At 43.4% G+C, this 144179-nt stretch overlaps 1 protein-coding gene across 1 annotated transcript; it reads left to right on the top strand.

The window, feature by feature from the left end:
* The first annotated feature begins 31451 nt into the window (after positions 1-31451).
* SPRY3 (sprouty RTK signaling antagonist 3) lies at positions 31452-57719 on the top strand. The gene is made up of 2 exons (XM_058154630.1): positions 31452-31553; positions 52258-57719. Exon 2 carries the CDS (start codon positions 52305-52307, stop codon positions 53217-53219), a length of 915 nt encoding a protein of 304 aa, XP_058010613.1. The 5' UTR covers positions 31452-31553; positions 52258-52304; the 3' UTR covers positions 53220-57719.
* Positions 57720-144179: the final 86460 nt, after the last annotated feature.

A 144179-nucleotide genomic window follows, 5' to 3' on the forward strand; every position in this document is an offset into this window, starting at 1 on the left:
GGTAAAATGCTCCCGGTTCAGACCGGATCGCCCAGACCGGATCGCCCAATCCGGTAGCAATCTTGGCTGGTGGTTCGGAGAACCGAGAGCAATCGCGGTGTGAGGCTCCGCCCACCCGCCCGGCTGTCGTTACTTCCTGGTTTTAACCAGGAAGTGATGTGTTTTGTACTCTCTGGGCGTGTGCAGAAAGGTTTTGCGCATGCGCAGAGTGTTTGTGCGCGGGGTGCGTGCATTTCCGAACCAGTAAGGAAGGTAAGTAGATTTCACCCCTGAGCTCACTGCTTCTAATGGCTTATTTCAAGATAAGATTTATTATTCAAGATTATTAGTGGCTTGTTTTAAAATAAGATAGCTTCCATTTTTAATGAAAGAATCTGTGGAGATTCTGAATCACCCCGGTCATGGTTGTTCCAAAGGTACTTTTCCAAAAGGCAACTGGACTTTCTTGGATTTTTTTCAGTGGTGAAATCCAATGTTTTTTTACTACCGGTTCTGTGGCCGTGGCTTGGTGGGCGTGATGTGGCTTGGTGGGCATGGCTTGGTGGACATGGCAGGGGAAGGATACTGCAAAATCTCCATTCCCACCCCACTCTGGACCAGCCAGAGGTGGTATTTGCCAGTTCTCTGAACTACTCAAAATTTCCTCTACTGGTTCTCTGAACTGCTCAAAATTTCCTCTACCAGTTCTCCAGAATCTGTCAAAACCTACTGGATTTCACCCTTGGTTTTTTTCCTTGAAAATGTTTCACTTCTCATCCAAACATTCAAGCTTCCTGGAGAAGAAGTAAAACATTTTCTTTGGGATAATGAAACAATGATTTTTTACCATCTAATAATAAGACACTGGTACCTCACCTTCCAATGTAATGATGACGGGTGATGAATATTAAATAAAACTGAATGCAATTTCAATGTTTGTACCCTAGCTACTACAGCAGAAGAACCAAATGAAACTCCATGCAGTATCAGCTACAAGAAACTTATCTACTCCAGTCAAGTTTTAGAATTTCAGAAGATCCAAGACTCCAGACTAAACCTGGTGACTTGAAGCTATTGTGGTGAACCACAATAGGTAACTGGTTCTATCACTTCTATGTTTTTCTGGAGATCATGGTGATCACCAACCACCAGTAGAACCTGTAGTGTTCCAGAAGTTCCTGAATTACACCTCCCAACAACTCTTGGGAATTAACTTCTACGTGTCACTTGCATCTGGATAGCTTCCTGTTCCTTGTTTTTGCTTAGATAAAAGGCCCGTTGAAACGGTATCTGTAGTTGGCCTTTAAACATGGCGAAGAGATACGGGAGACACGAGACATTTTCCAAGTCTTCCATCATTCTTGGTTCATTTTTATTTTTCTGCCTCTCCACTTCCTGAAGCTAGAATTCTGGGATCTGTGCCTGCTGGCCCAGACAAGCAGATGGATATGCAAGAGCAAATGAAGCTATGGTTGATGGTGAGCATTAAATTATTCATCTCCTGACAGTGTGGTGTTCCGGTTGCTTCTGTTCTCAATCAGCAGAAGAAGCCACAATGAGTTGAATGACTTGGTATGGAGCATTTTAGAGAACCTTCCCCTCCCCTAAAAGCTGAACTCTCCAGATTAGGGACTCACTGTTGTCTTCCTTTGCTCTGGAAGCCACTTGATGTTTTCCATCTGTGGTAGACCCAATTCCATCTTTCCCAGGGAGCCTAGTCAATGTCCATGGATTGTGGGAGATGTCATTCAAAACCTGCTGAGGGATTATCTGTTCATCCTCCGTCAGCAATCCTTTGGAAGCAGGGTTGTGTGCAGTAACTATCACCAGTTTGAAAATGGTAGGCATGGCTGGGCAATCAAAACCCTACTCTTCTTACATTTGTGGAATGCTGCTAACGTCCCTGTTTCAAAATCACGGGAATCTGAGTACAACATCTGGATTAGGGGGACAGAGAGAGGACTATAGGAAATAAATTCCCATATTTTTCCATTGGGTCTAACTCAACCAGTATGGTCTGCTCTGGCTAGGATCAGTTATCTGATACTATTTTATCATTTTTCTTGTCTGGCTGAAGATATAGATTCCCTAAAGAAGAATCTCACACCTTACAGGGACAGTTTGGTGTAGTGGTTAAGCTGGTGGCTCAGAAACCAGGGGACGGTGAGAATTCTACTCTTGGCATAGGCATAAAAGCAGACTGGGTGACTTTGGGTCAATCGCCAGGAGACGGTGAGTTCTACTTCTGCCTTTGGCATTACAGCTAACTGGGACATTTTGGGCCAGTCCCTCTTCCTCAGCCTAACCCATTTCACAGGTTTTTTGTTGTGGTGAAAATAGGGGTCAGGAGTATTAGGTATGTTTGCTGCCTTGAGTTACTTATAGGCAGGGTAAATATAAATATATATAAAGTGTTTTTCTGTCGAAGCACCTGGTCTGCCCCAATATGGGAGGGAGCATACTGCTTCCCTTTCGTCTTTCAACTCCAATCCAGGAGCCCTCAGGCAGTCACTTTCATGACAATCTTGTGGCTCAGAGGTTAATATAACTGCCTAATATGCAGGCAGCCCAAGTTCGAATCCAAGTAACGGCATGGCTAGCTGATGAGAGCTAAATTGCTTGAAATAGATCTATACTAGTCTCCCTTTATTTCTTTATCAGCAAACACAAATTTGGTTTTTTATATATATATATATATATATATATATATATATATATATATTTGTTTTCTGAGGTTTTCACGGGTGTTTGTATATAGGTCTTTGGTTGTTCGGGTTTTCTCCCGTGTAAAATTGGAAGTGTCTTGGCGACGTTTCGACGAAGTCTCATTCGTCATCTTCAGGCTTCAGCTTCGTGCTTCTGGGAGCAATGTGTGATCGCAGCTGTTTCTTCCTTTTAACTGCTAGTGGGGTTTGAACTGATTGGGTGGGAGCTTGGCTGTGCTCTGATTGGATGGGGTTTTCTGTGCTCTGATTGGCTGGGGTGTATCCTGTGTTGGTGGGGGCTTGGTTGTGCTCAGTCTAATCTGTGCTGCAGGGGGATTTGAGCTGGTGAGCTGCACTGCTGCTGTTTGGCTTCGTGGTCGTGCTACATCTTCGTAGTGGGTGTCAGTCTGCTGCATGTATGGATTGGAGGGGTTTGAAATGGCTAATGTTGCAGCTGCGGTCTGGCTTCTGGTCCTTGGTCGTGCTTCCTGATCAGTGTGGGTTTGGGTGTGCTTTCTGGGTGGATGTGGTGGTGACATCCTGTGTGGACCTCGTGAGTGTGGGTCTGGTGTCATTCCTCGTGTTAGGGACACGTTTGTCAATAAGGGCAGGTTTCCAAATGGCTGGTAGGCGGAGGTATCATCTCGCTTGTTCATGCTGTGTGGGCGTTTTCTATCTCGATGGCTTCTCTGATTATTCTGTTGTTAAAGTGTTCAGTTTTGGCGATAGTTCTGGTCTTTTAAAGTCAATATCGTGTCCTGTGACTTTAAAGTGTTGGACCAGGAAGAAGTTGGTTCCTCTTTTTGAATGAGTTCTTGTGTTCTTCAATGCGCACTTATTCTTCTGTTGGTTTGTCCAATGTATGTGGTGGGGCAGGCGGTGCATGGGATTTCATATACTCCTTGATTTTCTAACTCAATTTTGTCTTTGGGGTTTCTTAGGATGGTGGATATTTTTGGTTTGTGCAGAATGCTGTCTTGATGTTATGTTTGTGGAGGATCTTGCTGATTCTGTCTGTGGTGCCTTTTATATATGGGAGGAGGGCTGTGCCATTTTCTTGCTCTCTGTCTTGGGTTTTAGTGGGGGTTCTTTTGGATTAGTTTGGTAATCTTATTTCTCTGGAATCCATTGGATGTTAGTACGTTTGTGAGAGTGTGTAGTTCGGTTTTAGGTGTTGTTCGTCAGCTAAGCATTTTGTTCTAGAGATGAGTGTCTTGGCTACGGAGTTGATCTGTGCTGGGTGGTGGTGTGAGAGTGCATGCAGATAGCGGTTTGTGTGTGTTTTCTTCTGGTAGATGGTGTGTCCTAGGAGCCATTGGGTTTCTTGTAGACTAAGACATCTAGGAAGGAAGTTGGTTGTTAACTTCTGTTTCCATGGTGAACTGTATTTTGGGGTGTAGGCTATTGAGGTGTGTGAGGAAGTTTTCAAGTTTTTCTTTCCGTGTGGCCAGATTATGAAGGTGTCGTCTACGTATCTGAGCCAGAGTTTGGGTTTGTGATCAGATTTTTCTAGTGCTTGGGTTTCAAAGTGTTCCATGTAGAGGTTGGCAATGACAGGTGAGAGGGTGATCCCATGGGTGCGCCTTCTATTTGTTTGTATTTTTGTCCGTTATAGATGAAGTATGTGTTGATAGGCAGTGGTTGGTCAGATCTAGTATGTGCTTGGGGGTTATATTTGTTTTGGATAGCTGTCAAGGCTTCTTTGATTGGCACTTGGGTGAAGAGGATATGACATCAAAGCTCACGAGTAGGTCGCTGGGCTGTAAGTTTTGTTTCTTTATGATCTCTATGAACTGGAATGAGTTTTTACGTGTGAGCGATGGATTCTGCATAGGGCTGTAGTTGTTTGGCGAGAAATTTGGCTAGGTTTTGTAGAGGTGAGCCTATGGAGCTGACTATGGGTCTGAGTGGGTTCCTTCTTTGTGTATCTTGGGAGGCCAGAGCTTAGGGCATCTGGATGATTTCTCTGGGAATGATTCTTTGTTGGATTTCTTCGCTGATGGGGAGGCTTTTATTTTGGATCTAGTGGTTTTTCTAGGTAGGTGGTGGGGTCTGTTTTAGGGCTTGTATGCAGGGTCCTAGGTTGATAAATAAAGCCTCCCCATCAGCCAAGAAATCCAACAAAGAATCATTCCCAGAGAGAAATCATCCAGATGCCCTAAGCTCACGGCCTCCCAAGATACACAAAGAAGGAACCCCCACTCAGACCCATAGTCAGCTCCATAGGCTCACCTCTACAAAACCTAGCCAAATTTCGCCAAACAACTACAGCCCTATGCAGAATCCATCGCTCACACGAAAAAAACTCATTCCAGTTCATAGAGATCATAAAGAAACAAAACTTACAGCCCAGCGACCTACTCGTGAGCTTTGATGTCATATCCTCTTCACCCAAGTGCCAATCAAAGAAGCCTTGACAGCTATCCAAAACAAATATAACCCCCAAGCACATCTAGATCTGACCAACCACTGCCTATCCAACACATACTTCATCTATAACGGACAAAAATACAAACAAATAGAAGGCGCACCCATGGGATCACCCTCTCACCTGTCATTGCCAACCTCTACATGGAACACTTTGAAACCCAAGCACTAGAAAATCTGATCACAAACCCAAACTCTGGCTCAGATACGAGACGACACCTTCATAATCTGGCCACACGGGAAAGAAAACTTGAAAACTTCCTCACACACCTCAATAGCCTACACCCCAAAATACAGTTCACCATGGAAACAGAAGTTAACAACCAACTTCCTTCCTAGATGTCTTAGTCTACAAGAAACCCAATGGCTCCCTAGGACACACCATCTACCAGAAGAAAACACACAAACCGCTATCTGCATGCACTCACACCACCACCCAGCACAGATCAACTGTAGCCAAGACACTCATCTCTAGAACAAAATGCTTAGCTGATGAACAACACCTAAAACCGAACTACACACTCTCACAAACGTACTAACATCCAATGGATTCCAGAGAAATAAGATTACCAAACTAATCCAAAAGAACCCCCACTAAAACCCAAGACAGAGAGCAAGAAAATGGCACAGCCCTCCTCCCATATATAAAAGGCACCACAGACAGAATCAGCAAGATCCTCCACAAACATAACATCAAGACAGCATTCTGCACAAACCAAAAATATCCACCATCCTAAGAAACCCCAAAGACAAAATTGAGTTAGAAAATCAAGGAGTATATGAAATCCCATGCACCGCCTGCCCCACCACATACATTGGACAAACCAACAGAAGAATAAGTGCACGCATTGAAGAACACAAGAACTCATTCAAAAAAGAGGAACCAACTTCTTCCCTGGTCCAACACTTTAAAGTCACAGGACACGATATTGACTTTAAAAAGACCAGAACTATCGCCAAAACTGAACACTTTAACAACAGAATAATCAGAGAAGCCATCGAGATAGAAAAACGCCCACACAGCATGAACAAACGAGATGATACCTCCGCCTACCAGCCATTTGAAACCTGCCCTTATTGACAAACGTGTCCCTAACACGAGGAATGACACCAGACCCACACTCACGAGGTCCACACAGGATGTCACCACCACATCCACCCAGAAAGCAGACCCAAACCCACACTGATCAGGAAGCACGACCAAGGACCAGAAGCCAGACCGCAGCTGCAACATTAGCCATTTCAAACCCCTCCAATCCATACATGCAGCAGACTGACACCCACTATGAAGATGTAGCACCACCACAAGCCAAACAGCAGCAGTGCAGCTCACCAGCTCAAATCCCCTGCAGCACAGATTAGACTGAGCACAACCAAGCCCCCACCAACACAGGACACACCCCAGCCAATCAGAGCACAGAAAACCCCATCCAATCAGAGCACAGCCAAGCTCCCACCCAATCAGTTCAAACCCCACTAGCAGTTAAAAGGAAGAAACAGCTGCGATCACACATTGCTCCCAGAAGCACGAAGCTGAAGCCTGAAGATGACGAATGAGACTTCAAACGTCGCCAAGACACTTCCAATTTTACACGGAGAAAACCCGAATAAAAAAGACCTATATATATATATATATATATATATATATATATATATATATATATATGTATATATATATGTATGTGTATGTATGTATGTATGTATATGTATGTATGTATATATATGTATATATATATGTATGTATATATATATATATATATATATATATATATATATATATATATATATATATATATATATATATATATATATATATATATATATATATATATAATATAACTCTAGGTAAAAATATAAATCTGTCAAGGAATTGCACAGCCAATGTCCAAATGAAGCCAGAGACCCTGATGCGAGCTTGTAACTTTATATAAATAAATATATTTTACACCCATATTTACAGCAAATAAGAGAGTCTGGCGCATCACTACATCATGAGGTAAATTGTCAGGTGAACCACAGAACGGCATACAGAACAGAAAAAAAAAGGCGGGGAAAAAGAGGAAACCCCCCTTTTACACCCAGCAACTAATCATAATAATATAATCATAATCATAATCATAATCATAATAAGGGCCGTGCATAAGAGCACAAAAGTGCCTACCGTTCTTGTCTTATTGTTTCCTTTCATTCTATCAAATTAATATAGTTATTGCATACTTTTGCTTATATATATACTTATATGATATGTTGTTGTTTTATGTTGATGCTTGTATACTGCTGTGACAGAATAAAATAAAATAAAATAAAATAAAATAATGTAGATTGCCTCATACAGGAGCCTGCACTCTCCAATCAATCAACTACCACTGTCTGTTCTGGCCCATTATCCATTTTAAATATCATAACTATGACTAAACAATGGATGATTAGCTCTGTCTGGATTCACTAAAAAGTTTGACAAACTTCACAGACCAGCCGTGCTACAGACGTGCAAGGCTACAACATGGATTGTGTCCCTCAACTCTACACACATGATGTTACCCACCATAGGATTTGCGCCGAGTTGGGAGCGACAGCTAATGTATTCCTCCATATTTTGAGGGAGCCCTGCTTAGGGAAATCTGTTAAGACATAATTTTCTATCTCAACAGACAGTCCAACTGGGAAATTCTCAATTTGTAATTCATATTTTTTTAGCCATTCATATGTCGCACCATCTGTTTTTCTCCCCTCCTGTGTGAGTGTAGTAAAACTCTCTTGCTTTTTCCTTCAAAGTATTAATGAACGCTCATACATATGCATGTGTAACTCTTTTCCAATCACATGCAAGACTTTTTTTTTTTAATAGGAGCTGCCATGTCTTTATTTACTTCTCTCCCTACTACCCCTCCTCGCTGTCATGTTAAGGTCAGGAGCAATTCCTCTAAACTCCCAAGAGGCGAAACAGAACTTCAGAGGTCTAATGAAGGGGCAGCCAAATCTCTTTTGTTCCTTATTTAAATGTCATTCTTTCAAACTGCACGAGTCTGCTAACCTTCTTTATGGCTTTATCCATTGGCCAAATAAGCTCCATCACTTTTAATTCTTTTTATAATAGGATTATAGAATATTTCCTGTTGTAAGGACTACCTGTAGTTTTGAGGACTACCTGTTTTAAGGACTACCTCAAGTGACACACAGAACAGTGGGTGATGGCCAGGGTAAAAACTAGGTGTGATTTAATTTAAAATAGTAAAGGTAAAGGTTCCCCTTGCACACATGTGCTAGTCGTTCCTGTCTCTAGGGGGCGGTGCTCATCTCCACTGCAAAGCCGAAGAGCCAGCGCTGTCCGAAGACGTCTCCGTGGTCATGTGGCTGGCATGACTCAACACCAAAGGCGCACGGAACGCTGTTCCCTTCCCACCAAAGGTGGTCCCGATTTTCCTACTTTCATTTTTTACGTGCTTTCGAACTGCTAGGTTGGCAGAAGCTGGGACAAGTAACGGGAGCTCACCCCGTTACACGGCAGCACTAGGGATTCTAACCGCCGAGCTGCCGACCTTTCGATCAACAAGCTCAGTGTCTTAGCCACTGAGCCACCACATCCCTAATAATTTAATAATTTAAAATAATTACTGTTAAATATCAGTTTCTCCTGCAGAAAGACTTACCGTACCTTTGTAAGTAGACTCAAGTGGGCAAAACCATTTGTCGTGATAAAATTAAATGGTTGGTTTTTGAGGAAGTACATTTTGTGTAAATTTTTGGTAAATGTTAAAGATTAGGGACACTTTTGAAGTCGTTTCAGTTGTTCTGAGTAATACCAAGCTTTGCATTTTCAATTTTTCCTGATGAGCCTGTGTGGCTCTCATGGTGTTTATTTGCATAAACATGACTATAGTCATTGCAGGAGAAGATATAATATCTTTGGATACTCTTATTTTAGGATTATCTGCTAATTCAGTTCTACAGAGGAATTATTGAGTCTGTCATCTGCACCTCTATAACTGTCTGGTTTGGTTCTGCAACCCAACAAGAAAGACACAGACTTCAGAGGATAATTAGAACTGCAGAAAGAACAATGGCTACCAACCTGCCTTCCATTGAGGACCTGTATACTGCACGAGTCAAAAAGAGGGCTGTGAAAATATTTACAGACCCCTCACATTCTGGACATAAACTGTTTCAACTCCTACCCTCAAAACGATGCTATAGAGCACATTGCATATCAGAACAACTAGACACAAGAACAGGTTTTTTCCGAATGCCATCACTCTGCTAAACAAATAATTCCCTCAACACTGTCAAATAATTTACTAAGTCTGCATTACTATTAATCTTCTTATCGTTCCTATCACCCATTTCCTTCCACTTATGACTGCATGACTAACTTTGTTGCTTGTATCCTTATGATTTATATTGATTGTTTCCTAGTATGATTCAATTGCTTATTTGTACCCTATGAATATCATTAAGTGTTGTACCTTATGATTCTTGACGAATGTATCTTGTCGTTTTATGTACACTGAGAGCATATACACCAAAGACAAATTCCTTGTGTATCCAATCACACTTGGCCAATAAAGAATTCTATTCTATTCTATTCTATTCTATTCTATTCTATTCTATTCTATTCTATTCTATTCTATTCTATTCTATTATTTCTCACATCTCTGTCACAAGACATATCAAGAACAGCTCCTCCAATCCGGCTCTCCTCCCGTGGTCTTCAATGGACTTCAGAGGAGTCAATTTCACTCCCTGAATTTCAGCACCAGTATGCTACTGCTAAGGAATTCTGGGAATTGAAGTCCACACATCTGGATAATGTTCTGGTTGGGAAGTCTACCCCAGGTTCAGTTGATAAACATTTTTCCATGCTCCTCAAAGAAGAAAATGTGTAGGTATTTAAGGTGAATGAATTCCTTAGCAGCACCTTGGACAGCTCCCATTGATGGCTAAATCAGTACAGTAATTGCTATTCATAGTCTTCCCCAACCTTTGGTCTCCAGATATTAGATTGTCCTGCTTCTATCTCTAACAGTTGACTATGTTGGCTAGAGATTAAAGTACCATAATTGTGTATTAAGAATTTTTGGGGCCGAAGGCTGGAATAGACTACTCAGGTAATTTCCAGCTCTATAGCAGAAAACGATTTACTGCTGTAACATGAACTGTGAGCTAATCCAGCACCTATGCAGCCCATTAGGCCATCCAAGGCACGCCAAATCTTACCACATTAAGTCAGGAATCCAAGTGCGGTTACTTTGCCCGTTCTCCAACCAGGACTTCTGGCTCTCATAAACTTGATTGCTTCTCGGATCAAGAAACCACAGACTTCCTTCAGCAAGTTTATTTGGAGAACCACTACAAAGGTCATAGGCTTCTAGCAAAAGCCATGTCTTCTAGAAGGTGGTTGATAGATACCATGTTCTTATTATTGTTTTGTTTAAGTGTGTGTGTGTGCCTGCGTGCCTGCGTGCGTGTGTGTACACATGTACACGGGTTTTATTGGTCTGTGCCCATAAATAAATGTTTTGATTTACATGGTCTTTTTTGTAATGGTATATTTTGTGATTATCCATAAATGGTTGCCTTGAAGGTACAACCAATCCCCTTCACTCCAGACTGGCTATTTCATGCAGGTGCAAATATTTGACACTTGAAATTCCAAAATCGCCCCTGGTCTAGAAAAATCAGGGAGTTTTGTTTCGTCTTTTCCTAGCCATGGACAAAACTTCCGAAATCTGAACAGAATCCACCCAGCTTTGAACCAGGGCAAAGGTGTTGTTGGGCTTGTAACGACGTCACTGCACGGAAGGAAAACAAATGACTGACACGCTTATTGGATAACAGCGTGTGTCAAGAAGCAGCAGCAATTTTGCACCATGGAAAATGGCAACACACACATACGTAGAAGTCAGGTCAGTCACTTTCTCACAGCCCAGCCTATTTCGCATACTGTTGTAATGAGGAAAAGAGGCGAGAGGGGTGCTGCGTATGCCACCTTGCAATCCTGAGACAAGGCAGAATATATCTGTAACAAATCGACAAAAAGATCTAACCACACATTTGTGGCCAGCTCGGTAGACATCCATCCCCTCCCACCCCCATTTCAACCTTCCCTTCCTTCATCTTTGCAACCGGTCTCATTGGTGGGAGAAATCCAGAATGCAATCCGTGCCAACGATGCAAGTTCTCCAGTTACTTAATTTTTTTAATTTTTTTTTTTTTACAGCGGGGTGGCAGGAAATGCAGGCTGGCAGGAAATGCATTTTCAGTTTATCTCTAGCTATTGGATTACCAGGAAATGGCTGGCTGGCTAGGAGCCAAGCCTGTGCCTTAAAGTGATAGAGGAAAAGGAAAGAAAGCAGAAGAGAGAGACGGGAGGGAGGGAGAGAGGGAGGGAGAGAGGGAGAGAGAAACGCACTGTCTAAAGAGCTAATAGTGCTCTGTTGGAACCTTCTGACTCGGTTGCAATGCAGTTGACCTCTGACCAACGAAAGAGTAGAAAGCAGAAACCGTGTGAGCAATATTCTTTTCTATGTCTGCCTCTATTTGCAGAGAGAGATGGCAAGAAGTAAATTGAGCTACATATCACAAGGAGTAGATTTTTCTTTAAAAGTATCCACCCTTAGGCAGCCTGTCAAGTTTAAATCTGACGTAAAATTAAACAACCTACATACCAGGAGTAACTATCCATCAGTCACCTGACTTCAGGACACCCTATTGTCCTGTAGTCAGGTGACTAATGAATAGTTGCTCTCTTAGTAGCTACCCATCAGTTACAGTAAACTATTCGTCAGTTACAGATTGCCTAATGATTGGTGACTCTTCTGCTTTAAGCCAGCACGGCTTAATGACTAATTATGATTGGGAAGATCCTACTTCAGGCTGATGCTAAGCCACGTGAAGTTGACTCTTGTCCTTGGGTGACTTGAGTCGTGTGTCCCAGCCCACTCGCTCTCTTACAGAGTTGTTGGTATGGGTGAAAATGCAGGGGAAAGTACCCAATGGAGCAAATAAACCAGAGGTGGGTTTCAGCAGGTTCTGACCAATTCTGGAGAACCGGTAGTGGAAAATTTGAGTATTTTGGAGAACCGGTAGTAAAAATTCTGACTGGCCCCGCCCCCATCTATTCTCTGCCTCCTGAGTCCCAGCTGATGGGAAGGAAATGGGGATTTTTGCAGTAACCTTCCCTTGGAGTGGGGTGGAAATGGAGATTTTACAGTATCCTTCCCCTGCCACGCCCACCAAGCCATGCCATGCCATGCCCACCAAGCCATGCCCATCAAGCCATACCATGCCCACAGAACCGGTAGTAAAAAATTTTGAAACCCACCACTGAAATAAAAGATGCATATTTAACCAAAAAAAAGTCAGTCATGCTTACTTTTTCTGGAGCTGTCCTATTAACATTTTTTAAAATTTATTTCCATCCTGCCTTTATTATTTTTTACAAATTACCCAATGCAGCGAATACATCCAAAACACTTTCCTCCTCCTATTTTCCCCAACTAGACCTAGGGGTGGGATTAAAATAATTTAACAATCAATTCTCTGCCCTAATGATTTCTTCCAACAACCAGTTCACCAAACTGCTCAGAAAGTTAACAACCGGTTCTCCTGAAGTGGTGCGAACTGGCTGAATCCCACCATTGACTAGACCTTGTGAGGTCAGTTGGGCTGAGAGAGAATGATTGACCCAAAGTCACCCATCTGGCTCTCATGGCTAAATTGGAACTAGAACTCCCAGTCCCCTGCTTTCTAGCCTGATGCCTTCACCACTAGGCCACCACTTGTTCCAGGGGTGAAATGCTACCAGATTGGACCGGATAGCACGATCCGGTAGCGATCGCAGCCAGTAGTTTGGTGATCCGGTAGCGATGGCGGAGTGAAGCTCTGCCCACCCACCCGGGTGTCATTACTTCCTGGTTTTAACTTCCTGGTTTTAAGGGCCTCTGGTGGCTCAACAGGCTAATGCAGTCTGTTATTAACAGCAGCTGCTTGCAATTACTTCAGGTTCAAGTCCCACCAGGCCCAAGGTTGACTCTGCCTTCCATCCTTTATAAGGTAGGTAAAATGAGAACCCAGATTGTTGGGGGCAATAAGTTGACTTTGTATATAATATACAAATGGACGACGACTATTGCTTGACATAGTGTAAGCTGCCCCGAGTCTTCGGAGAAAGGCGGGATAAAAATGCAAATTAAAAAAAAGTAATGTGTTTTTTACCTTCTGCGCATGCGTAGAAGATTTTGCACATGCGCAGAAGGTCTTCACGCACACGGGCGACCAGTGAGAGCACTTGCACGGTGCGTCCATTCCCAAGCCAGTAAGGAAGGTAAGTAGATTTCACCCCTGAATTGTTCTCTGCAGAAAGATGCGAATGGCCCATGTTGTCCTCTCTTTATCTGGTAACACCTCAATGACCATCATAACAAGAAACATCTGCTTTTCACCTTGGAGGAAAGATGGGACAGAAACCAAATACATTCAGTAGGGTTCTCCAGGGATTCCCAGATCTGTGTTTCTCAAGTTGTTGAGAACTCTGACCCGGGCCCATATATGTGGTGAGGCTTGTAGGAGATGATGGGTGGAAGACAATAGCAATAGCACTTAGATTTATATACCGCTTCACAGTGCTTTTACAGCCCTCTCTAAGTGGTTTACAGAGTCAGCATCTTGCCCCCAACAACCTGGGTCCTCATTTTACCCACCTCGGAAGGCTGGAAGGCTGAGTCAACCTTGAGCCTGGTGAGATTCGATCTGCCAAATTGCAGGCAGCCGGTGAAGTAGCCTGCAGTACTGGACTCTAACCACTGTGCCACCATGGCTAATAACCCGGTTGAAGATGGTTGAAAAAAAAACCCAGCTTTGCTAGTTGGCCAAATCAGCCTTTAAAATTTGCTCTTTTTAAATGTTGTTTTAAATTGTATATATTTTGTTTTTATTCTGGCTGTACACCGCCCTGAGTCCTTCGGGAGAAGGGCGGTATAAAAATTTAATTAAAAAAAATATATATTTTTCCAGTTCCAAGCTCCCATTGCTGGAGATTAAATCCAGGACTTCCTGATGCCAAGCATGTCTTCTCTCCTAGTTGTCTTATTCCACTCCTAGTCAGCTGAGAAGACCATCCCCCAAATATCTTGATGAATGTATTTTTTCTTTTATGTACTCCGAGAGCATATGCACCAAGACAAATTCCTTGTGTGTTCACTCACACTTGGCCAATAAAGAATTCTATTCTATTCTATATTTAGACCGGAAGGAGGATGGCTGTAAAAGTTTACATGTTAGGCCTGGAAGCCGTCTTTTGCACTGGGTTTTCAGGCTACCACATTTCCTACTGTGGGAAACTGGGAGGGGGGATTATATGGAGCATGGGTGATATATAATCATAATAACATTCCTTTCTCTGAGAGTCAAGGACATCATGCCCTGCACCTGGAAGGGTGTGACTGGGAGGCATCTTTGATTGGACCACGTGATGGACATGAGGGTGTTGGGCAGGGACTTGGACTTTTCTTTGGGTGGGGAAAACCTGGAAGCTTTCAGATTCGGGCTTTTCCAGATGTGCCAATATGACATCTCTAATAAAATGGAACTTTGAGGAACCTCAAGCCTCGGAGTCTTCTTTCGTTTGGGGTGTTACTTGGAACCCTGACATTAAGCTTTTAATAACTTCAAGGGAAAGTGTAATGAATCTCTCCTGGATACCCTAGAGATTTTTTTAGAGCAAAATCAGATATTTTCTCCAGGCATTTAGAAGTGATGGTAGCAGCAATATTTTGCACATGTCTTGCAGTGACTTATATCAAGAGATGCAGTATCAGTTTAGGTTGGAGCGTTAAATCTTGCCTGGAGGGGACGCGGTGGGTTTCAGCTGGTTCTGACCAATTCTGGAGAACCGGTAGAGGAAATTTTGAGTAATTCGGAGAACCGGTAGTGTTGTGCCTTGTCCTCCCTCCTCTCCTCAGCGGGGCCCCTCCCACCTATACCCGGGCCTGTTATCAGACTCGGAGTCTGATAATGAAGATGAATGGCCTGTCATGCCTCCAGCCCCCGGCCCTGGCCCCATGCCCGAACAGGATGTCAGGAATGAACAAACAAACCTCAGTCCTACAATATGTGAGCTGGAGGAATGAACAAACAAACCTCACTCCTACAGCATGTGAGCAGGGAGCCAGCCACGTGCTGGAATTACCAACAGCAGATCCAGCTGAAGAGAATTCACAGTGGGAGGATCCTTGCTTCTAGAGATCTGACAGGTGACGCCAGCAGAAGGAAGGGAGGGGCAGGCCTGGATAAATGCTGAGTCATGGAGCCACACCCCACAGCCTATATAAAGGACCTGCTTGTGGCATTCCAACCTTGAGTCAAGCAAAGTCTCATCTAGTTTGCTGAAGTCACAACTTGGACTCCTGCCTGCCCTGAGAAACCTGGAAGAAATTTGGCAAAGCTGCAGAGGCTTCATTGCCATGCTTGATACGGACTTCCTGGACCCGATCGTCGGAGGGGGAGGGGGACACGACAGGTAGTAAAAATTCTGACTGTCCCCCCCATCTATTCTCTGCCTCCCGAGTCCCAGCTGATTGGGAGGAAATGGGGATTTTGCAGTTACCTTCCCCTGGAGTGGGGTGGGAATGGAGATTTTAACGTATTCTTCCCCTGCCACACCCACCAAGCCACGCCCACAGAACCGGTAGTAAAATTTTTTGAAACCCACCACTGGTAGGGAAGATCACTTGGTGAAGATGGTTGTGGGGAAGGAAAGAGCAATCTTTTCCTTACTTAGAGCCAAGGAACTGAGATACTGGTAAATATCTCTTATATATATAAAAATGGCTCTCTCTCTCTCTCTCTCTCTCTCTCTCTCTCTCTCTCTCTCTCTCTCTCTCTGTGTGTGTGTGTGTGTGTGTGTGTATGTTCCAGCATAACTCTGGAACGCCTCGAGCAATTTCAACCAAACTTGGTACACAGATGACTTACTATCTGGAAAGAAATACTGTGGGGGGTAAGACACCCCTAATACCCCTCGGAGTGTGTGTGCTGTTAAGATACAGTGATCTGTCCCCTCCGCAGTCCGGGAGACACGAGCGATGACTTAATTAGCCGGCAACTATCGGCTCTGGCAGCAAAGTAGCGAGCGTCTGCCAAGTGTCTCTGTTATCTCTCTTGATGCCGATGAGTCAGCTAGGAAACCAGGAACAAACAGGATTTCAGCTCTAATTCTCCCTCTAAGCAGTTGATTTGCTTGCCACAAAGGGGTATAGCAGCCCTTGCTGCTTTTATATCCTGTGGGGTGTGGCTCCATGACTCAGCATTTCCTAGGCCTGCCCCACCCCTGCTTCTGTTGTTCCCACCTCTCCTGCCTACGAAACCTAGGGTCCAGACAGGTCTGATTGCCATCAGCTGGGTGTGGAGGCGTGGCCTGGGAGGGGAAAGAGTCAGGGGACGGAGGCCTCGTTATCTCCTCCATCTGGCCTGCCTTTGGCTTCTGGAGCTGAGCCAGGGAAGCCGGTGCTCCAGGGGTAAGTCCTGATGGCCCTTCCCCCTCACTTTCTGAGTCTGGCAGGGCCCCTGGCTCGGGGGGCGCAGACACAACATGCAGCCTGTTGTGCCTTAAAATGGCTTCTTCTGTACTTCACAGTGGAGTTGCCACAGTAACAGCTTCACAGTACTCCACAAGGGGGCTCCCACAGGTAAGGGGGAAAATTCAACATTAGAAATTACGTCTGATCAAGAAAAAAAACCATACCAAATGATCATGGATCAGCTAGGAAAACAACAAGAAGGTATCATTTTACTGGACTCTTCTGGGGGCAGAGGGAAAACATTTTTAACTAATTTAATTCTCGCCGAAATCAGGGCTCGGGGTGAAGTTGCTCTTCCTGTCTAATACAGGGTTGGGATAAATAAATACCTGGACAGTGCCGGGTTGACAGCTCGTAATACATAATGGGAGGTGAGAACTCAGAAACCAGCTTCTTCAGAAAGTAATGAAAGAGAAACATTTCTGTTTTCGGCTGCCCTGCCCCTTTTTAAGACCCAATCCAGCCTTAGTGGGGTTGCTGGATTTCAGCGCATACAGGAAATGAGCTTACAAATAATGCTCACTCCGACTCCTTTGCCAACCTCACTGGGGATTTATTGGCCTTCCATACCCTTTCAGTCCACCTTTGTCTTCTCAGCACAATTTTGGTTTGGCAAAAGCTTCTCAGCCTCATTTGGCAAGCGGCTTCCAGGATATCTCCCCTTTGCCTCCCATCCTGGCCTCCTCTGCCATTGTGTCTACCGCGAAGCTAACGCAAACTAAAAACGGATAACAGCCGTTCACACGCAACCCCCCCACCTACTCAAAATACGTTTTTTACAAACTTGGCTGCCAAACTGGAATGCTGAGTTGCCCAAGATTTGGGGACTGCAACTTGGGGTTATGCATAAAAAGGAGTGGCACTTTTGTCCAGTCCACTTACTACTAATTTTTTTTTAATTCGCATTTATATCCCGCCCTTCTCCGAAGACTCGGGGCGGCTTACACTATGTCAAGCAATAGTCTTCATCCATTTGTATATTGTATACAAAGTCAACTTATTGCCCCCAACAATCTGGGTCCTCATTTTACCTACCTTATAAAGGATGGAAGGCTGAGTCAACCTTGGGCCTGGTGGGACTTGTACCTGCAGTAATTGCAAGCAGCTGCTGTTAATAACAGACTGTCTTACCAGCCTGAGCCACAGAGGCCCTCTGTTTATTTTTGAATCTGAGGAAACGTTTTCCCTGTGAGACTTTTGAATGATTGACACTAGGACAGAAAGAGCCTTGACTGAGAGGAAAAACCTAGTTGGCTTAAAATGTCCTTTGGCTTGGTTTTGCAGATAGACACCTTGGGCTATGCCAGTGGCCAGCAACCCGCAGCTCTGAAGCCGCATGTGGCTCTTTCACCCCTCTGCTGCAGCTCCCTGTCGCTCAAAATACACGTCACAACCGCCAATATGTGACACCTGCTGGCATGTGATTTATTGACTTTTTCAACCCATCTTTTTTTTTTTTATTCAGAGTTCAAAATGTTTTGGTTTGCATGCAGAAATAAGAATTCGTTTTCCCTGTAGCAGTTCATTGACTTCATAAATTCAATACACTGTCGCAGGGGTCTCCAACCTTGGTCCCTTTAAGACTTGTGGATTTCAACTCCCAGCTTTGCTGGCTGAGGGACTCTGGGAATTGAAGTCCACAAATCTTAAAGGGACCCAGGTTGGAGACCCTTGCACTATAGCAGTGTCGGCGAACCTATGGCACACGTTCCGGAAGTGGCATGTGAAATCATCCCATGAAGAATGTGTGGCCTCGCTGGCTCCTATTGCACATTCCTGTGATCACACATGCGCCGGTCAGCTGGCAGCTGTGCGCACGGGAGTAGCGGAACCCAGAAGAGCGGCGTTCCATCACACATGTGCAGGCCAGCACCTGATCTTCCGGGTTGATGTTGCGCGCATGCGCGATGGCCAGCTGTTCGTCGGGCACGCTTCCACACAGTATCCAAGTGTTCAGGTGCTGGCTTGCGCATGCGCAATGGACTGCAGCTCTTCTGGGTATCGGCGGTCCTGCACGCATGAAGGCTAGTGGGGCCACGCATACCTCGCGGGATGGTTTCGCGTGCCACTTCCAGCACGGAGGCCGGCACGTGGGCACGTTAAAGTTTCGCCATCGCTGCACTATAGATTTTTTTATACATAGCATAGAGGTAAAAAATGATCTATGCAGCGTTATCTTCATTTTAGATGTCAAAAGGATTTTGTGGCTCCCGGTGTTTTCTTTTCTGTGGGAAACGGGTCCAAATGGCTCTTTGAGTGTTTAAGGTCGCCGACCCCTGCCCAAGACTGACAAGCAGGAAACTTTGCTACCTGCTGGTGAGGGGTGGAATTACAACATTTGTTAAATCAGATTTCAGTATGGTGGTGGGGGGGAGAAGAAAAGTAAAGAATTCTCTCCAAGTAAAATTTATCCTCTAAAATAATCCAGTTCCTGTCCATGGCTATCCGGTGTCCCTACTGATTCCACATTGGAGCGCTTATTCTCTCCCTGCACAGTCCTAAAATAGCCCCTAAAAATAGGGCTTCTCCTTGTTACCCATTTACTTGGTGACAAGTCAACTGTATTTGTTTGTTTGTTTATTGCCTTCATTTTTTATAACTAATTCAAGATGGTGAGACAAGGCTCCTTCATTCTCTGTTTTTCCCCATGACAACAACCCTATGAGGCAAATTGGGCTGAGACGGAGTGAGTGGCGCAAAATCTCGCAGCTGGCTCTCGTGCCTAAGGCAGAGTTTCCTGATGATTGGCCCAAAAGTCACCCAGCCAACTTTCATGGCAGGACTAGAATTCACCATCTCCTAGTGATTGGCCCAAAAGTCACCCAGCCAACTTTCATGGCAGGACTAGAATTCACCATCTCCTGATGATTGGCCCAAAAGTCACCCAGCCAACTTTGATGGCGGGACTAGAATTCACCATTTCCTAGTGATTGGCCCAAAGTCACCCAGCTGGCTTTCATGTTAAGGCAGGACTAGAACTCACCATCTCTTGGGTTCTAGCCTGGGGCCTTAACCACTAGACCAAACTGGCTCATCATTTCCATAGTTTACTATCCTATCATCTACAGGGAATTATCAGTTGGATAATGTAGTTTCCAAAGCGTTATTGAGGCACTTGACAATTATTTAAAAGCTATAACTACCAACTCTATCTGGTCTGAATTTTAAGAGATTAGTGTTTGCAATGCTCTTTTCTGATAGTGCTGTTATTTCACCGTTGCCTCTTCTAACAGAAACAAGACTGCAACTGACAATTATCATTGGATAACCCTGTTTTGTCTCATCCTCTAGATCAGGGGTCTCCAACCTTGGCAACTTTAAGACTTGTGGACTTCAACTCCCAGAGTTCCTCAGCCAACAAAGCTGGCTGAGGAACTCTGGGAGTTGAAGTCCACAAGTCTTAAAGTTGCCAAGGCTGGAGACCCCTGATCTAGATAAGATGCTGCCTGGGGAATTCTGGGAATTGAAGTCCACACGTTTAAAACCCCAATCTAGAACTTGACATCATTGGAGACATGGACTTCTTGGCACCAGCACCTCATGGAGAAAATGCTGCTGTTGGAAGAAAACTGGATGGCAGAAAAGAACCCATCATATCATTTTTTAAATACTGTTCCTGAATATTATTGGGTTGATTGTCTTGGCTTTGGGGCTTTTTTATTCCAGCAGTATTTTTCTTTCCACCTTCTCCTTTTTATTGATGTTCCATTTAAATTATTACTTCAGGTAGCCATGCTATGAAGATTCAGGCTACATATATTTCACAAATAAATAGGCTGCAGAGGACTTATTTTTCAATAGCTTGTGGGCGTAGGACGGTGCTCTAATTCTGCTCTGTCCAATTTTAAAAATGCCGTTTGGGGCATTTTCATCCTCCTCCTCCTCAAAAGAACTGGTTTTGTTTTTCTGCCTTCCAGATCCATTTGCCTGCTTTATTATTTGTTTGTTTGTTTGTTTGTTTGTTTGTCAAACACAACAATATATATAAGTATAAGCATGAAATAACCATACAAATTGGATACAATCAAAGGGAACATTAGGACAGGAACGGTAGGCACGCTGGTGCTCTTATGCAGGCCCCTTACAGACCTCTTAGGAATGGGTTGAGGTCAACAGTAGATAGTCCTTGGTTAAAGTTTTGGGGATTTTGGGAAGAGACCACAGAGTCAGGTAGTGCATTCCAGGCATTAACAACTCTGTTACTGAAGTCATATTTTCTGCAATCAAGATTGGAGTGATTCACATTAAGCTTAAATCTATTGTGTGCTCGTGTATTGTTGCGATTGAAGCTGAAGTAGTCTTTGACAGGAAGGACATTGTAGCAGATGATTTTATGAGTTATACTCAGGTCATGCCGAAGGCGGCGGAGTTCTAAATTTCTAAACCCAGGATTTCAAGTCTGGTGGCAGAAGGTATTTTGTTGTGGTCAGAGGAGTGGAGAACTCTTCTTGTAAAATATTTCTATTTCTTTCTTTCCTTCCTTTCCACTAAATACATCCCCCACTCTTTTTTTTTTTATAAGAACTTTGAGAAACTGGAAAAGTTGCTCTCAGATTTATTTTTGCAGAGACAGACCAAGACGGAAGGAATGACTAAGAAACGGAAGGCAGTTGTGATCCAGAGCAGAGGCAGTTTATTAAAGTTTAACAGCCTAGAAGCCCCAAGTGGCTATATTTAGCTCTAGATAGGATGTCAGCTGTGAAAATAGCGTGTTGGCAAATAGTGATGTTGTCCCATCTCCTTTGGTAAGGCAGGATGCTCTTAGTCTCACCCCACCTCATAAGAGCAGCTGACTTTGACAGGAATTCACCTTCTGAAGCTTCTCGTTTTCTTTTTTCTTCTCCATTCCTGGTCCTCAGCCAAGAAAGTCAACGCAGTAGCAACTGTTGTGTGCCCAGCCCCTTGTCAGAAACTTCAGCCTCTCCGATGACCTCAGGAGAAGTGGGTGAGAGCTGCCCTGCTTACACCCCACCTCTTCCCCTGTGACATTGAGCCTGGCAGGCTGAGTTGGAGCGAGGCCCAAGTAGGGATTGCTAAACACAATTCGGTCCTCAACAAACTTATTTTATGAAAACAGCTGAGAATGAATTCATTCTCAGCTTCGTCCAAAACAAAATTCTTAATAACCAGTCCAGTCGGCCTTATCACCACCCTTTGATGTCTTTGGCAGCCTGCCAAAGGCTTTTCTTGGCAAACCCCCCACAAAGTTCAAGAGACGCTGACAAGAAGCATGGAAATCAACAGTTGCTTTTCTACAAAGAACCCAACGGCTCGTTGCTGCTCTTTTAAGCCTTATGGGAGTGGCCAATCATCTCCTGGCCTTACTCCTGAGTTGTCCTTTTTCCTTCAGCTGCTCTTGCCTTCTGGCAGCTCTTCACATGCGTGCACTAGGAACAGGTTCCTCCTGTTCCGCTGCCTCTCTGCTGTCCGCCTTTGGGGCTCCGGAGTCCGCACATCACTCCCAGATGACCCTGGCTCCATCTCTGCCTCTGATGCAAAGCCCTTATCCAGGGCTGACCCTGACTCCAGGACTGGCCTATTGTTGTCTCCAGCCTCCTCACTGTCCAACTCCATTGCCAGATCCGCGGGCTGCTGGCGGACCACAACACACCCAGAAACACAGAGGGACCCCAAGGTTGTCTCCTAAATCACCAACAACAGCTTCAGAAGGTAGAAGATAACAGCATAGCCCAGGGCTCGGCAACCTTAAAAACTCAAAGAGCCATTTGGACCCGTTTCCCACAGAAGAGAAAATGCCGGGAGCCACAAAACCCTTCCCCATGCCTGACAATTTCTTGAGCGGCCACAAAACTAGCATATGTAGTTGAATTAAACATTCTGTTTTCTTCTGAAACTTTTCTTTTCTTGGATTTATCCATGGTTGGCCTACCGGGGTCAAAAAGCTCAATAAATCATGTGCCGGCACGTGTCGCACATTGGCGGTTGTGACATATATTTTGAGTGACAGGGAGCCGCAGCAGAAGGATGAAAGAGCCACATGCGGCTCCAGAGCTGCGGGTTGCTGACCACTGGCATAGCCCAAAGTGTCTATCTGCAAAAACCAAGCCAAAGGACATTTTAAGCCAACTAGGTTTTTCCTCCTCAGTCAAGGCTTTTTCTGTCCTAGTGTCAATCATTCAAAAGTCTCACAGGGAAAATGTTTCCTCAGATTAAAAAATAAAAATAAAAATTAGTAGTAAGTGGACTGGACAAAAGTGTCATTCCTTTTTATGCATAAAGGATACATAAAGGATAATGTATTCTCCTTAATATTATCCTTTAGCACAGAGGTCTCCAACCTTGGTCCCTTTAAGACTTGTGGACTTCAACTCCCAGAGTCCCTCAGCCAGCAAAACTGGCTGAGGAACTCTGGGAGCTGAAGTCCACAAACCTTACAGTTACTAAGGTTGGAGACCCCTGCTTTAGTATATACCCGTGATGGCAAACATATAGCACAGAGGTCTCCAACCTTGGTCCCTTTAAGACTTGTGGACTTCAACTCCCAGAGTCCCTCAGCCAGCAAAGCTGGCTGAGGAACTCTGGGAGTTGAAGTCCACAAGTCTTAAAGGGACCAAGGTTGGAGACCCTTGCTATAGCATGTGTGTCAGAGGTGGCCCGCACTACCCTCTCTGTGGCCACGCGAGCCGTCGCCGCAGTTCAGCTCTGCCGCACATGTGCACACACCTCCCGCCAGTGAGCTGGTCTTTGGGTCTCTGCTGTGCAAGTGTGGGGGCCGCATGCGCACTGCATTTTGGGGATTTGGGGACTCGCATTTGCACACACGTGCACACTTTGGGCACTCGGTCCAGAAAAGGTCAGCTGGCATCACTGGTAGATACAATACAAAAATCTAAGCTTTCTTTTTGGTAAAACCCAGCAAGTATCTGTCAGTGATATATGTTAGTGGCAGTCAAAAAACCCTCTTGCGTAAAGGTTTTATATGGTCTAGATTTCATACATTAAAGGATTGAACCAGTTGTATAATAATCCTACCTGGAGCTTGTCTTTTTTTTCTTTTTCTTTTTGAAGTTCGTTTTAATAACTCTTTGTTCACGGCGATTTTAATTTTTTTTTAATTCTAAACCCTCGATGCATTATGTTGTTCAACTCTTTGTTCAAATCGTAAAATTTCACGATGATCACAAACCACCCTGAGACGTTTAATAAATAGATAAATAATAAAGTTCAGCATAATCGCAATCCCTGTTCAGGGTACATTTGTAAAAAAAAAAAAGAGAGAGAGAGAAAAATCTGGTATTTCTTCCCCTTCTATTTGTTTTTATTTCGCTTGATTAATGACAAGAAAAAGCAAGAGAACGTTTTGGTGAAAAACGAGAGAATTTCAAAAATTCTCTGGAATGGATTGTGGTATTCTCACACTTTTTTACTGATGAGATGGCTGAGGGTTGTGTGAGAGAGTCAGAGACTGTCCTGTTTTGATGACAAAGCCATCTGACCCGTGGCCTGGAATCTCCCTACATGGAATTCCAAGGGATTCTCTATCTAACATTGTTGACATTGTTGAGAAAGAAAGATTGACGGAGTCAGTTCTGTGTTTAAATGGAAACAACTTCCTCTTCTCCTTCTCCACCTCCTCCTCCTCCTCCTCTTCCTCCTCCTCTTCCTCCTCCTCCTCCTCCTTCTCCACCTCCTCTTCTTCTTTTTCTCCTCCTCTTCTTCCTCCTCCTCCTTCTTCTCCTCCTCCTCCTCTTCTTCTTCCTCCTCCTCCTCCTCCTCCTCCTCCACAAATATTCAATGTTCTTTATTTTTCCTAGCTTGCATTCCAGGTTTCATTTACATGGTTTGCTTATTTGGCCATTCACATGTTATATAAACTCAGATATGGGCATTTGTTAGTTTTAAGATATCCCAGAGGTACAGAAACAGTGCCCATACGAGTGCAATTGCTAAACCTTATTGGTACTTATTAATAGTGGGATATATTAGCTGAAGGTTAACATCTGGAAGATTGCTCCACCTTGGTTGAGCATGCTTAATGCTTCTTAGTTGAAGCAACCCATTTACTTTATCTTGGGACTATAAAGCAGGCTGAGCTTAAGCCGGACAGCAACAGCCAAGGTACCATATCGGAGATGTGAATTCCAAGTCTCAGAATTCTGGCACTTCGTTCAGGATCCCATTCATAAATCATAGCATGGGAAAGATGTCACCTATTTCCAACCAGCTCTCCCCCTCCAAAAACTATTTACTTTCCTGCGCCATATTTTCTTGTCCATTATGTCTGGAAGTTGAGGCCATGGCAACTGGAGTTCTTTGTTTGGCGGCTCTAACCCCAACCCCAACCCAACCCAACCCAACCCTAACCCTAACCCTAACCCTAACCCTAACCCTAACCCTAACCCTAACCCTAACCCCAACCCCAGCCCTAATACTAACCCAACCCTAACACTTACCTGCTTATCCAAGTAGCTTCTTCAGTCTGAGCAAGTTGGTTAGGGGACCAAATACACCCATGTTCTCCAGGGTGGTTTCAGTTCCATCCTGGCTAGAGAATTCCCACCCTGGAGTGATGTGGGAATGGAGATTTTGTAGTACCCTTCTCCTGCCATGCCCACCGAGCCATGCCTACAGAACCAGTAGTAAAAAAAATTGAATTCCCTCACTGGGAGGGGGGATTAGAGATAGCTGGGATGTGTAGCCAAAACAAAATACTTTCACTTGGGAACCAAGAACGTCCTCACACCTGGCCAGAGGAAGGAGGAGTGATGTCCCCAGACCAGCAGACGCTGCCCTGATTGGGCCATGTGAGTGATTGTTTGGGATTTTAAAACTTTCACTTTTAATTAGGTGAAAACTGAGGGATTCTTCAGAGTTGGTTTTCACCAGATATGTGTCCATATGTTATTTCCAATAAAGCTATCCTTTGAGGAACCTATCTGCCTCTGAGTTCTTGCTTGCAATGGATCTGACTAGGTGACTCAGTGGCTAAGACACTGAGCTGGTCGATCAGAAAGATCGGCAGTTCGGCAGTTCGAATCCCTAGTACGGGACTCCTGCCTGAGCAGGGGGTTGGTCTATATGACCTCCAAGGCGCCTTCCAACTCTGTTACTGTGACTGTTTCCGACCTACAACCTCTTCCCCCCCCAAATCAGTTGGGATGGAGGCAGTGGGCGGGGAAGAGAGATGGAGGGAGACTTTGCTCATGTCCAAAGATATGTGAAAAAAAATTTTTTTTAAAAAAAGGAAGGGACCAATGCAGCCTGACTAGGTGGCTCAGTGGCTAAGATACTGAGCTTGTCGATCAGAGAGGTTGGCAGTTCGAAACCCTAGTACAGGTTTCCTGCATGAGCAGGGGGTTGGACTAGATGACCTCCAAGGTCCCTTCCAACTCCGTGACTGTTATTGCTTGGAACCCCAACACATTGAACATTGACACTGAAGCCGCTGGGTGAGGTCATCAGTGGTTTCGGGGTGAGTTATCATCTGTACGCTGATGATACTCAGCTGTACTTTTCCACCCCGGACCACCCCAATGAAGCTGTCGAAGTGCTGTCCCGGTGCCTGGAAGCCGTACGGGTCTGGATGGGGAGAAACAGACTCAGGCTCAATCCCTCCAAGACGGAGTGGCTGTGGATGCCGGCACCCCGGTACAGTCAGCTGCAGCCGCAACTGGCTGTGGGGGGCGAGTTATTGGCCCCAACGGAGAGGGTGCGCAACTTGGGTGTCCTCTTGGATGGGCGGCTGTCATTTGACGATCATTTGGCGGCCGTCTCCAGGAGGGCCTTCCACCAAGTACGCTTGGTGCGCCAGTTGCGCCCCTTTCTTGACCGGGATGCCTTATGCACGGTCACTCATGCCCTTGTCACTTCCCGCTTGGACTATTGCAATGCTCTCTACATGGGGCTGCCCTTGAAGTGCACCCGGAGGCTGCAGCTAGTTCAGAATGCAGCTGTGCGGGTAATAGTGGGAGCGACTCGTTGCTCCCATGTAACACCAATCCTGTGCAGCTTGCACTGGCTTCCTGTGGTCTTTCGGGTGCGCTTCAAGATTTTGGTTACCACCTTTAAAGCGCTCCATAGCTTAGGACCCGGGTACTTATGGGACCGCCTGCTGTTACCTTTTGCCTCCCACCGACCCGTACGCTCACACAGAGAGGGCCTTCTCAGGGTGCCGTCCGCCAAGCAATGCCGGCTGGCGGCCCCCAGGGGAAGGGCCTTCTCTGTTGGAGCTCCTACGCTCTGGAATGAACTTCCCCCTGGTTTACGTCAAGTGCCTGATCTTCGGACCTTCCGCTGTGAGCTGAAAACGCACCTATTTATTCAAGCGGGACTGGATTGATATTTTATTGGGGTATTTATGTCTTATGATTTTAAATGGTTTTAAAAATTTTGGCCATGTTATAATATTTCTTTTTAATTTCTTTTTAATGTTTATATATTGTATTTTTACTAGGCTGTACACCGCCCTGAGTCCTTCGGGAGAAGGGCGGTATAAAAATTGAAATAAATAAATAAATAAATAAATAAATTGTCTATGTGTAAGGAGGATGAGGAATTGACTCTCTTGGTGGGGGAGAATCTTTTTTTTTTAACCACCTTGCTAAAGACAGTTTTACTTCTCATTGAAAAGGGAGGGGGGCATGACTGGGGAACTTCGGCTCCCTTCGGTGGGAGGGGGTGAGGTGGGGGGAGCTGGTCCTCCACCCCACCTCACTAGCCAACTCCAAGTCATTCTCTCCTTCCTCTTTAGTGCATTCAGGCTGATTCATGGCAGTTTATTATTGGATTGTGAAAGCAGACTCTGGGCTGGATAGTAAATGGAAAGACACACACAGGAAGAGAAAAAAAAAATAGAAAAGAAAATGCAGAGAAAGTGCTAATGGGTCTCGGAAATAGCTCCTTGCTTTCCTTTCCCCCATGCTCCTTTGGATGAGGAAGCCTGGAACTTTTTAGGGGTTTCTTGGCTCCAAAATTAGCCTCTCGGCCTTTTCTTTTCTTTTTCTTTTTCTAATCAGCATTTTGAACATTAGGAGGAAGCCAGGGAGAGAAATGGCCCATCAGGAAGAAATCAGGAATCGAGTTAGTCCACCCATCTCCTATATGATTGATAAAGGAACCGTATCAGTTAGATCTGTGATCCAATGCCTTTTAAAAATGAGACCTTCTTGGGTTCAGTGGAATAAGCTGTCATTCCAACTGCTGCCTTAAACAGGAACTTGCTGTGCTTGTGTCTGAATCAGAAAGGAAAGATGGAGAGATGGACACAGGGAGGGAGGGAGGCAGGCAGGAAGGAGCAGGGTGATGGGAATGAAAAAATGAAAGGAAACGGGGTGGGGAGAAAAGGAATAAGGAAGGAAATGAGGGAGAAAGGAAGGCAGGAAAGCAGGAAGGAACAGGGTGATGGGTGAGAAAATGAAAGGAAACGGGGAGGGGAGAAAAGGAATGAGGAAGGAAATGAGGGAGAAAGGAAGGCAGGAAAACAGGGAGGAACAGGGTGATGGGTGAGAAAATGAAAGGAAATGGGGAAGGAAGAAAAGGAATGAGGAAGGAAATGAGGGAGAAAGGAAGGCAGGAAAGCAGGCAGGCAGGCAGGAAGTTAATGAGGAAGGGAGGAAGGGAATGAGGGAGAAAGGCAGGCAGGCAGGCAGGCAGGCAGGCAGGCAGGCAGGAAGGAAGGAAGGAAGGAAGTTAATGAGGAAGGGAATGAGGGAGAAAGACAGGCAGGCAGCAAGCAAGCAAGCAAGCAAGAAAACTGAATGGAGGCTGAACTGGCTCACTTGCCAGAGTATTAAAACCAAAAGTTATTCTTGCTTCCTATTTGCAGTTAAACCTTGAGATGCTGATTCAAGAAAAGGACAAAGTAGTTTCCCTTTGCTCTCCGGAAGATGCTCCAATTAAGTAAGTGCTACAAGGAGAACATTCATCTCATTGAACTCAATGCCGTTTACTTCTCAGTAAGCATGGGCCGCATTCCTGATGCAAAACAAACTCGCCCAAGGTAGAGAATGTGCATCTTTCTTGGACAACCTATGTAACATGCACGACCATATAATCGCAACCAGGGTGGGAAGTTGTGTGCAGGCAAATGTACCCACAAAATAGAACCTGGAAAAATCCGGATCACAGTGCTGAGGATCATCTGTTCAGATTCTGCACCCATCTCATCAGCAGTCCAGTGTTTCTCAACCTTGGTCACTTTCAAAGATTGTGGACTTCAACTCCCAGAAGGCTGGTTGGGGATTTCTGGGAGTTAAGTCCAAACTTCTTAAAGTTGCTGAGAAAACACTGGTCCAGACACTGAATCTCCAAACCTGTTGAGACTCTAGAAAGAGTGCAGAGAAGAACAACCAGGATGATTAGGGGACTGGAGGCTAAAATATACGATGAATGGTCGCAGGAACTGGGCATGGTTGGTCTAGTGACGAGAAGGACTAGAGGAGATAGGGTAGCAGACTTCCAATATTTGAGGGGCTGCCAAAGAGAGGGGGGTGTCAAGCTATTTTCCAAAGCACCTGAAGGCCAGACAAGGAATAATGGATGGAAACTGAACAAGGAGAGATTCAACCTGGAAATAAGGAGAAATTTTCTGACAGTGAGAGCAATCAACCCATGGAACAGAAGTTGCTTTCTGAAGTTGTGGGAGCTTCATCCCTGGAAGCTTTCAAGAAGAGACTGGACTGCCATCTGTCTGAAATGGGGTAGGGTCTGCTTGTGCGGGGGGAGGGTGGGTTGGACTAGATGACCTACAAGGTCCCTTCCAATTCTGTTAATCTGTTAAACCTGTCCAGCCCATAGAAATTGGTGTCTGATTTTCCCTCCCACCTCCATCCTTCTGCTTCCTTCTTTCTAGATGCGATTTGCTTAATTGCAGAAGAAACGGAACTGAGTTTTCTATCGGTATTATATTACTAACATTAAGTACCATAATGTCATTATATAGATGATGCTCTAAGCAGAAGAGGCTTTGCTCCTAAGTTATCATGACTATTATGATGGATAAAGATTATTCCACCTGTTCTACATAGGAGTTTCCCTTCATTCTGTCCCCACAACAACCCTGTGAGGTAGGATAGTTAAGAAACTAGCCCAAAGCCACTTAAGAGTATATCTATGACCAAGGATGAACCCGAATCCAGATCTCAGTATTCTTATTGTCTATGGAGATTCTCAATCATCCAGGTTATGGGAAAAAGGTACTTTTTCAAGAGGCAACTGGACTTTCTGTTTTTTCTTTGAAGACATTTCACTTCTCATCCAAGAAGCTTCTTCAGCTCTGACTGGCTGGGGGGGAATAGAAAATTGCAGACTACTGAAAAAATTGCAGACTACAGGAATCATTTTTGCTTCAGTCTGAGATACAGAAGAATGTAAATGACCAGCTGTCTGCAAGGAGTATAGATCCTTCCATTCTCCACCAGGCAGTCAGAGCTGAAGAAGCTTCTTGGATGAGAAGCGAAACATCTTCAAAGAAAAACAAGAAAGTCCAGTTGCCTCTTGAAGAAGCATTTTTGGGATACTATTCTTATTCTTAACAACTACATTATATTGGCTCTTAAGAACTCTTGTAGTTTTTAGATTGTGTGTTTCTTATTTTCTTATTTTCTGCTTAAAGTTCTTTTTCCAGTGCTAATACAACACAGTTTATTAATTTTCGGCAGGACCTTTGTAAACCAAGGCTTATGGCATAGCATATTGTAGACAGCTAACCAACTGTGATTTGTTCAATAAACCACGATTAAAATAGGGTTAAGCCATGGCAGCCCTAACCATGTGCTAAGAATAGCTGTCCTGGATTTCAAAGCCAGCTTTTGAGATTTCTCATCCCATGGATAGTTTTTTGCTGCTTTTTCCCTGCTGGGAAACTCTGCCAATGGCCTTCCTGTTGCACAGTAACATGTTCCAGGATTATAAACTGTCCATTCTTTGAGCCTCCCACCCCCCCACATCCCATTGATCTGAGTACTTAAAAGCTCCAATAATGCATTTGTGCTGAGAACTCAGGTGCGCTCTCTCTCTCTATGTGTGTGTGTGTGATTGCTTATTTTATTTGTCACTACTTTCAAGTCGTTCAGCTGGCTCAGTGGCTAAGACACTGAGCTTGTCGATCAGAAAGGTCGGCGGTTCGAATCCCTAGTAGAGGTCTCCTGCGTGAGTAGGGGTTGGACCAGATGACCTCCAAGGTCCCTTCCAACTCTGTTCCTGTTAATTGATCGGACGAGACTCGATCCCCGGGGCTGCTGAGGCATCCCGGCTTGCAAGGCTGGAGAACGGGAGCTTTTCTCTTTCTCCCTCTTCTCCCTTCGCCGCCCCAGCCACGGAAATTCGTGGGGTTCCGCCGCTGGCTCTTTGCGTGGCAAAGGCAGCCCGATTGGAAGGAGCGGACGGCGGGCGAGCGGGCGAAGAGCCGGCGGAGAGATCCCTGCGGGGACGCCTTAATGGGCCGATTCCATTTCAACGCAATGACGCCACTTGGAGAGCATTAATTGCTCCAGGAAAGGAGAGAGAGAGAAGGAGGGAGAGAGAGAGAGAGAGAGAGAAGGAGGGAGGGATGAGGAGGAGGGAGGGAAGGAAAGGGGGCGGAGTCAGGGGGCGGGGTCCCCACCCCTCTCTTTTCCCTTCCCCTCCCCTCCCTCCATTCACAAGCGCGCCGCCGAGCGCGCTTTACATTCACAAAAAAATTAAATTAAATTAAATTAAAAAAAAGAAAACACCGAGATCCACGCCCCTTCAAGGGCTCCGCCCCCCCCCGAAGGGAGGTCCCCTTCCCAGCCTCATCGGGACCCGCTGCGCTTTCGCGGGGAGACGGCGCGGCTTTTCCTGGCCGCTGGCGGCGTCCCTTGGCTTGCCACCCCGTGGGGGGATTGCCCGGCCAAGACAGCCCGAGAGCTGGGAGAGCGGCGCCGAGGTAAGCGCCCAAGCGCATCCCGGACAGCCAGACAGACAGAGAGAGGAGAGAGAGAGAGAGAGAGAGAGAGACCCATCCCGGGGCTCGCACCGGGGGTCTCCGATGGCTTTTTTTTTTTTTGGAAGGGGGCAACGCAACCGGCTGGACCATCGAGGCAGGTGGGAGCGATCTTGGATGGGGACCGGGGGAGACTTCTCTGGCGGAGACCCGACGGCTCCTCTGCCCCTAAAAGCAGCCGCTTCGTTCCAACCCGCTTGGCAGGGATTTTTGTCTGTTCCACGGGGGGGGGGGATTTCCCCCCCCCCCACGGGTGGGGGAAGCTTTCTCCGTGGAACAACCGACAGAATAGGGGAGCAAGTCGACCACCTTGGGGCGTCCCCGGGATGCGTCCTCTCTGCGCTCTTGGCGTTGGGTGGGTGGGTGGGGTCGCTCTTTTGAGGGAGGGGGCGAGCCGCAGAGGGCGCCGGAGTGGGGGGGAGGTTGGAAGGGGCCGCGATTCTCTTTCTCCTCCCCCCCACCCCAGTCCTCGTCAGTCCGACGGGGCTTCGGGATGCTTTTGGAGGCGAGTTTTTTTTCTGTCCCCCCTTCTTCGCCCAGATCCCAACCTTACGGGCTTGCTTGATCCGAATGGACAAACCGCGGTTCTTGCTCTGGAATCTAACCGGGTTTAGAGAAGAGAACGTGAACCCCCTGTCTTAACAAGAATAGGGGGTGGGGGGTGGACTCTCCAGCTTGTGGGATCTTGCGTTTTTTTTCTCCCCGCCAAAAAGAAAAAAATAGAATAGAATAGAATAGAATTTTTTATTGGCCAAGTGTGATTGGACACACAAGGAATTTGTCTTTGGTGCATATTGCTCTCAGTGTACATAAAAAGACAAGATACCTTCATCAAGGTATAACACTTACAACACTTAATGATAAGTCATAGGGTACAAATTTAACACTTAACGATACAACACTTAATGAGAGTCGCAGGCTCCAAATAAGCAATCAGTATATGTATGGAAGAGGTAAAAAATCCCAATAATAGCATGAACGTTTAGCATGAACGATGTTGCAGCCCGGGGGTTGGGGGGGGGGGAAGGAGAGGGGAGGATGGGGAGGGGGATTTGTGAAAGGAGCAATCAGGATTGAATGGAGATCTTCTGCCCTCCCCTTCCCAGAATTAAGAACAGGAGAACTGGATGGCCAGAGAAAGGAACAGATGCTGGTTGCAGAGCTACTGTTAAATGGGGAAGGTGGGCAATTCGATCCAAATCTTTCTTCTGACCACTGGGACGTTTCACGGATCCCTCATAATCCGACAGGTGTTTGCTTTTTTTTTTTTTAAAAAAATAGTATTACTAATGCTCAAGAAAGTGGCAACAGATTATGGATCTCTTCTGGCTAAAAGGACTAGGAAAGCCTCCGACTCTTGACAATTACGGGTAAATCGCTCAATGAAATATTCACGTGGAGAGGCGAATCTGCCTCGGAATAATGGAGGGGTTCTATCGTGACTAGGAGAACGTCTTAGAGGTCTCTTGGCGGTCTGCTGAAGGAATTGGGTTGGGGGTCTTCTTCTTGGTCTTTTCTACCAAACTTTAAGCTCTTGGCGGCTTGGGGGGGGGATGGCAGGATTCCTGTGGAAGGTGTGTGGATGTAGCTGCGGCAAAAAAAAAAAAATTGGGGTGCTATCTTCATCATTCTACGCATCCCTGAAGTAGGCAAAATGCAACCTCAGCTGATGTGTTTTGATAGACTCTTCAAAACTGGAGACAGAAAATAATTTGGGAAAGGGGGATGAGACCCTTGGGGCAGTTAGGCAAATAAGAAACCCGGAAAAGGGGGCTGGCTGAGCAGCTGGGGATTGTGGGGAGGGGGGGAAATGATCCAAGGCCAGTTGATTGAGGATGGTAATGAAACAAGGGGAAGATATTCCTTTAGGAAGAAGGCGTTTTGTGAATAAATCTGCAGTGTGTATTTTAGTTTCACCGGAAAAGGCAGTTGTGTTTGGAACGATGAGTAGTAAAAGGAAAAGAAGCCACCAGAAAAGAGATGGTGAGATGCCATCAAAGCTGAGACAGACCAGAGCAAAGAAACAATTGAAAGAACAGGTTAAAAAAGAAAGAAAAAGAAGAAAATGTTGTAGAGAGCTCATCCATGGAATCAACAAGGATTGGATGTGATTGAACGGGATAGCTTCTTCTTCTTCTTCTTCTTCTTCTTCTTCTTCTTCTTCTTCTTCTTCTTCTTCTTCTTCTTCTTCTTCTTCTTCTTCTTCTTCTTCTTCTTCTTCTTCTTCTTCTTCTTCTTCTCCTCCTCCTCCTCCTCTTCCTCCTCCTCCTCCTCCTCCTCCTCCTCCTCCTCCTCCTCCTCCTCCTCCTCCTCCTCCTCCTCCTCCTCTCATCATCATCATCATTTTAGAGAAGGGTTTTTTAAAAAAGAAATCAACCTGATTGCTTATCACTGACTGTTGGAAATCCCTTGAGGTGGGCTCTTAATAGTAAAAGTTTTCTATTATAAAAAAATCCATCACCTCTGGTCTAGTACCAGCCCATCACTGCCACTAGCCAGCAAAGTAGGTTAGTGGCCGGTGGGTTCGTGCGTGCTACAGCCTTCTCCTTGTTTCTCCAGAAGAAGGTCTAGTTCTCTGGCAGGAGCCGAGAGTACTCGAGTTACGACTACGAAGACTTGGAACCAGGATGTTCTGCCTGCAGCTAGTGGGTTACATCAGCATTCATTGATTGGGAAGTTTGCAGCCAGAGGAGGGACCATTTCCAAATTCATTCATTGGGACCACGCCCTCGGGATGGGATTGAGCAAGCTTTTCAAAAGGATGCTCCCAGGGAAGAGGAAACGGCTAGAAAAGTTGCTACTTGTTGGGCTTTAAGCTGGGTTTTCAACCTGATCGGGCAGCTAAACAATTGGCAATGGATGGCATTGAAAACAAGCCAGGATGATTATTCTCCTAAGATGTCCTATCATTAGCATAGAAGGAATGGCTTGTACAGGTAGTCCTCGACTTATGACCACAACTGAGCCCAAAGTTTCTGTTGCTAAGTGAGATGCTTGTTAAGTGACCTTTGCTCCATTTTACAACCTTTCTTGCCATGGTTGTTAAGTGAATCACTGCAGTTGTTAAGTGAATCTGGCTTCCTCTTTGACTGTGCTTGTCAGAAGGTCACAAAAGGGGATCACATGACCCCGGGATATGGTGACCGTCGTAATTATGAGCCAGTTGCCAAGCGCCTGAATTTTGATCACGTGACCATGGGGTCGTAACTGTGAAAAAAACGGTCATCAGTTTCTTTTCTCCGTGCCGTTGTAACTTTGAACCGTCACTAAATGAACTGTTGTAGATCGAGGACTACCTGCATTGAGGGTAAAAGGGGTGCATCTGCAGAAACGCTAGGGGGTCGAATGCAGAACTGGGCAGCAGAATTTAGAAATTCGTCCCTGTTAAGACAACCCAATTCTTTGGAAGGATAGATGTTGAAGCTGAAGCTCAGATGCTTTGGCCCAGGTTCTGACAGGTTCTGGAGAACTGGTAGCGGAAATTTTGAGCAGTTCAGAGAACCAGTAGCGGAAACTGTGAGCAGTTTGGAGAACCGGTAGCAGAAATTTTGAGTAGTTCAGATAACTGGACTAGAATTTTAAATTTTAAATTTGGTTTTAATGGGGTTTTACTATTTTATTATGGTTTTAATATTCGGCCGTATTTAATAAGTTTTTTAAATTGGGGTTTTAACTTGTATTTATATTTATGTTTTACTTGGCTGTAAACTGCCCTGAGTCCCTTGGGAGATAGGGCGGTATAAAAATATGATTAAATAAATAAATAAAATAAATAAAATAAATAACTGGCAAATACTACCTCTGGCTGGTCCCAGAATGGGGTGGGAATGGGGATTTTGCAGTATCCTTCCCCTGCCACGCCCACCAAGCCACACCATGCCTACCAAGCTATGCCCACAGAACCGGTAGTAAAAATATTTGGATTTCTCTCTGCAATAAGTGATTGGTTTAATTTAACAGAGGACAGAATTTTGAATATAGAAGGTTATGATTTGTTATATGGATGGCATGCATATTTAATTTATGACAAAAAAGTGGATAAGGCCTTTAAAAATCATGTGCTAAGAAATGCCCTTCTGCGTGTTTGGAAAAAATACTCTTATAAACTAAATTATAAGGTTCCTATATGGGCATGTCCTAGACATACAGTAGAAAATATAAACATAGAACAGAAGCAGGAAATGATTACATATAAAGATCTTTTGTATACTGAAAGAGGTAATTTGCAGTTAAAATCTCTGCAAGTATTAAGAGAGGAAGGGAAAAATTATACTTGGTTTCAATATGAGCAATTACATGCTAGATGGAAGGGAGATCAAAAAATTGGTATAGAGCAGAACGAGGGAAATTTGGTAAAGCAAATTAGAAATCAGTCTCAGGAGCATATAAAGAGATTGTATAATGTGTTACTTGAAATAGATTCTGAAAGGGACTTGGTAAAGGACTGTATGATAAAGTGGGCACAAAATTTTCAGGAGCCAATATTATTGGAAACGTGGGAAAGAATTTGGGTTAGAAATGTTAAATTCACGCAGGCACAGAATCTGAGGAAAATTTTTATAAAATGTTTTATAGATGGCATCTAGATCCTAAAAAATTATCGTGTATGTATCCAGAAATGCAAGCAAAATGTTGGAGATGTAATTGTGATGACGCTACATATTTTCACATTTGGTGGACTTGTAAGGACATAAAGGCCTTTTGGATAAAAATTTGGTGGATTTTACAAAATGTTCTGAAAAAGAAGATAAAGTTCCTGCCGCAATTTTTCTTGTTGGGAATTATTACGGATTGTACAGTAATTGAGACTAAATTGATTTTAAATCTAATAACTGCAGCAAGATTACTAATAGGACAATATTGGAAGAAAAAAGAAGTACCAACAATACAAGAATGGATATTGAAAGTTGCCAATTTGGCTGAGATGGCGAAGATATCAGCCTTTTTGAAAGACAATACGCAAGAAAGATACTTAAAGGAATGGAAAAAATGGATTGACTATATTCAACGTAGATATCAGACTAAGAGTTATCAGACTGTTTTTGAATGATTATGATGTATTATTTTTGATTGCTTTTGGGGGAAGTTAGGAATTGATGATTGTAGGGGTATAATTAAGTTGGGACGAAAACTTTTTAGCATATGTTTGTTTTACTTTTAACTATACCTTGTGCTCGTTCCGGGAAGACGGGGGAGGGGTTGCGAAGGAGGGGAGGAGGGGGAAAGGGAAAAATTTTTGTAAAACTTTTTGAATAAAAAAAAAAAAATATTTGGATTTGGCCGCCTAATGAGAAGAGACGACTCCTTAGAGAAGCCCCTGATGTTGGGAAAGATGGAAGGCCAAAGGAGAAGGGGACGGCACAGGATGAGATGGTTAGTTAGCGTCATTGACGCAATGAACATGAAATTGGGGTAAACTCTGGGAGATGGTGAAGGACGGGGTGGGGGGCTGACATGCTGTAATCCATGGGGACTTGGACACAATTTAACAACCGAACCACAAAAAGCTTAATCCAAAGCATGCAATGTGGAGTCGTTTACAAGATGGGTGTATGTCTTTGTGATTAGTGGCTAAGACGCTGAGCTTGTCAATCGAAAGGTCAGCAGTTCAGCAGTTCGAATCCCTAGTGCCGCGTAACGGGGGTGAACTCCCGTTCCTTGTCCCAGCTTCTGCCAACCTAGCAGTTCGAAAGCATGTAAAAAAAATGCAAGTAGAAAAAATAGGGACCACCTTTGGTGGGAAAGTAACAGCGTTCTGTGCGCCTTTGGCGTTGAGTCATGCCGGCCACGTGACCAGGGAGACGTCTTCGGACAGCGCTGGCTCTTCGGCTTTGAAACGGAGATGAGCACCGCTCCTTAGAGTCGGGAACGACAAGCACATATGTGCGAGGGGAACCTTTACTTTTACCTTTTATATGTTGATAGGAGGTTGGTAAAGAACAATCCTAGAGTTTTTGTGTCTGTTTGGAGTCTACGTCTTGGTTTCAGCAGGAGCTCACTCAGGGCAACTTCTGAAATGCCAAACGGACCCCCCCACCCCCCGTTCTGCAGGTGTTCCGTGACGTTGAATGCACTCGGCACGTGCTCAGAAGCACTCTTCCTATTAAATGGGATTGAGAAAGGACCTTTCTGGACTCTACAATGCATTCTGTGGCTTCAGGCCAGGCGGGAAGGGATGACCCCCCCCCCTTAGTGGCACTTGAGTTGGTCCCACCTGTCTGCTTCTTGGGATTGCCAACCCCAGTGTGGTGCGTGGCCAGGCACTGTCACAAAAAGAAGCAAATCCATCTCTCCGTCTGGGGTTTTCCCAGCTTGTTCTCAGTCTGCTTTTCATGTCTCGTCTACTGCAGTGGCCAATTCTCCTCTTTTCCTCCCCACCCCCACCCTACCCCCTTCCTCTCTTTCCCTTCACTGCAGTATCTATTTCAGTCTCTCCTGCCGGCTGGATTGGATCCTTCCCATTCTGAATGGCAAACAATTTACTGTCATTCAATCTTCCGCCTTCTCGCTTCCCTCCTCCCTTCGAGTTGATGCTGGAGAATTGTGGCAGGTCTTAAAGGGACCTTCCCGTCAACGCTGTTGGGTCAGAGAGACGGACGTCGTCGTTGTGATTATTTTACGGAAAGCCTCGCTATGCGGCACCACAACGCGGATGCTGCAAATAGAATAGAATAGGATAGAATCTTTTCCTAGTAGAAATTACTACTAGGAATAATTATGGATTGTACAGCTGTAGAGACTAAATTGATTTTGAACTTAATAACAGCCGCAAGACTTTTGATTGCTCAATATTGGAAGAAAGAAGAATTACTTACAATTGAAGAATGGACACTCAAAGTATCAAATCTGGCAGAAATGGCAAAAATTTCTGCTTACTTGAAAGACTATACACAAGAAAAATATATTTTAGAATGGAAAATGTGGATTGATTATATTCAAAATAAGTATCAGATAAAAAAATATCGAATAGCATATGAGTAAATTTACGAAATATTTTGTATTAGATATATTTCTGAAGGAGAGGGGAATTGAGAGTGTGATTAAGTGTGGAGTGACTAGAGATTATAATTTAGGAATTATTTTAGATTATGATTGTTAGTTTTGATACCCTGCCTTGTTCTGGGAAGTTGGGGTGGGGGATGGGGGGTAAGGGGGAGGGGAATTGGGGGTTTGAGGCTAGAGATGGAGTGATAGTTAATGTACAGGGATTATTGAAGATGTATAAATATAATTAATGTAGGGTCGGGTCTGCCCAGTTACCATTTTAGAACGGTGGGGAGGGAGAAAAGAGAGAGTAGGAGGTAGGAAAGAGGAGAAGAGGAAGGAAGAGGGGTAGAAGAGGGAGAAGGAAGGTGTAGGGTGGAGGGAGGAGAGGATGTAGATAAGAGAAGGAGAGGAAGGTTAGGAAAGTAAAAGAAGGTAGAAGAGGGAAGAGTGTTAAAAAGGGGGGTGGTGACTGGGCAAGCCCGACTAATTGTATATAACTGTACATTGGATGAGTTGTTTGACATGATTGTAAAAATAAAACTTTTTTATGGGAAAAAAAAAAGAATAGAATCTTTTATTGGCCAAGTGTGATTGCACACCCAAGGAATTTGTCTTGGTGCATATGCTCCCAGTGCACATAAAAGAAAAGATACCTTCATCAAGGTACAACACTTACAACACAAATGATGGTCAATATATAAATATATATAAATCATAAGGATTGCCAGCAACAAAGTTACAGTCATACAGTCATAAGTGGGAGGAGATTGGTGATGGGAACGATGAGAAGATTAATAGTAGTGCAGATTTAGTAAATAGTTTGACAGTGTTGAGGGAATTATTTGTTTAGCAGAGTGATGGCCTTCGGGAAAAAACTGTTCTTGTGTCTAGTTGTTCTGGTGTGCAGTGCTCTATAGCGTCGTTTTGAGGGTAGGAGTTGAAACAGTTTATGTCCTGGATGAGAGGAATCTGTAAATATTTTCACGGCCCTCTTCTTGATTTGTGCAGTATACAGGTCCTCAATGGAAGGCAGGTTGGTAGCAATTATTTTTGAAATAATCACAATTGAACCTGTGGGCAGCATAGCAATCGTTCGGGACAGTGGATTTTAAGGGTTGCATCCAGAGCCGTGTCCTGACTCCTGGGCTGGCTGGTGGTTGTACAGTAGTGGCCAAAATTGTGGAAACCTTTTGGGAAAAGTTTATTTTTGGGGTTTGATAACTAATAGCACCACTATTTATTTTTTTTTGGAGTTTCAAGATAATCCTATTCCACAGCTGGAATGGCCTGGGAATAGCCCAGACCTTCACCCTATTGAAAATCTATGGAGCTGACTAAAGAAACTTGTTAGTCAGAAGCGACCCAGCAATAAAATCCAGTTAATAGAAACAATCCTTCAGTCTTGGTTTCACATGATAACAGCTGCAGAACTAAAAGACTTGGTTCACTCCATGGGAAGACGTTGTAAGGCCATAATTCATGCTAAAGGTTACCCAACTAAGTATCAGCTGACGTGATAAGTTTTGTATATCTCGTTTTTACTATGGTGATAAGTTTTGTATATCTTGTTTTTTCTACGTTTTTTGTATATCTCGTTTCCCTTTCCTTCTTTATACTGTAACTGCTATTCTAATAACAAATCCTTCACAAAAGTGATTGCATTACGTTCTTGATTAAATTATCTTTCCACTGATATATAATTTTACAGTACTACTCCCAAAAAAAGTGGTGTTCTTTGCTAGTTTTAGAAAAGACACTTTTCCCAAAAGGTTTCCACAATTTTGGCCACTACTGTAACTATACTCTTAGGGTCAACAGAGCTGGCGTTGGTGACAGGTTATTTATTTTAACACATTTTTTTTAATTATTATTTTTTTATGTTGCCCATCTTCCCTACAAGGTGAGTTTCCTATAACGTTTCCTGGCTTTTCTGATGAGCTGTAGGGTTAAAAAAAAAAGCCTATTCATTCATTCATTCATTCATAGTTTCCCAAATTTCCTGATGAGCTGTATGGTAAAAAACCCATTCATTCATTCATTCATTCTTAGTTTCCCAACTTTCCTGATGAGCTGTATTGCAAAAAAAACCCCATTTATTTATTTATTTATTTATTTATTTATTTATTCATTCATTCATTCATTCATTCATTCATTCATTCATTCATTCATTCATAGTTTCCCAAATTTCCTGATGAGCTGTATGGTAAAAAACCCATTCATTCATTCATTCATTCATTCTTAGTTTCCCAACTTTCCTGATGAGCTGTATTGCAAAAAAAACCCCATTTATTTATTTATTTATTTATTTATTTATTTATTCATTCATTCATTCATTCATTCATTCATTCATTCATTCATTCATTCATTCATTCATAGTTTCCCAAATTTCCTGATGAGCTGTATGGTAAAAAACCCATTCATTCATTCATTCATTCATTCTTAGTTTCCCAACTTTCCTGATGAGCTGTATTGCAAAAAAAACCCCATTTATTTATTTATTTATTTATTTATTTATTTATTCATTCATTCATTCATTCATTCATTCATTCATTCATTCATTCATTCATAGTTTCCCAAATTTCCTGATGAGCTGTATGGTAAAAAACCCATTCATTCATTCATTCATTCATTCTTAGTTTCCCAACTTTCCTGATGAGCTGTATTGCAAAAAAAACCCCATTTATTTATTTATTTATTTATTTATTTATTTATTTATTCATTCATTCATTCATTCATTCATTCATTCATTCATTCATTCATTCATTCATAGTTTCCCAAATTTCCTGATGAGCTGTATGGTAAAAAATCCATTCATTCATTCATTCATTCATTCATTCATTCATTCATTCATTCATTCATTCATTCATTCATAGTTTCCCAATTTTCCTGATGAGCTGTATGGTAAAAAACCCATTCATTCATTCATTCATTCATTCTTAGTTTCCCAACTTTCCTGATGAGCTGTATTGCAAAAAAAACCCCATTTATTTATTTATTTATTTATTTATTTATTTATTCATTCATTCATTCATTCATTCATTCATTCATTCATTCATTCATTCATTCATTCATTCATTCATTCATAGTTTCCCAAATTTCCTGATGAGCTGTATGGTAAAAAATCCATTCATTCATTCATTCATTCATTCATTCATTCATTCATTCATTCATTCATTCATTCATTCATAGTTTCCCAACTTTCCTGATGAGCTGTATTGTAAAAAACTCCCATTTATTTATTTATTTATTTATTCATTCATTCATTCATTCATTCATTCATTCATTCATTCATTCATAGTTTTCCAACTTTCCTGATGAGCTGTATGGTAAAAAACCATTTATTTATTTATTCATTCATTCATATTTTAAGGTAGCAAACGTACCTAATACTCCTTCCTCCTCCTATTCTACCCCTCAACAGCAACCCCTGTGAGATGAGTTGAGCCAAGAGTCTCTCTAGCATTTTTTTTAATTTATTTTTTTAAAATCTATTTTATGATGTGCCTTGTGAGATGATTATTCTACTGAAGTGTAATGGGGCTTGTTTGGGTGGCTATCAACAGAGTTTGCAGATTTTTGATTCCAGCTAGTGTAATATTTAAGGGTATTGTGTGAACCTAGCCAGTAGTGGTTTATTCAGCTACCGGTGAGGGTAAGAAACCAAGTAGTTGGCTGGTTGAATGATAGATGCGATTTGAGACTGTAATAGGGCAAGATGACTATTTTATGTGATTAGCTGGTGTGATATAATACTTACCGTATTTTTCAGAGTATAAGACGCACCTTTTTCCCCCTTAAAAGGAGATTAGAATTTGGGTGCGTCTTATACACCGAATGTAGCCCCGCCCACCCACTGGCCTCCACCCTTTGGCCTCTGCCTCCCAGCAATTTACCTCCTTGCAGCAAGCAGCAAGAAGAAACAGCCCATTTCAGCTTCAGCACAGCCTGATTAGCGCAAGTTGATTCCCTTGGATCGGCCTCCCGACTCTCAGCTGTTTCAGGCTGCAGGGATTGCCATGGCCTATTGCTGCACGGGTCTCTGCTGCTTGCTGCAAGGAGGTAAATTGCTGGGAGCAGTTTTTTTTCTTGTGCTAATCAAGCGATGCTGAAAACGAAAATGAAAGTAAAGCAGGCTGTTTGCTCTTTGCTGCAATGAGGCAAAGTTGCTGGGAGGCAGAGGCAGATTTCTTTTTCTTGTTTTCCTCATCAAAAAAAGGTAGGTGTGTCTTATAGTCCGTAGCATCTTATACTCTGAAAAATACGGTAAGTGGTTAAGCTCATCTTGAACTGTGGAAACATCTCTTGGTTAAGTGTTGAATTAGGGATGCTTAGGTCCAGTCTCTACTTTGAATATTCACTGGGATGGCTTTGGGTTAGCTAGTCGCTCTTTCTCAGCTCTGCCTACCTCACAGGATTGTCGTTTGGAAACAATGATGGAAACTAATCAAGGAGAGAAGCAACCTAGAAGTCGGGAGAAATTTCCTAACAGTGAGGACAATTAACCAGTGGAACGGCTTGCCACCAGAAGCTGTGGGTGCTCCTTCCCTGGAGGTTTTTAAGAAGAGATTGGACAGCAATTTATCCAGAGATAAATTCTCAAACAGGGATAGAGTCTCCTGCTTGAGTAGCGGTTGGACTAGAAGACCTCTCAAAGTCCCTTCCAACTCTGTTATTCTGCATCCTGTTTTGCAGGAAAAGTTAGGAGTTTTCCATGTGCTGCCTTGACTTTCAGGCAGAATAAAAGAAGTTATTAATCCAATAAAGAATACGTATAATAAGTAAAGCGATTGGGTTCCTTTTTCAATGGTTCAAGAACTCTTTAAGTTCTTGAGATCCTAGAAATACTGGCAGCCCATCCAGGATACATGACTCTCTTGTACTTAATGAGTGACCTTCCTCCTCCCTCCTCCTCCTCCTCCTCCTCCTCCTCCTTCCTAGCATATTCCCACAGGTGCAGAATCCGCTTTCAAGATCATTGAATGCAGTGGTGAAATCTAAATTTCTTTCCTACCGGTTCTGTGGGCGTGGCTTGGTGGGGTGTGTGTTTCATGTGACTGGGTGGGCGTGGCTATGTAACCATGTGACTGGGGATCAAAAAGCAGAAACTCACTAACAATGTCCTGCTGGAGCAGGGTTGGACTAAATGACCTCCAGGTCCCTTCCAGCCCTGGATTATCCTCTGAAGCTACGTCTAGTGCCAGGTTTGTGCTCCTTCCTTCCTCTCCTTTTTCCTCCCTCCCTCCCTCCCTCCCTCCCTCCCTCTCTCTCAAATGAACCCCCCGCCCCACCCCTTTTTTTGCCTACACCCCCCATTTTTTGCCTAGCAGGCTTCAGCTTTTTTACCTTTTAAAAAATGTTTTTAAAAGTAAAAAAAAAGCCTCTAATGATCAGGCACCTCACCGGGGATCGTCAGAACCTTTTAAAAACATTTTTTTAAACAACTTCTTTAGCCGAAGATGTTGTTAAAAAAATGCTTTGAAAAGTAAAAAAAAAAAAAAAGGCTCTGACAATCACGTGGCTCAGCTGGGCATGTGGGAGGCGGGGCAGGGATTTTTGCTACCAGTTCTCTGAACCACCCGCCGCCATTGCTACCGGATCGTCCGATCTGGTTCGAACCGGGAGCATTTCACCCCTGATTGAGTGCTACTTTGCACCGTCAACTGCATCTCCAGGGCGCAGACCTGCAGCTTGCATATCTTTGTGGATGATGTCTCGCCATCTCTGTTTTGGATGCCCGGGAGGTTGCCACCCATTGACTTCTAGTTGGTTTGGCAGTCTTGGCCACACTGGAAAGTGCTGCTCTCAGGACATGTCCATACCAGCGGAGCCGGCCTTCTCTCATCTCCTCTATAATTCGTGCCACACCAAAATGCTGTCGGATGACGATATCTGAAGGAGCATTCGCATTTCCACGGCATAGAAAGAGCTTTCGGTCTGAATGGGCGCCCATTCTCTTGTAGTGTTTACCTTCCTTGCAGCAAAGACTAAAAGTGCAGCCTTATATTCAGAGGTTGGTTGAGGGCCAGGGAGCTAATGACAATAGACGTGACCCAGGATTGTAGTCTGCGAAATGGGGAAGTCCTCCTTGCCAAATGGTTGAGTGACAGTTGTGGGTCCTTAACACAGAAGAAGAAATTGAATGCGTTTGCTTTTGTTGATTTTCCTCTGCATTGGAGGCTGTTTTTAAAAATAAGGTTGTTGGGGTTGTTGTTGTTTTTTTCAACTTTGCTCCTGACTCTAGGTCAGGATCTCTAGAAAGAACAAAAGAAATTGGATTTGGCGAATTGTGTCGATTTCCAAATATGCATTTTGTGTAGAGTGATTTTCTTCTCTCCCCCCCCCCCGCAATCACAGGGGAGAGCTCCCATTCTTCCTTTGTGCACCGCCTCCATTTTCATCCTCAATAGGGATCAGATCAGTGGTGGGATTCAAATAATTTAACAACCGGTTCTCTGCCCTAATGATTTCTTCCAACAACCAGTTCGCCAAACTGCTCAGAAAATTAACAACCGGTTCTCCCGAAGTGGTGCGAACTGGCTGAATCCCATCACTGGATCAGATGAGTGCTAGGATATGATCTTTCCCCCCCCCTTCCTTCCTTCTCACACTATGGGAAATCCCCAAATAGATTCACACAAAAACATTAAGCTAACATGGAGCTGAATAATTTGGGATTCATTCAGTCATGGGTCCAGTCAATGAATATTATGGGGTGTGTGTGTGTGTTTGTTTGTGTGTGTGTGTGTGTATGTATATGTATATATATTCAAACTGCTAGGTCTGTGATGATGAACCTATGGCGCGCTTGCCACAGGTGACACACGGGGCCATATATGTGGGCACACAAGCGTTGCCCTAGCTCAGCTCCAGCATTCATGTGCGCGTCGGCGAGCTGATTTTCGAACCTTCCAGGCCCACCAGAAGTCGGGAAACAGGCTGCCTCCAGAGGGCCTCCGGGGGGATGGGGAAGGCAATTTTCGCCCTCCCCAGACTCCAAGGAAGCCTCTGGAGACTGGGGAGGGCGAAAAATGGGCCTACTGTGCCCACTGGTAACCTTTTTGTCATCGTGTGCCAAAAGCGGGGGGAGCATCAGGGTGTTACGCGTGCATGCGTGGGGGGGTTCGGGGAAGCATTGAATTATGGGTGTGGGCAGGTGGGCACGCGGCCACCTCACGCTCCCCATGCTTTTGGCATGCAATGGCAAAAAGGTTAGCCATCACTCTGCTAGGTGGATAGGAGCTGGAGCAAGGAATGGGAGCTCACTCCATTGCATGGAGCTTGGGCCTTGACAGCTGACAAGCTCAGTGTCTCGTATATGTAGAGCTATAGCTATAAGTGTAGGTATTGGTATCTATCTGTATGCATATACATGCACATGTACACATACACATACATATACAAGACGCTGAGCTGTCAGTTCTCAAAGCACGAGCTCTGTGCAATGGGGTGAGCTCCTTTCCTTGCCCCAGCTTATGCCTAGGGTATCTAGCAGTTCAAAAGCATGAAAACACGAGTAGATAAATAGGTAGCACTTTGGTGGGAAGGTAACGGATTCTACAGTATGTGTGCCTTTGGCATATAGCCATGCTGGTCACATGACCAAACTGGCTCTTTGGACAATGCTGGCTCACTTGGCCAAGAAATGGGGATAGTCATTGTGCCCTAGAATCAGGCTTGACTGGATAGGGAAACCTTTGCCCTCCCGCATCTCCCTCCCTCCCTCCCCTCCCCTCTCTCTCTATATATATGTTTTCTGAGGTTTTCGCGGGTGTTTGTATGTAGGTCTTTGGTTATTCGGGTTTTCTCCCGCGTAAAATTAGAAGTATCTTCGAGCTTGGTGCTTAAAGCCTGAAGATGACGAATGAGATTTCGTCGAAGCGTCGCCAAGACACTTCTAATTTTACGCGGGAGAAAACCCGAATAACCAAAGACCTACATACACACACACACACACACACACACACACACACACACAGAAAGAGTAGTGGCCAAAACTGTGGAAACCTTTTGGGAAAAGTGTATTTTCTAAAACTAGCTAATAACACCACTTTTTTTTTTGGAGTCTTGCCATAAAATTATATATCAGTGGAAAGATAATTTCATCAAGAATGTAATGCAATAACTTTTATGAAGGATCTGCTATTAGAATAGCAAATACCAATTCACTGCTCTGAGTCATAGGTAGTCCTCCACTTGGAATCAGAGCATCTGTCACTAAAGGATGCAGTCCTTAAGTGAGTTGCGCCTGATTTTACAAGCCCTTTTTTCCCCCCCTTGTGGTTGTTAAGTTGTTCAGCAAATCCGGCTTCCTGATTTGGTTTTGTTTGTCAGAAGCCAGCTGGAAAGCAGGGGTGAAATCCAGCAGGTTCTGACAGGTTCTGGAGAACCGGTAGTGGAAATTCTGAGTAGTTCGGAGAACCGGTAGCGGAAATTCTGAGTAGTTCGGAGAACCGGTAGCGGAAATTTTGAGTAGTTCGGAGAACCGGTAGCAGAAATTCTGAGTAGTTCGGAGAACCGGTAGCAGAAATTCTGAGTAGTTCGATGAACCAGTAGCGGAAATTTTGAGTAGTTCGGAGAACCGGTAGCAGAAATTCTGAGTAGTACAGCGGAAATTTTGAGTAGTACAGTTCTCTAGAACCGATCCAAACCGGGGGCAACCCACCTCTGAAGCCCACCAAGCCACGCCCACAGAACCGGTAGTGAAAAAATTTGGATTTCACCGCTGCTTGTAAGGGGAGTGGGATGATGGTCCCTCCGACGCTCCCACTTGTTCCTCTTGTCACCAGCGCGGCTTTTCTGAAGACATCTTTGGCTGCCTTTGCCAAATCTTACGATGAAAACGTACGGGGGATTCATTCAGCTCTCTTCTCCTTTGTCCCTTCTTAGGGAGGGGGATTCAGGAGACTAGGCAGCAACTGCGGAGTGGAGCAGAGGTCTAAGAAAGCTCCCCGTTGTTTGTTGAAGCAGTGTGCAACAGCCGCCAAAAAAAGCAAACACAATCCTATGCTGCGTTAACAGAGGGATCATCAAACCAAGATCATCACAGGAAGTGTTGGTTCTGCTTTATAAAGCCTTAGCAAGATCACACTTAGAATACTGCGCCCCTTTATGGACGCCACATTATAAAAAAGACGTCGAGGCTCTGGAAAGACTGCAGAAAAGACCAACAAAGATGATTAGGGGACTGGACACATGTCCAGTAAAACATGTACAGAATGGTTGCAGGAATTGTGTTTATCTACTGTAGTCTATTGAAAAGAAGGACCAGGGGTGACATGATAACAGTGTTCCAATATTTGAGGGGCTGCCACAGACAAGACGTGTGTGTGTGTGTGTGTGTGTGTGTGTGTGTGTGTGTTTGTGTACCTGTTTTTCAAAGCACCTGAAGGCAGGACAAGAAACAATGGATGGAAACTAACCAAAGAGAGAAGCAACCTAGAACTAAAGAGAAATTTACTGACTGTGGGAACAATTAACCAGTAGAACTGCTTGCCTTCAGAAGTTGTGAATGCTCCATCACTGGAAGCTTTTAAGAAGAGACTGGAGAGCAGGGGTGCTATTCAGCAGGTTTTGACAAGTTCTGGAGAACAGGTAGCGGAAATTTTGAGTAGTTTGGAGAACCGGCAAATACCACCTCTGGCTGGCCCCAGAATGAGGTGGGAATGGAGATTTTACAATATCCTTCCCCCAGGAGTGGGGTGGGAATGGGGATTTTGCAGTATCCTTCCCCCAGGAGTGGGGTGGGAATGGGGATTTTGCGTATCCTTCCCCTGCCATGCCCACTAAGCCACGCCCACCAAGCCACGGCCACAGAACCAGTAGTAAAAAAATGTGAATTCCACCACTGCTGAAGACCCATTTGTCTGGTATGGTATAGGGTCTTCTGCTTGTGAAGAGAGTTGGACTAGAAGACCTCCAGGGGCCCTTCCAACTCTGTTATTTTGTTCTATTCTAAAATACCACGTAGAGCTTGGAACAGTTCTTAGGTTGGCACATGTTACGCACCCGCGATGCAGAAGAAACTCTCATATGCATTGAGTACCGTACTGGTCCAACTCAAATTAGGATTTGCATCATCTTCTTTTTTTTCCTCCTGCTCTTCCTTTTTGTTGGAACCCCCCAAAAAGAATATTTACAATGAATCTTAAGCTGCTTGTCATTCTTTTATCTTCCCTTTGATGGGTGGAACAGCCCAAATTAGCTTTGGCTTTTAGCAATCAAAGGGAGGAGATCGTGATCTTCCACTCGTCTTCAAGGTCAACCCGACCAATGAAAATCAATCTTCCCACCGCGGTGCCTCTTCCCGTCAGCGGTTTGCTGTTCAAGGCAGCACCAGCTCTTGTGTAATTTTGTTGGCTTGGACATCACGTTCTCCCCGTTGGCTCCTTTCTTAACCTGGCAGCCTCCAGCGGTGGTGGGACCCCAGAGCTCAAATGGAGGGTTGTCATCTTAAAAAACAAAACAAAAAAACAACTAGTGGGCACCAGATTGGGAAGACTATAATATAGAAATCAGGCTTTCTCTAAGAAGTTGAGAGCAATCCATGGATTATGTCCAGTCAATTGCCCCAGAAATAATTTTTTTCCCTCCTGACCCAGTGGTGGAATTCATTTTTTTTTACTACCGGTTCTGTGGGCGTGGCTTGGTGGGTGTGGTGTGGCTTGGTGGGCGTGGCTTGGTGGGCATGGCAGGGGAACTCCAGGGGGAAGGATATTGCAAAATCTCCATTCCCACCCCACTCCTGGGGGAAGGATATTGCAAAATCTCCATTCCCACCCCACTCCAGGGGAAGGATACTGCAAAATCTCCATTCCCAACCCACTCCAGGGGAAGGATACTGCAAAATCTCCATTCCCACCCCACTCTGGGGCCAGCCAGAGGTGGTATTTGCCGGTTCTCCGAACTACTCAAAATTTCCACTATCGGTTCTCCAGAACCTGACAAATAGCACCCCTGCCCTGATCCCCGAGAGGCCAATGTCTCTGGACTGATCAATGAAGCTTCTCTGTCCCTCCTTCCACCAACTAATCCAGGTCCTATATCATCCAAGCCAAGTAAATGACGGGCTTAGCATATTCTGCTATGTTACGTTTTGTTGAAGGATGCATCCATAACAACCTAGGCTTAGGGACCACAGCAGATAAGACATTTGCTGCTTAATGCAATGTACGGACCTTGGTCATATGAGTCTGCAGTTCCATCAACTGAAGCAACTGCCTTCAAACATTCTTCAATTGTCCCTACAGTTTATTGAGCAAATTTTTAACTTGAGGCTACAAAACTCAACCAGGGAGTGCCAATCAGTGAATGCTAAGCCTGAACCTCAGCTTTGACATCTTCTTGGGGACTGGGGCAAAGATGGGCTATGGGGATGCAGCGGAGAAAATGTGGACCTGATTGTGGCCTGGAGAGGACACAAATTAGCTGCTCTGAGCTTTCAAACAAGGAAAGGAACAATATGATTCAGATGATTATAGTTCTGTGATTTCCTTGCTGCAAAATGGCTGATATGACTGGTTCTTTTATAACAGCTGTCTTGCTATCTAGGCTCCTAGTTGGGTAACAGTTCCCTACTAGCATGCTGGGGAAGGGATGGATTCATACAACATGCTAAGCTATCTGTGGCTCGGGATGAAAACCTGTGGATCAGGATGTGGTGATAATCGCTTGTTTTCTTAGCCTGTTGTGTGAACCATGCATTTTGGTTGAGCCGTGCAATAGATTACAGGCTTTGGTATCAAACGTCGCCTAATCAGAGACTTTGTCAACCTGGGAATTAGTGTAAAATGATCCTGTGTTTCAGTAGAGATGGCTGAATTAGTTGTTTCATCCAAATGTTCTCTATAAGAACAAGTAGCCCTCACTTTATGAAAGAAATTGGGACTGGAATGGCCGTTATCGAGCAATGCAGTCATGAAGTGCAATTCACATGACTATATTGCTTAGTGACAGCAGTTTTGCTGTCATTAAGCAAGGACCTTAGGTAAGTCCTTGCTTACCTAAGGTCCTTGCTTATGAAAACACATGAAGAACGGTTGCAGGAACTCGGTATGCCTAGTTTAATGAAAAGAAAGACTAGGGGAGACATGATCGCAGTGCTCCAATATCTCAGGGGCTGCCACAAAGAAGAGGGAGTCAAACTATTCTCCAAAGCACCTGAGGGCAGGACAAGAAGCAATGGGTGGAAACTAATCAAGGAGAGGAGCAACTTAGAACTAAGGAGAAACTTCCTGACAGTTAGAACAATCAATAAGTGGAACAACTTGCCTCCAGAAGTTGTGAATGCTCCAACACTGGAATTTTTTAAGAAAATGTTGGATAGCCATTTGTCTGAAATGGTATAGGGTTTCTTGCCTGGGCAGGGGGTTGGACTAGAAGACCTCCAAGGTCCCTTCCAACTATGTTATGTTATGTTATGTTATGTTATGTTATGTTATGCTATGCTATGCTATGCTATGCTATGCTATGCTATGCTATGCTATGCTATGCTATGCTATGCTATGCTATGCTATGCTATGCTATGCTATGCTATGCTATGCTATATAAGTGTGACCCCCAATTTCCTGCTGGCTTCTCCATTGACTTTGGTTATGGAAAACCAGCAGGGAAGGCTGCAAATTACAAATGATATGATTTCAGGATGCTGTAATGGCTAGAACTCCAAGGGCAGGTAGTAATTACCACTTGTTCAGTGCTGTCATTCAGTTTGAACTGTTGCTGAATGAGTTAAGCAAGGACCAAAGGTACCAATCAGATCCTGTTCAAATAAGTTTCCAATTCAAGAGAAAAACGTGCATTTCTATGCTTTCCTAAGAAATTCCTGTCTAGGATCTATCAACCATGGCATTAGGGACATCTCTTCCAATACAGGAAGGAAGGCAGCAAGGGAACAGGTGGGAAGAGAAAGTTGTATACCCCACCTGTTATTTTGTCCCGTTTAACTAGCTTTCTACAGTCCCAGTACTGAAGCAAACATCGATTGCCAATCCAATCCACTTTTGTGCAGGGAACTGGAGAAAATGTAAGAACTGACATTGGCAAGGCTAAGCAGAACCTTTACGTCCACAGTGAGCAAGTGCCCCCCACTCCGAAGGCTGGAAGGAGAAACAGCCAAATTTCCAATGACTCAAAAGGCACATGAAAAAACCTAGAATTTGAACTCTGGAGCTAACTTCTTCTTTACTTCCTGTTTTACTGCTTCGGGTGTAGAATTCTTGCTCTTGCTCTTCTGGCGGCCTCAACCATTGTTATTGTAGTCTGTCTTTGATGTTATCTCTCTGTTTTCTTCTGGGTTTGCCTCTTGTTCTTTGACCCCTTCCTCCATGGAATCTGGGGCTAACACATATCCTTTTCTCTTTCCGTTGATTTCTGGGTTCTACAGTTGGGCAGATCTTCTCTTTATATATGACATCTGCAATAAAGAACCTTCTCTAGCTGGATTGTATCTCTGAAACTTCTATCTCCTGTTCCAGGATATGGAATTGTGCACCTGGAATGTCACGATCTATAGCTGTCCCTTGAGTGAAGACTGATGGGTGTTTTCAGCAGCCATATGATTTTGGGTAGCACTGGAGGGATTTCCCCCCCCCTGATGATATTGTTCATTCTTGGGATTAACACTGCTGTTGTTCATATCTTCTTCTTCTTCTTTTCCCTGCAGGACCTTCTGATGTTCCCTGTTGATCCCAGCCTTTCTGCTCTCCCAGAATGCCTCTGGCATCCAGCACCACTGAGCACAGCCCTGAAGAAGTCATGGACTCCATGCCGGAAGAGTCCCAGCAGGTCCTTTCCATCAGCCAGATCCGTGCCACCCATGCCACCAATGACTACGTGGAGAGACCTGCCTGCAAACAGGATGCTTCCATGGTTGCTGTGTCCCAGACGCCGCCAGTCCATAAAGCGGAGATGACTCAGGAATGCCTGGTGTCCTCCGTCTTCCAGGAATTTCACTCCAGCCAACCGCATCAGACACTACCGCTCCAACAGCCCCTGAGCCATTCCAGCACAGCCAGCTCCATCTCCCACAGCACGGCCGCTTCAGAGCAGCACCTCCTCAGGGCTATCACGCCATCGCACTCTGGACACTCACTCATCCGGACGCAGCCTCGGGCAAGCGACCCGAAGGCCGAAGAGCTGCTGAAGGGGACCCCAGAGAAACCTCCCACCCTTCACCCGGGCCATCTCTTCATCTGTGAAGAATGTGGTCATTGCAAATGTGCCCAGTGCGCGGCTGCCCGCACCTTGCCCTCCTGTTGGCTCTGCAACCAGCGTTGCCTCTGCTCGCCGGAGAACCTCATTGACTACGGGACTTGCCTCTGCTGTGTCAAGGGCATCTTCTACCACTGTTCCTCAGACGATGAGGACACCTGTGCAGATGACCCTTGCTCCTGTGGTCCTGGCTCTTGCTGCGCCCGTTGGTTGGCCATGGGCTTCCTCTCCTTGCTCATGCCCTGCCTATGCTGCTATCTACCTACCTTTGGTTGCCTCAAACTCTGCCAGAAGGGCTATGATGCCGTCAAACGGCCGGGCTGCCGCTGCCGGAACCACACCAATACCGTTTGCAGGAAGATCTCCCCACCTAGTGGTCTCACTCTCCCCAAAACTTTGGACAAACCAGTATGACTCCTTTCGGGAAGGGATAGGGAAATGGCGGTTCTCTTTGACCTCCTTCTTTCGGCTCCCCTCTCTTGAGAGCCTCTGGCCGAGAACAAAGCAGAGAACCAAAATTGCTGGTTAGCCATTGAGGTTCTCCTGGGAGGTTAGCCACCGTTTCTGGAATGGAGGGAGCCACGGGTCACTGTGTCCAAGATGAGCTTTTTTAAGGCCTCCCACGTTTCGGTCCTAGCCAAGGGCAGGTGGAGGCATGCACTAGTCATCTTGGACATCAGATTGGGTGTGGAAGGGGGCCGGTGGGAGGGAAGATGCAATTTGCTATGGGTTGGCTCAGGAGTGTGACCTCCAGAATGCCTTATGAGTTGACTCATCTGTCGGGGTTCCAGAAAAGAGGGATTGCATCCAAAACATGGCCTCATGAGGACAAGGCCATTGGGAAAACCCAGTTTTCTTTCTTTTCTTTTCTTTTTGTCGGGCCACCATTGCTGTCCCCCTCGCATTCCACCCTTCCATCTGCTGTGCACAGTTTGCAGTTGGGAAGAGGCTGGTCAACTGACGTATTAAAAATGCTGTAGGAACAGGTGGTTTCTGCTAAACTGTAGCCAGGTGTGAGGTTTTCCAGAGTGGAAAAAGATGACATGGAGGTTTTCACTGGTTATACAGGGAAGTTAAGTTGTTTTGGAAGCATGGCAGAAGGACAGTGTAGAGCAGTGATGGTGAACCTTTTCGTCACTGAGTGCCCAAACCCGAAGACCAACTGGCCGGCGTGTGCATGCCTCTCTTTTTTGGCTCTTTTCAGGCTGTCTTTTGGGCTGGTTTCCAGGGTGTTTTTCAGGCCATTTTTCAGGCTGTTTTTGGAAAAAGCCTGAAAATGGCCCACAAACAAGCCTGAAAATGGCCCACAAATGGCCTGAAAATGCCCCAAAGACAGCCTGCAAAGGCCAGCTGGCTAAGGCGTGTGTGCCCACAGAGAGGGCTGTGTGTGCCACCTCTCGCACGCATGCCACAGGTTCGCCATCATGGGTGTAGAGTGTCTTGCACAATTACAGTCCTTTGATTTGCCGGTTGATTTAACTTGAGGGATTCTGGACAACTGAATTATTCTTTTTCCGACCCCTTTTAGAGACTGCCAACTAACCAAGTCCTCCTGAGGTCCTACCTGCAGATGCCACTTCTGAATTGGAGGTTTCCCCCCCCCTTTCCTGGCTCCCAACACAGAGGTTCTATTTTGGGATGTTACAGAATCAAGCCCCGCTCTACAAATAAAAGTAACAACATTTTTAAACCTGGCATCATCCGTGACCCATTTATTATTATTATTATTTTCTATTTGAAGCACAAGTGGAAACGTACAAGGGACAGAAATCTCATGCCCTTTTGCCTGGCCATGGAGAGTTTCATTTTCAGTGAAAATGTAGCTTCTCATTTAAGGAGGGCAAGAACAGTCTTTCAGCTGTATCATCTGTTTGACGTGTTCTGGAATCTTCTCCTTGTCTTACCTGAGCACCTCAATCCCACTCTTTTAGAAAGACCAACGTAACGCACAATTCCCCCAAAGCTTTGCATTGTGTCTAGGCATTGCGGAAGAAAAGCTAGATCTTTGGATTTGGGGAGAATCACAGCTCAGAGGTCATGGAGAAACCCTCACATCCAAAGGTTTGTAAATTCAATCCCATGTGCCTTGAGGAAGAAGAGTGCCTCATGAGGACTACTTTGGGTTGGTGGGAACCTGCTCGTTGGTGTAGCAGAGTTACTAGACCAAGCTAGACCAAAACTGTGAGGAGCATCTGTGTTTCTAGCTTGCAGGTCCTTGAAATGGAGGGTATGCTTAATTTCAGCTTGTCATTTAGTGGCAGCACATACTCACCATGGATGGGAGCAAACTCATCAGTAGACAAAGCTGTTCAATTGATTTAGAGGCCCTCACCACTTGGCTTAAGTTTAAGGCAGCCGAATGAAATTAGTTTAAACTTCTGCAAGACTCGGTTGACTGGGTGTTTTAAACCTTGGGATTAGCCGACTGGGTCAACCATTCATAACAAGTTGTAGGAATAAGGCGCAAGAGTAGGAAAATAGTTGAAACGATCCACCCAATTCCTTAAATGAATTTCATTTAATAATAAGAGCCTTTCTTACTACAAGCTTGGGGTTGGTACTACAAGCTTCAGTGTTTCCAGCCTTCTGAGGGCCTCCTGGGGGATGGGGAAGGCCATTTTTGCCCTCCCCAGGCTCCAAGAAAGTCTCTGGGGAGGGTGCAAAATGAGCCTACTGGGCCCACTGATAACCTTTTTGCCATCATGTGCCAAAAGCATGGGGAGCGTAGGGGTGTCACATGCGCAGGGGAGCGGGGAGGCATTGAATGATGGGTTTGGGCACGCGGGCACGCGACCACCCCATGCTCCTCACGCTTTTGACATGCAATGGCAAAAGGTTAACCATCACTGCCCTATATCATTTCAGATAAACGGTTGTCCAGTCTTTTTTTTTTTTTTGAAAGCCTCCACTGATGGACCACCCAGGACTTCTGAAGGCGAGCTGTTCCATTGGTTGATTGTCTCATTGTTAGGAAATTTCTCCTTCGTTCTAGATTGCTTCTCTCCTTGGTTAGTTTTCCTCCATTGTTACTTTGGTGCTTTGGAAAATAGTTTGACCTCCTTCGCCTTTATAGGAATCCCTCAAACATTGGAAGACGACTATCATGTCATCCCTAGTCGTTCATTTCATTAGACTAGACATACCCGTAGCCTTGCCTTGAATTTTTTTTTTTTTTGCATTATGCCAATTTTGGAACATTTAATTCATTAGGAAACAACTTTCTACAGAGGTGGGTTTCAGCAGGTTCCGACCAGTTCTGGAGAACCAGTAGCGGAAATTTTGAGTAGTTTGGAGAACCGATAGTAAAAATGCTGACTGGCCCCGCCCCCATCTAGTCTTTGCCTCCCGAGTCCAGCTGATTGGGAGGAAATGGGGATTTTGCAGTATCCTTCCCCTGGAGTGGAGTGGGAATGGAGATTTTACAGTATCTTTCCCCTGCCACGCCCACCAAGCCACACCCATCAAGCCTCACCCACAGAACCGGTAGTAAAAAAATTTGAAATCCACCACTGATTTTCTAATGATACAGTTCCTTGCGTGCGTCAAGAGTGGAGAAGGGAAGCTTCCCAAATCTAGCAGAATGCTACTGCTACTGATTTAAGGTTCTTGTGAAAACGGTCTCCTTTGATGAAAATCAAAACAGTAAAAACATCCGTCTGAAAACACCTTTTTTTGTGTGTGAGAGGTAAACCAGGAGTTTTGTTAAGATAAGCAAGAAAATTCAGTTCTCTTCTGTTCGGTCACGTGGAGACTTACTTCATGGGTACCTCAACACAGTGGTGGGATTCAAATAATTTAGCAACCAGTTCTGTGCCCTAATGACCAACTGGGTAGGCATGGCTCGGTGGTCATGTGACCGTATGAGCGTGGCCAACTCATCATCACTCACGTCGATGGGCGCTTCGCCTTAGCTGTTACAATGTGATAAGGGTTAACCAAGAGGCAGTTTCTGTAAGCAGGGCAATAAAGATTAGGCTAGAAACACCACCAGAATGTTTCCTTCCTGCCTTCCTTACAGGATTACCCCTGTAAAGTGGGGAAAAACAAAACAAAACAAGATTTCTTCCAACAACCGGTTCTCCGAACTGCTTAGAAAGTTAACAACCGGTTCTCCCGAATCGGTGCGAACCGGCTGAATCCCACCACTGACTAGATACCATTGGCTAAATATGATTCAATCATGGGCATTGTTTGAGTCCACAGTCACCTGTCACAGTTTGTCTGGCCAAAATAATAATGGTTTGAATATCTGCCCATTTTCTTTGTTTTTTTTCATAAACATTTGAAGCTATCATCCTCTGTCTTGCCCAGTTTAAAGGCCCCTATCCAGTGGTGGGATTCAAGTAATTTAACAATCGGTTTTCTGCCTCAATGATTTCTTCCAACAACCAGTCTGCCAAACTGCTCGGAAAGTTAACAACCGGTTCTCCCGAAGTGGTGCGAACTGGCTGAATCCCACCACTGCCCCTATCCCAAGCATTTATGGCTTCTGCTATAAGTGAGATACTTTTCTTTGTCTGTTTTTGGGAAGGTTCTTCCTAGGATCTCGAACGGAAGGCATTCTGACTAGCGTGTTCCCTCAAATTGTGTTTTTTGCAAGACCTTGTATACAATATAATAATGGCTGACTGTATACTTCCTTCTTTGTTGTATATATTTTTTGTTAACCATACTCATATCTTCTGCAACAAAGCAAGCTATTTATTTCAGAAATTTATTTAAAGGGTTAAAATGCATCCTAATGTATTTATTACAACTTTCTTAATTATCCTCCTCCTCTTCCTTTTTTCTTGCAAACCATAGTAAAGAATTTCTTGAACCACTGGTGAAATAATGAGAAGAAAAATCAATTCTATGGGTGGTGTTCAAAAGCCACATCAAAGCAACTATACAATAAAAATATCTATATATTCATTTTGAATCCTTTTTTGTTCTTGTTTTGATGTGAAGTGTTGCAAAAAGTGTGAGTGCCACTGGGTGGGCTTTGGTGTCCTAGAGGATGTAAGCCAGCCATGGCTTGTCCTCCTCGTCCTCGTCCTCCTCCTCTTCACCTCCTTCTCTTCCTCCTCCACCTCTTCTTCCTTCTTCACCTCTTGCTCTTCCTCCTTCACTTCCTCCTTCTCCTCTTCCTCCTCCTCTTCTTGCTTCACCTCCTCCTCTTCCTCCTTCACCTCCTCCTCTTCCTCCTCCTCCTCCTCTTCCTTCTTCACCTCCTCTTCCTCCTTCATCTCCTCTTCCTTCTTCACCTCTTGCTCTTCCTCCTCCACCTCCTTCTCCTCTTCCTCCTTCTCTTCCTTCTTCACCTCCTTCTCTTCCTCCTCCATCTCCCTTCTTCACCTCTTGCTCTTCCTCCTCCACCTCCACCTCCTTCTCCTCTTCCTCCTTCCCCACCTCCTCTTCCTCCTCCTCTTCCTCCTTCACCTCCTCCTCCTCCTTCCCCACTTCCTGAGAATTCCCAATTTGGAAGACAGTATCCAGTTAAAAAGGCACTATTGCATATCCACACTTCTGTTTCTTGAACAGTGTGAAACTTTGCAATGAAAGCTGTGATTTCACCAGATTAAAGTTACTAAATTGTGAATCAGGAAGAGATCAGCGATGGACTGATGATCTAGGACAGAAATCTGACCCTGGATCATGCTTTGCTCTTCATAGAAATGCCCGGCTCCAAGCTTTTTGAGATGGGGCGGGGGAAATAAATGAAGAAGTGAGACACGGAAATTTCACCGGTGCTAACAGCACCAGCCAACTGAAAAAAGATGACACCTTACTTGCAGTTCAGATGTCTGTGGCACACCTTGCTTGAAATAACTACCTTCCGCACATCATATGCCAAGGTGATGCTTCCAATTGAAAGCAAAACGGGGAGGGAAGTGCAATGAAATAAAAAAAAAAAAGACCAACCGGGAACTGAAAAGCCATCGAAAAGCATTTTCAAGGGCCCTACTGACTTCCCAGATCAGCTCTATGGTCTTAACGCAGCAACATGTCATGGTTATTTCTTCTGTCTTCATTTGATCCCCCAGGCCACCTATTAACTCTGCTGTTTCCCACCTGAAAGTTCAGAGGAAGAGCTAATCTCTGCTCCCTTCCAAGGGGGTCTCCGAGCTGATGGAAGTCAAGAGCAGAAGGGGTGGGTCGGTGGCTTGTTTTCCTTCAGCTAAGCTGAGCTCTGCACACACCATAAGTGCAGCTCCTAAGTCAGCTGCCTCCCAGATATGGAATCATACCATTTTTTCTGGCTAGGAAGGTTAGCTTCTTTAGCACCAGGTTCAAAGGCAAGGGGGATTTCTCAGAAGTAAGAGACCTGGGATCTTTCAACTCACGAACAGATAAAGACCCTGTTTAAGGTATGGGGGAATTTAGGGTTGAGGCTAAAGAGATGAAGCCCACCAAATAGGAAAAATAAGTCTTGGTTGACTTGGCTTTTTTAACTGGGATATTGCTACTTTAAAGTTTGGATCTAAAAATTTGGTCAACTTGAGGGCCACCCCCAAGTTTTCTGCAGTAGGTCAAGGGCCATATTACAAAGGTGGATGGAGCCAGGACTAAAAATGAGTTCAGCTTTAGAAGTTGTGGGGTATTGTAGCCCATCTAGGTGGCTCAGTGGCTAAGACACTGAGCTTGTTGATCAGAAAGGTTGGCAGTTCGTTGGTTCAAATCCCTAGTACAGTTCTCCTACGTGAGCAGGGGTTTGGACTAGAATAGAATAGAATAGAATAGAATTTTTTATTGGCCAAGTGTGATTGGACACACAAGGAATTTGTCTTGGTGCATATGCTCTCAGTGTACATAAAAGAAAAGATATGTTCATCAAGGTACAACATTTACAACACAAATGATGGTCAATATATCAATATAAATCATAAGGATTGCCAGCAACAAAGTTACCGTCATACAGTCATAAGTGGAAAGAGATTGGTGATGGGAACGATGAGAAGATTAATAGTAGTGCAGATTCAGTAAATAGTTTGACAGTGTTGAGGGAATTATTTGTTTAGCAGAGTGATGGCCTTCGGGAAAAAACTGTTCTTGTGTCTAGTTGTTCTGGTGTGCAGTGCCCTATAGCGTCGTTTTGAGGGTAGGAGTTGAAACAGTTTATGTCCTGGATGAGAGGAATCTGTAAATATTTTCACGGCCCTCTTCTTGATTCGTGCAGTATACAGGTCCTCAATTGAAGACTAGATGACCTCCAAGGTCCCTTCCAACTCTGTTACTGTTAATCACACACCGAGGATGTCAGGTTGGAGAAAGTTTCATGAATCTTTTAAAGCTTAACAGAATTATAGAGTTGGAAGGGACCTTGGAGGTCGTCTAGTCCGACCCCCTGCTCTAGCAGGAGACCTCAATCTCTTCTTTAAAACCTCCAGTGTTGGAGCACCCAGAACTTTTGGAGACAAGCTGTTCCGCTGATTCATTGTTCTGTCAAGAAACTTACAACACCTCTGGTTTTCTTTGGGCCAAAGCCACATTTGCCTCCTTAATCTGTATCTATGTCCCCTAACTGCACTGCGTCTGGATGATATAGGGAAATTAAAGAAGAGGAAATGTCAAAAAGAAACAGAGGAAAAGAAAAGAGGGACAGGGAAAAAAAATCCACTTTTTGGAATCTCGAGGATAAAAATATAGCATTTGACCTTCTGGGAAGAGGCTGGGAGGTCATCCAAGCTTCTATTTTGCTGAGCCCTGAAAGATCGGGGCCAAAAAGGAAGACTTAAGAGGCGGAGAAAAAAAATGGTATGTATCACTTGATCTTTTGGCCTCCAGAAGGTCAAAGAGCAGAGCACATAAGCCTGCGGTGAGCCGTTGACTGTGTGATGTATTAAACAAATCAGGAGGTGGAGAAAACACTTCATTTTTTTTTCCTGGACCGGACTGACCATCTTGCTCTTTCTTGAATAACCTTCCCAATCAGATGTCTCCAGATGGGTTTATTTATTTATTTATTTATTTATTTATTCATATTTTTATACCGCCCTTCTCCGAAGACTCAGGGCGGTGTACAGCCAATAAAACGACAAAAATCCCCCAAAATTTAAAATACACTATCAAATTTAAAAAACTGAATCAATCGCTGTAACATTAAAATATTAGCTAAAATTTATCAGAATTAAAACCTAGGTAAAACCCTATAAAAACCCACTAAAACCCCCATACTAAAATCAATCAGGCCAGCCCCGCTTGGTGAAAAAAGAAAGTCTTGAGCTCGCGCTTAAAGGTCCGGAGATCAGGGAGGAGACGGAGACCCACCGGCAGCTCATTCCATAAAGCCGGGGCCCCCCCAGAGAACGCCCTTCCCCTGGGGGCCGCCAGCCGACATTGACTAGCCGACGGCACCTTAAGAAGACCCTCCCTGTGGGCGCGCACTGGACGTATCGGACAATGGGAGGTAACTGTCGGCAGCAGGTTGTGTCTGCAACTGGAAAACTGCTGTAGGAGAAGGAACCTTGAGGGGGTGGAATAAAAAGAGGGATCAGTCTGGAATCCCTAAAGGTTCCCCTCACACATATGTGCTAGTCATTCCTGTCTAGGGGGCAGTGCTTATCTCTGTTTCAAAGCCGAAGAGCCAGCGCTGTCCGAAGACGTCTCCGTGGTCATGTGGCCGGCATGACTCGACCGCCAAAGGCGCACGGAACGCTGTTCCCTTCCCACCAAAGGTGGCCCCTATTTTCCTACTTGGATTTTTTTTACCTGCTTTCGAACTGCTAGGTTGGCAGAAGCTGAGAAAAGTCACAGGAGCTTAAGCCGTTATGCGGCACTAGGGATTCGAACCACTGAACTGCCGATCTTTCCAATCGACAAGCTCAGCATCTTAGCCACCAAGCCACCCTTACCTGGAATCCCCTACATAGCCTTGAGAGAACTAAATCCAATCCTTTTTGAATGCTACGGACTCTTATTTACCTCTAAGGAGGTGCTGACCTTTAATTGAGAAGACACCTGTACGTTAGCTTTTAGTTGAGAAGATAGCTGTGCATTAGCTTTCAGTTGAGAAGATACCGATATATTGGCTTTTAGCAATACATTGGTTTCATTGAATCTTCAGGTGTGGGCCTGGTCTTTTGCTACAGTCTAATACAGGGGGCTCCAGCCTTGGCAACTTTAAGCCTGGCGGACTTCAACTCCCAGAATTCCCCAGCCAGCAAAGCTGGCTGGGGCATTCTGGGAGCTGAAGTCCGCCAGCTTAAAGTTGCCAAGGTTGGAGACCCCTGGTCTAATACATCTGCAGGACAAATTGAGAGAAATGACTTTAGAATATATTAAGCCGGGGAAAATATATCAATAGTTAACCCAAGTTGCGTGCCTGCTGATATTTGAAACATATGTTGGTCCTGACTGAATGTCACATAATGACAGGGGTGTTCTGTGGTGGATTTCAAATTTTTTTACTACCGGTTCGGTGGGTGTGGCTTGGTGGGCATGGCATTTCTTGGTGGGTGTGACTTGGTGGGCGTGACAGGGGGAAGGATACTGCAAAATCCCCATATCCTCCCAATCAGCTGAGAATAGATGGGGGTGGGGCCAGTCAGAATTTCTACTACCGGTTCTCCAGAACTGGTCAGAACCTGTTGAAACCCACCTCTGGACTGGATGGAGTCTGGAGAACATTTGCCCTGAAGATCTATCTACCCATCCTCTTTGGGAATTCTCCCTATTGCTTCTCTTTCTCTCCTCATTCTTCCTAGTGCATCCTTACTCTATTTGTTATTTCCTCTTGTTGTTCCTTAACTAGCCTTTGACACTTTTCTTCCTGTTTTTGTTTTCTCTTTAAAACGCTTCTATAGGTTTATATTTTATATGTTCCTCAAAGTTTGTAAGCCTTGAGTTACTTACAAACAGGGATGGGCTTCAAAATTTTTAGCAAGGGGTTCTCTTCCCGGTTGCTGGGTGGGCGTGGCCATGTCGACCTCCTGCACCATGGTTGGGGGGAGGCATTTTTGCCTTCCCTGGGCTCCGGAGGCTTTTGTTGAGCCTCCGGGAGGGCGAAAAAGGCCTCTCCAGGCTCCGGAGGGTCTCTGGAGGCCGGAAGCAGGTCCATTTCCGCCCTTCCCGAACTTCCGGTAGGCCAGTTTTTCACCCTCCACAAGCCTCCGCATGCGCTCTGCACTTACCTGCATCCAAAACAGGCTGCCGTGGGAGGGGAGGGGCAGGGTGGGTGGGGCCAGCCAGGAGTGAGATTTGGGGGTTCTCCAAACAGCACAGAATCTTAGCTAGAGGTTCTCCCCAACCCTTGCGAACCCCCAGCAGCCCAGCCCTGCTTACAAAGTAATAAAGCTGGGATTAAAAAAAAACTTCTAATAATATAATTGTGGCCACGTTTCTTTCAGCACATCCAAGGGAGTGAGTGCGATTTGGTAGAGGCAAACAATGCAGGGAAGCCAAAGATAGCTTTGCCATCAAGTGACAGTAGCAGCAAAGGTGGTGCAAAGGGAAACAGGGATATTGGCTGCTATTGACGCAGGTGCAAGGCAGTGCTTGCAGGATCACATCGAGTAGGGCAGGCTAATTATTGCCAGAACGGGTTTCTCTGAAAAGCCTGCTAAATAGGACTGGCAGCATTGAGTTTCGCTGCCCACCTCGCCGTTGGCTTGAGCAAAGGAGGGTAAAACGATACTGCAGTTGGTGCAATAATAAATACCACGTTTTCTAGTCTAGGTCTTGTTCGCTGCAGCCAACATAGCATTGAAACACCTTGGAGGCAGGTGGGAAGGGTAGCAGGCAGGGATGAAACATACAATTTGTTACTACTGGTTCTGTGGGCGTGGCTTGGTGAGGGTGGGAGGTAATGTACTTTTCCTATTTTTTTTTTTAAAAACTTTTTAACGGTTGAAGAACTTGTAGAAAACATGCTTTTAAAGGGTTCTGGCGATCAGGCAACTCAGCTGGGATCGCCAGAGGAGCCTTTTAAAAGATATTTTTTTTTACAACCTCTTCGGCTGAAAATGCTTTTAAAGGGTTCTGATGATCCCAGCTGAGCCACGCGATCATCAGAGGCTTTTTTTTCCTGCTTTTAAAAGCATTTTTTCAACCGAAGAAAAAATGCTTTTAAAAGTAAAACAAAAACCAAAAACCCTCTGATGATCGCGTGGCTCAGCTGGGGCAGAGGGGGGCAGGGATTTTTGCTACTGGTTCTCTGAACTACCCGCTGCCACTGTTACCAGATCAGGTGATCCAGTCGGAACCGGGACCATTTCATCCCTGGTAGCGGGGCGAGAGATCCATATCACATCCCAGGCGAGGCTGATGAAGTTGCGCGGGTGAAAATGAATTCAGGCCTGAATGGGCAGCAAAACGGTAGCTGCAGCTGAACCGAACATTCTCCTTTCATTCAGTGGGATTTTTGGCCTTGTAAATGTGTACTGAGCAGAAGCCTCAGAGATTAATTATTACTACTTTACCATGCTTTGGTAAGACCACACTTGGAATACTGCATCCAGTTTTAATATAATATAATATAACAACAGAGTTGGAAGGGACCAACCCCCTGCCCAGGCAGGAAACCCTACACCATCTCAGACAGATGGTTATCCAACATTTTCTTTAAAATTTCCAGTGTTGGAGCATTCACAACTTCTGCAGGCAAGTCGTTCCACTTATTGATTGTTCTAACTGTCAGGAAATTTCTCCTTAGTTCTAAGTTGCTTCTTTCCTTGATCAGTTTCCACCCATTGCTTCTTGTTCTACCCTCAGGTGCTTTGGAGAAAATGTTTGACTCCCTCTTCTTTGTGGCAACCCCTGAGATATTGGAACACTGCTATCATGTCTCCCCTAGTCCTTCTTTTTATTAAACTAGACAAACCGAGTTCCTGCAACTGTTCTTCATATGTTTTAGCCTCCAGTCCCCTAATCATCTTTGTTGCTCTTCTCTGCACTCTTTTTGGTTGCCACAATGTAAAAAAAGACGCTGAGATGTAGAAAAAGTGCAGAGAAGAGCAACAAAGATGATTAGGTGACTGGAGGCTAAAACATAAGAAGAACGGTTGCAGGAACTGGGCATGGCTAGTCTAGTGAAGAGAAGGACCAGGGGAGACATGATACCAGCCTTCCAATATTTGAGGGGCTGCCACAGAGAGGAAGGAGTCAAGCTATTCTCCAAAGCACCTGAAGGCCAGACAAGGAATAATGGATGGAAACTGATTAAGGAGAGATTCAACCTAGAAAGGAGGAGAAATTTTTTGACAGTGAGAACAGTCAACCCATGGAACAGAAGTTGCCTTCAGAAGTTGTGGGAGCTTCATCACTGGAGGCTTTCAAGAAGAGACTGGGCTGCCCTCTGTCAGAAATGGTGTAGGGTGTACTTGGGTGGGGGGGGTTGGACTAGATGACCTACAAGGTCCCTTCCAACTCTGTTAATCTGTTATCTAATGTAAAAACACATATTGTGTTTTGCTCAGGGTTTAATGGCTTAGGGTTTAATGCATTGCATGAACCCAGCCCAAGGATTGCAATTTTAGAGGTTCCTATATTAATGGAACTAATATATCATCATCATCAACAACAACAACAACAACAACAGTTCAAAAAGGGAATCCTCAATTTCCCCCCCAGAAATTATCGTCACTAACATCAGCACCTTAAGGGCAATCCGTTCCTGAGAGCCCAACCTTGTCTCAAGTGACACAAAACACCTATATGACCAAAGAGAAGCTTGTTCCCTCTGTTGTGACACTAGTTATGGAAGACCCTCCACTCCCCCTCTCCAAATTCAGATGGCGATGACCCTGTTACTCTTTTGAAAATCACTGAAGGCTTGTTTTTTCCCACGGGCGGGCGTGGCGAGTTAAATCTAACACTTAGAAAGGTTTTAAAATACATTTTAGGGAGATGGATGTCGAGTCCTTTGCTGCTGGTTACTTGGTATTCTGAGGCTGATATTTTGATTTTGTTCCTTTTAAATTGGTTGTTCACTGCCTGGAGTCCTTCTGAATTGGGGAGAGGTGGGGGGAAATCCCAAAGGAACAAATGAACAACAACATTCACTTATTCTTTTTTTTTTTTTCATAAAAAAGTTTTATTTTTACAGTCATATCAAACATCTCATCCAATGTACAGTTGTATACAATTAGTCGGGCTTGCCCAGTCACCACCCCCCTTTTTAACACTCTTCCCTCTTCTACCTTCTTTTACTTTCCAAACCTTCCTCTCCTTCTCTTATCTACATCCTCTCCTCCCTCCACCCTACACCTTCCTTCTCCCTCTTCTACCCCTCTTCCTTCCTCTTCTCCTCTTTCCTACCTCCTACTCTCTCCTCTTTTCTCCCTCCCCACCGTTCTAAAATGGTAGCTGGGCAGACCCGACCCTACATTAATTATATTTATACATCTTCAATAATCCCTGTACATTAACCATCACTCCATCTCTACCCTCAACCCCCCAATTCCCCAATTCCCCTCCCCTTTACCCCCCACCCCGACTTCCTAGAACAAAATGCAGGGTATCAAAACTAACAATCATAATCTAAAATAATTCCTAAATTATAATCTCTAGTCACTCCACACTTAAACACACTCTCAATTCCCCTCTCCTTCAGAAATATATCTAATACAAAATATTTCCTAAATTTACTCATATGCTATTCGATATTTTTTTTATCTGATACTTATTTTGAATATAATCAATCCACATTTTCCATTCTAAAATATATTTTTCTTGTGTATAGTCTTTCAAGTAAGCAGAGATTTTTGCCATTTCTGCCAGATTTGATACTTTGAGTGTCCATTCTTCAATTGTAGGTAATTCTTCTTTCTTCCAATATTGAGCAATCAACATTCACTTATTCTTGAAGGAGAGAAGAGGGGACCTGGAACAGAAGTTCCTACGCTGTGATGCTTTTTTTACGGGTTCCCCTTGTTCACTGCTAATTCCCAGGCACTAAAAGCATCTACTCTGCCATATACCTTTTCCTGGTCCCTTCAGTTTCCTTGCGTTGCCCTGGCAACAGAGGCCGTGACACCTTGGCAAGAGTGACAGGGGTCCAACAAAGCCTTCTGTCATGGTACCAATTGGATTGAAATATTCAGGGGGGGCCCCCACCTCCTCTTTCGGAGGGCACAATGCAAGAGACAAGAGTCCTGGGGGGCGGCTGGGCCTAGCAGGGGGATACCAAATGCTGACCAACTGTGCAGAGCCCTGACGTTCTTGCCTCCTAGTTGCCTTGTTTCTTTAGCTTTTCTTGGGTCAGAAGGACAAGGTTCACTGACTCCTCTTAGTTGCAGAGCCGAAGGTGGATTAAAGAGGGGTGACGGCCTTTTCTTGTTAGTTTTGCCTGGGGGAGGCCAGATCAGTCATCCACAAAACCCCTCACACACTTTCTGGAGTCCACAAGTGTCATTCAGGATGAAGATAGCTGTCCATCATATCCTTAGGACAAGTGGGAGCACGTAGGGCCCAGCAGGGGCTGACAGACCCATCAGGAGATGGAGTTGTTCTGAAAAGCTCCGACTTCTTCTTTTTTAAAGGAATGATAGCTATTCAAACACCGTTTTGAAAAGATTGCTGTCCATATTGGCGATGAGTATATACCAGCAGAAAGGATGGGAAGGCTCACGTAATGCTCACGCATGGCAAACTCTAATAGATGTGTAAACTAGGAATGATTTATTTACAGGTAGTCCTGGATTTATGACCACAGCTGAGCCCAACATTTTTGTTGCTAAGTGAGACATTTGTTACAGCTTTTCTTGCCACAGTTGTTAAGTGAATTACTAAAGTTGTTAAGTTAGGAACACGGTGGTTAAGTGAATCTGGGAAGTCATTTTCCTAGGGACAGTGATAATATGAACTAGGACAAGATGGCAGACTTGACAACAAAACTTTAAGGTTTTGGTCACTACCTTTAAAGCGCTCCATGGCTTAGGGCCTGGGTACTTACGGGACCGCCTGCTGTTACCTCATGCCTCCCACCGACCCGTACGCTCTCACAGAGAGGGACTTCTCAGGGTGCCGTCCGCCAAGCAATGTCGGCTGGCGGCCCCCAGGGGAAGATCCTTCTCTGTGGGGGCTCCCACCCTCTGGAACGAACTTCCCACGGGTTTACGCCAAATACCTGACCTTCGGACCTTCCGCCGCGAATTGAAAACACATCTATTTATTTGCGCGGGGCTGGCTTAAATTTTATTGGTTTTAAATTTTTATTATTAATTTTAAGGGTTTTTTAGTTTTACATATTTTAAAGTTTTTAGGCCAACTATATAATAAGTTTTTTAATCTGTATTTTAATTGTATATTGTAACATTTGTTTTACCCTGGCTGTACACCGCCCTGAGTCCTTCGGGAGAAGGGCGGAATAAAAAACGAATAAATAATAATAATAATAATAATAATAAGACGTTTAGATCTTTGATCCTAGAACTTTAACATCCTTAACCAGGACAAGAGATGGAAACTTAATATTTGTGTGCCTTAATGCAAACTGTAAGGAAGAGATAACCTTGATGGGGATCAATGAGACCTGTTACTAAAATGACAGGGAAAAATATCTTCTGTCTAAAACAACCAATTTATACAGAAGAAACCTAGACACACTAATTCATATAAGAAGGATAATGTCCTACATAATTAGACTTGAACAATTCTATTATTAAAGCCCACTTTAATAGAAATAGATTTAGCCTTCCTAAAGAGCTAAAATTCCTAATCTCACCTACCGGGAGTGGGGTTGGGGCTGACAACAATCTTGTAGGTCTCATTGTCTTGTAACTCTCCCCTCCCTTATGTTTAGAAATTAAAAGAGTGGCTGAGATATCTGCTTCATGCTTTGTTTGGAAGTATGCTCAGCTGCCCAAAGTGGAAATTCTCTAGGGATAGGGAATAAAAGATGGAAGGAAGCAACATTAGCTGTTTGTCTTAGGGTGAATGGACATTTGGAGATGCTACCCATGAATGACATTTTAGCACAAACCCCGGCAATCTGTGTTCACTATGCAACAAGGGTGAAATCCAGCAGGTTCTGACAGGTTCTGCCGAACCGGTAGCAGAAATTTTGAGCAGTTCAGAGAAGTGGAAATTTTGAGCAGTTCGGAGAACCAGCAAATACCAGCTCCGCCTGGCCCCAGAGTGGGGTGGGAGTGGAGATTTTGCAATATCCTTCCCCCAGGAATGGGGACGGAACAGGGATTTTGCAATATCCTTCCCCCAGGAGTGGGGAGGGAATGGGGATTTTGCAGTATCCTTCCCCCAGGAATGGGGAGGGAGTGGGAATTTTGCAGTATCCTTCCCCTGGAGTGGGGTGGGAATGGAGATTTTGCAATATCCTTCCCCCAGGAATGGGGAGGGAATGGGGATTTTGCAGTATCCTTCCCCCAGGAGTGGGGTGGGAATGGAGATTTTGCAATATCCTTCCCCCAGGAATGGGGTGGGAATGGAGATTTTGCAATATCCTTCCCCCAGGAATGGGGTGGGAATGGAGATTTTGCAATATCCTTCCCCCAGGAATGGGGAGGGAGTGGGAATTTTGCAGTATCCTTCCCCTGCCACGCCCACCAAACCACACCATACTCACCAAGCCACGCCCACAGAACCGGAATTTTTAGATTTCACCACTGCTTTGCAAGAACTTTGGTTTTCCCTTTAACTTGGGATCACATTTATTGAACAGAATTAGTTTTGGAAACCAGGAAGACGCTGTGTCTAGCTCAGCTTCTTTAGCTGTCTGTCTCAATAAGTTTCATGGTGTCATCTCAGGTGATCTCCCACGACCCGCTCATTGATACCAGAGAGGCTGGGGACTGCTCTCGAAAAATTGGGCATCCTCTCCTGAGGATGTCTGTTGCAAAGCTCCAGCCTGGGGTCCAGACAAACAGCCTGGATCCTGCCATCTTCCTGCCCCTCCTTTCTTCCTTCCCTCCCATTCAGTGCATCTTCCTTTAGAGCTGTCTGCTCCTGTTATTGGTCAGGGATTGTCTGTCTGCCTTCCAGGAACTGTGGGATGGTTAATGGATCTCTCCGGCGGAGGTTAGGCTAAGCAAATAGCCCGTCCATCTCTGAGTTAGCTTGATTGGAATGGATTGCCTGAGTGAAGGGAGGGAGAGGGAAAGAGAGAAGAGGCGGCGGGGTGGAGGGGTGGGGGAAGCTGCTTTTGTGGCCAGTCAGAAGCCTTGCCTAAAGGGAGTCTGCATCTATAGCATATTGACCAGATGTCAGGCCATAGAGAATCGTTCTCCTTCCTTCCTTCCTTCCTTCCTTCCTTCCTTCCTTCCTTCCTTCCTTCCTTCCTTCCTTCCTCCCTTCCTCCCTCCCTCCCTCCCTCCCTCCCTCCTTCCTTCCTCTCTCCTCCCTCCTCCTTCCTTCCTTCTTTCCTTCCTCCTCCCTCCCTCCTCCTCCCTCCTCCTCCTCCTCCTCCCTCCTTCCTTCCTTCCTTCCTTCTTTCCTCCTCCTCCCTCCTCCTCCTTCCTCTCTCCCTCCCTCCCTCCTCCCTCCTTCCCTCCCTCCCTCCTTCCTTCCTACCGTCCTTCCTTCCTTCCCTCCATCCTTCCTTCCTGGGCTGAATTGTAGGGAGCTTCTTTTATCTGCTCAGGCTTCTGTGGCTTTTGATCATTGTCTTCTCCTGCAGAGTTGCTCATCTCTGAGCAGCGAGTGACAATTATCTCAAGTGACAAAAATAGAATAGAATAGAATAGAATAGAATAGAATAGAATAGAATAGAATAGAATAGAATAGAATAGAATAGAATAGAATAGAATAGAATTTTTTATTGGCCAAGTGTGATTGGACACACAAGGAATTTGTCTTGGTGCATATGCTCTCAGTGTACATAAAAGAAAAGATACGTTCATCAAGGTACAACATTTACAACACAATTGATGGTCAATATATCAATATAAATCATAAGCATTGCCAGCAACAAAGAGAATAAGAGAGAAGTGTAGGGGTAGACTATTCAAAAAGGATAAACAGGGACCTGGTGGCTCAGTGGCTAAGACGCTGAGCTTGTTGATCGGAAAGGTTGGCAGTTCGGCGGTTTGAATCCCTAGTGCCGCGTAATGGGGTGAGCTCCCATTACTTGTCCCAGCTTCTGCCAACCAAGCAGTTTGAAAGCACATAAAAAATGCAAGTAGAAAAATAGGGACCACCTTTGGTGGGAAAGTAACAGAGTTCCGTGTACCTTTGGCATTTAGTCATGCCGGCCACATGACCACGGAGATGTCTTTGGACAACGCTGGCTCTTCGACGTAAAAACAGAGATGAGCACCGCTCCCTAAAGTTGGGAACGACTAACAAATATGTGTGAAGGGAACCTTTACCTTATTCAAAAAGAGTAATATTGCTGCATTCCTAATCTAGCCTCTTCTCCTTAGCTACAGTGGAAGAAGGAGGGTACAGTCCCATTTAGACAGCAGAGGAAGTGATCCAACAGTTTGAGTATCATGGATAGGTTCTGAAAGGCTATTAGTCTCTCCTTGTTGCTAATCTCCTCCTGAGGTAATGGGAGTCCCCAATACACTGCTGGGGACACTAATGTTGGCTGCTTTGTAGGACACGCAGTAGGATCTTTGATGTCTTTGGCTGGGCCTCAAAGATCCTTCTGTTTCTCTGAATAGTTGAATCTATATTCCTAGTTTGACACTGTTGTGGCTCCAGCCCACCCCCCGGGCCTGGCCCCCTGCCAGAAAGTGACTCAGAGAGTGAGAGGGAAGGGCCGTCAGGGCTCCCCTCTGCAGGGCCGGCCTCTCTGGCTCAGCTCCAGGAGCCAGAGGCAGGCCAGGTGGAGGAGGTGACGAGGCCTCTGTCTCCTGTATCTCCCTCCGCCCAGGCAATGTTTCCAGACCCAGCTGTGGACAATCAGTCCTGGTTAGATCCCAGGTTTCGTAGACAAGAGAGGCGGTAACAACAAAAGAAAGGGTGGGGCAGGCCTAGAGAGTGCTGAGTCATGGAGCCATACCCCACAGGGTATAAAAGCAAGAGGGGCTGCTCTACTACTTTATGACGGACAAAACAAACTGACTGGAGAAAACTTGAGCTGAACTATTTGACTGAGCATTTGGCCTGGATTGCTGTTTGTTCCTGACTTCCTGGTTGCTCCGGTAACGAGCTTCTATGATGCCGGCATCAGGGAAGATAAGGAAAACCTTGGCAGAAGATCGCTGGTTTGCTGCCAGAGCTGATAGCTGCTGTGGACTAAATTGCTGGCTAACTGAGTCAGTTCACGAGTCTCCCGGACTGAGGTGGGGGGGACAGAACAGACACCTTCTTTATTTGCACAACAAGTCCAGTCATTCCTAGGCAGGGTCCATCAGTGGGTTATGATAGGATTTCGTAGCTGTAGACCTCAAGAACGTAACACAATTGGCCAAAATTGTGAATTGTAGAACTGGCCACAATTGGCCAAAATTGTAGAACTGCAGTTGTTGTTGTTGTTTTTGGTTCTCATACTAAGAATGATTCCATATCGCCCATTAATGACATTCGCACAATATTCTTAATCGGGTCTGTGCGATAGTTCAATGGTTCCATTTCCAAAGCTTTGATCTTAATTTGAATAGGATTTTTGCTTGTTTGTGTGGCGGTAGGGGGAAGCACGTTGTGAGAACACAGCCTAATTGGTTTAACACTAGGTGAAGGCAGAAAATGGGTGAATTCAGGCATGAGATTAAGGATGTCTTGGGAAGTCAGCCAACAATCTCAAAGGAAAGAAACATCCTTAGAAGACATCCAGGGGCCTCTGGTGGCTCAGACTGGTAAGACAGTCTGTTATTAACAGCAGCTGCTTGCAATTACTGCAGGTTCAAGTCCCACCAGGCCCAAGGTTGACTCAGCCTTCCATCCTTTATAAGGTAGGTAAAATGAGGACCCAGATTGTTGGGGGCAATAAGTTGACTTTGTATATAATATACAAATGGATGAAGACTATTGCTTGACATAGTGTAAGCCGCCCTGAGTCTTCGGAGAAGGGCGGGATATAAATGCAAATAAAATAAATAAAATAAATAAATAAATCCACGTTCTTTGAGATAATTGAGATAAATCCTGGGTTTAGAAAATTTAGAACTACGCCGCCTTCGACATGACCTGAGTTTAACTCATAAAATCATCTATTACAAAGTCCTTCCTGTCGAAGACTACTTCAGCTTCAGTTGCAACAATACACCAGCACACAATAGATTTAAGCTTAATGTTAACCGCTCCAATCTTGATGGCAGAAAATATGTCTTCAGTAACAGAGTTGTTAATGCTTGGAATACACTACCTGACTCTGTGGTCTCTTCCCAAAATCCCCAAAGCTTCAACCAAAAACTGTCTACTCTTGACCTCATCCCATTCCTAAGAGGTCTGTAAGGGGTGTGCATAAGAGCACAAACGTGCCTGCCGTCCCTGTCCTATTGTTTCCTTTCGTTATATCCAATTAATATAGTTATTACATACTCACACCTATATCTTTGCTTATATATTGTATAGTTATTTCATGCTTATGCTTATATATACTGTGTGACTAAATAAATAAATAAATAAATAAATAAATAAATAAATAAATAAATAAATAAATAAATAAATAAATAAATAAATAAATTGGAGGAGCTACATTTTTTTAAAATTTATTTACATTTATATCCCGCCCTTCTCCGAAGACTCAGGGCGGCTTACAGTGTATAAGGCAATAGTCTCATTCTATTTGTATATTTTACAAAGTCAACTCATTGCCCCCCCAACAATCTGGATCCTCATTTTACCTACCTTATAAAGGATGGAAGGCTGAGTCAACCTTGGGCCGGGCTTGAACCTGCAGTAACTGCAGGCTGCTGTGTTCTAATAACAGGCTCCTTACAGCCTGAGTTATCACGGCCCCTGATACAGCCTACAGAGGCCCCCTCAGTCTACAGAGCAGACTGTCTCCCTCCTGTCTTCTCCTAGGGATTTGAAGAGTCTTCCCTGGACCCCAAGAGTCAATGTCCAGCTGGAGAATTCCCAAGAGGTCCTGACGGTCAGGGGAACTAGGTGCTGCGGCCCAGGGCTTGGATCATTGCCAAGGAACTAAAATGATCTGACCTCATCAGCGTGGGGAAAACACAACAGGAAATCTCAGTATGCATTCCTAGCATATTCGAGTCAGCAGCCACAGAGTCCCAAAGCAAAGCTTATTCACTGGGGAATGCCATCTGTTTCTCTGCATTTAACCCTCCTCTTTTCGGATTGCAATCGGAGTGAAATGCAAAGCAGGCTGCCGTTTGTGGCAGGGATGATCTGATAGCCTAGAAATGTTGCTGGTGGTTCTGCTCATTGGTTCTCCCTTACTTGGGTTGGTTGCTGGGGACGATGGCCACTTCTCATTGAACGATTCCAACTTCAACTCCTGCATTCATCCTTTCGTTCATTCATAAGCTTTCTGCCTTCATTCACTCCCTGGGAAAAAAGGTCATTCACGCAAAATGCCATGAAGATCTTTGATGGGTATTGCAGCTTCTGGCACAGTTCATCTTTATAATAATAATAATAACAACAGAGTTGGAAGGGACCTTGGAGGCCTTCTAGTCCAGCCCCCTGCCCAGGCAGGAAATCCTACATCATCTCAGACAGATGGTTATCCAACATTTTCTTAAAAATTTCCAATGTTGGAGCATTTACAACTTCTGCAGGCAAGTCATTCCACTTATAAATTGTTCTAACTGTCAGGAAATTTCTCCTTAGTTCTAAGTTGCTTCTTTCCTTGATCAGTTTCCACCCATTGCTTCTTGTTCTACCCTCAGGTGCTTTGGAGAACAGCCCAACTCCCACTTCTCTGTGGCAGCCCCTGAGATACTGGAACACTGCTATCATGTCTCCCTAGTCCTTCTTTTCATTAAACTAGACATACCCAGATCCTGCAACCGTTCTTCATATGTTTTAGCCTCCAGTCCCCTAATCATCTTTGTTGCTCTTCTCTGCACTCTTTCTCAGATTGCAAGCACCGAATCAGGGTTGGCGATGGGCTCCAGCATTGTCTCGCACTTGCCAAGGCCACTGTACCATTGAAAGCCTTGGTGATAATATTCCAGAACCCTCAGCTTACTGTCCAGCTTTCTTGGTGCTCCTGCCTGATCTGCTACTTCTTCCTACAAGGAAAGAAACACTGATTCGAATGAAGAGAAGAAACAATGTCCTATCCATGTTTTTCTCTCTCTGAGAGTGACGCAGCTTGGCATAAGAGAAGCTGCCCTCAGGAGCCACTTTCCCTACAGAAGTGGACTGAAAAGGAGGCAGCAAGCTCATATGTGTTGATCCTCCTAGGTTAAAGAGGTCGGTACAAATGTGTTCCAGAGTAGACTCATAGCTATTCTTGCTATTACTGTAGTTGATTGTTTGCTTTCGATGCCTCCTTCAGAAATTATTTTCCATACCAGCTTTCCTCAACTGTGTTGGGCAAAAACTCCTAAGAGTCCAGGAGTTTTAAGCTAACATCGATGGATAGCATCAACTTGTCCTGGACCATTATTTTTCAACATTGGTGACTTTAAGATATATGGACTTCAACTCCCAGAAGTCAACTCCCATGCTGGCTGTGGGATTCTGGAAGCTGAAGTCTACACATCTTGGCTGCCAAGGTTGAGAAACACTGTCATAGGCTACCACCATCAGACAACATGGAGGTTCACAAGCTGTTGTGGTGCACTGGCAGCCTGCAGAGCTAGCAGCAGAGTTGGATAATGAGGAGGCTGGGGAGGAACATGGGTGAGTCCTGGAGTCTGGGGGAGGCTGGGATGAGGGCTCTGCATTGGAGGCAGAGATGGGGCTAGGGCCATCTGGGTGTTATGTGCTAACTCTGGAGTCTTGAGTCTGATGTCAGTGAGGCAGAGGAACAGCGGGAGCCTGTTCCCAGTGCGCACATGTGGAGAAGGCAAGAACAATTAAGACAAAAGGGGTGACTCAGGAGTAAGGCTTGGAGATGATTGGTCCCATAGGACATAAATGAGGAGCAAAGGCACATGAGCCTTTGCAGGAAGCAACTTTGTTTGTGCTGGTCGGTTTAAATTCTGAAGCTCCGTTTTGACTCTGTGCTCCGTGTGGCTTTGCAAAGCTAATTGCCAATTAGGTCTTTGGCAGCGTGCCAAGGGAGATAAAGGTGGGTGCTTATCAGCCTTATTCCGAAGGGCTGTGACAGACTTCTGTCGGACTCTTTACAAACTATTTGTGACTCATCACAGGCTGCACATGAACAGAATTCACAGCCGTTGAAATAAAGAGAGGGTGTTTGGGACTAATCGTGTGCGTTTTACTGTCTCAGGAAGCCTAGGTCAGAACACAAGCATAGACTTCTCCATTTGATTGGGGACAGGTTTCTGCAACTGTTCATGACTACAGAAGGAGTTGGTCAACAATGATCACGATATGATTCCTCCTCCAGAGCTTTTTAAAGTTAAGGTATGTTGTACGAAAGGCAGAGACAACAGGAACATGACAAATCTATACAACGTATTTTCTAGTCACACACAGATGGCTGTGAGGTTCGCTTGAAGAAGATTGAAGAAGAAAGTTACTGGGCCAGGAGTAAGAAAGTGGATTTTGGAGGAATGTGGGATACAATAGAAAAATGAGTTGTTAACCACGACATTTGATTAGAGTGTCCATATGTCCACTTTATAGAGGGTAGCTCTCATTTAAAGGGGGCCCTTCTCAACCTCTTTGAGGGAGTTTTTTTATTTACAGTGGCCACCATGGCAAGTCAGGTTTAAAGAATTCATTAGAAGGACTCGATGGCCATCGACAGCTATAACAATAATAATAATAATAACAACAGAGTTGGAAGGGACCTTGGAGGCCTTCTAGTCCAACCCCCTGCCCAGGCAGGAAATCCTACGCCACTTCAGACAAATGGTTATCCAACATTTTCTTAAAAATTTCCAGTGTTGGAGCATTTGCAACTTCTGCAGGCAAATTGTTCCACTGATTAATTGTTCTAATTGTCAGGAAATTTCTCCTTAGTTCTAAGTTGCTTCTCTCCTTGATTACTTTCCACCCATTGCTTCTTGTTCTACCCTCAGTTCCTTTGGAGAATAGTTTGACTCCCTCTTCTTTGTGGCAACTCCTGAGATATTGGAACACAGCTATCATGTCTCCCCTAGTCCTTCTTTTCATTAAACTAGACATACCCAGTTCCTGCAACTTTTCTTCATGTGTTTTAGCCTCCAGTCCCCTAATCCTCTTTGTTGCTCTTCTCTGCACTCTTTCTAGAGTCTCAACATCTTTCTTACATCGTGGCAACCAAAAATGAATGCAATATTCCAAGTGTGGCCTTACCAAGGCATTATAAAGTGGTATTAACACTTCACGTGATCTTGATTCTATCCCTTTGTTTATGGAGCCTAGAACTGTGTTGGCTTTTTTGGCAGCTGCTGCACACTGCTGGCTCATATCTAAATGGTTATCCACCAGGACTCCAAGATCCCTCTCACAGTTACTACTATTGAGCGAGGTACCACATATACTGTACCTTGCATTTTGGTTTGTTTGTTTTTTTGCTTAAATGTAGAACCTTACTTTTTTCACTGTTGAATTTCATTTTGTTAGATAGCGCCCAATGTTTAAATCTGTCAAGATCCTTCTGTATCTTGAGCCTATCTTCTGGAGTGTCGGCTATTGGTGTCATCTGCCAACAATAAATTATGTGGTTGCGTGAGTCCCCCCCTTGTCTTCCCCAAGCAGTGAGACACATCCATTTCAACTTGAGTCACTTGCTGCAAATTTCCATCTCTACATCAGCATGTGCAGATCAGATGAAAATCTGCGTCCCCTTTGGAGTGACACATTTTCCTTTCCCGATTGGCACGTCCCTATTGCTCACCCCAGATGTAACCTCTACGTGTTGTTCAACTTGGCTCTTGTCTTGAGGAGGATCTCACTTGGAAGTCACGGATATTCCTCAAATGTAACAAGTCTGTTGTATCATCTGATGAAATCCCATTCTTTTCTCCATAAAGGTTGGCTACAAGGCGCTGGCTTCTAAGGCAGCTGCAAATAGAATGAGTAACCCTCCCACCCCATCCCACTCCCGACTCCAGCTGGACCCCCCCTTTTCAAGAGCTGATGCGTAGTCTTCCCGATTCCCAGCACAAGACCTGGAAAAGGGAAGAGAGCACAGTCTTTATTTAGCTGGAGCTTCCTGTTTCCAATTCCTTTATACTTTTTTTTTTCTTCCAAAGAACAGCCTGCAGAGACAGGAATTATTATTTTTTTTGTACTTTGTTTCAATAATTGTTGTTGTTGTTGTTCTGGGAAAATCCAGGCAGGATCTGCATTGTCCAAGCTTTGATGTCGTTTCTTGGGGCCGTTTCCTGTTCGCTTGAACGCAGGTTAAAAATACGCTTCTGCTGACATCACCACGACGGATCTTCTCCTGCCAGACTCAGCCAGGCAAGTCTCTTGCTATGCTGTTTTTCTGTTTTTTTTTTAAAGGGTTGACAACTGACCCCCAGCAGCTGCGAAAAATGGAGGCAAGCAGGAAGAAAGAGAGAGAGAGAAAAGAAGGCGTTTGATTCCCGTAGACTATTTCCTTTGCTACAGTTGCTTTGCATCACTTCCAGCACCTTCTACCTTTCGTGAACCAACATCTGCGGTCCATTGTCCTGTTTCAGGCTACACATGGAAAGCACACACACACACACGCACACACACACAAAAGGAAATAGAATATATATCTTACCTCTCTGTTGGACAAACAAAGCAGTTGGCATGAAGTACATTGAAACATCAATGGCCAAGACGCTTAGCTTGTCGATCGGAAAGGTCAGCAGTTCGGCGGTTCGAATCCCTAGTGCCGCGTAACGGGGTGAGCTCCCGTTACTTGTCCCAGCTTCTGCCAACCTAGCAGTTCGAAAGCACATAAAAAATGCAGGTAGGAAAATAGAGACCACCTTTGGTGGGAAGGTAACAGCGTTCCATGCGCCTTTGGCGTTGAGTCATGCCGGCCACATGACCACGGATACGTCTTTGGACAGTGCTGGCTCTTTGGTTTTGAAACGGAGATGAACACTGTCCCCTAGAGTCGGGAACAACTAGCACATATGTGCGAGGAGAACCTTTACCTTTACACTGAAACAAAATAAAGCAAAAAAATTTTTTAAAAAACAAACCGGTTTGCTAATTCTGTAGCAGTCATGTTGCCAAAGGTAAGGCAACAAAGGCATTGGCTGAATCCGCATTGTTGAATAGCTGGCTTTGGATATTAAAGGTTGCCTGGCCAGCAAAGAAAGATCCGGGTGGATCTCTGTTGATCGATAACTGTGTCACCACTGAAAGTCCTGCCTTTTTTACGGAGAACATTCCCTGGGGTTTATCCCAGAGGAGATAAAATCAATCAACCAGCTGCATCAGCAAATAAAAATTCAAAGGAAAATATATCACAGTAGCCCGTTTTTTAAAAGGCAAAATATCGAATCTGTGAAAGCTAAGAATGATTGCATGTGTGCATGGATAGGTGGGTGCAATCAAACCTTAGCATCCGTAGAAAGTGAAATATGGAAGGGTACTATGTATAGTATGAAACCGTAAACTACTTTTCAAATATGTAATAGTTTACTAAACATGAGCACCAGAGATAAGAATATCCCATTCAGTTACTTTTGGGAAACCATTCAAGGTGCAGGCTATCACCTTTAGGGTCTTCCCTTTAAGTTTCTAGGTTCTAGCATATCTCAAGACTTAAAATAGACACTTAACATCAGAAACGTCATCATAAAAGCACAACAAAGAATGTTCTTTCTGCGCCAACTCAGAAAGCTCAAACTGCCCAAGGAGCTGCTGATTCAGTTCTACAGAGGAATTATTGAGTCTGTCATCTGCACTTCTATAACTGTCTGGTTTGGTTCTGCAACCCAACAAGACAGACACGGACTTCAGAGGATAATTAGAACTGCAGAAAAAACAATGGCTACCAACTTGCCTTCCATTGAGGACCTGCATATGAGTCAAAAAGAGGGCTGTGAAAACATCTACAGACCTCTCACATCCTGGACATAAATTGTTTCAACTTCTACCCTCAAAACAACATTATAGAGCATTGCACACCAAAACAACTAGACACGAGGACAGTTTTTCCCCAAATGCCATCACTCCGCTAAACAACTAAATCCCACAACACTATCAAACTATTTACTAAAACTGTATCACTATTATTCTTATCCTTCCTATTACCTATTTCCTTTTCTACTTATGGCTATAACCTTGTTGCTTGTATCTTTACGACGATATTGTTTTATTTAGTTTCCTAGTATGATTTTGATTGCTTACTTAGTATCCTCTGACTATCACCAAGTGTTGTTTCTTATGATTCTCAATGAATGTATTTTTTTATGTACACTGAGAGCTTATACACCGAAGACAAATGCCTCGTGTGTCCAATCGCACTTGGCCAATAAAGAATTCTATTCTATTCTATTCTATTCTATTCTATTCTATTCTATTCTGTTCTGTTCTGTTCTGTTCTGTTCTGTTCTATTCTATTTTATGTTCTGTTCTGTTCTGTTCTGTTCTGTTCTACTCCATTGCACAGGATTGTGGGACCAGGTCTCCTTGATGGCATTTGTCCATTCTACTAGGTTGGATATATTGGGTGTGTTGCCCATTGCAGTCATAAGCTGTGAGGGTTGTAAAGTCATTAAGTGACTGACCTGATTTTACAACCTGTTTTGTTAAGTGGTTGTTCAGTGAACCTATTGTTCACAACCAACGTTTCGTTTTGTCAGGAACCAGAATTAAACATGGTTTGGGACAAAACCATCACAAATCACCATGGCTGTGGGATGCTACAAATGCCCATACACATGGAAACAGTTGGGGAGCACCCAAAATGTGATCATATTTATTTATTTATTTATTGAATTTTTATACCGCCCTTCTCCCGAAGGACTCAGGGCGGTGTACAGCCAGAAGTAAAAACATAAAAATATATATGATCACAGGTGGGGTAGATATCTCAGAATTGAGTAATAAGTACCTTTGGGGAAGTCTGTCGTAAATTTGAATGGTTGCTTAGTGACTGGTCATAAGTCGAAGATGACACGGGCAGAGATTTTCAGAACAACTGTACAAATATGCTGTTAGGAGTTCGTTGTTGTTGTTTTTTTGGTTCGGAGAGATTTGAAAACTTTTCTAACTTGACTTAAGTTTCACATCATATTGTTCAAGATACACAGGCTGGAAAGCTCAACAATGAGAAGGCAACGTGCTCCCTCTTGTGATGAGAAATTGAAGTAGAGGCTTATGAAAACTATCTTTTCATGCAGGGTAAGTGAAGGCAAGTCTGCTATAGGTCTACAAAGAGTAAATGCTGTAAAAAAGGAATTTCCACTCTGCAAGATATTAAGAAGAGGCGTAAATTACCCCTTTCGCCTCTCAATTGTTTTCCAGATCTAAACAAACCCACCTTGCTCGCATTGTTGAAAAAAATACAGATACAAATTCAACTTACAACGGTTCATTCAAAGTGACAGCAACACTGAAAATAAGTGACTTATGACTGTTCTTCGCACTTTACCACCATTGCAGCCTGCCTGTGATCCAAATTCAGATGCTAGGCGACTAACTCATATTTATGACCAGACTCATATGATCACATTTTGCGACCTTCTGACAAGCGAAGTCAACGGGGAAGCCAGATTCCCTTACCAGCCGTGTGACTAACTTAACAACTGCAGTGATTCACTCAACAACGGTGGCAAGAAAAGTTGTAAAATGGGGCAAAACTGACTTTGCAAACGTCTCACTCAGCTACAGAAATTTTGGGCTCAATTGTGGTCATAAACCGAGGACTACCTGAACTATTAGGGTTCAGCACTGGTAGTTATCAATCACCCCTGATTTTAAAAAAAAGGCTCAATTCATAAAATTTATGAAAACTTATACCAGGGTGTTCATACAGTGCAGTCAACAAATATCAGGATAGTGTGATCAAAGCTTTGCTTGTTGCTTGTTTGCTTGTTGTAGATTTTAAATTTAAATTGGTTTTAATGGGTTTTATTATGTATACTGTTATTTTTAATTATTTGGCTATTTGGAATAAGTTTTTTAATAGATGTTTTATTTTGTATCTATATGTATTTTTATCTGCCTGTAAACCGCCCTGAGTCCCTAGGGAGATAGGGCGGTATATAAATACGAAAAAATAAATAAATAAATAAATAAAACACACATTAAACCCATAAAACTTAGATACATAATAAAAAACACTATTTACCCATCCTCCAAAGTCCAGTTTATTTATCATGTATTACAACCCTGCTTTTTAAAGAAGCATCGCTGCATCTTCAACTCGATGAGCACAGTTCTGTAAGCCAATTTTTCTTTTAAGTTTGCCATTGTCTTCCCCCTTCCCATCCCGCACCAAAAATTTGGAGATGAACTCGTACGCTCCGACCCGTACGCTCTCACAGAGAGGGACTTCTCAGGGTGCCGTCCGCCAAGCAATGTCGGCTGGCGGCCCCCAGGGGAAGGTCCTTCTCTGTGGGGGCTCCCACACTCTGGAACGAACTTCCCCCGGGTTTACGCCAAATACCTGACCTTCGGACCTTTCGCCGCAAACTGAAGACACATCTTTTCATTCGCGCGGGGCTGGCTTAAATTTTATTGATTTTATAATTTTTATTACTAATTTTAAATGGGGTTTTAGTTTTCTATACATTTTAAATTTTTAGGCTAATTATAATAAGTTTTTTAATCTTGCATTTTATACTGTATATTGTCTTGTCTGTTTTTATTTTGCCTGTACACCGCCCTGAGTCCTTCGGGAGAAGGGCGGTATAAAAATCAAATAAATAAATAAATAAATAAATAAATAAAACTTGGGATGTCTAAGCTCGCAAAACTCTGGATGTGTGTCTATTGAGCCATGCTGTCATGCGCTGCCTATGAATACTGTGCATTTATGCCAAGGCAAACTATTTCTTTGCAAAGTTGAATCCTTCGCTTTACTGTGGCATTTTGTGTGTGTGAGTCAGTTGTGTTGTGTTGTGTGTTTGTAAAGGGTGAAAGTTGGTTTTTGAGCTTTTTGTGGCTGTGTGAGGTTCCTGCTTGTTGCAGGGGCCATTTTGGGTGAGGTGCATCTGCTTTTACTTTGTGTGTGAGTCAGTTGTATTGTGTTGTGTTGTGTGTGTGTGTGTAAAGGGTGAAAGTTGGTTTTTGAGCTTTTTGTGGCTGTGTGAGGTTCCTGCTTATTCCAGGGGTCATTTTGGGTGAGGTGCAGTTGCTTTTACATTGTGTGTGAGTCAGTTGTGTTGTGTTGTGTGTGTGTGTGTGTGAAGTGTGAAAGTTGGTTTTTGGTACCTCTTATTGTTTTGTGCACTTTATTATTTTTATTATTTATTGTTATTGGCCACGCCCACCCAGTCACCTGACCGTCAAGCCACGCCCGCCAATTAAGCCACACCCACAGAACCGGTAGGGAAAATTTTTTAGATTTCACCCCTGTGTAGCGCTGTATGGAAGTGACCTTGAGGAAGATATTTGACAGCCGTTAAGTAAAAGCCAGCTTCCCCTGAAAGGAAGAAGATGGTGAGAAAGAAACTCAAGATTTCATTGCCTTGATTCTCTTCAGTATGAAGGGAGAGAGTATCGGTATGAAGGGAGAGAGTATCGGTATGAAGGGAGAGAGTATCGGTATGAAGGGAGAGAGTATCGGTATGAAGGGAGAGAGTATCGTTGCCAGGTTTTCAAGATTTTGTTATTAAGCTCTGTAACAATAAAGTAGATTTCCAGTAACTCCAATGGCTCAGCTTCAAAAATCTCTGTGCTTGAATGCAAAGGAAGAAGAGCCCATCGGAGGGCAGTCAAATCCAGCAGAAAAGCACAAAGCCACTACGCTTTCCAAGGTAACTCCAGACTCCTGTTGTAGTTTGTTGAATTGTTTCAGCAATTGGTTCCACATAAACAATTTGGTGACGTTACATTACTCCCCGTGTCCCTCCCTCCCCCCCCACAGCAAACATCTGGCTCATCAAACATCATGGCATACAGCCTAATTGACATTGCATAGGCATTGCTTAGTCCATCAAGGGCGGCCCCAGTGTCTCAGGGCTCCTGGATCAAGTGGAGCCATTGAAGTTAAATGCATTCTCCGAATCATGAGCTGGATCTGAATGCCAACTTTCCATCATTCTTTTTTGGAATCCTTTTTCAAGGGCAAAAAGAGTGCCATCAAAAAGAGTGCCATAATCGCCTGCTGTTACCTCATGCCTCCCACCGACCCGTACGCTCACACAGAGAGGGACTTCTCAGGGTGCCGTCCGCCAAGCAAGGTCGGCTGGTGGCCCCCAGGGGAAGATCCTTCTCTATGGGGGCTCCCACCCTCTGGAAAGAACTTCCCCCGGGTTTACGCCAAATACCTGACCTTCGGACCTTCCGCCGCGAATTGAAAACACATTTATTTATTCGCGCGGGGCTGGCTTAAATTTTATTGGTTTTAAATTTTCTATAATTAATTTTAAGGGGTCTTTTAGTTTTATATATTTTAAGGTTTTTAGGCCAACTATGTAATAGGTTTTTTAATTTGCATTTTAATTGTATATTGTACTGTCTGTTTTACCTTGGCTGTACACCGCCATGAGTCCTTCGGGAGAAGGGCGGTATAAAAATCGAATAAATAATAATAATAAATAATAATAATATACTTAAAGTGCCCATATTACCCCTTGAAATTCCAGAACTCAGTCTCCAAATAAACCCTACCTTCTCCCACTTTTGGACTGAAGCTTTTCAAAGTCTTATGCAAAGGATACACAAACTCAGTGAATGTCGGAGAGAGACTGGATGAACCAGAGGGAAGAGTCAAACAGGGAACCCGTCTAGAATCCCTATGTGAACACAAGAAGACAAAGTCTGACTCCCTTCCCTCCCTTGGACTAGGCCCATGATGGTGAACCTATGGCACACGTGCCATAGGTGGCACGCGGAGCCATATCTGTGGGCATGCAAGCATTACCCTAGCTCAGTTCCAGCAGGCATGCGCGCACCGGCCAACTGATTTTCGGGCCTTCTGGGCCCACCAGAAGTCGGGAAACAGGCTGTTTCCGGCCTCTGGAGGGCCTCTGGGGGCGGGGGGAAGGCTGTTTGCGCCCTCCCCAGGTTCCTAGAAAGTCTCTGGAGCCTGGAGAGAGTGAAAAAAGGGCCTTCTCATCCCACCGGAAGTCAGGAAATGGGCTGTTTCCAGCCTCTGGAAGGCTTCGGGGTAGGTCGTTTTCACCCTCCCCAGGCTCCTAGAAAGTCTCTGGAGCCTGGGGAGACAGAGAGAGAAAAGGGTCTTCTGGGCCCACCAGAAGTTGGGAAATGGGCTATTTCCAGCCTCCAGAGGGCCTCTGGAGGGCCTTGAGTGGGGGGGAAAGGCCATTTTTGCCCTCCCCAGGCTCCAAGAAAGCCTGTGGAGTGTGGGCAGCATGGGAGGGTCATGCATGGGGGTGCGGGGAACTTTGAATTATGGGTATGAGCACGTACGTGTGTGACCCCCCCTGCACTCCCCCTGCTTTTGGCACGCGAAGGCAAAAAGGTTAGCCATCACCGGACTAGGCTTTCTAGTCCACCTAGGGCAGCGGTGGCAACTTCTAGTGAACATGTAACCTTCGAAGGGAATCTGAGGACTGCATTTTGGGAAGATTTGGCTTTAAGGAACAGTTTGAAAAGTTCACTTTTTAAAACTTTACAATGTCCAGCACAGGGGCCCTGAAAGAGATTTTACCTGTCAGGCGCAATGCCTCAGGAAGCAAGGCAGTTAAAATGAATATGTAGGTTTGTTTTATGCTAAAGCTCCTACAAGAATCTTAACTACTAAGCAAATTAGCACTCAATAAGAGTCTATGGAATTCAAGGAGGGCTGGATTTAGATCTCTTATGGGCATGAAGGGACTCAAGGCTTTCGACACACTTGGCCCCTCCCTCGGCCTCGGTCTGGTCATCTCCTACATTATCTGCCTCCCACCCAAACGTGATGAGTAATTGGGCTGTTGGTTTGAGCTCCCAACTTGGCCGTTTGGTTGCAAACGTTTCCTCACCATTGGAGGAGACATTGTCAGTGCACTTTGAAAAGCATGATGTGTAATTATTTTGATTAACAGGGGGAGGGTGTTCTAAGGGCTGCAAAAGCAAAAAAATAAATAAATAAGACTGGGTCGTCCGCTTTTGATGCAGGATTTTATATATGTGTGTGTGTCTTTGGTTATTCGGGTTTTCTCCCGCGTAAACTTGAAGATGACGAATGAGACTTCGTCGAAACGTCGCCAAGACACTTCCAATTTTACGCGAGAGAAAACCTGAATAACCAAAGACCTACATACAAACACCTGCGAAAACCTCAGAAAACAAATATATATATATAGCAATTGCTCCCAGAAGCACGAAGCTGAAGCCTGAAGATGACGAATGAGACTTCGTCGAAACGTCGCCAAGACACTTCCAATTTTACGCGGGAGAAAACCCGAATAACCAAAGACATATATATATATATATATATATATATATATATATATATATATATATATATATATATATATATATATATTTATATACACACACACACAAATACATACATACATATATATATATATTGCTCCCAGAAGCACGAAGCTGAAGCCTGAAGATGACGAATGAGACTTCGTCGAAACGTCGCCAAGACACTTCCAATTTTACACGGGAGAAAACCCGAACAACCAAAGACCTATATACAAACACCCGTGAAAACCTCAGAAAACATATATATATAGATATATATATAGATATATAGATATTTGTATAGGAAGAAACAGCTGCGATCACACATTGCTCCCAGAAGCACGAAGCTGAAGCCTGAAGATGACGAATGAGACTTCGTCGAAACGTCGCCAAGACACTTCCAATTTTATACGGGAGAAAACCCGAACAACCAAAGACATATATATATATATAGAGAGAGAGAGAGAGAGAGAGAGATATTTAGAGATAAAGAGATAGAGATAGAGATAGAGATATATAGATATAACAAAACTGTGGCTCAAGTGTGAATTAAAGGCATTTTCAGGGTGCTGTCTTCTTTTTGCCCAGTCTGGTCCGAATGATAGTCTCGGTCAGATTAACAATGTAACTTCTTGGCTTTTCTTGGCTTTCAAGCAGGCCATTAATGAGGAAAAGGCATAGGGTGGTGGTGGTGGGGGGAGAGAAATAGGAGAGACCCCAATGGGAGGGGAAGGTCTTTGGAAAATGGACAGCCGTCTCCGTGCTATAGATCACACAGAGCTCCCCGCCACCCCCCTCGAAGAGAGACAAAATGGAAACCATTTACGAGAAAACTCAGCCTGAGATGATTTACGACCCTCAGCTCTCTGGAGCCACGTCTTGGAGAAGGTCAGCACTGCAGTATTTTTCTTTCCCTCCTGCTCTCTGGTACCCTCCATGTGCCTTTTGCTGAAAAAGAGACTTGATCGGATCAAATGGCACATCATAAATTGGAAATGGCCTCGATTCAGATGACCAGTTTGATGGGCCTACCAATATGGGCTGCAAAAACTTGTGCAACATATGCCTTTGGAGATTCTCATGGTTGTCCCCAAAGGTGCTTCTTCAAAAGGCAACTGGACTTTGTTTTTCCTTGAAGATGTTCCGCTTCTCATCCCAGAACCTTCTTCAGTTCTGCCTCTCTTGGATGAGAAGCGAAACATCTTCAAGGAAAAGGTATAAGCCAGGTGGCATTGATCAGAGGTGGGGTTCACTTACCTTCCCTACCGGTTTGCAAAGGTGAGCGCATGCGCAGTAGTCAGGCATTACATCTGGGCGGGTGGGCGGAGCCTCCCGTAGTTGCCGCTGGCTGAGGTACTCTGGCAAAGCTGGCTAAGGAACTCTGGGAGTTGAAGTCCACAAGTCTTAAAAGAGCCAAGTTTGCAGATCCCTGCCCTGTACCATTTCAGTCAGGTGGCTGTCCAGTCTCCAGTGATGAAGCACCCACAACTTCTGGAGGCAAAGCTGTTCCACTGGTTAGGAAGTTTCTCCTTAAATCCAGGTTGCTTCTCTCCTTGATTAGCTTCCATCCACTGTTTCTAGTCCTGCCCTCTGGTGCTTTGGAAAATGAATTGAAACCCCCCCCCCACTCCTCTTTGTGACAGCCTCTCAAATAATGGAATACTGCTATCATGTCCCCTTAGTCCTTCTTTTCTCTAGACTAGATAAACCCAAATCCTGCATCCATTCTTCAGTTGTTTTAGTCTCCGAGCCTTTAATCATCTTAGTTGCTCTTTGCACTTTTTCCAAAGTCTCAACATCTTTTCTGTAATGCGGCAACCAAAGTGGGATGCAGTATTCCTTTATAAAACGGTACTAATACTTTTGCGTGATTTTGATTCTATGCCTCTGTTTCTACAACCAAGGATTGTATTAGCTTTTTTGGCTGGCGCCACACACTGCTGACTCATGTTTAAGTGATCGTCCAACTATTTCTCAGATCTTGTTCTGGTAATCTAATTCTGTTCTTCAAGAAAGGTTGAATCAATGACTTGGACGAGGGGATAGATGGGGAACTCATCAAATTTGCAGATGACACCAAGCTGGCAGGAATAGCCAACACTCCAGAAGATAGGCTCAAGTTACAGAAAGATCTTGACAGACTTGAACATTGGGCGCTATCTAACAAAATGAAATTCAACAGTGAAAAAAGTAAGGTTCCACATTTAGGCCAAAAAAACAAAATGCACCAGTACCGTATATGTGGTACCTTGCTCAATAGTAGTACCTGTGAGAGGGATCTTGGAGTCCTAGTGGATAACCATTTAGATATGAGCCAGCAGTGTGCAGCAGCTGCTAAAAAAGCCAACACAGTTCTGGGCTGCATAAACAGAGGGATGGAATCAAGATCACGTGAAGTGTTAGTACCACTTTATAATGCCTTGGTAAGGCCACACTTGGAATATTGCATCCAGTTTTGGTCGCCATGATGTAAAAAAGATGCTGAGACTCTAGAAAGAGTGCAGAGAAGAGCAACAAGAAGATTAGGGGGCTGGAGGCTAAAACATATGAAGAATGGTTGCAGGAACTGTGTATGTCTAGTTTAATAAAAAGAAGGACTAGGGGAGACATGATAGCTGTGTTCCAATATCTCAGGGGTTGCCACAAAGAAGAGGGAGTCGGGCTGTTCTCCAAAGCACCTGAGGGTAGAACAAGAAGCAATGGGTTGAAACTGATCAAAGAAAGAAGCAACTTAGAACTAAGGAGAAATTTCCTGACAGTTAGAACAATTAATAAGTGGAACGACTTGCCTGCAGAAGTTGTGAATGCTCCAACACTAGAAATTTTTAAGAAAATGTTGGATAACCATCTGTCTGAGATGGTGTAGGGTTTCCTGCCTGGGCAGGCGGTTGGACCAGAAGGCCTCCAAGGTCCCTTCCAACTCTGTTGTTATGTTATGTTATGAATGATGTTGGCCCGACAACTCTGCTGGGTAACATCATGTATGGATTTCTAACTCTTTTCAGCCACCATGATGGGAAAAACCTGGATATTATTCCAAGTTTTCCTTCCTCCTTCCATCCCTAGCAGCTTTCCAACATCTAAGGGTCTGCCGCAAAGGAGAGAGGGTCAATCTATTCTCCAAAGCACCGGTGGCAGGAAAAGTAACCATGGATGGAAACTAATCAAGGAGAGGACCAGAGGTGGGTTTCAGCAGGTTCTGACCAGTTCCGGAGAACTGGTAGCGAAAATTTTGAGTAGTTCGGAGAACCGGTAGTAAAAATTCTGACTGGCCCTGCCCCATCTATACTTTGCCTCCCAAGTCCCAGCTGATCGGAAGGCAATGGGGATTTTGCAGTAACCTTCCCCTGGAGTGGGGTGGGAATGGAGATTTTACAGTATCCTTCCCCTGTCATGCCCATCAAGCCACACCCACCAAACCACACCCACAGAATCAGTAGTAAAAAATTTGAAACCCACCACTGGAGGGGACCAACCTAGAACTAAGGAGAATGTTCCTGACAGTTAGACAATTAATTAATGGCACGGCTTGCCCCTCCAAAGTGTGGAAGCTCCATCATTGGAGGTTTTTAAGAAAAGATTGGACAGCCATTTGTTTGAAATGGTATAGGGTTTTCTGCTTGGACTAGAAGTCCTCCAGGGTCCCTTCCAATTCTGTTACTCTGTTTATTCCTAAGCAGGCAAATTCTTGTTTGCATTTACTCCAAGATATTTTACAACCAAAGGGTTGTGGCTCAGCAGCTAAGATGCTGAGCTTGTCGATAAAAAGGTCGGCAGTTCAGCAGTTCGAATCCCTAGTGCCACGTATAATGGGGTGAGCTCCCGTTACTTCTCCCAGCTTCTGCCAATCTAGCAGTTCGAAAGCACGTAAAAAATGCAAGTAGAAAAATAGGGACCACCTTTGGTGGGAAGATAAAACAGCGTTCCGTGCGCCTTTGGCGTTGAGTCATGCCGGCCATATGACCATGGAGATATTTTCGGACAGCGCTGACTCTTTGGCTTTGAAACAGAGATGAGCATCGCCCCCTAGAGTCGGGGAGGGAACCTTTACTTTACCTTTATTTTACAACCACCATTGAATGTGGCGCTGCTGGCCTCCTGTCTCGCAGAGACAGGAAACATTTCTGCTGTAACTGATGGGAGTCTTGGGGATTGTTCTCCGGCCGAAGAGGCACCGATGCAGAAAAGACATCGGTGTCACCAAGAAGGAAAACATGGCACCCTTCATGAATCAAATCCCAGCACGTCAGTCTTCTTATTGAGATAAATGGCCGCCCAGCTGCAGGATGGCAAGTGCATCAGATTCATTTAAGAATATGGTGCTAGATCCAAGATTTTCCTTGAAGGGAATCAGGTCCCCGAATCAGAAGGGAGCTTTGGACAGCGAGAGATGGAAGTGCGTCAGTGAGATTTGCCTTCTTCCCATATAGTTTACGTGCAAAATTGGAAGGAGAACCCACCAAGAGAAGAAGATTTAATTAATAAAATCCTAGAATGTGCCGAGATGGATAAACTCACAAAAGAAATCAAAGACAAGGAGGATACATAATATTATAAGGTCTGGTGTAGATGGTATGAATGGTTGGAAAATAGGAAAGATAACGAAAATTGAACAACAGGGTAAAATTTGTATGTAGATGAAATAAAGAAAATGTAGATGAAATGTAGATGAAATAAAGGAAGATAAAGAAGTAGAATAAGATAGAATTAAAATATGTATAAATAATAAGAAAGGACTGCTTTGAATAGCTGATAAGAAACTGTGATATGTATATAAATGTTGTATATTTGTCTTGTGTTTTAATGTGTTCAAAATAAAAAACGTTTTATTAAAAAAAAAGAGAGAGAGAGATTTGCCTTCTTCCTGCAGGACAAATATGAATGAAAACTTACCAGGGATTAGCTGTATGTTATTTACAAACTAGTGCTGGGCAGGGTTTTTTTTTTTCATGCTGCCTTTATCATTTTTATAAATAATTAAGGCAATTGCCTCGAGAGTCATTTCTTAAAAGTGACTTCTAGCCCAGTAGTATCATATCTGTATAGGTGAAGTAGGCCAGGTTAAGTACCGGGCCAGATTTCTCAAAAAATGAAAACCTGAAAATTGTGTCTTTCTTTGTAAATCTGATATCTGAAACGTTAGCTAGATAGGCGGATGAAGTGAGTAATTATTATTATTTATTTATTTATTTTATTTTATTTGATTTTTATACCGCCCGTCTCCCGAAGGACTCAGGATTATGCCCCTGTTTACAACAGAGGTGGGTTTCAACAGGTTCTGACCAGTTCTGGAGAACTGGTAGCGGAAATTTTGAGTAGTTCGGAGAACCTGTAGTAAAAATTCTGCCTGGCCCCGCCCCCATCTATTCTCTGCCTCCCAAGTCCCAGCTGATCGGGAGGAAATGGGGATTTTCCAGTAACCTTCCCCCTGGAGTGGGGTGGAAATGGAGGTTTTGCAGTATCCTTCCCCTGCCACGCTCACCAGACACGCCCAGCAAGCCATGCCACGCCCAGCAAGCCACACCCACAGAACTGGTAGTAAAAAAAATTGAAACCCACAACTGGTTTACATCTTATGAAAACCGATAAACGAAAAACACGGACAAAAGATTTCCTAGTTGAACCTAAACCTCAGCCCTGATTTGGGTCCTCAGGGTTTGGGGAAGATAGCCCCTCCCTCCACAATATTGCTTGGATGCAAATGTAAATGATGAGTAGTGTAGGCCATAGTTTTAGGTATCCTGGTGGCCCCATGGAAGGCATATAAACTCTGTTCTCACAGTGATTATTTTGGTACCAAGAACGATGGCTGACTCTACAAGTTAATTAATCAGAATACAGTTGGAAGGGAGGGGAATGCAACCTGAAACACTCAAAGAGCCATTTTGACCCGTTTCCCACAGAAAAGAAAACACCGGGAGCCACAAAACCCTTTTGACATCTAAAATGAAGATAACACTGCATATTGTTATGGTCTGCCAGCAGCCTGTGGAGCTGGCAACTGAGTCGGACAGCGATGAGGTTGAGGTGAGCCCAGGGCCATCGGGGAGTGAGGTGCGGACTCCAGAGCCTCCAGAGACTGATAGTAGTGAGGCAGAGGAACAAGAGGAGCATGAGAAGAGCTGCCAGAAGGCAAGAGCAGCTCAAGCAAAGAGGACGACTCGGGAGTAGGGCCAAGAGATGATTGGCCCCTCCCATAAGGCTTAAAACAGACCAGCAACGGCATGTGGGGAAAACAGCGTTGGTAGCTGCGTCTTCTTCTTCGTCTATGTCTTGCATTTATTTTTGTGACTTCTGAACGTTTGCCAAGAAAGGCCTTTGGTATTTTGCCTAATTGGACCAAGGTTTGCAATAGGACTGAGGAATTTGTGTTGGGAGGAATTTGCTTTAATTCAGTTGAACTACACTGAGAATGAAGTAATTTTCAGCTGTTCGAATAAAGTTTGTTTGTTTTTTCACGGACTGAGTTTCCTACTACCTACTTGGGCCTTGGGTCACAACACATATATCGTTTTTTCACCTTTAATGCAATGTATGAAAAAACTATAGTGTGTTGCATTTATAAAATCAATGGAACTGCCTCAGAGTTCATTGAAAAAACAAATTTTTATTTCTGCATGCAACAAAAACATTTTGAGTGAACATCTTTAGGTCTTCTAAGTGCGATCCTGCACCTTGAACTGAGCAGGAGTTTGGATCAGATGAACTCCAGAATCCTTTACTATTGCATTATCCAATGACGATAATACCCTCCACTGGGTACCAATATTCATTTACTTATTTAGAAATTTTTATTTGCCACCCGTGTCGTATCCAAGGTTGAAACAGTGGAAACAGGGGTGAGTTTCACTACCTTTGTTACTGGTTTGCATGTGTGCACGAGTAAAGGGAGCGTGCACACCACTTCTGCACATGTGCAGAGCGTATTTGATGGCATCTGGACGGGTGGGCGGAGCTACTACCGGTTTTCCCGAACCGGGGCGAACCACTGAGTGGAGACTTTGAGAAGTTAAATTTCTAGATGTTTGAGCCATATTTTGACGCATAGACTTCTGTTTCACCTTTATCCCATCCCTCCAAAAAAAAAAATAAATCCTAAATTCAACAGGCTGGACTTTTTTTTTTTCCACAGTGGAAAAAAAAGAAAAAAGAAAAGAAAAGAAGCCGGAAGACAAAGAAAATAAAACTTCATAAAAACAAACCGGGCCCAAGAGAAGCTGATGGAGAACGTGTTACTTCGCCCTGTTCTTCTTTCTTTTGGCTCAAGTTCCTGTTTACCTTTTTGACCATAAGAATTCCGGCTCTTTGGAGGTGAGCAGAAGAGCCTTTGATTCAGCTGATGGCAGGCTCTAATGAGGATATATGGCTGGCCACCAAGATCATGTATATTTAATGATCTCTGTTAAGGAAGTTTTAGAAGTGCTTCCCCATAGACTCGGTGATGGCGTCGTTGTTTACCTGCTAATCCCCTTTTCCTGACAAACCGCTTGCAACCATTTTTAATAGCCCGGGGTTTCAACTGGACCTTTGCAATGGGTAAATGCATTGAATTTGCTTTGGACTGCAGCAATGGGACAGCTTACAATTCGCCTACCCACTAGGGAGTGGAGAAGAGATGGGGGAGGAAGGGAAGGGTAGAATTTGGAATAAAGCCAAGGATTACAGCCACTATTTGAAGATTTGGGCTCCGTCTTGGTTGCAAAATATATGCATCTCATGCAAAACATTCCTAGTTTTGCACTTTTGCATGAACGCGCCAAAAACAGCACGAGATAGACTCAGGTAGTCCTATAGAATAATGACCAGCTATCTCCATCTGACAAGTCTCGGAACGGACTTGGAGAAATTATGCAGAAATTGTTACAAAAGCTTCCAGTCAATTCCATGTAGTTTTGACTTCGTTTCCAAATTTGTGATCTGCTTTCCATTTCAGTGCAGATGAGTAAGTGGTTAAAGACACTGAGCTTGAAGAGCTAACAGCCCAGCTCAGTTCGAGACCTGAGCTCCATGCAATGAGGGTGAGCTCGTTGCCGGAGCTCCTGCTCATCTAGCAGTTTGAAATCATGCCAATGCGAGTTGATAAATAGGTACCACTTCAGTGGGAAAGTAACAGCATTCCATGCCCCTTTGGCATATAGCTATGCTGGCCACAGGACCATGGACAATCCAGGCTCCCTTGGCAAAGAAACGGAGATGAGCACTGTGCCCTAGAGCAGGGGTCTCCAACCTTGACAACTTTACGACTTGCGGACCTCAACTCTCAGAATTCCTCAGCCAGCTGGCTAAGGAATTCTGGGAGTTGGAGTCTGCAAGTCATAAAGTTGCCTATGTTGGAGACCCCTGCCCTAGAGACAGAAACCTGTTTTGTCTCCCTCCCCACTTCAGACCCACGAGCTGGCCTTCAGCCAGTGGATTCACGGCTCTTATCAGTCCTGGCAGAGAGCTGCCTGCCAAAGTTCAAACAAATGACTCACATAGCAAGACTTTCAGCTCTTTTTGAAATGGTTCAGCTAAACTTTTGCTTCCCGTGGAGTGAGAGCAGTCCCAAAGCTCCTTATATATCCTGTGGAGTGGGGCTCCTGCCCCACCCTTCCTTTTGATAATGCCGCCTCTCTAATCTTCTGAAGCATGGGTCAAGCCAAACTTGATTATTATTATCAGCTGGGTCTGAAGGCATAGCCTGAGGAAGGGAGGAATCAGGAGATGACGGCCTCATTACGTCCTCCAACTGATCTGGTTCTGGCTCCTGGAGCTGAGCCAAAGGAATCGGTGCTCCTGAGGTAAGCCTTACCGGCCCTTCCCCCTCACTTTCGGAGTCACTTTCGGGCATGGGGCCAGGTTCGGGGACTGGAGTCACAACAAAACCACCGGATATGGAAACCTTTACCTTTTAATTAAGTCCCACTTAACCTAATTGTTCCCCATAAGCTTTGTGATCTCCCTTCTGTCATATTAAGATACTCTTCATTGGCAAGTTTGGGAGTTTATTCTGCATATGTTAACAAATGTAAACTCTGGAAAAGAATGTCAGATAGACCAGGGAGCATGGTGGGTTCCAAGCAGTGGTGGGTTTCAAATTTTTATACTAACAGTTTTGTGGGTGTGGCTTGGTGGGTGTGGCTTGGTGGGTGTGGCAGGGGAAGGATACTGTAAAATCTCCATTCCTACCTCACTCCAGGGGAAGGATTCAGTAAAATCTCCATTCCCACCTGACTCCAGGGGAAGGATTCAGTAAAATCTCCATTCCCACCTGACTCCAGGGGAAGGATTCAGTAAAATCTCCATTCCCATCTCACTCCAGGGGAAGGATACTGTAAAATCTCCATTCCCACCTCACTGCAGGGGAAGAATACTGAAAAATCTCCATTCGCACCTCACTCCAGGGGAAGGATACTGCAAAATCCCCATTTCCTCCCGATCAGCTGGGACTTGGGAGGCAGAAAATAGATGGGAGCGGGTCCAGTCAGGATTTTTACTACCAGTTCGCCAAACTACTCAAAGTTTCCGCTACCAGTTCTCTAGAACTGGTCAGAACCTGCTGAAACCCAGCTCTGGTTCCAAGGGTCTGCATGCAGGATCAGCTCCCCTGGACCCTGTGTGGGTCCTGGCTGTGTTCTACCATTCTAGGGCATGTTTAATTTTTAAGATCTACAAATTCTAGGGTATGTTTAAGTGCTTCAGAGGCTGGGAGACTGACTTTTTTCTTCTGAATTTCAAAGCCCCGAATCTAAGGATATAGAAAGCACTGGCCCCAGCCACAGTGGTGTGTCCCCTTCCTCCCTCCTTCCCTCCTTCCTTCCATCCATCCACACAGCTTCCCCTCCTTCCCCCCCCCCCCTACAACTGCTAAGACTGCACTGGAAAGGCAGGGGAAGTTATGTCTGAGTCTAATGGCCCAGGGAAAGCCATTATAAAAGGAAGAGTTGAGGTTACAGAAAACTTTATTGCTGCCTATAGAGACATCAGGTCTGTGATTCCAGGATTAGTCAGGGTTTTCGTGGCCAGCCATACTTTTGCTGGGAAGAACCCATTTGGGGTTCTTCCAAAATAATCATGGGGGGGGGAGGGGGGAGGATGTGGAAGGAGGTAACAGAATGGGGAGAAAAAGTTATCCTAACCAGCACTGGGCAAAAAGGTTTTTTTCCCCTTATCGTTCCTCATTCTGTTCGCAGGAATCTTTGATTTTGGAATTGATTGGGAAAGAAAACGTTTTGGAAACATGTTCCTAGTGTAGGTACTAGATACGGTGGTGCTGTCTGAGTTTGGTGGGTTTTTTTTTTTTAAAAAAAAGGTTTCATTACCCAAACTAGTTGACATCATCAGTGACGTGAGCACTGATCGCTCGCACTGATGATGTTATCTAGTTTGGCTAATGAATCGTCCACAAGAAAGCCACCAAGCTCAGAGAACACCAAGAATTTCACCTAATTCCAGCCTTGATGGATATTGGTGAGTAGTGAATTTAGTGAATTTACAGTTCCATATAAAAGGTAAAAGGTAACGGTTCCCCTTGCATATATGCGCTAGTAGTTGCCGACTCTAGGGAGCAGTGCTCATCTCCATTTCAAAGCCAAAGAGCCAGTGCTGTCCAAAGACGTCTCCGTGGTCATGTGGCCGGCATGACTCAACGCCAAAGGCGCACGGAACGCTGTTCCCTTCCCACTAAAGGTGGTGCCTATTTTTTCTACTTGCATTTTTTACGTGCTTTTGAAACTGCTAGGTTGGCAGAAGCTGGGACAAATAACGGGAGCTCACCCTGTTATACGCGGCACTAGGGATTTGAACCCCTGAACTGCCGACCTTTCGATCGACAAGCTCAGCGTCTTAGCCGCTGAGCCACCGCCTCTCCTTTCAATATAGTACAGTTCAAAACCTACAGTACAGGTTTGCAAATGAAATAAGTTTAGATAAAGCCATCATAGTGTTTCATTTTTTGTAGCATGTGTCCAGTCAACTTTGGAAGTCTTTGGGCATTTTTGTTTCTTCCCCAAATTTTCCCCAAATTTTTTATGGTGTACTGCTCAGAGAAGACTTCTGGCAGCTCTGGATACTCAACTCGTATCATTCATACCTACACATACACACACTATTGTGTATAACTGCCCTTGAAAACTGACCATTTCATCTTCCTTACCTAAACATCTATGACTGCTTGTCACTCATTGTTGGCTTATATCTTCAGAATGGGAGCTTCTTGGTTCTTTTCCTGTGCCCACAAACCTGTTTTTTAATTCCAATCAATGAAGGTTAATTGAGAATGACTTATTTATTTATTTATTTTTACATCTGGAAGCTGCTATCTGCCAAAATCAATGGCAGTCATTTCTACTGAAAGCATTTACCCTTTACTGGAACTGTCACCTCACCTTGCTCATCCAGTTTTGGTCACCACGATGCAAAAAGGATGTTGAGACTCTAGAAAGAGTGCAGAGAAGAGCAACAAAGATGATTAGGGGACTGGAGGCTAAAACATATGAAGAACAGCTGCAGGAATTGGGTATGTCTAGTTTAATGAAGTGAAGGAGTAGGGGAGACATGATAGCAGTGTTCCAATTTCTCAGGGGCTGCCACAAAGAAGAGGGAATCAAGCTATTCTCCAAAGCATCTGAGGGCAGGACAAGAAGCAATGTGTGGAAACCTATTCTATTCTATTCTATTCTATTCTATTCTATTCTATTCTATTCTATTCTATTCTATTCTATTCTATTCTATTCTATTCCACTCCACTCCACTCCACTCCATTCCTTCTATTCTATTCTATTCTATTCTATTCTATTCTATTCTATTCTATTCTACTCTACTCTACTCTACTCTACTCTACTCTACTCTACTCTACTCTACTCTATTCTATTCTATTCCATTCCATTCCATTTATTCTATTCCACTCCACTCCACTCCACTCCATTCCTTCTATTCTATTCTATTCTATTCTATTCTATTCTATTCTATTCTATTCTATTCTACTCCACTCCACTCCACTCCACTCCATTCCTTCTATTCTATTCTATTCTATTCTATTCTATTCTATTCTATTCTATTCTATTCTATTCTATTCTATTCTACTCCACTCCACTCCACTCCATTCCTTCTATTCTATTCTATTCTATTCTATTCTATTCTATTCTATTCTATTCTATTCTATTCTATTCTACTCCACTCCATTCCTTCTATTCTATTCTATTCTATTCTATTCTATTCTATTCTATTCTATTCTATTCTATTCTATTCTATTCTATTCTACTCCACTCCATTCAACTCCATTCCTTCTATTCTATTCTATTCTATTCTATTCTATTCTATTCTATTCTATTCTATTCTATTCTATTCTATTCTATTCTATTCCATTCCACTCCACTCCACTCCTTCTATTCTATTCTATTCTATTCTATTCTATTCTATTCTATTCTATTCTATTCTATTCTATTCTATTCTATTCTATTCTATTCTATTCTACTCTACTCTACCTCTACTCTACTCTACTCTACTCTACCTCTATTCTATTCTATTCTATTCTGTTCTATTCTATTCTATTCTATTCTATTCTATTCTCCACTCCACCCACCCACCCATTCCTTCTATTCTATTCTATTCTATTCTATTCTATTCTATTCTATTCTATTCTATTCTACTCCACTCCACTCCACTCCACTCCCTTCCTTCTATTCTATTCTATTCTATTCTATTCTCTTCTATTCTATTCTATTCTATTCTATTCCATTCCACTCCATTCCATTCCTTCTATTCTATTCTATTCTATTCTATTCTATTCTATTCTATTCTATTCTATTCTATTCTATTCCACTCCACCCACTCCACCCATTCCTTCTATTCTATTCTATTCTATTCTATTCTATTCTATTCTATTCTATTCTATTCTATTCTATTCTATTCTACTCCACTCCATTCCTTCTATTCTATTCTATTCTATTCTATTCTATTCTATTCTATTCTATTCTATTCTATTCTATTCTATTCTATTCTATTCTACTCCACTCCATTCAACTCCATTCCTTCTATTCTATTCTATTCTATTCTATTCTATTCTATTCTATTCTATTCTATTCTATTCTATTCTATTCCATTCCACTCCACTCCACTCCTTCTATTCTATTCTATTCTATTCTATTCTATTCTATTCTATTCTATTCTATTCTATTCTATTCTATTCTATTCTATTCTATTCCACTCCACGCATTCTATTCTATTCTATTCTATTCTACTCTACTCTACTCTACTCTACTCTATTCTATTCTATTCTATTCTATTCTATTCCATTCCATTCCATTCCACTCCACTCCACTCCACTCCACTCCACTCCACTCCAAATCACTGTATGACTGTTCATGTGGGGTCCTTAGAAATCAAAAGCCAAAACTTCTACCTGTAAATCCCTACCACAACAGAAAGCCACTTACCCTAAGCGGTGAGGATTGACACAAACAAACACACTTGTGAACATACTCAATGGCAAGACAGTCGCTGATTGATCTTTGGGGGTTTTAATGGGACCCCAGAGAGATTGGCTGTTGCTTTTCTCTTCCAGAAGGTGGGGCCATAGTAGCAGAGAGAGAACACGGATAAGAAGGGACCAGCTGGCTAGTTAAATATTGCAAGAGTTGTGTCCCTAGTATGTTATAACAAAATAAGGGAATTCTTTATAGACAGTTCTCAATTTACAACAGTTCACTTAGTGACCATTTGAAGTTACAACGGCTCTGGGAAAAAACAACAACTATTTATGACCATTTATCACACTTGCAACCACTGCAGCATCCCCCTGGTCACATGATCCAAATTCAGACGCTTGGTCACGGACGCATATCTACGACGGTTGCAGTGTCCCACAGTCATGTGATCCCCTTTTGCAACCTTCTGATGAGCAAAGTCAATGGGGAAGGCAGATTCACTTAACAACCTTTAAAGACAATGACGAATTCGTATATAGACGAGAGGTCGAACGACTAGCCTTGTGGTGCAACCAAAACAATCTGGAACTGAACACACTCAAAACCGTAGAAATGGTGGTAGACTTTAGGAGAAACCCTTCCATACTTCCACCTCTCACAATACTTGACAACACAGTATCAACAGTAGAAACCTTCAAATTTCTGGGTTCTATCATATCGCAAGATCTCAAATGGACAGCTAACATCAAAAACATCATTAAAAAGGGACAACAAAGACTGTTCTTTCTGCGCCAACTCAATAAGCTCAAACTGCCCAAGGAGCTGCTGATCCAATTCTACAGAGGAATTATTGAGTCTCTCATTTGCACCTCTATAACTGTCTGGTTCAGTTCTGCAACCCAACAAGAAAAACACAGACTTCAGAGGATAATTAGAACTGCAGAAAAAATAATTGCTACCAACTTGCCTTCCATTGAGGACCTGTATACTGCACGAATCAAGAAGAGGGCCGTGAAAATATTTGCAGATCCCTCGCATCCTGGACATAAACTGTTTCAACTCCTACCCTCAAAATGACGCTATAGAGCACTGCACACCAGAACAACTAGACACAAGGATAGTTTTTTCCCCAAAGGCCATCACTCTGCTAAACAAATAATTCCCTCAACACTGTCAGACTATTTACTGAATCTGCACTACTATTAATCTTCTCATCGTTCCCATCACCAATCTCTTTCCACTTATGACTGTATGACTATAACTTGTTGCTGGCAATCCTTATGATTTATATTGATATATTGATCATCAATTGTGTTGTAAATGTTGTACCTTGATGAAAATATCTTTTCTTTTATGTACACTGAGAGCATATGCACCAAGACAAATTCCTTGTGTGTCCAATCACACTTGGCCAATAAAATTCTATTCTATTCTATTCTATTCTATTCTATTCTATTCTATTCTATTCTATTCTATTCTATTCTATTCTATTCTATTCTAAAGGGCTGGGATAGCTCAGGCTGTAAGAAGCCTGTTATTAAACACAGCTGCCTGCAATTACTGCAGGTTCTAGTCCCACCAGGTCCAAGGTTGACTCAGCCTTCCATCCTTTATAAGGTAGGTAAAATGAGGACCCAGATTGTTGGGGGGGCAATAAGTTGACTTTGTAAATATACAAATAGAATGAGACTATTGCCTTACACACTGTAAGCCGCCCTGAGTCTTTGGAGAAGGACGGGATATCAATGTAAATAAATAAATAAATTTTAAAAAAAACCCGTGTTCCTAGCTTAACAATAGCAGTGATTCACTTAACAATTGCAGCAGGAAAGGTCATAAAATGGGTAAGACTCAATTCACAAATGTCTCGCTTACCAACAGAAATTCTGGGCTCGATTGTAGTCGTAGTTTCAGGAATATCTGTACCAGTGGTGGGTTGCCTCCAGTTCGGACCGATTCTACAGAACCGGTAGTAAAACCAGGGGGAGGCTAAGCCCACTGACCCAAACATCATCAAAAGTGAGCTGCGCATGCATCGTGCGCGTGGGCATGATGTGAACCGGTAGTAACGGTAAGTGGAACCCACTCCTGATCTGTACTCATAGCAGTTCCTTTGTTACGAACAGCTGACAATTCAGATCCGACAGAGTGGTGTGAGCTATCGTCTTTTCTGCCAGAGACATGAATGTGATCTGTTGTGCTGGGCCGGCGTGAGTTTTGCTGGATTGCAATTGTACATCTCGCTGTTAATGGATTTTTGATTGGATTTGATTATTTGCTTGGTAATAAATTTTTGCACGATCATTGAAACCTCTTTCAATGCTCATTCTTGATGGATTGAGGAGAGGTGTTTAAAGACGTTTTTCAGCAAAGGCTCGTTTTGAAAAGAAAAGGGCATTCTTAGGATCTTTTTTTTTTTAAAAAATCCTTTATGCCACCAGCAGGCAAATCGTATCTCGACTTGCAGTCCTACTCGGTGGTGGGATTCAGCTGGTTCGCACCTATTCGGGAGAACCAGTTGTTAACTTTCTAAGCAATTTGGAAAACCGGTTGTTGGAAGAAATCTTATTTTGGTTTTTTTCCCCACTTTACAGAGCTAATCCTGTAAGGAAGGCAGGAAGGAAACATTCTGGTGGTGCTTCTAGCCTAATCTTTATTGCCCTGTTTACAGAAACTGCTTCTTGTTTAACCCTTATCACATTGTAACAGCTAAGGCAAAGCGCCCATCGACATGAGTGATGTTGAGTTGGCCACGCCCACATGGTCACATGACCACTGAGCCACACCTACCCAGCTGGTCATTAGGGCAGAGAACCGGTTGTTAAATTATTTGAATCCCACCACTGGTCCTACTGTTTAAAAGTGTAACTTTCCTAATAATTGATTAGCCAAGGCTTTAGTGTACATGTACATGTTTCATTGGAGTGAAAGAAAAGAAGATATATAAAAAAGAAGAAAGCAATGTTTTCTCGGTTTTTTGAGGCTGGTAGAAACTACAACCCAGTGAAACTAAAACAAGATAAAATCTCCTTTGAGTTGGGCTCGACTCTCACAACTTCATTGTAATAATGCGGAATATCATTTCTCCCATTTCTCAAATTGGGCTCAAACATTGCACTTTTCTGTTAAGTTTAAGGGAACCATATCAGGAAGAGAGAGAGAGATGTAACTATTTAAAACATAGGCAGAAATATTGTTCTTCTCCTTCTCTCAAAATGTTGGAGCGATGAATTATCGGATTCCATTGTTTTTTCTGTACTTTCAGGACATGGAAAAGATTATTTGACACAAGGTATAATTAGCCTCCTGTTTTTTTATGGACATGTATACTGGAGCAGATATTTGCTAACTACAATTCCTAGATATTCAGTAAGCATAACCAATGTTGGAGACTGAGTGGAGGGGGGTTCTGTAATTCAGGGCAGGGTATAACACGAATATGTTACTTAATTTGGGTCATGAAACGTTGACAAGAAAACAACCAAGCTCAGAGAGCACCAAGGACCCCACAGTCATTGTTGTCCTTCTCCTCCTCCTCCTCTTCCTCCTCCTCTTCCTCCTCCTCCTCCTCCTCCTTCTCCTCTCTAGCACAGGTGATGTTACCTAGTTTGGGTAATGAAATGTCTGCAAGAAAGCAATCAAGCTGAGAGAACATCAAGGACCGCTCATAATAAAAGCAGGAACGAACAATAGAATAGAATAGAATAGAATTTTTATTGGCCAAGTGTGATTGGACACACAAGGAATTTGTCTTGATGCATCTGCTCTCAGAGTACATAAAAGAAAAGATACCTTCATCAAGGTACAACATTTACAACACAATTGATGGTCAATATATCAATATAAATCATAAGGATTGCCAGCAACAAAGTTACAGTCATACAGTCATAAGTGGAAAGAGATGGGGATGGGAACGATGAGAAGATTAATAGTAGTGCAGATTTAGTAAATAGTTTGACAGTGTTGAGGGAATTATTTGTTTAGCAGAATGATGGCCTTTGGGAAAAAACTGTTCTTGTGTCTAGTTGTTCTGGTGTGCAGTGCTCTATAGCGTCGTTTTGAGGGTAGGAGTTGAAACAGTTTATGTCCAGGATGCGAGGGATCTGTAAATATTTTCACGGCCCTCTTCTTGATTCGTGCAGTATACAGGTCCTCAATGGAAGGCAGGTTGGTAGCAATTATTTTTTCTGCAGTTCTAATTATCCTCTGAAGTCTGTGTTTTTCTTGTTGGGTTGCAGAACCGAACCAGACAGTTATAGAGGTGCAAATGACAGACTCAATAATTCCTCTGTAGAATTGGATCAGCAGCTCCTTGGGCAGTTTGAGCTAACTGAGTTGGCACAGAAAGAACATTCTTTGTTGTCCTTTTTTAATGATTTTTTTGATGTTAGGTGTCCATTTGAGATCTTGCAATATGATAGAGCCTAGAAATTTGAAGGTTTCTACTGTTGATACTGTGTTGTCAAGTATTGTGAGAGGTGGAAGTATGGAAGGGTTTCTCCTAAAGTCTAGCGAATGAACTAACTAACTAACTAACTAACTAACTAACTAACTAATTAAATAACTAACTAACTAACTACTGGTAACTAACTAAAATCTTGAGAGTGGTGGTGGCTTGAAGAAGGCTTCCATACAGTTTTATCAAACTAATAATCATCCAACGCCCCCCTCATCTCTGTTTGCTGTTGAAATGAAGTCGTGTTTTGAGTGTATGTGTCTGTTAGCGGCATGGAGACGAGGGAGGGGGAGCTAGGGAAGCACAGGAGGAGGGGGGGGCAGAGAGTGGAAGCAACAACTAACCCCTTGTCAGAGGCTTTTGTGATATTACATTGCACTTATCTTCTGCCTTTAAAAAAAAATGCCCTGTGGATATAAGCACTGAAAGCAGGTAATTGCAGAAACTTTCCTTGCCCTGCTTGACAGCTGACACTTGCTCACGTGACCTCACGGGTCCCAGCATGAGACATCAGCCAGCCAGCCAAGATTCCCCCCACCCCAATACTCTCAGATCTCTGGCACTGAGCCCTGGCAGCCGGCTTGTGGGTAGGAAAGGTGGGCTTGCTTTGGAAGAAGCTGGCTGAACGAGGTTTTTCATAGCCTTGGGAAGAAGCGGGCAGGAAGCGAGCTACCTGCCTGCTGCTAGAATGCTGCCCTCAGAGGAGATCTGGGGAAGGAGGTGGCATGACGGCAAAATAGGTCCAGGCTTAGCCGTTGGAGGAAAACACCCATCTACCCCATCCAAGCTGGCAAACAGATGGGAATCTGGCTGGCAGGAGAATAGAATAGAATAGAATAGAATAGAATAGAATAGAATAGAATAGAATAGAATAGAATAGAATAGAATAGAATAGAATAGAATAACAGAGTTGGAAGAGACCTTGGAGGTCTTCTAGTCCAACCCTCTGCTTAGGCAGGAAATCCTAGACCACTTCAGACAAATGGTTATCCAACATCTTCTTAAAAACTTCCAGTGATGGAGCATCCACAATTTCTGGAGGCAAATTGTTCCACTGATTAATTGTTCTTACTGTCTCCTTAGTTCTAAGTTGCTTCTCTCCTTGATTAGTTTCCATCCATTGCTTCTTGTTCTATCCTCAGGTGCTTTGGAGAATAGTTTGACTCCCTCTTCTTGTGGCAGCCCCTGAGATATTGGAATACTGCTATCATGTCACCCCTAATCCTTCTTTTCATTAAACTAGACATACCCAGTTCCTGCAACCGTTCTTCCTATGTTTTAGCCTCCAGTCCCCTAATCATTTTTGTTGCTCTTCTCTGCACTCTTTCTAGAGTCTCAACATCATTTTATATCGTGACGACCAAAACTGAATGCAGTGTTCCAAGTGTGGCCTTACCTAGGCATTATTAAGTGGTATTAACACTTCACGTGAATGCTTATTTTTTAAAAAATTAGTTTATCAAAATATAAAATACAGAAATACAAAATAAAATGAAAATTATGGGAACATAGGGGAGGAAAGGAAGTTTTTTAAAAGAATAGAATAGAGCTGGAAGGGACCTTGGAGATCTTCTAGTCCAGCCCCCTGCTCAGGCAGGAAAACTTATACAATTTCAGATAAGTGACTGTCTCGACTCTTCTTAAAAACCTCCAGTGATGGAGCGCCCACGATTTCTGGAGGCAAGCTGTTCCCCTGGTTCATTGACTCACTGTTAGGAAGTTTCTCCTTAATTCCAGGTTTCTGGAATTGTGGAAGAGGAAAACTTGTAGGGTTAAGTAAAGGGAGAAGAAAAAGAAAAGCACTGACTTCTGATTCCTTTGGGCACAGTAGAATAGAATAGAATAGAATAGAATAGAATAGAATAGAATAGAATAGAATAGAATAGAATAGAATAGAATAGAATAGAATAGAATAGAATAGAAAATATGAAATAGAATAGAACAGAACAGAAAATATGGAATGGAATGGAATAGAATGGAATAGAAAAGAAAATATGAAATAGAATAGAATAGAATAGAATAGAATAGAAAATAAAATATGGAATGGAATGGAAAGGAAAGGAATGGAATGGAATGGAATGGAATGGAATGGAATGGAATAGAATAGAACTTTTATTGGCCAAGTGATTGGACACACAAGGAATTGGTCGTAGTGCATATGCTCTCAGTGTACATAAAAGAAAAGATACCTTCATCAAGGTACAACACTTACAACACTTAATGATAGCCATAGTAGAATAATAACACAGAACCTCAACTTTTTAACTTTTACATACCGGTAGTAATATATACTAGCCGTTTCTATCACAACAAACAAAAAAACACACACTATGTAATCAGCAAAAGCCCAAAGATCCTCTCGCAATTCAGGTGATTAGAAACCTGAACTAGAAAGAGTTGTTTGACGCAAGATGGGCAGTCAATAAATTGACTGCCACAAGATGGGCAGTAAATTCAATAAAAATAAAGAGATTCATTCACCCCTTCCTATTATTTTTGAAAGCAATAAAATATCGTGACAGGAGCCCGCGAATGGTTCTGAAGTCCAGACTTGGTGCTAGCCACGGGTGGAATTTGACGTTTGCTGGAAAGAATGACCTTCATCATTAAAAGACCCCTGTTTTAGTTCTTCTTCCCCTTAAGACCTGACCCTTTTCTTGCTACATCTCCTCCAGATGCTGATTTTTATTCCAGACTCACTGACTCCCTCCGGATGCTTAAGTGATTGTCTCTAGTGGGGTGATCTGCTTTTTGAAAATCCACTGGCTTTGACCAGCATACAGGGGAGGGCTGGAGAGGCTGTAACCTATTCTGCTACCCTGCACAGTTGGAATGGAATGGAGAGCATTGCAGGGCGGGAGACAGAGATTACCAGGTTCTCTTGGCTAAATATAAGCAGTCCTTGACTTATGACCCCACAGTTGACTCCAGAATTCCTGTTGCTGAGCGAGACAATTGTCCAGTGAATTTTGCCCCATTTTATGACCTTTCTTGTTAAGCGAATCACTGCAACTGTTAAGTTAGTAACACCGTCATTAAGTGAATCTGGCTTCCCCATTGATTTTGCTTGTCGGAAGTTCGCAAAAGGGATCACACGATCCCGGGACACTATGAAATAAGAATCAGTTTGCCAAGCATCCTGAATTTCAATCACACAAGCAAGACGATGCTGCAATGGTCATAAGTGTGAAAAACGGTCAAATGTCACCTTTTTCGGTGGTGTTGTAACTTGAACTAAATCAACTGTTGTTAAGGCAAGGACAACCTGTAATAGAGGGACACAGTGCTCAGTGGCTAGGATGCTGAGCTTGTCGATAGAAAGGTCAGCAGTCCAGCGGTTCGAATCCCTAGTGCCGCGTATAATGGGGTGAGCTCCCATTCCTTGTCCCAGCTTCTGCCAACCTAGCAGTTCGAAAGCACCTAAAAAATGCAAGTAGGAAAATAGGATCATCTTTGGTGGGAAGGTAACAGCATTCCGTGTGCCTTTGGCATTTAGTTAGAATAGAATAGAATAGAATAGAATAGAATAGAATAGAATAGAATAGAATAGAATAGAATAGAATAGAATAGAATAGAATAGAATAGAATTTATTGGCCAAGTGTGATTGGACACACAAGGAATTTGTCTTGGTGCATATGCTCTCAGTGTACATAAAAGAAAAGATAAGTTCAATATAAATCATAAGGATTGCCAGCAACAAGTTATAGTCATACAGTCATAAGTGGAAAGAGATTGGTGATGGGAACTATGAAACGATTAATAGTAGTGCAGATTCAGTAAATAGTGTGACAGTGTTGATGGAATTATTTGTTTAGCAGAGTGATGGCCTTCGGGAAAAAACTGTTCTTGTGTCTAGTTGTTCTGGTGTGCAGTGCTCTATAGCGTCGTTTTGAGGGTAGGGGTTGAAACAGTTTATGTCCAGGATGTGAGGGATCTGTAAATATTTTCACGGCCCTCTTCTTGATTCGTGCAGTATACAGGTCCTCAATGGAAGGCAGGTTGGTAGCAATTATTTTTTCTGCAGTTCTAATGATCCTCTGAAGTCTGTGTTTTTCTTGTTGGGTTGCAGAACCGAACCAGACAGTTATAGAGGTGCAAATGACAGACTCAATAATTCCTCTGTAGAATTGGATCAGCAGCTCCTTGGGCAGTTTGAGCTTACTGAGTTGGCGCAGAAAGAACATTCTTTGTTGTCCTTTTTTAATGATGTTTTTGATGTTAGCTGTCCATTTGAGATCTTGCGATATGATAGAACCTAGAAATTTGAAATTATAGAAATTATGCCGGCCACATGACCACGGAGACGTCTTTGGACAGCGCTGGCTCTTCAGCTTTGAAACGGAGATGAGCACCGCCCCCTAGAGTCGGGAACGACTTGCACGTATGTGCGAGGGGAACCTTTACCCTTTTATATCTTTTGTGTCAAGTTGACCATTCTTGGCAGTGCTTCTGCTGCTTCTCCATTAGCCCAAATCGGAGAAAAAACTTGTATGAGCCATCTTGGGAATTTGGGACAGGCATGTGTGTGTGGGGTGGCGGAGGGGAGAGATTATTCTCTGTTATCACTAGTCTTCTTTCCAAAGCAACTCACATGCATATTCTCTCGCTGGTTTATTTTTTTCAAAGCCCGCGTTTCCATTTCCTCCTCGTTGCAAGCCTTTGGCTACTCACCAGCTTGCATTCAAGGAATTGCTCAAGGATGGATCAAGTGACCGAACTTGGCATTGTTTGGCGGCTGCATCCCACCCTCCAAGAACCCCCCCAGCTGCCTTTCTGCTCGCGGGTCCTTGGATCATGTTACGCCGCCTTTGCAACATGGCTGGCTTCTTTTATTCAACCAATGCAGATTTCCTTCCAGGGCACAGGTTGCATTCGCTCAGAGGCAGCCTGTGAAGGTGGATAGATAACACCGAGAGGCTGGCAAAGAGGGGCATTAATCAAAGATAAGAAGCGGAGTAAATCACTCTGGGTAAATCATTAGGGTCTGGACGGTACACAAAGAGAAACCACTTCAAGAACTCTCTCTCTCTTCTCCCGTAATGCTTTATATAGCAAAAAGCCAAGAACATATGGATTCCCGTCAGAGGAAGTCTGTAGGGGTATTAAACAAGTCCTTTCCTGAAACCGAATAACAGGGAACTTCTGCAGAATTAGCTCTGCAGTGTTCCCATATCTAAGGGGTTGCCCCAAAGAAGAGAGGGTCAACCTATTCTCCAAAGCACCTGAAGGTAGGGCAAGAAGCGTTGGTGGAAACTAATCTGTATACTGCACGACCTGCATACTGCACGAGTAAAAAAGAGGGCTGTGAAAATATGTACAGACCCCTCACATCCTGGACATAAACTGTTTCAACTCCTACTCTCAAAACAACACTATAGAGCACTGCACACCAGAACAACTAGACACGAGAACAGGGTTTTTTTTCCTGAACGCCATCACTCTGCTAAATAAATAATTCCCTCAACACTGTCAAACTATTTATTAAGTCGGCACTACTATTAGTCTTCTCATCATTCCTGTCACTCATCTCCTCCCACTTATGACTGCATGACTGTAACTTTGTTGCTTGCATCCTTACAATTCTTTTTTTTATTTATTTACATTTATATCCCGCCCTTCTCCGAAGACTCAGGGCGGCTTACATTGTGTAAGGCAATAGTTTCATCCTATTTGTATATTTATATACAAAGTCAACTTATTGCCCCCCCAACAATCTGGGTCCTCATTTTACCTACCTTATAAAGGATGGAAGGCTGAGTCAATCAATATTTACATTGATTTATATTTATATAAATATATATATTTATATTTATATTGATTGTTTCCTAGTATTGTTTGATTGCTTATTTGTTCCTTATGACTATCACTAAGTGTTGTACCTTATGATTCTTTATGAATGTATCTTGTCTTTTTAGGTATCCTGAGAGCTTATGCACCCAAGACAAATTCCTTGTGTGGAATTTGGCCAATAAACACACTTGGCCAACAAAGAATTCTATTCTATTCTATTCTATTCTATTCTATTCTATTCTATTCTATTCTATTCTATTCTATTCTATTCTATTCTAATCAAGGAAAGAAGCAACCTAAGACTAAGGAGAAATTAGTTCTGACAGTGAGAAAAATTAATCAATGAAACGGCTTGCCTCCAGAAGTTGTGGGTGCTCCAATATTGGAGGTTTTTAAGAAGAGATTGGACAGCCATTTGTCTGAAATGGTGTAGGGTCTCCTGCTTGAGCAGGGGGTTGGACTAGAAGACCTTCAAGGTCCCTTCCAAGTCTGCTTGTCTTTTATTCTGATAAAGTGCTGGAAGACTTGAAGGACCAGTTTGGGAGCAAGCATCCTGATGAAGCTCTATTTTTGTGTTTCTTAAGTTTTAACACTGACTTGATGACACAAAATCCATCAAATCTAAACTACAGCCCTCATATTTTCCAAACCTGCTAGATCCTGAACTGGCTGCAAATATTTTAGAGTTCTCAGAAAAAAAATATCAATGTGCTGAATCAGATTCACTCTTCCCCCCCCCCCATGTTTTATTTGTTTTATTTATATAACATTCCATTTTCATCAAACAGTGTGTGGCCTGGATACAGTTATTTTTAAACAACCATGATACAGATATCTGGTGTGGTATTCATCACCATAATATTGATAATATAATAATATAATAACAATAATACTAAACATCACCTTCTTTAACAACTGATCACTTTAACATTTTGTCTTTTTATATCTCCTCCTTTCTAACTTCTGTTTCTCTTTGTCTAATGCTGACTCAAATTGCTGGAAATGCAATCACAAGCATGGGACATATTTACACATGTGGTGGACATACCCCAAAGCACAGGCATTTTGGTTAAAAATCCAGAAATGGCTACAAGAAATGACAGGGGAAAAGAATTGCTATGAAACCTGAATTATTTTTATTGAGAATTATAAAAGAGAAGATTAGAAAAGAAATTTATTATCTTATACTCCACATAATTATGGCCGCCAGAATTTCATATGCACAAAATAGGAAGCAAAGTTATGTTCCATCAAATACGATGATTATAAAAAAGATGCTAGAATGCGCAGAAGCAGATAAATTAACAATGGAACTAAAAGACCGAGAGGAAATGATTTATTACGAAATGTGGACTAGATGGTATAACTGGTTGGAGAAAGAATCTAAAATTAATGTATAGATGTAAGAGAAGATATTCTAGAGGAATGAAATAGATAATGTGTAATAGTTAAAGTGTAATGAATATAGGAATTAGTTAATAGTATATAAAATAAATGGGTATATAGTTGGTTAAAAGATAAAATAGATATTACCAATGATGCCAGTATCTGAAAGTTGTAAAAATGTAACAAAGATGTTAAAAGATGTAAATACTGAATAAAAATTATTTTTAAAAAAAAAACACTTTGTCTTTTTATATCTCTTCCTTTCTAACTTCTGTTTCTGTTGTCTAATGCTGAATCAGATTCTCAGTTCTGAATGAAGCATATACAATTTGAAACTAATCAAAGAGAAAACTAACCTAGAACTAAGGAGACATTTCCTAACCGAACAAACAACAAATGGAGCAAGTTGCCTTCAGAAGTTGAGGGTGCTTCAACACTGAAGGTTTTTAAGAAGATACTGGACAACCTTTGTCTGAAAGTGTATAGACTTTCCTGCTTGAACAAGGGTTGGACTAGAAGACCTCAAAGGTCCTTTTCAACTCTGTTATTTGTTATCTATTATATCTGATGGCCTGTTATTAATGTACAGAAGAAGGCTATTCCCTGCGTCCCCAAATCCAGTCTATTTTCTGAATTGAAAATAGAAAATTAAGATTGACTTAATTTGAACCAAATCAGAGATTCAGAATCTCAGATTGGACAGGATCCAATCTGCATACCCCCTAATATCTTTTGATTGGAAGCTGCCCAGAGTTTTTCAAAGATAATAGATGGCTATTATAAATGTTTTAGGGACGTGGTGGCTTAGTGGGTAAGATGCTGAGCTTGTTGATCGAAAGGTCAGCAGTTCAGCGGTTCGAATCCCTAGTGCCGCGTCACGGGGTGAGCTCCCGTGACTTGTCCCAGCTTCTGCCAACCTAGCAGTTCGAAAGCACATAAAAAGTGCAAGTAGAAAAACAGGGACCACCTTTGGTGGGAAGGGAACAGCGTTCCGTGCGCCTTTGGCGTTGAGTCATGCCGGCCACATGACCACGGAGATGTCTTCGGACAGCGCTGGCTCTTCGGCTTTGAAACGGAGATGAGCACCGCCCTCTAGAGTCAGGAATGACTAGCACATATGTGCGAGGGGAACCTTTACCTTTTATAAATGTTTTAAATAAATAAATAATATGGGGATGTGCTACCTAGAGAACTTCCTTAGAAAACCCTTTCGAATTCCTGCGTTTTCTGACAGGTACAGAGTTTTCACTGGCAGTGGAAGAAATGGCCAGAAAAACGGCAGTGCGATGGAAATCTATCATATCGGGCCCTCAGTCCTTCTAATTTAACATTGTTCCCACCATCGCTCGGCTGCCTTTTTATAGTATGTTAAATTACATCAGGTACACCTGCTTTATGTGTGTTTCCTGCCTCCAAATTACAAAAAGCTAGTTCAGAGTTTATGTATTTTAACCCCACGTGTATTATTTTTATAAGTAATTCAAGGTGGCCAACATACTCCTTTCCCCACAACAACAACTCTGTGAAGTAGATGGGTTGGGAGAGAATTGCTGGCCCAGCTGACTTTCATACCTAAGGCGGGACTAGAATTAATTAATTTATTTATTTAAAATTGCATTTGTATACCGCCCTTCTCCCGAAGGACTCAGGGCGCTTCACAGCCAATTAAAAAATACAATAAATACAAGTTAAAAACAGACTGAAATTTATATAAATAGTGGCCAAAAATATTAAAAAATTAAGTAATACAAAAAACTAAAACCCCATTTAAAATTACTTATTCAGGCTAGCCCAGCTCGATGGAATAAAAGAGTCTTCAGCTCACGGCAGAAGGTCCGAAGGTCGGGAAGTTGGGAAGCCCCGGAGGCAGCTCATTCCACAGAGAAGGCCCTACCCCTGGGGGTTGCCAGTCGACATTGTTTCACCGACGGCACCCCAAGGAGGCCCTACCTGTGGGAGTGCACAGGTCGGTGGGAGTCTGTTTGTGGCAGTAGGCGGTCCCGTAAATAGCCCGGTCCTAAGCAATTCACAGTCTCCTGGTGAATGACCCAAATATACCCAGCCAACTTTCATGTCTTAGTTGTGATTAAAACTCACAGTCACCTGGCGATTGGTCCAAAGTTACCCAGCTGATTTTCTTGCCTAACGCGGAACTAGAATTCACAAACTCCTGGTGATTGGCCCAAAATCATCTAGCCAACTTTTTTTGCCTAAGGTGGGACTAGAATTCACAGTCTCCTGGTTTCTAGCCTGGTGCCTAATTGAAGACTTAATAGTCCAAGATGAAACACTTAGGAAGATCCACCTGTGTTATGGTTCAAGATGAGCAAAGAATGCATTTATTTGCCATTAAATTAATCGTCTAAAAGACAACAGATGGAGAAAAGAGCTTAACCCCCAAGAGATATGGGTTACCCTTATATGGTGTGGGTTTCCCTTTTTGGAATTTCCTTCTCCCCCCCCCTTTTTTTTTTTTGATCCCAAAAGAAAACAAAGTAGTGATGCTTTGCTTTTAAATATAGTTCACATTTAAATATTAATCGAACCACTTAGTTACATCAGACCCTTGAACAAAGACAGCCATGCATGATTAATGGAAATCAAAGGCTGGCATCTGAAATAATTTACAAAGTAACAAGGCAGGTATTTCCCTGTTTATTGGATGGTGACGTGTGTCTTGCAGGGAAGAACAGGGGCAGAAATGATGAAAGAAACTCAGATGTGACATATGATAGCAAGGAGCTATCTTATATAATATGGGAGAAATAGTACAATTGGATTGAAAATAGAAGAAAAATAAGGAGGCTAGAACTCTAAATAGAATGTAAAATTAGTATAAATGTATATAACCTGTTGTGGTCCGCCAGTAGCCTGTGGAGCAGGCAACGGAGTTAGACAGCGATGAGGCTGAGAAAGAACATGGGCCAGTCCTGGAGGCTGGGGAAGGCCCGGATGAGGGGTCTGCGTCGGAGGCTGAGATGGGGCCAGGGCCATCGGGGAGAGAGGTGCGGACTCCAGAGCCTCCAGAGGCTGACAGTAGTGAGGCAGAGGAACAGGAGGAGCCTGTTCCTAATGCACGCATGAGAAGAGCTGCTAGAAGGCAAGAGCAGCTCAAGCAAAGAGGACAACTGGGGAGTAGGGCCGAGAGATGATTGGCCCCTCCCATAAGGCTTAAAAGACCAGCAATTGCATTTGTGATCTTTGCCAGAAAACAACGTTGATAGCTTCGTCTTCTTGCAATCATTTTGTATCGGTGTCTTCTGAACTTTTGCCAAGAAAGGCCTTTGGCAGTTTGCCTAATTGGACCAAGGTTTGCGATAGGACAGAGGAATTTGTGTTGGGAGGAATTTGCTTTAATTTAGTTGAACTATGCTGAGAATGAATTAATTCTCAGCTGTTCGAATAAAGTTTTTTTGTTTTTACACTGACTGAGTTTCCTACTATCTACTGGGATGGCGAACCTATGGCATGCATGCCCAAAGTGGCACGCGAAGCCATGTTGCCTGGCATGCAAGGCCTTGCCTGTTTGTCTCCCGGGTTTCTGGCACGCATGCGCGTGCAAAGTTCAGCTGTCTTTTGTGCAAGTGGCAGTGCCAAAAACTGGTGTGCGCATGCTTGCCGGCCAGCTGATTGTCGGGCGTACATATGCACTAGAACCCAGACGTTCGGCTTTTCCAGAGTGCGATCCCTTCGTGCACGCGGCAGTGCTGAAAACGGGCCCGTGCACTGCCCAGCTGATCATCAGGTGTGCATGCGCGCTAGAACCCAGAAGTTCTAGCTTCGATTTGTAATGCTTCCACACAACCTTTTCAGCACCATCACTGATATAGAACATAAGCGAATGCTAATAGGAGAATATAAAAAGTCACAGTTGTGTGTAAGCAGTGAATAAGAATTGTTTAACTGTAAAAACTTAATTAAAAAATTAAAATAAAAAAATGACAAATAAATAAAAATGAATAAATAAATATGGGGTTATGACTTGGGGGGAAAAAAAGAAAAAAGAAAGCAAGGAGCTTGAGAAGTCCGAGTTTGTATTCTTTGTAAAATATGGAAGTTGGCTTAACTGTCTGCTTCAATAACTTGGCTTCCAGTCATCAGGAGAAAAGCTTAAAAGCTTGGCTTCTAATAATAAGCCGTTTGAAGTACAGAGGCTAAAATCTATTAAAAGAGGATCACGGCTTGGTCAAGCCAATAGATTTAAAAACCTCATTCGCCACAAAAATCTATCGACATGTGGGAGAGAGAAATATAGAGGGATAAAAGGTGGATGAAACTATCTTTATCCTCATTGGAGAATTTAAGGACAAACCTGGTTCCTTTCCTTTGAGTTTGGCTTGATCTGGTGGGTCGTTTGGCCCAGCAGGATTAAAAAAAAAAAAAATCCATCATGTTTGCTCTAATGGTTTTCTATATGGATGGAAACTGAGCAGCAACCTAGAACGAGGAAGACATTTCTTGACAGTGAGAATAATTAATCAGTGGAATGGTTTACCTTCAGAAGTTGTGGGTGCTTCATTACTGGAAGTCTTTAAGAAGAGACCAGACAGCTATTTGTCTGAAATGGTATAGGATCTCCTGCTTGGGCAGGGAGTTGGATTTGAAGACCTCAAAGAATAGGCCTTCCGGCTCTTTTCTGATAAATTGATTGATTGATATGATACAGACCAGTGGCGGGATTCAATTTTTTTTACTACCGGTTCTGTGGGAGTGGCTTGGTGGAAGTGGCATGGCTTGGTGGGCGTGGCTTGGTGGGCATGGCAAGAGAAGGATACTGTAAAATCTCCGTTCCCACCCCACTCCAGGGGAAGGTTACTGCAAAATCCCCATTTCCTCCTGATCAGCTGGGACTCAAGAGGAAGAGACTAGATGGGGCCGGGGCTAGTCAGAGGTGGTATTTACCAGTTTTCTGAACTACTCAAAATTTCTGCTACCGGTTCTCCAAAATTGGTCAGAACCTGCTGCAACCCACCTCTGATACAGACTGTCTTCCAGATCTGCTGAACCAATCACCAAATGCAAGAAAGTCACCATTTAGTGAGGTCAAATTAGTACTCTGTGAAATTAAGACGGTTATGAGTTTCCAAATTTTGCATGCTATCATTTCTCTCTCTGGGATAGAAAGACCATCAGTACGTACCACCAGGTAGTCCTCGACGTAAAACCAACATTGGGATCAGAATTTCTGCTGTGAGTGGTTGCTGTCATAAGTTGCTTTCTGCAGTTGCTTTCTTGAACGTCAAGAAAAAAACAACACACACACACAAAAAAAACCAAACAAACTCCAAGGAGTGAATTGGATAGGTAGGAGAGAGAAGAGATGATCAAAATTGTCGTGTCCCACTCCTCCGCTGACGGCCGGGTCAGGGAAATCCGAATCAGGCTTGCCTCTGCAGCTCTGCCCAAAGTCCTAGCAAAGTTCTCAGAGCAGGCAGGAGACCAGTAAGTGACTTCAGCAAGATAAGTTCGACTTTGCCTGACTCAGAGACTGCCAGAAAGCAGATCCTTTATATAGGCCATGGGGTGTGGCTCCATGACTCAGCACTCATTAAGGCCTGCCCCTCCCTTCCTTCTGTTGCCTCCGCCTATCCAATCTTCTGATGCGAGGGTCACTCCAATCAGCTGTTGTTGGAAGTAAACTTTCCTCAGGCTCACATGCTGTGGAGGAGGGGGAGGGGTCTAGCTGCTCCGTTTGCCTGGGCATGGAGCCAGGGCTGGGGCCGGGGAATGCTCCCTCCTCTGCAGCTTGTCTGGGCATGGAGCCAGGACTGGGGCCGGGAGGCATACATTCCTCCGTGTTAGGGAGCAGATAAGCAGACCCCGGCTGCGGTGAGAGCGGACAAGACACAACAAAAATGTTCTCTGAGGTTCATTTTAGGATTCCCATTGCATCTTTGTAGGTTTTTATTTTATTTATTGAGTGCATGGCATCTACAGAAGACATTACAATATAGGAGATAATATATTACATTAAGATAAAACCATAATAAAATCACCATCGTATGGAGCCATAGAATGGCAATGGAATAGATGTAATTCAATAGCTAACTGTCTAACTGCTTCTGCTGGGGCTGGGTGAGATCATCCCAAGTACCTTGAAATTTCCCGAGGATGTACCTGCTGAACAAAACTCCGCATTGGTGACAGGAAAGGCATCCGGTCATTAAACGTGCTGCTAGCTCCAATCAGTTGCCCAGACTCCACCCCACAAGGGAGTATGGGATTATTAAATGCTGCTGCTGCTGCTGTTTCTGATGTCTTATCATTTGTTCTGATTCACCAAAATTGCATTGTGGGCTCTCAACCCAACTCCTCACTCGAAAAGCTTTGCCTTAGTTCGGGTATTCCTTATCCTGAATCTATTCGGATGGCTCCATATTTTTCAGGACAACTGCATTCCTGGAAGATCTGTGTAGTTGATCACATATGTCGCATCCATCAATATTCGTTCATGTGTGTATCGAAATTTCACAGCTTGCCCCTGTCCAAACCAAGCATGTGTTCCAAAGAGTCCCCGGGAGCTGCCTTCAGCCTGGCGTTTCCGAATTAGCTGAAATGATGCAAATCTGCATAACTAGCTGGTCTTGCTCCTAATGCTTTCAATTTGTTCTAATAGACATTTAATGAATACTTTATAAAGCCTTGAATGGGGTATTTTAAAATCAATGGTGCTATTTTATTGCCATTCGTATGATCTGTAGTTGGACGGTGGCCTAGTTCCCATGTGCCCATTGATTGAAAGCTGTGATAAATGGACTAAGACCCAGCATAGCTGTTTATATGCGGAAAGGAGGCTTTGGATGTCTGGAGCCTCTTTGGTAATGTGAGCGCAGGGCAGGGGTGGTATTCACTTGCTTTTGCTAAAGGTAAAGGTAAAGGTTCCCCTCGCATATATGTGCTAGTCGTTCCTGACTCTAGGGGGCGATGCTCATCTCCGTTTCAAAGCCGAAGAGCCAGCACTGTCCGAAGACGTCTCCGTGGTCATGTGGCCGGCATGACTCAACCTCAAAGGCACACGGAACGCTGTTACCTTCCCACCAAAGGTGGTCCCTATTTTTCTACTGGCATTTTTTTACGTGCTTTCGAACTGCTAGGTTGGCAGAAGCTGGGACAAGTCACGGGAGCCCACCCCGTTATGCAGCACTAGGGATTTGAACTGCTGAACTGCTGACCTTTCGATTGACAAGCTCAGCATCTTAGCCACTGAGCCACTGCGTCCCACTCTTACCTTTGCTACCGGTTCACAAATGTGAGCACGCATTCAGAGTGTCAAAAACGGGACATGATGATGTCCGGGGGGGTGGGCGGGCGGAGCCTCCCGCAGCTACCGCTACCAGTTCGCCCGAACTGGATAGAACTGGCTGAATACCACCACTGGCGCACAGACATTTTCATGAACAGAATCACTGGAACTCTTGTCCTATTGTTGGACTGTGGACAGAAGTTGCCCAGCATTAATCAAAATCATATCAATAAAAGTGTAAGCCACCTTGAGTCGCCATGGGCGAGTTAGGAGGCAATGTAAGTTTTCTAAAATAAAAATAAAATAAATATTCCTGACAAACTCAAATTTTGCTTTGGATAGTTCGATATTTTGGAGGAATATCGCAAAAGGATGCTGGGATTTTGCCAACTTAAGAGTTGCATAGTCAAACTCAGACAGAAGGACCCTCCCAAAAGAAGTTTTCCTTGACGAAATTGAAAAGCCAACCACCAGTAATCCTTGACTTATAACCATTCATTTAGTTCAGTACGAGGGCATTGAAAAAAGTGACTGGTTTTCACACTTACAATTTTTGCCGCATTCCCATGGTTATGTGATAAAAATTCCGACGCCTGGGAAGTGACATATATTCATTCGTTGCCATGTCCCGGGATCATGTGATCCCTTTTTGTGACTTTCTGACGAGCAAAGCAGGGGTGAAATCCAGCAGGTTCTAACAAGTTCTGGAGAACCGGTAGCGGAAATTTTGAGTAGTTCAGAGTGGGGTGGGAATGGAGATTTTGCAATATCCTTCCCCCAGGAGTGGGGAGGGAATGGAGATTTTGCAGTATCCTTCCCCTGCCACACGCACCAAGCCACGATCACCAAGCCACGCCACGTCCACCAAGCCACGCCACGCCACGCCCACAGAACCTGTAGTAAAAAAATTTGGATTTCACCACTGAAGCAAAGTCAATGGAGACCCAGATTCATTTTACAACCGTGTTACTAATTGAAACAATTCACTTAACAACTGGGGCAAGGAAGGTTGTAAAATGGGAGAAAACACACTTAAGCAAAGTCTTGCTTGGAAAAAGTGTGGCTCAGGCTGTAAGAAGCCTGTTATTAAAACACAGCTGCCTGCAATTACTGCAGGTTCTAGTCCCACCAGGTCCAAGGTTGACTCAGCCTTCCATCCTTTATAAGGTAGGTAAAATGAGGACCCAGATTGTTGGGGGGGCAATAAGTTGACTTTGTAAATATACAAATAGAATGAGACTATTACCTTACACACTGTAAGCCGCCATGAGTCTTCGGAGAAGGGCAGGATATAAATGTAAACAAAAACAAAAAAAAGACTTGGAAAAAAATTCAGAACTTTGATGCTATTTATGTTGATGGCAGCAAGACTATTCTACGCACAGAAATGGAAGGTCACCTTGGTCCCCAGAATGGACGAATGGCTGAAGAAATTGATGGAGTTAGCAGAGATGGCTAAGTTGACTGCTTTGATCAAAGAAGAAGAAAAAAATGCAAATACCTTTATTTCTACTCGGAAACCGCTTCTGGACTTTGTGCTTGAGGTGGAAAAAAAAAAGAAACTTTGATTCTGGGTTTTACGGATTTGTTGTTACAGAAATGCCTAGTTTAAACTATTATTTAATAGTAAAAGTTGAGGTTGGATGTTAATGCCTTATTCTACTGCACTGAAGGGAGCTGGAAGTCAATGCCTTTTCTTTCTTTTTCCCCCCCTTTTCTTTCCCTCCCTTTTCTCCTCCCTTTTTCCTTCCCTATTTTTTCAGTGATTTACTTTTGTATTTTCTTTGTATGCTACTTTATAAACTAATAAAACTTGTGTTTTTTTTTAAAAAAACCATCTTGCTTAGCAATGAAAATTTTAGGGCTCAATTGTGGTCGCATGTCGAGAACTACCTGTAGTTCAGTCCCCTTCCTGTCAGATAATTGAAGAAGATCGCAACAGTGGTGGGTTTCAAATTTTTTTACTACCGGCTCTGTGGGTGTAGCTTAGTGGGCACGGCATGGCTTGGTGGGGGTGGCAGGATATTGTAAAATCTCCATTCCCTCCCCAATCTAGGGGAAGGGCCTCTGGTGGCTCAGACTGCTAAGACAGTCTGTTATTAACACAGCTGCTTGCAATTACTGCAGGTTCAAGACCCACCAGGCCCAAGGTTGACTCAGCCTTCCATCCTTTATAAGGTAGGTAAAATGAGGACCCAGATTGTTGGGGGCAATAAGTTGACTTTGTATATAATATACAAATGAATGAAGACTATTGCTTAACATAGTGTAAGCCACCCTGAGTCTTCGGAGAAGGGCGGGATATAAATGCAAATAATTTTTTTAAAAAAAGGTTACTGCAAAATCCCCATTTCCTCCCAATCAGCTGGAACTTGGGAGGCAGAGAATAGATGGGGGCAGGGCCAGTCAGAATTTTTACTATTGGTTCTCCAAACTACTCAAAATTTCTGCTACCAGAAATGGTCAGAACCTGCTGAAACCACCTCTGGATCCCAAACATCTTCTTTCTGATCCTCAAGGTTGCATGAGAAGATCTTTAAGAGGCCTCTTCTCTATCAACTTCCTTCATGAGCTTTCAAAGCCATCTGAATTTGTCTCCACATCTTTGGAGCAGAGAACTCCCAAAATGAATTGCATAACAACTGGGTTCAGCAAGCCTGTTGTATTATAGATGGGTTGTATTATAGATGGGTTATTGTGGCTTGCTGTTGCGTTGTTTGTGGTCTGTAAATAATTGATGGCACAGTATCAACCAACCTTTGTGGCTTGCTCAACACATCATGCTAAATGAACGCAACCCGGTAGGCCAAGCCAGCATTTTGCTGGGATTAAGATAGTGTTGTCCTTGAGTGCAAGAGTTCTTTACAATCTCAGTCATAAAGCACAAAAAAGAAATGAAAACAAAAACAGAATCAGCTAGGTGATAAGTTTTTAAACCACCCTGGATCCCAATCTTCCAAAGGCATCAGAAGCAATTGGTTAATTCAATTGATAAACATCGTTTCTGAGCAGAAGTATTTTGGAATTCAAACAGTTACTTTCTCTTATCCTTCCCCCAAAGGACTATAAGGTCACACGGGTTAAGATGCTGGTTGGTAATCTCTCTAGTGAGTGGATCCAAGCAAGGAGAGAAATAAGGAAGAGTCCGGAGGTCAGTACATGACCTAGGGTGCTCTTAACCCTTTCCTAGCTGCAACTGAATTACCAGTGTACTAACTGGAAGAATTTTGCCAACGTCCTAGCAAATTAGGTTCTCAAAATCCCAAAATCTTCAACCAAAAACTGTCTACTATTGACCTCACCCCATTCCTAAGAGGACTATAAGGGGCGTGCATAAGAGCACAAAAGTGCCTACCGTTCCTGTCCTATTGTTCCCTTTCGTTATATCCAATTAATATTTTTGCTTATATATACATATTTTTGCCTATATTTTATATTTTATACATATTCTAGCCTATATATATGTTTATGTGATGTGTTATTGTTTTATGACAATATTTGCATATACTGTTGTGACAAAATAAAAAATAAATAAATAAATAAAAATATTCTGCACTCAAATGGGGAAAGATTTGGAGTTACTCACAACAAAAGGAAGGCGAGGGAAGATCATGGAACTTGCAGAGATAATGCAGGGGTGCATTATCAGGGGTGAAATGCTACCGGATCAGATTGGATCACGCCGGTAGTTCGGCGATCCAGTAGCGATGGCGGAGCAAAGCTCCCCCACCCGCCCAGGTGTTATTACTTCCTGGTTTTAACCAGGAAGTAGTGTGTTTTTTAACTTCGGTGCATGGGGCACGTGCCCTTCCGAGCTGGTAAGGAAGATAAGTAGATTTCACCCCTGGATAGATGGACTTCCTTGATTAGAGGAAAGGCAATACCTACTTTTGCTGATTGGAAACCTCTCATAGACTTTGCACTTATGGCTTGTGGTTTTGAGGATTAGGAAGAAAAACAGATAATAGAAAAAAAAGAGCCAAGCTTTATTGTAATCATAGAGTAAACCGCGATGAGTCGCCACGATGTAAAAAAGATGTGGAGACTCTAGAAAAAGTGTCGAGAAGAGCACCAAAGATGATTAGGGGACTGGAGGCTAAAACATATGAAGAACGGTTGCAGAAACTGGATGTGTCCTTCCCACCGCCAGGCCTCCGGAAGCCAGAAACAGCCCATTTCCCGACTTCTGGTCAGCCCGGAAGGCCCTTTTTTCACTCTCCCCAGGCTCCAAAGGCTTTCTAGGAGCCTGGGGAGGGCAAAAATGGCCTCCCCAACCCCTGGAGGCCCTCCAGAGGCCAGAAACAGCCTATTTCCCAACTTCTAGTGGGCCCAGAAGGCCCGAAAATCAGCTGGCCAGTGCGCATATGTGCTCTGGAGCTGAGCTAGGGCAATGCTTGCATGCCCACAGATATGGCTCCGTGTGCCACCATCACGGGCATAGGATCTCCCCAGTGATGGGATTCAAATAATTTAACAACCGGTTCTCTGCCCTAATGATTTCTTCCAACAACCAGTTCAGCAAACTGCTCAGAAAGTTAACAACCGGTTCTCCCAAAGTGGTGCGAACTGGCTGAATCCCACCACTGGATCTCCCTCTCGAGGAGAAGGTTTTATTCTATGTTCCCTTTAGCATCGCTGGCTGTTCCTAATATTCTCAATCCTGTAATCGTTTTCTTTCTGAGTCCTGCTGAAGTTGGGCCATTTCTTCTGGAGAGAAGAGAAGAGCGTGGCGAGCTTCCAAGTTCTTTCCAATTAAATGAAAAGCAACATCTTTTTTAAAACATTGTTTGATTCCGTTCCGTTCTTCCTAGCCTGGCAGAAGGGTCCTGAAAGGAAGCCACAGGCCACCAGCTCTGCGAAAGCTGTAAAAGCTTTGATCCCAGTTTAAGCTGCATTGCCTCTGCTTCTCCGCTGACTTCCCCCGCCCGTCTTGCCTCCCCCTGCCCCACATTAGCCTCCAGCTCTCCGAGAGAAGAGACTTCTGCCGTACACCTCTCCCTCCCCTCCCGGCCTGGCTTCCTTAGAAGGGGTAATTGTAGCAACACAAGGAGCATATGGCCAGGCAGGGCTACCTGCTGGTGCACCAGATGTGAACTGGGTGCCTTCGATCAAGAGCACATTGAAAGGGCCTCGCCTCCCTGTCTGTCTCCAGCAATTGCTCACCCTCTCCAGAAGCAGGTCTTTGAATGACTGCTCTTAAAAAGGCCATGGGGGCGGCCTCTCTCCCCCTGGCTGTCTATGTGCCTGGGGGAAAGGCAGGCAGGCAGGGCAAGTGGGGAGAGAGAGGAGGGAGAAACAGGCCATTCTTTCTAGGGCTGGTTGGTTGGAAGGCTTAGTAAATGCCAAATTAGAGACAAGGAAGGGAAGGAGGGAGGGAGGGAGGAAAGGAAAGGAAAGGAAAGGAAAAGAAAGGAAAGGAAAGGAAAGGAAAGGAAAGGAAAGGGAAAGGGAAAGGGAAAGGGAAAGGGAAAGGGAAAGGAGGGAAGGAGGGAGGAGGAGGAGAAAAGAAAGGAGGGAAGGAAAGGGAAAGGAGGGAGGGGGAGGGGAAGGAAGTGAAGGAGGGGAGGGAGAGGGAAGTGAAGAGGAGAGAAGAGAAGGAAAGAAAGAAAGGAAGGAGGGAAGGAGGAGGAGGAGGGAGGGAGGGAGGGAGGGAGGGAAGAAAAGAAGGAAAGAGAAAGGGAAAGGAGGGAGGGAGGGAGGGAGGAGGGAGAAAAAGAGGGTGGAGGAAAGGGAAAGGAGGGAGGGAGGGAAGGAAAGGAAGAGAAGGAAAGAAAGGGAAAGGAGGGAGGGAGAAAAGAAAGGAGGGAGGAAGAAAAGAAGGAAGAGAAAGGGAAAGGGGAGGGGGGGGAGGGAGGGGAGAGAGAAGGGAAGGAAAGAAAGAAAGGGAAAGGAGGGAGGGAGAGTGAGGAGGGAGGGAGGGAGGAAGGAAGGAAGGAGGGAGAGGGAGGGAGGAAAATCTCTGGAATCAAGAGATTTTAAGTGGAAAAGTCCTGCCATCAGACCCATTATTATCACTGGGACTCTTGTTTTGGAAATGAAGACTGTCTGATCCTTGTCTGCAGCAGACAGCAACCCTTTCACAATACAACAAGAAAAGTGACTAATTATCCGCGTACGGGCTCAGCTGAACGGCTGCACCTGACTTACTTCTCTCATCGATACATGAACAGAAAATGTGTTTGGGGCCCAGTAAGTGCAGCTCGTCGCCTTCCTCCCCCCCCCTCAACCTGGCCCCCAGATAGATGGCAAGTGTTCAGTTGCAGCAGCTTAATTATTCATTAATTGTTAACCATCAATTGGCAACAAGTAGGCTGCGTGTGTTTGTACAGCAATGGGAAAGTTGATACCCCAAACTACCCCGTTTCTCCACCGCCTCTGTTCGTTTCAAGCTTTCTCCGGAACTCCCGACTGTTAAGGCGGCGTTTTGGATTCTGTGAAGTCTTTGGAGTCAAGGACAACAGAAATGTGAGCACTGAAATCCTTTCCCCAGGGGATGGCAAGATTTGGGCTGGGTCTTGTCTCTTTAAGAGACACTTGAAGCTGAGAGGGGAGAGTGAAATGGAAGGGGTGACCAGAATATGTGCTTACAAAAGCTCTGGGGAGTCCCCAAACAATTAGAGTAATGAGGGAGAAACAAACCACAGTCTTCCGTTTGCTCAACTGAGACCCTTGTTGCCTGAAAATAAACACGAGGACAGAAGCTGCGAGACGCAAGGTTGGTCTGAACCTGCGTAGACGCAACTCTGAGAGGAGGAATGTGTTTTGTGTCATCAGGCAAGGTGGTTTGTGAGACCCTGGGTGGTTGTGAATGTTTGGAAGCACCCGTACTTCCACAAAGTTCTTTAAGTGGTCAATCCAGTTTTTAAAGGTAAAGGTTCCCCTCGCACATATGTGCTAGTCGTTCCCGACTCTAGGGGGCGGTGCTCATCTCTGTTTCAAAGCCGAAGAGCCAGCGCTGTCCGAAGACGTCTCCGTGGTCATGTGGCCAGTATGACTCAACGCCAAAGGCGCACGGAATGCTGTTACCTTCCCACCAAAGGTGGTTCTTATTTTTCTATTCACATTTTTTACATGCTTTCGAACTACTAGGTTGGCAGAAGCTGGGACAAGTAACGGGAGCTCACCCTGTTATGCAGCGCTAGGGATTTGAACCGCTGAATTGCTGACCTTTTGATAGATAAGCTCAGCATCTTAGCCACTGAGACACCCTATCCCTCAGTAAGCATATTGGGCAAAGGTAAAGGTTCCCCTCGCATATATGTGCTAGTTGTTCCCGACTCTAGGGGACAGTACTCATCTTCGCTTCAAAGCCAAACAGCCAGCACTGTCTGAAGATGTCTCCGAGGTCATATGGCCACAGCGCATGGAATGCTGTTACCTTCCCACCAAAGGTGGTCCCTATTTTTCTACTTTTTTCGTGCTTTCAAACTGCTAGGGTGGCAGAAACTGGGACAAGTCACGGGAGCTCGCCCCATTACGCGGCACTAGGGATTCGAACCACTGAACAGCCGACCTTTCGATCGACAAGCTCAGCATCTTACCCACTGAGCCACCGTGTCCCTTTTTACAGTTTTTGGACTTGCACAATTCCTTGAATCCCAATAGCTAGATTTGCATAATATGCTAAGTTTCCCCCCCCAAAAAAAGGCTGGTGACAACTGTTTCATTTAACAATGGTTCTGTTCTGTCCCCCCTCGCCTCCATCCGAGCGATGGCTTAATTAACCGGCACTATCAGCTCTGGCAGCAAACTAGCGAGCGTCTGCCAAGTGTCTCTGTTATCTCCCTCAACCCAGGAACAAACAGTACTTCAGCTCTTAGTTAATCAGTTGATTTGCCTGCTACAAAGAGACACACCAGCTCTTGCTGCCTTTTATATCCTGTGGGGTGTGGCTCCATGACTCAGCACTTCCTAGGCCTGCCCCACCCCTGCTTCTGTTGTTCTCGCCTCTCCTGCCTACGAAACCTAGGGTCCAGCCAGGCCTGATTGCCATCAGCTGGGTCTGGAGGTGTGGCCTGGGGGGGAAAGTCAGGGGACAGAGGCCTCGTTATCTCTTCCACCTGGCCTGCCTCTGACTCCTGGAGCTGAGCCAGGGAAGCCGGTGCTCCCGAGGTAAGTCTGATGGCCCTTCCCCCTCACTTTCCAAATCACTTTCTTACAGGAGGCCCGGCTCGGGGGGCGCAGACACAACAGGTTGGAAGTTACATCAGTCTCAGAAAAAGTGATTTGTGAACCCGCCACCCGCCCCACATCCCTGAAGTTATGACTGTCACACCACCCTTGGGCTCACATGATCACAATTCAGGTGCTTGGCACCTGGCTTGAATTGATGACATTTCAAAGCAAACCCAAAGTAAGACCGGAAAAGATGGATATATACAGACCAGAAGGGAATATTAATGACCGCGTTATATACTAAAATATACAGTTGGAGAACTCTTGGATGCATCTGTTCTTTTCCTGTGGACGCACTCACTTCCTCCTCCCTCCCAACTCATAAGACCCACCAAGTCTCCATCTGGAATAGCTTTGGTGTCCGTTCAATAAGTACAATCTCCTGGAAGTTTGAGTTTTGGTGGCTTCAAGGACATATCATGCAGTTTTCATGGCAACTTTTTTTTACCTAGAGTAGGTGTGTTCAACCTTGGCAAGCCTGGGGGATTCTGGGAGTTGAAGTCCGCAGGTTTTACAGTTGTCAAGGTTGGACACCTCCGACTTAGGCCTTTTCCAAGGTGTAACTTCCCATCTTTCTAGAGTTGAGACTCAAGAAAGGGTGCAGAGAAGAGCACCAAAGATGATTAGGGGACCGGAGGCTAAAACATATGAAGAACAGTTGCTGGAACTGGGTATGTCTAGCTTAATGAAAAGGAGGACTAAGGGAGACATGATAGCAGTCTTCCAATATTTGAGGGGCTGCCCCAAAGAAGAGGGAGTCAAGCTATTCTCCAAAGCACCTGAAGGCAGGACAAGAAGCAATGGATGGAAACTAATCAAGGAGAGGAGCAATTTAGAACTAAGGAGTGAGAACAATTAATCAGTGGAACAACTTGCCTCCAGAAGTCATGGACTAGAAGACCTCCAAGGTCCCTTCCAACTCTTCTTTTTCTTCTTCTTCTCTTCTCCTTCTCCTTCTTCTTCTCCTTCTCCTTCTCCTTCTTCTTCTCCTCCTCCTTCTTCCTCTTCCTCTTCTTCTTCTTCTTCTTCCTCTTCCTCCTCCTCCTCCTCCTCCTCCTCCTCCTCCTCCTCCTCCTCCTCCTCCTATTCTTCTTCTTCTTCTTCTTCTTCTTCTTCTTCTTCTTCTTCTTCCTCCTCCTCCTCCTCCTCCTCTTCTTCTTATTCTTCTTCTTCTTCATCATCATCATCATCATTATTATTATTATTATCTAGCCCTAGTGTTTCTTGATGGCTTCCCGTTCAAGTATCAACCAACTCTAAGCCCTTTTCTTTTCAACGTCAGCCAACAATGACAACTCTTCTGTATGTCCAAAAACAAATGCTTGGAAGCTAAACAACAAGGCTCTGCTAACCTTTTCCCAATTCAGCCTCACTAATGTGTAATATTGTCCGCTTACTTTGTAGACCTTCCTTCCACCAAAAGGATTGTCAGCATTATTTCACTAGCAACTTGCCTTACTTGAATTCTCCAGAAAGGCAGGAAAGACTCTGCAATTCCTTTCCCAAAATTAGTTCTTCTCCGCTTGAGGAAGTTGGATGGATGGAGCAGGAAATCAAGATAAACGTGGGTTTTTGAGTAAGGAACACGATGCTTCATAGCAAATTCACTGAGGACTGTATACTGCATGAGTCAAAAAGAGGGCTGTGAAAATATCTACAGACCCCTCGCATCCTGGACATAAATTGTTTCAACTTCTACCCTCAAAATGATGCTATAGAGCACTGCACACCAGAACAACTAGACACAAGAACAGTTTTTTCCTGAACGCCATCACTCTGCTAAACAGATAATTCCCTCAACACTGTCAAATTAATTATTAAGACTATATTACTATTCTTCTTCTCATCCTTACTAGTACCTACCTCTTCCCACTTATGGCTATACCCATGTTGCTTGTATCTTTACAACTGATATTGTTTTTATTGTTTCCTACTATGATTTGATTGCTCATTAGTATCCTATGACTATCACTAAGTGTTGTATCTTATGATACTTGATGCATATATTCTATTTTTTCTTTATGTACACTGAGAGCATATGCACCCAAGACAAATTCCTTGGGTGTCCAATCACACTTGGCCAATAAAAAATTCTATTCTATTCTATTCTATTCTATTCTATTCTATTCTATTCTATTCTATTCTATTCTATTCTATTCTATTCTAGGAGAGAAGCAACCTAAGACTAAGGAGAAATTAGTTCTGACAGTGAGAAAAATTAATCAATGAAACGGCTTGCCTCCAGAAGTTGTGGGTGCTCCAATATTGGAGGTTTTTAAGAAGAGATTGGACAGCCATTTGTCTGAAATGGTGTAGGGTCTCCTGCTTGAGCAGGGGGTTGGACTAGAAGACCTCCAAGGTCCCTTCCAAGTCTGCTAGTCTTTTATTCTGATAAAGTGCTGGAAGACTTGAAGGACCAGTTTGTGAAGCTCTATTTTTGTGTTTTCTAATTTAACACTGACTTGATGACATAAAATCCATCAAATCTAAACTACTGCCCTCATATTTCCCAATCCTCCACTTGGCCAATAAAAAAGAATTTTATTCTATTCTATTCTAAAAAAAAAAACCTTTTACACCCCACTTAATATTTCATCCCTATAAATTGTTGCTGGTTTTGTTGAAAAGTAACAGACTGGCTTGGTCAACCCAATGCATCATGAATTGCTACCAGGCTTACTGTTCAGAATTTTTTTAAAAAAAGTGGGACATGCTCTGGTTTGCATTGGTTTACAGTCTTGAAGGACATCTTGAAGCTTTCCAAGGGTGCCCACGAAGAGGTCCACGGTTTGCCTCGACAGTCATAACGGAACAAGAAGAGAGTTCTTGGAAGTGGAAGAAAGTTGGGTGTGGTTTTTTTTCCCTTCTTTTTTCTTCAACCTTCTGAAGTTTTAATTTCTGACCAAGTAGGAAGAGACACAACCTTTCAAGCTTCTGCCTGGTTCCTTCTACTAATATCCAGGCTCCAATTTTTTTTTGCCAGCACTCGTTTCCTCTCACCCAAGCACCGTCCCTGCCTCTCTTCCTAAAAAGGTCCCAGTGGATGCACTTAGCATCTTAATTGGCTGTACAGCTGTTTTATGTGATGGCGAAGGAAGAAGGGGAGGCAAACTCGTTTTTTATAAAGGGTAGAGAGAACATCATTTGTAGCAATTATTCTCAAATTGAAGTGAAGAAAGCTGTCATTCGGGCATTTATTGTTTCTTCTCCCTTGTATCGTTGTTGGTGTTTTCCTTCTCCTGCTGCTGATGGTGGAATATCACACAAGCACCCTGTCAAGAGAGATATTCAATAAACACTTGACACCCAAGTACAAGAATACATGGCCTGTGGCAAATATGAATTATTCAGCCAGAAATCAAGATAATTTTGCTTCTCACTTAAGAAACCGGGTCCCTTCTTTTCTTCCTTGCCATACTATTTCTGCCTTCCTTTATCTCTTTCTTTCTCTTTTGCCTCTTTCTGTCTGTCTTGTTATTCCTTTTACTAACTTCAGTGAATGTGATTATAATGGTTTTAGTTATAGATAGATAGATAGATAGATAGATAGATAGATAGATAGATAGATAGATAGATAGATATAGAGATAGAAAGATAGATAGATAGATAGATAGATAGATAGATAGATAGATAGATAGATAGATAGAAAGAGAGAGAGATAGAATAGAATAGAATAGAATAGAATAGAATAGAATAGAATAGAATAGAATAGAATAGAATAGAATAGAATAGAATAGAATTTTTTATTGGCCAAGTGTGATTGGACACACAAGGAATTTGTCTTGGTGCATATGCTCTCAGTGTACATAAAAGAAAAGATACGTTCATCAAGGTATAACATTTACAACACAATTGATGGTCAATATATCAATATAAATCATAAGTAAATCATAAATATTGCCTTACACAATGTAAGCTGCCCTGAGTCTTTGGAGAAGGGCAGGATATAAATTTAAAAAAAAAAAAGGATTGCCAGCAACAAAGTTACAGTCATACAGTCATAAGTGGAAAGAGATTGGTGATGGGAACGATGAGAAGATTAATAGTAGTAGATAGATAGATAGATAGATAGATAGATAGATAGATAGATAGATAGATAGATAGATAGATAGATAGATAGATAGATAGATAGATAGATAGATAGATAGATAGATAGATAGATAGATAGATAGATAGATATAGATATAGATATAGATATAGATATAGATATAGATATAGATATAGATATAGATATAGAGAGGAAGAGAGGAAGAGAGAAAGAAAGGAAGAAAGGAAGAAACTAAAAAAGGAATTTGAATTCTTGATTTGTGCCTGCATCTGATTTTCTGGAAAAAGCATCAAGAGCCAAAGCTCAGGGAAATAAGCAAATTTTATGGATTGATACAGATACAAATTAACAGAGTTGGAAGGGGGTCATCTAGTCCAACCACCCACTGAAGCAGACCCTACCCCATTTCTGACAGATGGCAGTCCAGTCTCTTCTTGAAAGCTTCCCGGGATGGAGCTCCCACAACTTCTGAAGGCAACTTCTGTTCCATGGGTTGATTGTTCTCACTGAAATTTCTCCTTATTTCCAGGTTGAATCTCTCCTTGTTCAGTTTTCATCCATTATTCCTTGTCTGGCCTTCAAGAGCCTTGGAAAATAGCTTGACCCGCTTCCTCTCTGTGGCAGTCCTTCAAATATTGGAAGACTACTATCGTGTCTCCCCTGGTCCTTCTCATTACTAGACTAGCTATGCCCAGTTCCTGCAACCATTCATCGTATGTTTTAGTCTCCGGTCCCCTAATCACCTTGGTTGCTCTTCTCTGCACTCTTTCTAGAGTCTCAACATCTTTTTTATAGTGTGGTGACCAAAACTGGATGTAGTATTCAGATTGCCAAGGCCAAAATCATGTACAGTTTTACTGTAGATGATCAAAAGAAGGGAATACTCACTCAAGAACTCCTACAACATGAAGCTCAGGATAGCTTGGTTCATCACCCTCTTTGATTTCTCTTTTATCTTCATTTGTATGGCTATATATGGATATATAAAAAATCAGGAGGATTGTGCTTGATTATGTTTGAAATCTCTCTAATTATTCATCTAAATGTTTCCATTGTGGTCCAAGATGCTGGCTTTATACTATCCATAAAATATCCAGAAATCAGACCTTAACAAGATCTTGCTTGTCCAGAAATGTCCATCTTATAAGCAGCTGCTAAGTTATTTGGAAGTTTTAGTTCCAATTTCTTTCAAGCACCAGTAAGAATATATGGACAAAACAAGTATCTTACGGCAGTGATATACTATATTTATCTGCAAGGAAAACTAATTCGCTTTCCCTCTATATAATTTACCAACAAAATGAGAAAAATTGTTTGACATTAGCTGAGAATGCAGCTAATGGAGATGGATAAGTTTTTCCCTGTATAATATTGCTTTTGGGTATCCAACTTAAAATCCTGAGATATTTCCCTAACATTATGCTTTCTGGGTGATTAACTTTACAGCCTTCCATCCTTTATAAGGTAGGTAAAATGAGGACCCAGATTGTTGGGGGCAATAAGTTGACTTTGTATATAAATATACAAATAGAATGAAGACTATTGCTAACATAGTGTAAGCTGCCCTGAGTCTTCGGAGAAGGGCGGGATATAAATGCAAATAAAAAAAAACACTAAGTTATTCAACTGCAATTCCTGTGTCCAGATAACATGCTATGCATGGACATAATGACTCATGTGAAGTTCTAGTTCACATTAGATACTAAAGTTCCATGTTAACCTAGTTTCGCATTTTGAATAAATTCAGCCAATATGCCGCTCTCCATCTCTCATAGATCCCAGCCAACACAGGTAACTAGTGATTAAAAGCACATGAAATAATTATCAATTTCATAGCAAGGATTTATAGTTGATTCCAGATGCCTAATTTTCCTAGCAATTCTTACATGATTCTTAGAAAATTTAGAACTCCGCCACCTTTGGCATGACCTGAGTATAACTCATAAAATCATCTGCTACAATGTCCTTCCTGTCGAAGACTACTTCAGCTTCAATTGCAACAATACACGAGCACACAATAGATTTAAGCTTAATGTGAACCGCTCCAATCTTGATTGCAGAAAATATGACTTCAGTAACAGAGTTGTTAATGCCTGGAATGCACTACCAGACTCTGTGGTCTCTTCCCAAAATCCCCAAAGCTTCAACCAAAAACTATCTACCATTGACCTCACCCCATTCCTAAGAGGTCTGTAAGGGGCGTGCATAAGAGCACAAGCGTAGGGCCTCTGTGGCTCAGACTGGTAAGACAGTCTGTTATTAACACAGCTGCCTGCAATTACTGCAGGTTCTAGTCCCACCAGGCCCAAGGTTGACTCAGCCTTCCATCCTTTATAAGGTAGGTAAAATGAGGACCCAGATTGTTGGGGGCAATAAGTTGACTTTGTATATAAATATACAAATAGGATGAAGACTATTGCTAACATAGTGTAAGCCGCCCTGAGTCTTCGGAGAAGGGCGGGATATAAATGCAAAAAAAAAAAAGCGTGCCTATCGTTCCTGTCCTATTGTTTCCTTTCATTATATCCAATTAATATAATTACACACTTATGCTTATATATATATGCTTATATATTGTATAGTTATTTCATGCTTATGCCTATATATACTGTGTGACAAAAATAAATTTAAAAAAAGATTGTCTGTATTTGAGCAACTATCCCTTTGTAAGATGCCCCGATATGCAGTTTTTAGACCTTATAAAATATTTTGATATAGACTTGGCTATTATTATTTTATGCTGCCCTTCATAAAACCGGTGTTTTTCATTTACGCTGAACTCAAACCTCCCATCATGTACAGCCGATGTAATAATTGTGATTGAGAGAGTTATTTGGTTGGCTAAATATTGATTGCCTTTCTGACTGCTGTTGGACCTTTGACCTTTCTCTGATGCCTTTTGAGTTGCATTCCCACTTTAGAGCTGCTTTAAGAAAGCTCTTCCTGGTTGAGTTGCTACTTTTGTGGGGGGGGGGAATGGGGCAAAGCATCCAAGCTGGCATCTGGGTGGCCCCTACCCTCCATTTCCTTCCCTTGTACAAACCCCTGAAGCAATGCAGTCTTTTTAATCTATGAATTTAGATGGAGAAAGACATGCAAAGGAATGTTGCAAGAAAAAGAGCTGGCAACGGATCAAGATTCCAGTTAGGAAAATTATACAGTCGGTAAAAAATCTGAAAAAATTCCAATTTGAAAGTTCAGTCGGTGCGCAAAACACATCCACTGCGTTTGCTGATCTGCATCAACCACAGCTGTAGAGCTCAGTCTATCTTCTTTGCTGAAATCTCTTTGCTCAAGTAAAAAGGGTTTCAACGTTTCTTCCCCTTAGTTTCTCTCCCCCCCCCCGCCTCTTCTTCTTCTTCTCTCTCATTCCTAGTGCCAGGGTTTCCATCTCCTTTATTTTCTCCTGAGTAGCCCTCGTTGGCAATGCTACATTGTTTACAAAATTGGGGACTGGCTGTCAGCCAATTGGAGCTGAGAAGCTTGAAAATAATAGCTCAGGCGCCAGCCATTAAGAGGGAAAGGAGAAGACAGGTTGTTGGTGATGTCACATCTCGGAAAGCTAGAGAGGAGGAACAGGAAGAGGAAGAGCTGACATAAATTTGGAGAGAAATACGAAAATGTACACCGTTGCGGAAATTGGGGCCCCACACCAGATAGTCTGGAACAGACAAACTAAGTGTGAAGGGGGTAGTCGTGACAAAAAAATGCGATGCAAGTTAGACATTTAAGAAGCTAAACAATAATTTTATTGTTTAGCTTCTTAAATAATAATTCTTGAATGCAGCTCGCCTGTCTGGAACCCACATCTCATTTCGGACATTAATACAATTGAGCGTGTCCAGAAATATTTTACAAGAAGAGTTCTCCATTCCTCTGTTCACAACAAAATACCTTATGCCACCAGACTTCAGATCCTGGGTTTAGAAAATTTAGAACTCCGCCGCCTTCGACATGACCTGAGTTTAACTCATAGAATCATCTGTTACAATGTCCTTCCTGTTGAAGACTACCTCAGCTTCAATCGCAACAATACACGAGCACACAATAGATTTAAGCTTAATGTGAACCGTTCCAATCTTGATTGCAGAAAATATGACTTCAGTAACAGAGTTGTTAATGCCTGGAATGCACTATTTGACTCTGTGGTCTCTTCTCAAAATCCCCAAAGCTTTAACCAAAAACTATCTTCTATTGACCTCACCCCATTTCTAAGAGGTCTGTAAGGGGCATGCATAAGAGCACAAGCGTGCCTACCATTCCTGTCCTAATGTTCCCTTTGATTGTATACAATTTCATATAGTTGTTACATACTAATGGTTATATATATGCTTATATATCATATAGTTATTTCATGCTTATGCTTATATATAATGTTGTGACAAATAAATAAATAAATAAATAAATAAATAAATAAATAAATAAATAAATAAATAAATAAATAAATAAATAAGACAGGTGAGAGGCCTAGCTGTTAGAGAGTCATGGTCTACCTTCAATGAACAATAAGACTAGAGAAGACAAGACAAAAACATTCACCTTAAAGTAGGCATTTGCTGAAGCTATGGAAGGAAGAAGGAAGAATCACAGGTAGTCCTTGACTTACAACCATTCATTTAGCAAGTACTTGAAAATGACTGGAAAAATTGAATTTTGATTTGTTCAACAACCCTGCAGTCATGGGATCAAAATTTGATCACTTAGCAATCGTCATGTAAAAAATTACAATGGTTGCAGCATCTCTGAATCCTGCGATCGCCATTTACTGCTTTCCCAGCCAGCTTCTGACAAGCAAAGTCAAAGCTGGATTTACTTAATGACCGCATAGTTCATTTAACAGTGATTAAATTTAACAGTGATTAAACAGTGACTACTCTGGCGTGGGGAGTAGGAAAGAGATTGTAAAATTGGGCCTGGTTTACATAGCAACCATCTTGCTTAGCAACAGAAGCTTTTGTCCCAGTTGAAGACTTGTTGTTGTTAGTTGCGAAGTCGTGTCCGACCCATCACGACCCCATAGACAACATTCCTCCAGGCCTTCCTGTCCTCTACCATCCTCTGTCCATTTAAACTCATGCGTACTGCTTCAGTGACTCCAGCCAGCCAGCTCGTTCTCTGTCGTCCCCTTCTTCTTTTGCCCTCAATCTTTCCCAGCATTAGGCTCTTCTCCAGTGAGTCCTTCTTTCTCATTAGGTGGCCAAAGTATTTGAGTTTCATCTTCAGGATCTGGCCTTCTAAAGAGCAGTCAGGGTTGATCTCCTCTAGAACTGACTTGTTTGTTCGCCTTGCAGTCCAAGGGACTCGCAGGAGTCTTCTCCAGCACCAGAATTCAAAGGCCTCAATTCTTTGGCGCTCAGCCTTTCTTATGGTCCAACCTTCACAGCCATACATTGCAACTGGGAAAACCATAGCTTTGACTATACGCACTTTTGTTGGCAGGGTTGATAGTTGAAGACTATCAATGTCCAAATGGTGCTGAAGTACACACACACCACACACACACACACACATACACACACACCCAGCAGCTACAACTAGCATATGATTGAGATGGGGATGTCAGGAGTTTATGGCTCAGTCACCGTCAGAGAGCTAAGATTTCCCCCTATGTCTATGCTGCAAAATGATATTGGGTTTTTAATCGCTCGTTGTCATGATTGCCTGCAAATGAATCCCAAGTAATGCAGTTTGGTACCTGGGAATTCCGAACTATGCTAAAACTAATTGAAGACTAGTTCTGAATAAAGTTTATAGATAGGGCCTGGAAGAGCATTGAAATCAAGACCAAACTCATTTGAAAAGTCAGCACCTTGGATAGCTCCATACAGATACCACTTCACACTCAAAGGGCAGACTCCGATTATGCTCCAAGCATGGATTGGAGCTGGTGATGGATGGATCTACAGTAGCCAGCATCGCAGTCATGATGTCTAGCACTTTCTCTTTTAGGAAATCTGTTCTGCTTCACAGGACCACTTCCAAGTATCAGAATATGAAAATGTGGGCTTTATTGTCCCATCAGAGCTATTACAACTTTATCCATATTTCTCCTATTGTTCAGAACACATTTCTTTCGGCTGTGAAATTTGTAAAATTTCAGATGTTTAAGTCTGGGGAGCAAATGATCTATAAGTACAATTTGGATCAAACTGTTCCAGATTCAACCGTGTCAGACATATTCAGAGACGCCAAGCTGCGTCTCTGTATATTATGCCTTCTGAGCCAACTCTGGAAAGAAACAGTTGGATCTAATGTTTAAAAGCGCCAGGCTAGAAACAGGATGGCTGTGAGTTCTAGTCAGATGGGAGACCTCGGGCCTGTCGTTCTCTCTTAGCCCTAGGAAGGAGGCAATGGCAAACCACTTCTGAAAAACCTTGCCAAACAAAACTGCATGTCCAGGCAATTGCTAGGAGTCCATTTTGACTTGAAGGCCAACAACTCTGGACCTTCCTTGTCTTAGCAGGTCTAGCCATCCGTAGGAATAAAAGCTCTAGAGGTAGCCCGATGCCAAGGGGAAGAAGAAATGTGAATTCAGAATTCAGGAGTGAAATATTCAGTAGATTCCTAGTTAAAGAATTGTTGGGCCCTGGAGGATTGCACTGTGTGCGATTGTCATGGGCCTCATCTGTCTTGAGTAGCTCTCTTTTACCCCGTGTTTTGAGTTGTCCCTCAGGTCTTCCTTTCGGAGGCCTCCATCTTCCTGCTTCCTACCCTGGAGGGAAGGGATGTGTGTTCCAGAGGCAAAGAAAAACCAATTGCTGTTTGCAGAAGGAGATGGTTTAATAGCATTAATATGCATGAGGCAAGGAGAAGGGGTATCCTTTGCATTAAATATTTACCATTCAAGCCTAGGACTGCCTTCTAGGAATTAAAAGTCCTGAAATAATTGCTGAAAGGGGACCCCAGAAACAAGGCAGGAGAAGGACACACACTCCTGAGTGATCATCCCCCCAGGACCAACCCACCCCCCACCCCCAACATACCTATACTAGGACTGCAAGACTTGTGTGATCTGCATCCCTACAGAAGAGGTCCAGCTCTGTTGTCTGCAGAAGATGTCACATTGCTCATCAAGACATCTGAGATAGTTTTTATTTTTATTTTTAAAGATGTCTCTCTTGACGGAGAAGTTATGCGATCTGTCCATGGCCCAAATCTCTGTAGGTCCATCAGATGCAGACGAGCCCAGTTTGAAAAATGTAAAGCAGGAGATCCACAAATCCTAAAGCTTTAATTAGTATAAACCACCAGGAGTCCTAAGATGATGCTATCCTAAACCAGACACTCTTCCCAGTGGTGAAACGTAAAATTTGTTACTACCGGTTCTGTGGGTGTGGCTTGGTGAGGGGGTGTAATGGGACTGGGTGGGCGTGGCCAACTTTTTTTTTACTTTTAAAAGCATTTACATAAAAAGTAAAAAAATGCTTTTAAAAGTGATCGTCAGAACCTATTAAAAGCATTTTTACAACCTCTTCAGCCGAAGAGGTTGTAGAAAAAATGCTTTTAAAACGCTCTAACAATCCCAGCTGAGCCGCACAATCATCAGAGGCTTTTTAAAAACTTTTAAAAGCATTTTTTTGGCCAACTTTTTTTTTTACTTTTAAAAGCATTTACATAAAAAGTAAAAAGAGGGGCCTCTGGTGGCTCAGCAGACTAAGTCTGTCTGTTATTAACACAGCTGCTTGCAATTACTGCAGGTTCAAGCCCCACTAGGCCCAAGGTTGACTAAGCCTTCCATCCTTTATAAGGTAGGTAAAATGAGGACCCAGATTGTTGGGGGCAATAAAAGTTGACTTTACATAATATACAAATGGATGAAGACTATTGCTTAACACAGTGTAAGCCGCCCTGAGTCTTCGGAGAAGGGCAGGATATAAATTCAAATAAATAAATAAATAAATTCTTTTAAAAGGTTCTGACGATCCCAGCTGGATTTCTTTTGAAACTTGGCTCGAGGCTCATTAATTAATTAGGGCATTTGTCAGAGCCCTAACACAGCCATAGGTTAAATGAAAACCCAAAGTGGCTTAAAGCAGGACCTGTATACTGTATGAACCAGAAAGATGGCTGAGAAAATATCTACAGACCCCTCACATCCTGGATATAAGTCGGGATGCCACTATAGGGCATTGCATGCCAAAACAACTAGACACAAAACTTTTTTCCCCTTTTGACATCACTCTGCTAAAGACCTAACTCCCACAGAACTATCTTATGTTTAAAGATATTTACCCATGTAGTATGGCTGTATTACTGTTATCCTGCTCATCTTTCCTATTACCTTCTACTATTGGTTTCTTATGATTAGATTACTTTGTTGTTTGTATGTACACTGAGAGCTTCTGCACCAGAGACAAATTCCTTATGTATCCAGTCACACTTGACCAGCAAAGAATGTTCTATATTCTAGTCTTTAGTCATTGGGATGAATTTCACGTAGTCGTTTTAAAGAACACTGATTTATGAATCTGTTACCAACTTCCGCAGCTGTAGGTGTCTAGTGTGATGACACAATGACACAACGAAGAATATATCCCAATATTTCCTATGCCACAGCAAATAAATAACGATAACCATTTATGGTCTTACATTTGATGGTTTTTATATTCCAAGCTTTATTGTTGTGAGCTACTGAGAGTTGTGTTTTAGGGTGGACAGCCATCTAAACCTTTTCAATAAATTCAATAAATAAATAAACCAAAGTTTTGAACAATGCACTGCATTGGACGCTTTCTGCTGTCTGTTCCCAGAATCTACAATTCTGTCATTAAAGTTTCTGATTTCCATTTTTTTCCCTTCCCTGGAAAAATGGCTTGGAGGGATGACATTGAAGAAGAAGACTCAAGGTCAATATTTGGAAGTTAGATTATAGTGATAAGAAATGTAAGGCTCTTTGTGGAAAGTCAAACAATCAAGAGTGTTATAAAGGCTTGTATTTATCGGAAAAGATTCTACTAGATTTGTTTTGATTTAAGACACTGGTTTTATTTATTTATTTATTTATTTTGTCACAACAATATATGTAAGTATCATACAAAAAGATTATATAGTATATAAATATATATATGAGTAAATATTAGGAGGTATAAGCATATATATATATATAGGAAGAAGAAAAGAAAAACAATAGGACAGGAACGGTAGGCACGTTTGTGCACTTATGCACGCCCCTTATGGTCCTCTTAGGAATGGGGTGAGGTCAATAGTAGAAAGTTTTTGGTTAAGGCTTTTAGGATTATGGGAATCAAGGCAAAACAATAGAAGCAATCTACATAGACTTCTGCAAAGCTTTTGACTCAGTAGTACACGATAAACTTCTCCTAAAATTAAAATCCTATGGCATTTCAGGACCCCTTCACAAATGGATATCTGCTTTTCTGTCTAACAGACAAGAAGTGGTCAAAATTGGCAATGTTCTATCAAATCCTGTTTTGCCTTGGTCCTCAAATTTTTCTTCAACACGGACTCCCTTTAAATACTTTTGTGACCACAGACCATGGCCACAGACCCCCAAGTCTTAGCTCAAGATTTAAATCATAACATTTCTTCAAGCCTCTGCGGGCCCCTGTGACAGCCCTCCAGAGGTCTGCAGACCACAGGTTGAGAATCATTGATCTAAGTCTTTGGGATGTCCAGAACTTACAGCATTATAATTTATGGTGCACTTTAATCTTATATTTAACCAGTTGGGTTAATTAATTTTTTAAAAAATTGTATATCGGGAAGAACTAACAATATATGGTTTTTTTTTTAAAATATATTTTATTTTAATACAAACATTTCATCTTTCATTCAACAATCTGTCGTCTGGGTACAAATATTTTGTGCAATAACAATTAAGATTTACCAAATTTAATATTTTGCCTATTCTTAATATTAATAACTAACGTACCTACTATTAAGAACCAACAATATATGTTGTCCTTCTAAAAACATCAGACAAATATTGCATTTAAATCTACACTTTAGATACAATATCCATAAAATTAAAATGAAAAACTGACTCAAAAGCATCATATATATTGTTTAGTTCATTTTCTATTTACCGTACTTTTTGGAGTATAAGACGCACTTTAGTTCCCCCCCCCTCAAAAGAGGGTGGAAATGTCGGTACATCTTATAGACCAAATACGGCCATTTTTGGCCTCCCAAAACCCTGCCCTGTGTGTCCCGTTTCTGCCCATTTTTCACAAAAGTGGGACACACAGAGAGTTTGGGAGGCCTGCAGAGTGCTCCTGGGGGCCGGGGAGGGCAAAAATGGGACATATGGGGGGGAATTGGGAGGCCAAAAATGGGCCCATTTTCCTCAAAAACGGGACATGCAGAGGATTTGGGAGATCTGCAGAGTGCTCCTGGGGGCTGGGGAGGGCAAAAACTGGATACGCGGAGGCCAAAAACTTTTTTTTCTTGTTTTCCTCTTCGGAATCTTGGTGTGTCTTATAGTCTGAAAAATACGGTACCTTTTCTTCTTCTTTTTCTTCTTTTTTTCTTTTTTTAAAAAAAGAACCTGTCTAATTCTTCCCCTCAATTATCTTCTGCTTCCACTTGATAACACTGGCACTAAATGGATATCATCGTTTAAACTTTATAAAATTAAAAAAACAACAACACACAAAGTAAACAGATAACATTTAAGAACTTTTCTCCTGGGACTAAGATGGAAGAGAGTCTAGACTTGGAAAAGGGCTGATGTAGATTCTGCATAAATTGCCTTCAATCCAAAAGGCGGACTCACTACAGGCCAGGTTAGGAAGATTTTTCACACACTTTCTGCAAAATCCATTCAAAAGAAAAGTTGCCGGACCTTAATCACAGTTACTTATAAAGCCAGCTTCTAATAGCGGAAAGAGAGCCAGTTCGCTGTAGTGCTTAAGGCTTAAGAAACTGAGAGACTGTGAGTTCTAGTCCTGCCTTACGCATGAAGCCAGCTGGGTGACCTTGAACAATCCCACTCTCTCAGCCCTAGGAAGGAGGCAATTGGCAAACCATTTCTGAAATCTTGCCAACTTCAGGAACTCTCCAGGCACTTGCCAGGAGTCAACATGGAGGAGGAGGAGGAGGAGGAGGAGGAGGAGGAGGAGGAGGAGGAGGAGGAGGAGGAGGAGGAGGAGGAGGAGAAGAAGAAGAAGAAGAAGAAGAAGAAGAAGAAGAAGAAGAAGAAGAAGAAGAAGAAGAAGAAGAAGAAGAAGAAGAAGAAGAAGAAGAAGAAGAAGAAGAAGAAGAAGAAGACTTGGTGCTCTCTGAGCTTGGTTGTTTTCTTGCAGACATTTCATTACCCAAACCAGGTAACATCATCAGTGCTAGAAGGGAAAGGAGGAGGAGGAGGAGGAGGAGGAGGAGGAGGGAGAAGGAGAAGGAGAAGGAGAAGGAGAAGGAGAAGGAGAAGAAGAAGAAGAAGAAGAAGAAGAAGAAGAAGAAGAAGAAGAAGAAGAAGAAGAAGAAGAAGAAGAAGAAGAAGAAGAAGAAACAGCCGGCGCTAGTTTTAAGTCAACTTTTCAAAGAGGAACTTTCACACTTTGGTTCCAAAGAATAATTTTTCCACATCAACACAAATACACACATACACCAGCCAACAAAACAACATTTTCTTACTTCTTTCAGTTTTAACCTTTGGACTCTGCTTGTTAGAAGTCTGCCAGATTTCCCAAGGAAAATCTGCTGTTCTTATGGTTTGTTTGTTTTTCCCCAGGCACCAAGACTGGGATTATGGAGAGACCCATTTGGACAATTGGACGGGCGGTTGTCTGCGCTGCTAAATTTGGTGGTAATAAGTTCCCTTTCCTGTGACTGGCCAGGCAGAGACATTTTCTACGCTGAACCGTCTGCCTCCTCAGATCAGATGTGGGAGCCTCACTTTTGTTTTTTTGCACAAGGCAGCCTATGAAATATTTAGCGGGCCGCCAAAGGCAATTACATTAGAGAAGCTAGTTAAACACCCCTTCGCCGAGGGCACCCTCCCCCCACCTGCCATGTAAATCAAACAAATTGGACTCTTTTCACAATCAACACACATGATTTTATTTACGATAAATAATTTAGGGTTAATTTAAAAAACAACAACAACAAGGACAGGTTTTGCCCTGTCCGTAAATTTTTCTCCTCGTTTTTCTGCACTTTCGTCTTCTCTGCTGAGAGTTCACAGAGTCGAGGATCCTAGTTTTTCTTCCTTAATGCAGGAGGTGGGGTTGGGGGGGGTGGGGGGAAGAGAAGGAGAGAGATTTACTGCCTGAGTGATCCTTTAAAAGATTCCTATTTCTTAATGGAAGGAAGAGCTCTGTTCGCTCCAGAAATTCACCAAGTTGTCCATGCAGGATTAATGCTAAAGGAAGAGGCAATTCACCTTGTTAATTGTCCCCTCTGGCATCTTTGGTGGGTGACTGTATATATATATTTTTCCCCCCTCATTAAGATCTCTCCTTAGTCACAAAATGGAAGACCCGTTTTGAAGGGAGGGTTTTGCTGATGTGATTATTTCTTAATTCTCTCTTTTTTTAAAGAACTGGAAATCAGCTCTTTTCTAATCCAGTGAAAACCATCATCCACTGAAGATCCATAATTAGTAAGGTAGTCTTTTAGAAAACTGGTTGTTGTTGTTGTTGTTTTGCCCCCAAAGTTTACAACTCTAGGCCTTCAAACAGGCTTTAAAATGGTGGAGACAAATATCAAACAGGTCAACTATGTTGTACTCATTCATTTTTGAGGTATATTCAAGCAAGAGAAGATACCTGAAGCCTTGGAAAGGTTGGGAGAACCAGGTCACATCGGATTCAGCCTTCTTGGTCTATAGATAAATAACAAAATTAGCGAACTATCTGCAAAGCACAACAGTGTTTGGCTTTCTATTGAAGGAAAATTCAACATGCATAAAATTGTCCTGTAAACCAGGGGTCACCAACCTTTCGGATCTCAGGGACCACTAAATTCATAATTTTAAATCCTGTGGACCACTAATATGATTTTTTAAAAAAGATAAATAGTATTTAGTGCTATATAAAAAATGCAAATAATTTTTCTGTGGACCACCAAAATTTTCTCGTGCACCACCAGTGGTCCACGGACCACCAGTTGGTGATTTTTTATTTATTTATTTATTTTTGTTTTGAATTTATACCCTGCCCTTCTCCGAAGACTCAGGGCGGCTTACAATGTGTTAAGCAATAGTCTTCATCCATTTTGTATATTATATACAAAGTCAACTTATTGCCCCCAACAATCTGGGTCCTCATTTTACCTACCTTATAAAGGATGGAAGGCTGAGTCAACCTTGGGCCTGGTGGGACTTGAACTTGCAGTAATTGCAAGCAGCTGTGTTAATAACAGACAGACTTAGTCTGTTGAGCCACCAGAGGCCCTTGCTGCTGTAAACAATGTTCTGCTATTTTTTCCTGCTTTTTTCCATATAATTAATCAACAGCGTACTAGGTCTTCTGTGTGTGGCTAGCTATGATCCTCATCAATGCCTTCACTGAAATATTCATTATGAAATAATTT

Source organism: Ahaetulla prasina, chromosome 11, assembly GCF_028640845.1.
Source record: "Ahaetulla prasina isolate Xishuangbanna chromosome 11, ASM2864084v1, whole genome shotgun sequence".
NCBI classification, from domain to species: Eukaryota; Metazoa; Chordata; class Lepidosauria; order Squamata; family Colubridae; genus Ahaetulla; species Ahaetulla prasina.

What these genes read in the sequence shown, in the direction of transcription:
- SPRY3 (XM_058154630.1), top strand. Translation starts at nt 52,305, where the DNA reads ATGCCTCTGGCATCCAGCACCACTGAGCACAGCCCTGAAGAAGTCATG.